Source organism: Solanum stenotomum, chromosome 9, assembly GCF_019186545.1.
Source record: "Solanum stenotomum isolate F172 chromosome 9, ASM1918654v1, whole genome shotgun sequence".
Classification (NCBI taxonomy): Eukaryota; Viridiplantae; Streptophyta; class Magnoliopsida; order Solanales; family Solanaceae; genus Solanum; species Solanum stenotomum.
This window is the reverse complement of record NC_064290.1, coordinates 49,157,328-49,282,212: the sequence shown is the minus strand read 5'-3', so window position 1 is coordinate 49,282,212 and position 124,885 is coordinate 49,157,328. Positions and strand designations below refer to the sequence as shown.

Below are 124,885 nucleotides of genomic sequence, written 5' to 3'. Positions count from 1 at the left end.
AGTAACTTTTAGCAAAATAAGTTATTTAGTTTGAATAAATTTGAATTTTGAATTTTAGTTAGTTTGTTTATGTTGTTGAGATATTTTAGGTTGTTTAAATTTTAAATTATGCAAATTATGTGTTTTATGTTGGCTATTTAAAGCCCCTCAATGTTTAATAAAATTATTGAAAGCTATTGAAAGTCATTTCATTCCATTGAGAGAAATTTTCAACCTTTTTGTGCTGCCCCATTTTTAAAAAACACCAACATTGGTATCAAGAGCTTCATTGATCTTAAGGGATCTGTGAAATCTTCCAAAGAACTACCGTACATTTTTAACTCGTAAGGGCTACCTTTTTAACCCATTAGGGCTACCCATTTTAACCCATCAAGGCTACCTTTTCAACCAGTGCTTTTTTCAACGCACATGCTTTTCTAAATCATTTTTTAACCAAAATAATGGCAAGCAACACTCTCTCTTTGAATACCTCACAAATTTTCACAGACGAAAACTATCAAATTTGGTTTGTGAGAATAAAATAATATTTTGAAACATATGTGATATGTGAGGTTGTGATGGAAGAAAAGCCCTTACAACCTCACTCTGCAAATCATATAGAAGTTCAGATTAAAGCACTTTCAAAAAAACTTATACACAATGCAATGTCGTCGCATGTGTTTTTGAAGAACAAAATCAAAACAAGAAAAAGAAAAAAGAAGAAATTTTGCAAGTTTAAAAACAATGAAAACAATCTAGCATCAACTACCAAAGCAAAAATTGAGGAGGAACATTTTTTTCAATTGCAGTAACTAAAGCAAAGGAGGAGTGTTGAAGTTTACTTTTATTACTGCAGTAACTTTTAGCAAAATAAGTTATTTAGTTTGAATAAATTTGAATTTTGAATTTTAGTTAGTTTGTTTATGTTGTTGAGATATTTTAGGTTGTTAAAATTTTAAATTATGCAAATTATGTGTTTTATGTTGGCTATTTAAACCCCTCAATGCTTAATAAAATTATTGAAAGTCATTTCAATCCATTGAGAGAAATTTTCAACCTTTTTGTGCTGCCCCATTTTTAAAAAACACCAACAAGTTTCTTCCAATTTTATGAAGTCTTCCTCCAAATTTCTCATCACTGGATACCACCACGTTAAAGTCGCATGTTGCTCCCCAAGGGTCTTGGATAATGTTTGCTATAACTCTCAATTCTGCCCATAGGTTATTCCTCAGCTCTGTCCATTTGGCATAGATAACTGAAAGGAAAAAAATTTGGCCAACATTATGAATAACTTTGAGAAAAACATGTTGCTCCCAATCATGAATGACCTCATCATCAATGTCATTCAACCAAAGGATCCAGATTTTGTTAGAACTGTTGTTGTAGGCCTGATGAAAACCAAGCTTTCTTCTAAATTTATCCATTTTATCACAAGCAACCATAGGTTCTTGTAGGCAGAGGAGAGGAAAATGAAACTGTTGCTTAAAGAGGAGTAATCCTTCCAAGGAACCGTTGGATCCTATTCCCCTAATATTCCATGATACGAAGCTAACCATTGGAAACATTAGTTGTAGGGGTTATTTGATTTTCAATATGGTTGTCGAAACTTTGATGGTAATGTTAGAGCATCCTCCCGGATTGGAGGGGTTCCTTGGAGGTAGGTTGTGCTTGGTTGTTGTGTCCAGAGAATCCATAGGGGGTATTCAATCGATGAATATCTCTTCTCATGATCCCTGGTAGCCTCACCGTAGCCTCACCGTCCGATTTAGAGGAGGTGAGATCCTCTTCAAAACATTCCATGAACATATCACAGTCTCCACCTCTAATGGTGAGGGACTTGGTGAAGAAAATTAAAAGTTGATTACTTGATTTTACAAATTTTGTAACAATATCTCTTGATATTATATTTCTTTGACAAAGTGACAATCAATCTCAACGTGCTTAGTCCTCTCATGAAATATTGGATTTGATGCGAGATAAAGGTGCGCTAGATTATCACACACAAGTTACATCCGATCGATTTCTTCAACTTTTAGTTACCTCATCAACTGTTTGATCCAAACTAGCTCATGGGTTGCTACAACCATTGCTCGATATTTTGCTTCTATACTTGATCGAGCAACCACACTCTGTTTCTTACTCTTCCACGACACCAAATTACCTTGCACTAAAACACAATATTCAGATGTAATACATCTATTTGATGGTGATCCTGCCCAATTAACATCTGTATATCCAATGATATGCTTGTAACCTTGATCCTCAAACAGTAGTCCTTTACTTGAAACTGAATTTATGTATCGCAGGATACAAACAACTGCATCCCAATGACTTAATGGGGAAGTCATAAACTGACTTACAACACTTACAGAAAAGAGATGTCAGCTCTAGTCTTATAAACTTTACCCTACAAGGTAGAAAAATCGTTTGTGATAGACCCTCTGCTCAAGTAAATGCCTCAAATCATTGGTAAGGGTATGAACTAGAGTACATTTGGAATGAACAATTACATCATACACAAACAATAATGTTTAGATCTAAACTCTTCAAACTTTTTCCGTTTTACCCTAGGGAAATGTCACCGAGACTACCAAGACTAGAATAGAAAAATAATCTCTAAACTAAGAAAAAATATTAAAATAAAGAAAACAAGATAAGTTCATAGATCTAACTCTTCAATATGTATCTAAATATATCAAATGCAAAAACGAGTGTATTTTCAAAATCCAAAATCAAAAAAGTAAAATCGTACCAAAATTGGCTTTCGAAACGCCCTCGTGCAGTGCATCTGTGTTGATTTTGCTTTTGCTTTCTCGAGCCTTTCTTCTCGATCTTCGCTTTTTCGTTATTCATTGTTATTCTTTTTTACCATATGCTTAAAAGGCTAGAAGGCCAAGTACAGTTTGTCTAGGAATAACTGTTTTCGAGAGGTGAACTTCGAAAATCAGTTTTGGCCTAAAAATTTGGGAAATCAAGTCACTTAGTCGAACTAGAAAACTATAAAGAAAGGGAGGTTAAGGTTACGAAGTAAGGTCAACTGGTTAAGGAAAGCTCGGGTTATGCTAGGCGATTTCATAATCTAGGGTGTTAGCTGCTTGTTATTTAGTTTGGTTTATAAACAAAAAAATGAAATTAAAAATAATTGCTGCTTGTTATTTAGTTCTTTTCGTGTTGAGAATCTTTCTTCACTTAAATTTATCCTTTCATCTAGTGTGAGGAGGAGTTTGTAGTTCCTTATATGTTATTAACTGCTTCAATAACTAATAGGAGATTCTACTCAGTGCCGTATTTGAAAAAAGACAGTGAGTGTCATTTGGATTGTTTTGAAGTATTTTCTTGCTGTCCACAGAGATTCCAGAAATGTGAATATGCAAAAACTAAGTTGTTCAGGACTGAAGGGTGTGGTTGGGGTCTTTTAGCTGATGAGAATATAAAGGTAATTCTGCTGAAGCAACCCCCTATTTAAATTCTTTTTGACCATTAGTTTGTATAGCATAGTTTTGGCATATATAAAAAGAGTTCTCTTTTGTTGATCATCACGTGAAGAAAATATTCCAGAACTGAGCCTATCAAATTCAAGCTTTCTGTGGAATATCTTAGAGGCCTTTGTGCAGTAACTTTATTTATGGTCTTCTTAATTGTTCCTCTCTCTTCACATTAAAGGCTGGACAGTTCATCATTGAATGCTGTGGAGAAGTGATATCATTTGAAGAAGTGAAGAAAAGATCTCAGGCTTATGAATCTCATGGTAAGTTATCAACATCAGAGATGATTGGTGATACATAAACAAATCACTGCTATAATTTCATATGATTTGTGCAGACCTCAAGGACGTGTACGTAATTTCCGTGGATGGTAATGATTTCATTGACTCCGCCCGGAAGGGAAGTTTTGCAAGATTCATAAATCATTCATGGTAAGCGATGGAACTCCGGTTGTCAAATTGATGAAAAGCGAAATACGATACATATCTTGGTCAGGCAGTGACATATTGTTATGGTTAATTGGTGTTTATTGATAGCACTGATACTGTGTCATCCTGAATTTCACAGCAGTCCAAATTGTGAAACAACTAAATGGATAGTGTCGGGGGAAACAAGGGTAGGTATATTTGCGAAGCAAGATATATCTGTTGGAATGGAGCTGACATATGAATATAATTTTGAGTGGTACTACGGGGGTGCAAATGTTCGTTGTTTGTGTGGAGCTGCAAACTGTTCCTTATTTTTGGGTGCCAAGTGTCGACGATTCCGGGTAACTTAAGTTTCTTATGAATTGTTATATCTGGAAAACCCTTCGTAGCATCATATCACATGTTCCTTCTTCCCAAATTTTAGACAACAAACAGAATAATGATTTATGCATATAGATTGAATTTGCTAATCACATGCTACAATCCGCAAGTCACATGTTGTAGTATGGTGTATCCTTGTCAAACTCAGTGTGTTGCATTTGAAGCTGAAAAGGAAAGTCGTTCAGGATAAATCTTATTGCTCCGATAAAATGAAAAAGATAAATGCTTATTGCTTATTATGCTTGCATTTATAGCACAACAATTGATGTCTTCTTCTCTTTTCTCATTTATAACATAGCTGTAGTAGATGTCTTCTTCTCTTTTTTCATTTAAAACATAGTTGATCAATGGCACAATAGATGTAAACTGATTGTCACTGTCTTTCAGGATGAGAGCACTGTGTTATAATCCTGAGACATTGATACACAATCTTAAGAGGTTTTGAATTATGACACTGGACATAGATTTCACAGTTCATTTGGGATTGTCCGAAGAGGAACGATAATCCCAGATAAAGTAAATAGTAGAACTTAGTAATTCAAATGAAATTTATTAGAAAGAGTGTGGTAGATGTGCTCATGTTGGTAAACATAACAAAGAAAGGGGAGGAAAGAGCTACCTGTTGATATATGCTTTGTTCAGTACTCTAAAACATAATAGATGCTTCTAAATTCGATATGAATCTGTCAGTCTCATATGTTATTCTTTTGTTCCATTTTTTATCTTTGCTCAGGAGTACAACCATGTCTGGGAAGATGGGGATGACAGGTAATGCTCAACTTTGAATTTTTGTAGTTTGTACAAATCTTAAGACTCTGGTTCTGTTAACTTGATTTGTTTCAGGAGCTCCGTTACTTCTACATCTTTATTCTCTATGTAAAAGAGAAACATTAGAGTTGAAGCTTGTATCATTTTGGTTTACTGTCGGATGACTTGACCTTTACTTTCTAACTAAATGATATAATTGAGGTAGTTCACTTATTTGTAGCAGTAATAAGAAAAATTTTCAGGTAGTGCTTTATGAGTTTCATCGGAGCAAAATTGTCCATGATATAATTGTTTGAATGCTACAGCTTTTATTCATATCCTTCTAATTCTTGGATATTTATTTCAATTGGGCTTTCTCACTGCAGATATATCGTGGATGATCTTCCAGTTTATGACTCAACAGATGATGAATCTACTCTAGTGATCTCTAGAACTAGTGGAGGAAATGAGCACACAAAGATATTGAATGACGGTGAGGGGTCTACGTTCAAGTTGGAACCAACTAATAGCGCAGCCAAGAAGTCTCAACGCAAACCCAAGCTGAAGGTCAAATATCTCGTTCTTACTTTTATTCCTTGTATTCTCATGTCACGATCCAATTTAGGACCACGACCGGCGCTTAGGAGCTAGTGTTCAAAGCAATGCTTATTGATAGTTAATAGAAAATCGGACAGATTTCCTCCACTTTAGGGCTATCCAAAAATTTCCCCTATCTCAGAATCAACAATAGAACCAATCAATCTCAACCAAACAAGTAATATCTTCATCAGTAGCCATTTGCAACACAATAATACTAAGTCCATCTCCAAATGCGAAAGTGAAGTCCAAGACTAGTCACAAGTCTATAAATGGATATGGAGGGAGTATTACCTTGAGTATTTAGAGTAGTGGTTCAAGTCCAAATATCTGCCAAAGTTTCTGAACAGGTACTTCGAAGTAGTTGAAATTGATCGGTGATTCTTTTCAAATATTTGGTTGATGTGTGTAAGGATAGTAGGTAGTCGTGTGTTATTCTCCCCTTCTCATCTTCTCTTCATTTAGTAGTACTTGCATAGTATCTTATTCTTCATTTTTACTACTACTTGTTACTTCAATTACTTTGTTTATCTTGTTGATTATGTTTCTTTGATCTTAACAGCGATTAAAAACTGCTGACCCGGGTTGGAAATATGGGAAAAGAGCAAGCGAGACCAATAAGGCCGCAGTTGAGTGTAACTTTTGTAAAAAAGTTACTAATGGCGGAATCTTTCGTCACAAACAACACCTTATTGATACTTGCAGGGACGTCTCAAGGTGTGAACAATGCCCGGATGTTGTAAGGGAAGAAATGAAGAAATATGTTGATGTAAAGAAGAAACAAAAACGTCAGGCTTTACTTCAAGCGGATGTGACTAATACTAGTGATGATAAAGATGAAGATATGGAAGAAGGTGAAGCTACTGAATAGTCACTTCCTTCAACAGTCATAGAATGCAACAATTATAGCTAGTTGATGAAGCTGATGAAGATGAGAAATAGATGTTGAACCATTATAAATTTGATTTTGTTTGTCCTATGGTCTGTGGAGGATTTTGTGATAACTACCTTTTAGCTTTTAATGTGAACTTTTGCTTATATTTATTGTCTCCATTTATTTTGCAGATTTTTTGTTGCTTCTGAATTATCAGTAGAGCTAATATACCCTTCACTTGGTGGAATTCTCATTTACACAAATTTATTTCCTTATATTCTCATGTCACGACCCAATTTAGGATCATGACCAGCACTTAGGAGCTAGTGTTCCAAGCAATCTTATTGGTATTTTAGAGAAAAAGAATACTACTCATGACACTAATAAAAATGATTAACGTCGCTACTCTAAGAGTTCTAAATTAAAAGTATGTTAGCAAAGAGCTAAACTTGAGGATGCTCACAGTTCAAATAAAAGATAAAAGAAGCTTTTCGTAGAGTTTTAATCCGAACACAAGATTTGGTGGGAAACAATGAACCAAACACTTGATATAAAATAAACCCTCCATTTAGCATTACTAACCACTGAGTTATTAATTTTTGTATCAAACTATCCCGAAGTTTTTTCTTCACTTATCCGCATAAGTCTTTTTATCTTATTTGAACTGTGAGCATCCTCTGTCTGATTGGCTAGACCTTGTCCAGAGCTTCCTGTACCCAGTCTAGTCCCAATACATTAGCCTCACCAACTTCAAACTGTCTGATGAAAGAATGACATTGCCTATCATACAAGGCTTCATATTGAGCCATCTGAATGCTTGACTGAAAGTCAATAGTCGTAGGAAAATTTTGCTAATGGTACATAAACATCCGAAATCAATAATGCAAACTCTTAACATGTCATCTAATAAGTATGCTCAGATTGTCATCTGTCTCCGGATGAAATATGGAACTAAGATCTACTCATGTATTGAAAAGATTTCCAAAAGCGTACAGTAAACAGTCATCCTCTGTCAGATATGATGGACACTGGAACCTCATGGAGTCGGAAAATTAATTCATGTATAATTTCTGCATATTTTCTCCGTTGTATTCGGTTTTTACCGTTAAAAGTGTACTGGGTATCCGGTTTCTACAAATACCCACATAGAGTCATAACCTCTAAGGGTTCGTGGTAGCCTGGTCATAAAATCTGTAGAAAAGATTTCTCATTTCACCTTTGGAAACTCAAACTGTTATAGCAGTCCTATGGGTTGTTGATAGCTTAAACCTGGTGACAAGCCAAACAACTATAAATGAATTTAGCAACATCTTCTTTCATAGCCAGCAATAAGTCATATCCTTGTCTGTATTCACTAGAACGTCGTTACGGTATTCACATAATTTCCCATCCTTGTATGAGGTGGCCTTGATGTGTTCTACCATTAGAAACTTGGCCTGAACATAAGCCAACAATGTCCTTGAGTTTCTCACACTAAATTTGATACTGATATCCTCAATACACCGAATGGAAAAATTCTACGTAGTCATTGAGTAATTTTATTCATCATTGTAAATTGAAGAATCAAATCTTTCTGCTGGATAACAAATTCAGCCTCTTGTGGTCTGTATAAATCTTGTTGGCTTCATTGTATAAATCTCGTGGGTCTTCGCCATTTTTGAACTGCTACTGTCTTTTAATTATCCACCATAATCCCATCCTTAAATACAACATCCCCCAAAAGTGTCATCAAATCTAGTAAAAAATTTGCACCTGACGAACTTGGCCTAAGGCTACTGTTCTTGCAGTGTTTGAAACACAATTTTGAGGTGATCCTCGTGTTCTTACTGCGTACAAANATCCACCATAATCCCATCCTTAAATACAACATCCCCCAAAAGTGTCATCAAATCTAGTAAAAAATTTGCACCTGACGAACTTGGCCTAAGGCTACTGTTCTTGCAGTGTTTGAAACACAATTTTGAGGTGATCCTCGTGTTCTTACTGCGTACAAAAATATACTTGTATTTACATTGATCCCCTTGTACAAAAAGCAATGGTGATATTCAAAACTGCAACAACTATATATAGGGGTATGAAGTTACTAATCCACACTATGAAAGTGTGGGAGATGGTGATCAAGGTAAAGATGAGGAGGGGTGTGCCTATCTCCGAGAACCAATTTGGATTCAGGTCAGGGCAGTCAACTACAAAAGTCATCCATCTTATAAGGAGATTGTTGGAGCTGTATAGGGATAGGAAGAGGGACCTAAACGTTGTGTTTATTGACCTAGAAAAGGCATGCGATAAAGATCCCAAGGAGGTTCTATGGAGGTGTTTGGAGTCTAGAGGTGTATGTGTGGCTTACATTAGAGTAATTAAGGGCATGCACGATGGAGAAAAGAGACAGGTAAGAACGGTTGGAGGTGACTCAAAACACTTCTCGGTCATGATAGGGTTGCACTAGAGATCAACCCTTAGCCCATTTTTATTTGCCTTAGTGGCGGACGAATTGACGCAACATATTCAAGTGGATGTGTTTGGTGTGTGTTATTCGCAGATGACATAGTATTGATTGAGAGACCCATGGTGGATTTAATGATAGGCAAGAAGTTTGGAGACAGACCCTAGAATCCAAAAGTTTCAGGTTAAGCCAGGGTATAGAGTGGTGGTTAGACCTACACAGTTGTATGGGGTGGAGTGCTTGCTTGTCAAGAACACACACGCTCAGATGGATGTGTAGGCATACTAGGAGTGACAGGATTTGGAACAAATCTATACAAGACAATGTAAGAGTGACCTCCGTGATGGACAAGATGAGGGAAGCAAGGTTGAGATGGTTCGAGCAAAGAGGTGCGGGGAAGCTCCAGGTAAGTAGGTGTGCGAGTTTGGCTATAACAGATATTTAGGAGTGGTATAGGTAGGTCGAAGAATATTTGGGGAAGGTGATTAGATGAGACATGACACATCTTCAACTTGCTGAGGATATGACTCTAGATAAGAAGATTTGGCGGTCGAGAATTACAATATAAAGACTGTAGGTAGCCGTGTGTTGTAGTACTTTTACAAGGAATAAGCAGGAGGTTATCCTCCTCATCTTCTCTTAAAAGTGAATAAAACATTTTTTGTTTTTAACCTTTTGAAAGTGCATTTTTGAATGAAAAAACAAGTCACGATATGTGTAACCTCAGTCCTCGACAGTTCCGTAGCCGTTTTCATGTCTGTTGCTTTTGACTTCAGGTAAGTGTTCTTTCTTTCCTCCTCTTCTTTTCTTCTGCTCTGTTTTGCAGTCTTGTTCTGTTCTGTTTTACTGTACCAACATTGCTGTTTTTTTGCTCTGTTTTGCTGATTATTTTTCTTAACAGTGATTATCTATTGTTACAGTGATTAAAATATAGTGCAGATTATGTTTCTTTGATCTTAACATCATATAAAAATGGCTGACCCCGGTTGGAATTGTCAATTGTTATTGGACAGATTCGAAGAAGAAGACAGGAGAAACATATTTCAGTTTCCTTTAGAAGGTCAATCTATCTTGTTTAGTTCATACATCTGTAAAAGGAAGTTTGAGGCTGATAACTCAACTTTCTCCTTTGCCTTTATGATTTTTCATTACTTAAGAATCCTCACTTGTAATATCATCATAGAGCGTATTATAAACTTTGTGATGATCATAGAATATCTAGTTCTCTCTAGCTCGTATTTTCTTTATGGTTGTTGATTAGTAGAGGTTAGGTACCTCACTAGGATTGGTAAGGACTTAGTCTCCCTTGCTTGTACTTATTCCTATTGAGAATTTTTTAAGATTATTAATAATAAAAAGCGACTAGACCACTATTTAGTGATATAAATTTGCTTTAAAAAAAAACTATGGGAAAAGAACAAGTGAGACCAATAGGAATGCAGTTGAATGTAACTTTTGTAAAAAAGTTACTAATGGCGAAATCTTTCGTCACAAATAACATCTAGTTGGTACTTACAAGGACATCTTAGGGTGTGAAAAATGCCCGGATGGTGTAAGGGAAGAAATGAAAAAATATGTTGATGAAAAAAGGGAGCTAAAACATCGGGCTTTATTTCAACGGAATGTGACTAATATTGATGACTAGTACTATCTTAGTACTATCTCTAATCAGCTAGCAACAGTGTTTGCTGAGTCCTCGTCTTTTCGAGGAAACCCCTGTTTGTTCGTATTGTTTCATCACAAATGCTGAAGGAATTAAAGCTTTTGACTATCAAAAAGTCTCTTCCTAACTTAGGAGTCATTTAGTAAGAAGAACTTAGCCAGTTATCTAGATATAAAATTTAAAACTAAATATATCATGAACTTAGTTGAGGGTATAATTAAAATCAAGATAATTTTTTCATTACCATCATAAAATTATTTTATCTCATATAGAAAGTAAAATAAATAATCATAATTATGATCCGCCCCTGCTTTCCACATTCACTATTTTTAAAAAAAAAATCAAATTAATATTATATTCCATAATCCATCAAAAAAAATATTTGTTCATACTATTTAATTTACAAAAATTAGAGAAATGATTAAAAGTTGATCAAAAAAATTCTTCCTAATCGTTTAGTTAAAAGGATTAACTGATTATTCCAATATAAAATTTACAATTAAATATGTCTTGCATTAAGTAGATGATAACTAAAATTAAGATAAATTTTATATCACAATCATCTTATATATCTCGTATAGAAAGTTATAATTTCAAATTATAATTATGATTTTGAACCTAACAACTTACTAGATCTAGTCTTCCTTTTCCACATTTACGATTTCTTTTTTTTAAAAATAAATTAAAAGTGTAAATATTGACAGGGACATGAAAATTTATAAAGTTTATCTTAAATCTTAATTACCCTTCTTAACTTGGATATTTATTACTCCATCCGTTCCATTTTATGTGAGGTAGTTTGACTCGACACAGAGTTTAAGAAAGAAATGAAGACTTTTAAAATTTGTGGTTCAAAATGAATGATAGAAATTTCTATGGCTGTAAATAATTTCATTAAGGGTAAAATAGACATTTTATAGTTTAATTGTTGCTTAATATAGAAATGTGTCATTTTTTATGTAACTGACCAAAAAGGAAAGTAAGTCACGGGACAGAGAGAGAGTATCATTTATCCTCCCTCAACCAAATTCTTAACTTGCGAGATTATAGTGGTATGTTATTGTTGTTGTATTATAGATAGTACAAATAAGTAAAATTATGATCTAATAGGAGTTAGTGTTCTCATGGTTAGTGCACCATTATTCATCAAACTATTATTTTACATATCATAATTTGTAAAAAAATAATTTCTAGAATGTTTATTCATACGGTTTCATTTACAAATATTAAAGAAACAACTAAAAACTTTTGACAATCAAAATGTTTCTTCCTATCTCTATGAGTCATTTGGTTGGAGGGATTAAGTAAATTATTTCGATATAAAATTTGAAATTAAATACATATTGTATTCAATTGAGAATATAGTTGAAATTAAAATAAAATTTATATTATGATCAAAATATTGTCTATCTCATATAGATGGCAAAAATAATTTCAAATTATAATTTTTATTTTTGAACGAAACAATTTAGTAGATATTAATCTTTCTTTCAACTTTCAGGATTTTTCAAATTAAATTATTACATTATATACTTCGTTGAATATGAGTTAGTGTGCTCTTGACTAGTTCACTATCATCTATTCAATTATTATTACATTTCATATTTTGTCAAAATGTTANTTATTACATTATATACTTCATTGAATATGAGTTAGTGTGCTCTTGACTAGTTCACTATCATCTATTCAATTATTATTACATTTCATATTTTGTCAAAATGTTATATTTAGAATACTTGTTCATAGTTGAAATGCAATTTCTAGATCTCTGTTTACACATTTTCATTTGCAAATATTAAAAGAACTACCAAAAGCCTAGAAACTAATATATCCTACATTATGTTAAGGGTATAGTTAGAGTTGAGAAAAAATTTCATATCATAATTATAATATTAACTATATCATATAAAATGTATAATAAGTAATTATAATTATGATTTTGAGCCAAACAACTTAATATTCCTTTCTACATCTATAACTTTGTTTATCAAATTATTATGTAAAAAAATTAAGAATTTCATAGTGTAAGGAGCAAATTACATATTTCTATCCCTACCTTTTATCAATTTACAAAAATTCCCTAAAATTAGTTTCATTTGGATACATAAGCAGGATACAATACATCTAATACATTAAAAAAATCAGTTACGATTTAAAAGGAAAGGAAATGTAAAATTGAATGTGATTGATTTCCCCAAATCAAGTTAATGTCGATCTCCACCAAATCGTAACAACTTCAAAAAAATCAAATTTTGTTCTCTCAAATCTCTCCTAGATCGTAACAAATTAAAAAAAAGTGAAAAACAGCAACTAATACATGATGAATATCTCTATTTTGTTGAGACGTTCAGGAGTCTGGAAAGCAAGTGAGTTATAAACAATACAAAAGTGATGGAATAGTTGTTGGACAAATAATTTCTTTTGTGAATCTCTCAGTTCATCGAAGATCTTTTTGATTTTGATTCAAAATTGACGAAAATTTTGACATTCAAAATTCTTCTCCCAGTTAATCATTCTTTTCCTGATTCATCGAAGATCCTTTCAATTTTGATTCAAAATTATCAGAAAATTTGAGATTCAAAATACTTCTCCATGTTCATCAAAGATCCTTTCAATTTTGATTCAAAATTATCAAAAACTTTGAGAAGATACATCATAAATATCTTCGTTATTATCCTTATGACTATCATCGTCAATGGTTTGAAGAAGTTCTTGAGCTTCTCTGAGGGCTCTCAGCCTCTCCCTTCGCGTCGTTATCATCGCCTCTATGGCGTTTTCATCCTCCACCGACATTGACTATACATTACTATTTATGTATCATGACCATAAAATTATGCATTATACATTATTATTTATGTTTCTTATTCTAAATGAAAAAATGTTGTAGTTTATAAGAGATATAATATACATGTAATTGTTCTCAATAGCCTTTATTTTGTGATTGCTACATAACACTATGGTTAGTTGATATGTATCTGATACATACAATAAAGTCTAAAATTTGTTGAATTTGATATACATGTGTTAAACAATTGGTGCAACTATGTCTTAAAATGTTACTCGAGGACTGCAGATACATAACAACATCTAATACATAGTCAATTCGACAAATTTATGTATCAGATACAAAAAAAAAATTAATATGATATACACTGATTTAGTTATAAAACAGTGTTGCATATAACAGCATATGATACATAACTATGTTATATACATAACAAAGTTATGTGTCATATACATAATTATGATTATGATACAAACTGGTATTGTTATAAAATATTAGTGTTTATATATCAACAATAATATTTGATAATGTCTACAGATACATACACTACAAGAAAAACACTTATTTAAGACCAACATTTAGGGACGGGCTAATAATCTTCTCTCTAAAAGTATATCGATTGGGACGAGATTATATTTTGGTCCTTATTTGTATAGTCTATTGCAAAGGTATTAAATTTGGTCCCAAAATAATTTATAACTAGTCCCAAATGGTAATTGATGGTCTTTGAGCGGGAGATATTTCCCCCCAAAATAATACTAAAATAATAAAATAAAAATATTATTTTAACAAAATCATAGGCGGCAAAACTTTTACGTTGAAAGTGAAAAATATAAGAAACGCAGCGTTCTGTCTTCTCAAAATTATAGCGCAGCTGGTCGCAAAGGTACCCTAGCTAGTTCTGTCTCCAGTCGAAATTCTCTACCCTAATCTCAACGTTGACACTTTATTTTTGTCGCAGCTCTGCCCTAAAATCAAAGCAAGTACCATCGTTTCTCTATTGAAGGTAAAGTTTCATCGCAGGAGCAAACTTACAGGTTGGTTCTTCTTCCCATTGAGTTGCTTTGTTTTTTCCAGAAGTTTGTTTGATTATGTTTTTTCTTGTTGTATTGAAGTTGCTCTTCTTGTTTTTCGTCTTTTCAATGTTACTGATTTCTTAATCTTGTCTTTTTTTTGTACAATCTGTGAAGACATTAGCAGCAGACTTACAGGTTGGTTCTTCTTCCCATTGAGTTGCTTTGTTTTTACCAGAAGTTTGTTTGATTACGTTTTTTCTTGTTGTATTGAAGTTGCTCTTCTTGTTTTTCGTCCTTTCAATGTTACTGATTTCTTAATCTTGCCTTTTTTATGTACAATCTGTGAAGACATTACTGGGTTGAGATTTCTAATAGATAATCTGATTTTCTGATTTCATAATTTATTAGTTTTATATAATCAGTGTTTCAATGCTTTGCGCGCCAAATAAGGACTTGTTCTGTTATTCCTATTGAAACTTTTACTTACATCTGAAAAGGTTTCGACTAAATTGTTATTCTTGTTTTTTTATGAGGAACAAACGATGGTATAATGTGAAACGAAAGTGACAATATGGATGTTGATAATTCTGATGGAAAGTTAGGTAGAGTGAAAGCTTCGAGAAAGGAAAAAATGCTTGCTTCAAGTAATGACATATAAAATAAAAAAGACTATGGTTATGAGTTACAGATTGTCTTTAACAATTTTGCATAGCTCGAGTACGGATTTCCCTTCCTTGTACTTCTGCGATGGCTCAACAGCTTGTTCATACTTCCAGCCCAATACCTCGTGGCAATACACACATTATATGTCAACAATTTTGCATAGCTCGAGTACAAATTTCCCTTTCTTGTACTTCTGCGATGGCTCAACAACTTGCTCATACTTCCAGCCCAATACCTCGTTGCAATCCACACAGTATATGTCAGCAATTTTGCATAGCTCGAGTACAAATTTCCCTTCCTTGTACTTCTGCGATGGCTCAACAGCTTGTTCATACTTCCAGCCCAATACCTCGTTGCAATCCACATAGTATATGTCAGCAACCGAGCAGTACACTCCTCCTCCAAATGCTTTTCAAGACTATGCATGGTATTGTTCATCTTTGATTCAACCATTTTAGTTATTCACCTGTGTTGCTCCTTGAAAGATACCCTCTGCACTTGTTCCTTCAACTCATCAGCTACCCCTTGCTTTAAATCTCCGAGCAAAGAACTAACCTCCAACGAGTCATTACAGAGCTTCATCTTCTTTACTTCCTCAAATAATTCACTCGTATATGGTTTTCCACTAGTCGTTTGTACAACCAGATTCACATGGAAAAGAAGTTCTCTCTATTGTTCATCAACTTTCTTCGCTGGATCTTAAGTTTTATTGTCGAAAAGCACTTGTCTATACCCACACATCTTAAGAACTTTCTTTAAATCCTCATGGCATGAACAATCTAAGTGATGATTCAGAGAGTCATTATCTTCGAGCTTATCCCCTCTAGTGTATACCACAATTATGTAATCACTAATTTTGGTCCCAAAGAGCTTCTTAAAGTAATGGATAGCAGCCTGTTCTTCTTTTGAAATGCTAGTTCGTACAAACAAAATAAAAAGAACAGTGTGGACACCATCACCGGCCAAATCAATGCATTTACCAATTTCATTTACAACTAATCCAGCTTCAGCATTAAAATCAAATTCAGGGGTATTGATCACATCAAGAATCTGCCCATCTTCTAATCGAGTCCTCTGAATCTCACATGTTCTTGTAACACCACTAGAGCTAGAACTGGAATGCATTTCTACCAAGAATGCTATTGTTTGTGGGACTTTTTACTTCACCTATACACCCAATCATAAGTACTGTCTGAGTTTCATTTTCAATAAACTCTCAATCATCACTGACTGAACTTCCTCCCATCTTATCTTATCAGATTAAATTACCTTAAGCAACAAGTCACCTAGAGAGAATGAGGCTCTTGTTATTCCTATTATTCATGTTAAAATTTATATAAATGTACTGTTTATCTTTAGTTACTATGATTTACTTAGAAAATTAACGTGTTTTGGAGTATGGACATAAAAACGATGTAGTCATATAAATAGTTACATATGCTGCTACTCAAAGGAAAAAGTAATATTGTTTAATTAGAATAATATATCGGTGTATCTTCATTAAGATAAGCGATTTCTAATTTTGTTAGTTTTTTCTTTATGCATTACTTTGAGACTGTGAGTTACTTATTTTGAAATATAAAATGATGCTAGTAATCTTTTATTTTTCATTGTGCCATTTGATTGCATATTTTTTCCAACAGATTGTGTTTCATTCATCTTTGGAACCCAAAAATGTTACAAGTGATTTGAACGAGCAATGTAATAAGTTTCCACATAAGAGAATTGATACTCCATATATCTCATATAATGTTAAGACACGTTACATGCAACATGAAGAATAATATCTATACAAGTAACATATTCCTCCAACAATTTAAAATATTAGTATTGAGGATAAAATTCAGCCTAGCAGGTCTTCTTCTTTGTGTTCTTACCGAGGGTACTTTCCATTTATCTATATTCAAAAGTCCCTTGATTTATTTAGGGAGTATGTTGAAGTTAGTGTATGTATGAACTTGGTTTCAATTATGTTCTAAAGAAGACAACCCACCATCCACTTTGTTAGTTTCATGGTGCATCTGATTGTAACAAGTTTTGTAGATCTTATTATATTTCTTATTCTTTATATTTTAAAAAAAATGTTGTATGTAATTTTCAAGGTTATGGCTCCTAGTAATCAATGGATGCAACTTGTTGACAATCGGCTCGATGAAACCTACTTAGTTGGTGTGCAAAAGTTTTTGGATTATGCTTTTCGAAAAACAGGAGAGGAATATGAAATACGATTCTATCCGAGAGTTATCAGTATTTATCAAATCTGGACTCATGAAATAGTTGAGACACATTTGATAGTGTATGGAATAATTCAGAATTATACTTTTTGGTATCACCATGGTGAACGTTTGGGTGAGCCATTGCCAGAATCTGAACATGAAGATGAAAATGGCGATGCAGTAGAAGAATGTGAGAGTGAGGATGAGGTAGAAGAATTGTTGAGAGATTTATATCCTAATCAAGATGGAGGAACTACAAACACTGATTGTGATGATCTACTTGAGGAGGAACCAAATGTTGAAGCAAAATTTTTTTACAACTTATTAAAGGATTTTGAGCTGCCATTGTACAAAAATTCAAAAGCTTCAAAACTTTCCACTTTGATTAAATTGATTCACATCAAAAATATGGGTCGTTGGAGTAATGCGTCATTTACAATGTTATTGAAATTGTTGAAAGAAGAGTTGTTGAAGACAATTTGTCAAACTCATATTATGAGGCAAAAAAGATAATTCGAGAACTCGGGCTTTCTTATGACAAGATTGATGCTTGTACTAATGATTGCATGTTATACTGGAAGGAGGATAGCCTACTTGATTCTTGCAAAGTTTGTGGGGCGTCCAGATGGAAATTACATACACATAGTGGCGAAACAAGGAATAAAAAAGGTAAAAAGATAGCTTTAAAGAGTTTACGCTATTTTCCTTTAAAGCCTAGACTTCAGAGGTTGTTTATGTCTAAAAAGACATTTACTCTTATGACATGGCATAAGGATAAAAGAGTTGATGATGGGATAATGAGACAGCCAGTTGATTCGATGGCATGGAAGTCATTTGATGAACTTCATCCTTCATTTGCAGCCGAGCCTCGTAATATGAGATTTATAGTCTACTTAAATTTTGTAGAGAGTTTGCACAAACTCATGAGAATGCTCGACACTTGTCTGATGCAGAATGGAACCATCAATTTATTGAATGGTTTAAGGATAGGGTGAGTAATAAATAAATATCAAATTTGATATTTTAATATTTTAGTAGTAATTCTAAAGTATTCGACATAATCTTCATTATAGGTCGCACAATTGCATAAAGGAGATGATAGTCGTATCATGGAAGATCTACTCTCACTTTCATGCGGTCCTACCCAATATTCTACGCGTTCTAATGGTTATATTGTTAATGGATATAGATTTCATGTAGAAGATTATGATAAAAAGTTAAGGACTCAAAATTGTGGTGTTGTTGTAGTGGGTGAGAATGATAAAGATAGTGACAGCCTTGATTACTATGGAGTTTTAACAGATGTGATTGAGTTGCAATTTGTCATGGATAGAAGAGTGATTTTATTTCGATGTAATTGGTTTGATGTGTATGATGAAATAAGAGGAGTTAAAAAAGACGAATATGATTTTGTGAGTGTTAATCCTGGTAGATTTTTGAAAACAAATGAGCCGTTTATTTTAGCGGACCAAGCATCTCAAGTGTTTTATGCTAATGATAACTCCAACAAAGGTTGGCAAGTGGTGAGGAAGACTCAACCTCGTGATTCCTTTGATATTGTGGAACAAATAGATGATGATACTGTAGAGTTAGGAAGTTCTTCACAAAAGAAACGAAAAAGAACTAATGAGGTGAAGTGTGTTTTTATGAATTAATATATTTGTTGTTACATGTTATGGAGGCACGATTTCTTGATTACTACATTGTCACACATTTTTTCTTATTATGTTTTACTTTTGGCTCTTTTTACAGGATCAAGATGAAATCAATGAAGCTTGAAAATGAGGTTGATTCATCTATATTGAAGAGTACTATCAGATATACATTCGTCGCTCCTAGTGCTATTGGAAAAGGATGAGGACGAGGGCATGGTCTTAAATCTTTGGGTGAAAAAGGACATATGACAACTAAGAGGCTGATTTCTGATAAATCTAGTGATCTGGTTGAACATTATATCAAAGAAATTGAAACAAGTAAGATAAATCAATTAGTATAGATAAATCAAATTGAAGGTTTTTGTTTTCAACTTATCTGGTTGTTCTTTGTGTGCCACATTCAAGAACTTAAAGGGATTAGATACAACCGTTATATGAGCTTAAATGCAGATTGTTAAACTGAGATGCTAAAAGAAGCATACTTGTAACGTTTTTCTGCCCCTTGGCGAGTCGACAGTGAAAAGCAAGCACCTCAGTCCTAGAGGAGAGAAACAAAATAATATAAACTCTGTGCCTAGTTAAAGAAAAAAATGAAAAATGAGGGAGTACTTTTATTGTTATCTTAAAATCATTAGAGCTGTATCTATTGTAGTTTTATCATGATTGTCTATTTAAATTCTCTTGCTTGTTAAATTGTGATTCAAATGCATGACAGCAACATCAAGTCTCAGAGATTTATTTTATTACATGGCTAAAACCAACTGCTAATGTATTGATAATATGATTTTTCCAGGTTCTATAGGAAAGGGTCGAGGACAAGGGCTCAAGAACTCTACTGTGTACACTAGTCAAGGAATGGAAACGATGCATAAGAAATCCATAGCTCTCGAGAAAGAGAACATGCAAATTAATACTCTGACTCTTGCATCTACTCATCAAGTTAAGCAATACACTCAAAAAGTTGAAAAAAGTAAGTTTGTTTCAGGTACTTCTGTGTACTAGTGTTGCATCCTGTTCTTAAAAAAAAAATTACTCCAGGTGCTACAGGAAAGAAACTAGAGGAAAGACATGGATCATTGAACTCCTCTTTAGGGGTTTCTGAATATGATGTGGGAGCATTGAACAAGAGTACTCTATATGCTAATCAAAAAATGTAAACTCCTAAAAGAACAAGAATGAATTTTACCACGTCTTCTAGTCAAGAAATGCAAACAATAGATAGATTGGTTCTTCAGAAAGAGGATATGCAAACCAATGGTACATTGCCTCCATCTACTGATCAAGTTATGAAACACTCTCAATTAGCTGAAAAAGGTATGATATTTTGAACTCGTATGCTATTAACTTAAAAAACTGAATTTTATTGCTATAGTATTACCAAATTATGCAATTGTAGGTTCTTCTAATCCTAGAAAGGAAAAAAGAGTACGAGGGAGCAACAAGTGCAAAGAAGTTGCTTCACTTGAAAATGGACAAAAGCTGAAAGTAACCTTTTACAATAATCGAACGGTTGGAACAAATAGAAATCTGTTTTCGAGGCATTTGGGAAAGATTGCTCGTGATCATAATATTTGCCCATTGGGGGTATCATCTTGGAATGATATTAAGCAAGAAAAATTGGATCACATGTGGGCTGCCGTTGAGGTAATAAATGTACATCTTATTCAAATCTTTCATTTATTGAATAGATGATCTTGTATTTCCACAGAACTTGAGACTTACAAAGGACATTAGATTTTATTAAAGAACATTGAATCAAAGAGAACTCTCTGTTATTTAAATAATTCTTCTATTTAAGTCAAGTTCAAAATATGTTATTTTAGCTGAATTCTATGTTGTTTCATGGAACTGCTATCCTTGTTGACCAAATCTGTATCACATGATCCTGCACTATAGATTGTCACATGATAGGTGATGAACCATGAATCATGAAGGAGAAAAGAGGACTGTTTTTTTATTAAAACTTAAATGAAAAGTCTTTTCCCTTCTCTACATAACCCACCAGTTGATCTTCGCTAAAAAGGCGAGGAAAATACTTCGTAACCTTACAGAGTCCACATCCTAATAAACTTAGGATTGTAGAAGAACTATAGCTCACGAGACTTCCCTGTCTGTTTATCTTGTTGACTATAGAAGCTCTGCTTATTGTACTAGAAATAGAGCTTTTTTTCATCTTGTTGTCCTTTCTTGTTAGTTCTCTGTTTGTAATAACTCAATTCATGTTTCGATTATTATAGAATAAATTTGAAAGTGTTGACATGAATGATAATCGTGATCATGTCTTGGGATAGATGAATGAACTATAGAACAAATGGAGAGGATACCTGCATGTTAAATATGTGAAGGATAAGCCAATTCGACAGTCTCTTAAGGATATACCAAAGGGAGTAGACAAAAAAGAATGGGAATGGTTAGTAAAGGAACATTTTGCTTCTGAAAGTTTTCAGGTATGCTTCTGAAAAGAACATGAGATCTTAGATGTTTTAAAAATTTTATTATAATTATTTTTATTAAGCTTATTATTTCACAAATACAGGCAAGAAGCGGCAGAAATGCAACAAACAGAGCTAAGTTGAAGATGCTTCATCATATTGGTAGCAAACCTATTCGAAAGATTATTTATCAACAGGTATTATCATAAAAATATTTTCCTAAATGAAATACTTACAAGGTATATATTATTTGACATGTTTGACTTTGATGTAAAGGGCGGGAAAGATGGCAATCCACCAAATTTGGCGACTATTTTCTTTGAGACTCGTAAGAAAGATAACAAGCTTGTTGAACCTGAAGCAATTGAGAAACATGTACGCTTGGTAAATTGAATATGTTATTTACCTTAAATTGGTATGTGTTATGAAAGAAAATTTTCTTTGATATACTTGTAGGCTCAGATCGAAGAAATGGTTCAAGTTGATCCATCGATACCTAGCATAGAGATCGTTGAGAAATGTTGTGGACCTCAAAATCCTAGCCATGTATTTGGATTTGGAGGTGGAGTAAAGGCGAAAGACTTGAAAGGTGGAACTTCTTCAAAGGCTGAATTATTGTCCGCACTACAATCAACTCAAGAGGATAATAAATACTTGAATGAAGAGAACAAATCCTAGAACAATCGCTTGTCTACCTTAGAAGATGAGATGAAAGAAATAAGGAAAATGCAAGAGTTATTCGCTGCTCAACAATCACATGTTCCACCTGCGACATCGCCCATTTCAACTGATCAATGACCAATATTTTCTGCTGACCAAGTAAGTAAAAATACACTTCTCTGTTGGAGATTGTAGAACTGGATGTAGTGAGATCTCTGTCCTTTTTATGGTTGAAAATTATCTTTCGAATTGTTGTCTGGAGGCCCAGGGGTTGATCAACTACATGTTCACTGTTCAACTCCAAAGCTAACTGTAGATGTTTTTGATTTTTAATCTTAGTAAGTAAGCTAGTAGACTTATTTATATGATTGATCCTCGGCTGCTTGTTTTCGACAAGTTCTTCATTTGGGTAGGTAGTTTCAATTTTTCCTCAAAGATGTTAGAAAAATAGCTATTTTCAGCTTGGTACCACTGTAATTCAGCTGATTATTGTTTCTTTCTGCCTCAGTATGTCCATTAGGTTGCCACTCGTTTTCTGACTCAGGAGTTTGTTGTTTTTCTATTTCCTCTTCCTTGTCGTGGTCATGCTTATTTTGTCTCTATTTCTTTTCTTTTTTTTATTCTAGAGATAGTTGGTTTGAACATGACCTGAGAGGTTAATGAAAACTAAAAAATCTTAACATTGTTGCATTACAGTCTACATCTTCATATTTCCGGGCAAGTTTAGCATATTCCAACAAACTGTAAAAGGTTAATGAATAAGACGATCTATTTTGTAAACAAATTTGAGAACTTGAGGCGTCATTCTGACAGCACACAAACAAAATTTGTATAAGCATTATCCACTCACATGCTCAAGTTCCAAGATAATACTACAATGTTCTTATGAATTAAGGAGAGAATATGGAAGGGACTTGTCAACAGTAAGTAACAAGACATGTATAAGCTTAGAGAATATGTTACAATCAAACATTCTTCCTCCTGATCTTTCCATTGCCATGATTCTTCTTCTTAGCTATTTTAAGCTTCTTTTTCATCTTCTTTCCAAGAGGTTTTAAAGATTTTGTTATTTGATTACTATCAGCCATCTCCACATCCATCTTAGTATCGTCGTACGTAAGAAATAGAGGCAGATGTATCCATGGTTACAGGCTGAAGGGAGACATAACAATAAACTTAAGAGCAGCAAGGTCAACTTCTTGGGCAGCAAATTTACCAGCTTCCTTCTTAAGAACAGTGAGTTGACTTAGGAACAGCAAGATCATGAACTCTGATTTTTCTAGCTCTGGTTGCTCTGTTCAGCTTTCCTCTCAATTATATTGATAGATTTGCTCTTTTTATCCTCCTTTTCAGCCTCATTGATCCCCCAGATATGGTCGAACCTGGCAGGACTCTCACATGAGAAGTAGCATTCACTGATGGAGACCTGTATTGTGGCTCCATAGGGTGGAGCGTGTAGTTAACTCTCTAAGAAATGACTGTTGTAGATTGACGTATAGAATACGTAAGGAGAGAAAAGTGTAGGAGGGAGAATTTTCTAAACCATAACTACTATTAGTAAAAAAACTAATAAAAATTAATCAGTTCATTAGTTTCTATTGTCTACCAAATTCCATTTATTATATTTTTTTTACTTGTAATAGAACACCTTTTCCCAGATATAATTTGATTTGTTGGGGTAAAAACCTTGGAGCTTAAGTACAACCAGCTCAACTGTTTCTAGGAGGGGAAATGAACTTGGAGAGGCAAATCACATCTTTATATGAGATTATTGTTGGACCAAATCTCTTGAGAAGGTTTTAAACATTCACACAAGCAAGCGCGAGAGAAGGAGAGCACAATGGTACTTCTTCCGTTTGCCTTTCTCCACATAGATACCAAACATGATTGACAACAAGATCAGAAACTCATGAAGCAACTAAGGATCATCATCATAAGGTTCATTTAAAGCTGGTGAAGAAGAGAGTTCCAAAATAGAAAATCCATTGGTTTGAAACTCAGCCAACTCAGATAAATCAATTTGTTGTCCACATATGATATTTCCCCTCAAATCCAAATGCTCCAGTTTACCTTTTGCAGCTTTTACAGCAGAGGAAAGGATTGACAAAGATTCTTTGGGCATAAAGTTGTATTTTGTGTTTACTGTTGAAAGATCTAGAGCATGAGTGAAAAGCTTTGACATAAATCTTTCAATTTCAATTCCATTTAGTTGTAGTTCTTGAAAATAGATTTTTGGTCTTGGTTTATGCATCTCAATGTTTTTCTAATTGATTTTTCTTATCTTCTTGCAGCTTTTGTTGATGTTTCTGGACAACACTCCATGGATAGACGATTGAAACTTTCAACTTTTTGCCAAGCTTTTGTTGATGCGCGAGCTCCTTATTAGTTTAGTACGACTTTGTGTTTTGCAAAACTTGAAATTATAGTATAGTTTGGATATTAGCTATCTTTTTTTGTTAAGCAAATATTGAAACTAAAATCATGGGAGTTAGCCAATTTATTGTAATTAATGGTACACTCTTGATCTCTAACTTTTTGTCTCTTCTATATATATTGATATCATCTTTTTGTATTGAAATTTTTAGTAGCAAATAATATTTGTGGATGATATCAATTGCTCTAGGACCATTGGTGGTCAATTAGAGACCAATATTATTGCTCGTCCCTAAAGGTCAATCTAAGACGAAAAATGGTGCTCGTCTCTAATGATTAATTTAGGATTAGAATAACTTGATCGTCACTAAATCTATTTTAGGACCAGGTCACTGAACGTCCCTAAATGTATTCAAGGACTGGGTCATTGATCGTCGCTAAATCTATTCTAGGACCAAGTTGTTACTCGCCTCTAACTTGTTTCTAGGACAAGGTCATTGCTCGTCGCGAAAACCTATTCTAGGACTAGTTCCTGATCGTCCCTAAAGAGGTTTAACGACCTTTTTCTAAGATATCTAAAAAGTATTTGAGACCAGAATTGTGGTCTCTAAAACGACAGAGTCGACCGGATTTCTTTCCCGTCCCAACACCATTTCACGACCGGTTTTTGAAACTCGTCGCTGTTTACCAATAGCGACGGAAGCTACTAGGACGAGTGGCGACCAACTTTCTTAGGTCCCAAATGCGTATTAGGGACCAAATTCGGACTTTTAGAGACGAGATTTCCCTTCCTTGGAGACTGTTTTTGTTGTAGTGATAGCCTTCTAGTTGAATAAGTATGGGTGTATGTATCTGGTAGTAAAAGATAACGAAATTTGTAATAGTTATGTATCAAATACATAATTATGAACATGATATATACTAATTTGTGTTTTAATAAATTAGGATTATGTATCAAACTTAATATTTGAACATGGTACATTGTATATTATGAAATTGTAATGTATCATAAAGTTGAAACGAAGGCATTATACATAAATTTATGAATCAAAGTCAACTACATACATTAGAAATATGAACCTTGGGTAGAAAATGGTATTTATCAACATGTTCTACTTTTCCCTCTTTTTCAACATTATAATGATTCGTCATTGATAATGGATCATGCAACCGTTTGGATCTGTTTCAGCCCAATCATCATCGTAAGAATCATAAATATGATCCATATTAGGTGAGATTAATTGGATAATTTCAATACTAAAATAAGAAGCATCATCTATATGTATCAAGACTTTGAAGATGAAAAACAAAATGATGAACTGTAAGTTTGAGAAGAAGAAAAACTACATATTGAAGAATTTGAAATCGATTGACTAGAGTGTGAAAAAAAATGAAATTCAAAATTGTAATGAAGGAAGTAACTGTTGAGATTGAGGGAGTGAATATATGAAAAGATTGAAGGAGTTGAAAATAGGACGAGAGAAATGACCTTTGTGAGCTGAGAAGCTATGTTTCCGGAAGAGTGGGGTTTTGGAGGAAAAAGAAGGATTTTCGTAATATTTTGAAATGGTAGGGAATAATAAAATATATGGTGAATAATATGTATTATAAGTGAATTATGTATGCAATATATATGTATTATAACTGTTTTAAAATATATTATGCTTGTTTGGTATGAAATTGACACATAGTATTATAAGTGCATTAAAGTCTGTGATAAATGTATTATCAATCATTAAAATATGTATTGTGTGTTTTTTATAAATTGTTCTTTGTAATATGTATTAAAATTGTATTATAAATATATTAAAACTGATCAAGTGAAAAAAAATGATATTGCTAAAAATGATAAATATTTTCGTAACATAATATATTTATGTAAGTTTTCCTAATTAATATTCATTGGAGTACTTGATTAATTACTCTCTCCGTTCACTATTCTATGAAATCTGATTTTGAAAAAGAAATCTCAACAGACAAATTAAAAATAAAAGATGAAGAAAAAATCAAAAATAATCTTGAAAGTTGAAGCTTAATTTTTTCAAATAGCCATCCAAATGCATTTTAATTTTATTAATTACAAAAAAATATATAGGAAAATTGAGGTGGGAAAATTTTAATTTTTAAAATTTTTTGGATCAATTGGTGAAAAAATTTGGTTCCAAAAATAAACTCAAAAATTTAAATAGTCATCCAAATGCATTTTAATTTTTGAAATCTAGCATATTCATTATTTATTGAAAAGTTAACTTATGAAAACATTAAATAAGAGTAGAAGGGTAATATTACTTAATTTCTTAATGCAAGTGCAATCCAAAAAGGTGACATATAAAAAGAAACACATGGAGTATCATTTGTCATAGTTGGGGGTATATTTGTCCTTTCCCCTGTTAAATTATTACATATAGTTTTCATCATTTAATAAAAATATTTCTAATTCTATTTATTTACTTCATTATAGAACAATATTGCCTTATATACTCTGTTAACATTTTTCACTATTTCTTTTCATAAAAATAATATTTTTCATAGGAAATTTGCTACATAAGTTATAAATTATAAAATGAAAATATGATAATTTTAAAGAAGTAAAATTCAAAACTAAAAATTGATGATGTAAGAGTATAATAAATACTTTAGAAGTAGAAAAAAAAAAGGAAGGAATATCTATTATTTAAAAATTGGAGTAATAGTTAACAAAAATAAACAAATAATTAAATATGGAACGTCGTCGTAGAGGTATTCAAAATTTCGTTGTTAAAACTTCAAACAAAACCCATCTTTTGTCTTCTAGCTTAAACCCCTTGAGAAAATCTGTTTTCTTTCTTCACAATAAATACAGATTGTAATAATCTCAGTTTGTTTGTTTGTGTATATATACTAAGACATGAGTGGCGTTTCAGTTTTTTGGAGAAACCTATTTTCTGCAAACGTTGCGTCGAAGCTATACTCAATTTTACATTTTTTTCCTCATTATTTTTGGTGTTTCTATCTCTGCCCAGTTGTGATGTTGGATTAATTGAATGAAGCTGCTTTTGAAATATTTGATTTATGCAAAAAAAATAAAAGGATTTTTATGGGTTTTTTTTCTTTTTTGTTCTTCAAGGGTTGATTCTAGTTTGATCTAAAAAGTTTTGTTGTTCACTGCTTTTGAGAAATTTGATTTATGCAAAAAAAAAAAAGGATTTTTATGGGTTTAGGTTTTTTTTTTGTTTTTTTTCGTTGTTCAAGGGTTAATTTTAGTTTGATCTAAGAAGTTTTGTTGTTCACTGCTTTTGAGAAATTTGATTGATTCAAAAAAAGAAAGGTTTTTTATGGGTTTAGGGTATTTTTTTTTGTTTTTTTTGTTGTTCAAGGGTTAATTCTTGTTTGATCTAAAAAGTTTTGTTGTTCGTGGGTTAATTCTAGACATATACCTAGTTTTAAAGAAATTTTTGATGGTTTACAGGCATTGGTAATTCTGTATATGAAAGATTTTTACCTTTGAATTATTTTGTTTTTTGAAGCACTTTTGTTGGTTCAGATTCTAGGTTGAAGGGAATTCATACTTTTAGTAATTTTTATTAATTCGTCGGTCACATTTTCATTTCTAGAACAGGAAGCACAAAATGGACTATTTTTAGTTGATATATAGGAATGCACACCCATTAATGGCTACTCCTTTTTCTTTTTTGGTTGTCTGTGTAATCTTGTGCTTGGATATGAAACTGATGAAAACCTTGTACTTTGTTGAGTTTTTGGAGTTTCCAGATTCCGCAAGAGGTTGGATAGATGTCGCATCAGGCAAAGACAACAATGTGGTACGCCTAAGTTCATGTTATTTGTTACTATTTCTCAAGCATGTTGTAAAATTTTAAAAATGTGATGTTGCATGGACTTACTCTGTGTTCTTGAGGAACTATTGTATTTCTAAGCTACTTGCTCCAAGCGGCAATAAGATTACGAGGGAAAGAGAGAGATAAAAGAAGATACATTCAAGGAGATCTTAGAAGTAGAAAGAAAGATGCAGTGGTCGTTCATTCTTTACATCATGGGATGCTTGGAAGCACATGAAATATTTAACACAACAGGATGTAAACTTAGAAAGAATGAAGAACAACATGCTTTTTGTTTCCCACTTGTGCACGACTGCACGTTAGAAAATGACTAAAGCTACCTCTAACTTTAACTTCTTGAGAGCAACATATATATTTGCCTGTATCATTCTCATGGAATGAATGCTTTTATTTGATGTTTGTATTACTAGATTAACACTTTGAGGTTGCATATATGGTTTCTTGGAGAAATTAAAACCAAAAGTGGTAGCATACTAGTATTGCTTCCCACCTCTGTGGAAATACAGACAATTGTGGAAGAGAATCGTAACTCTAACATGTGTGTAAGGCGACGTTATCAAAGGCAATTGTGCAAAAAAGCAATGAGGTCTATTGGAGCTTTAAGCTTAAATATATAATACGATTTTAATAAGGAAGCAAAAAAAAAAAATTAAAATCGAAGAATAATAACTATATGTTCAAAGGAATTAATTGTTTTTTTCACATTTAAGTGAATTTTATCATCTAGTGTTGCCTATTAAGGACCACACCCATTTGTAGTAAGGTATACAGCTTAGTGTCTTGATGACTGCATTGATGTACCAACTAAGCAAAATGCGGCGCTCAACCTGTTTTTCGCTCAACTTTAGAGCTTAACCGCACCTTTAATAAGTCTTTGGCAACACAGGTATGTGCATACAATTTGCTTTAGCTAATGCTTAAAGTAATTTTAGTCATTCCCTCTTTAGGGTAAACTTGATGTTTCCAACTCGCGAATTCAAGTGCTTATTTTCATTAACAGAGAATCAAATTGAATTGGAAGTCATAAGTTTTGTTAAGAATCTAAGTAACACGTTTAGTAGTGGTGGCTCTCAAATGTTGAGTAATCTTCTAGATTATGGAAAAACATTTTTACAAATTGTCCATATATACCAAACCATCCATTTTTATATAGAATTCCACTTGGAATATAATATGTTTGATATTTCTTTTATATCATATATGAATTTTAGTAGTCAAGATATGCGTAAGCTAATTGGGTACCATCATTATTAATCTATCAAAAGGAAAAGAAAACATAATATCTAACTTTTGGCGTTTGTTAAGTGTCCTATGGATAAAAGAAATGGACTAGTTTTGGACAATCCTCACCTCATGACGTAGATATTGGGGTAGTGTTATGTTTAGGTTCATTTTGTTACTATGATAGTAGAGTCAGATCCATCCTTATTTTTGGTTTATCTACTAGCTCTCAAATTGTATTGTTTATGTTCAATAATGAGGTATAATTTTCTAGTTTTGGACACCATAAGGGAATAAGTTTTGGAAACCACCAACAAAGTAGAAGGTATGACGTGCGAAGAGGAGAGGAGAAAAAAAGAAAAAGGAAAAGGAAAGAAGGAAAAATGTGGTAAATTTTTCTTTATTTTTTTCTCATGCTCTTTAAAAGAGTGCATCTCATTCTCTATGTCGGGTGGCAATAATACCGCTTCAAAATAGTATAAGGGGTTAATGAGACCCCACTATAGTTAAAAGGTCGTAATGAGCTAAAGCAAACTACTTTTAGGGTAATCTTATGTATATATTGTTGACGTGTCTAAATATCTTATGAAAGAGAACAAATTATATTTACTTACTTATGTTATCAACACGCCTCGTCATGTGCAAGCATGAACCATGCACATGCTTTTTGATAATGGGTTGTAGTGAGGCTTGAGTTCACCCCCTCTATATGCGCTGATACCATGTTGAATTGTGTAACCATCTCATCTAAAAATTTAAGATGTTAGATAAATAACACTTTATTTACTTATTTACGTATAACATATGATGCAAGAGAAAATAATGATAGGGACAAACAATGGTTCTTTTGAATAGAGTATTAAAATAACTAGAATAAGTGAAAAATATGAAGTATCGCGAAAGTTAAATTAAAAAATCATTTTAAATTTGTGATTTAGATGCAAAGATGGTGTTTAAGCTTCTAGTTTGAGTGTAGAGCCTATACTAAATTGGTAGGTTTTTATTTCCTATTTGACAAAGTTTCCTTAACAATGAATATATCGTATTGACAACAACACTTTTATTATTTATTGTGACTGTTTCAACGTTGAGCTCATGCATGATAAGTTACAAGTTTTAGTGGCAATTATTGCCTTGGTGCCTGTACTGAAGTTTTGCCTAAGCGAGACAAAGCATCCAGTTGCACTGCACTTAACCTCAAGGTTTAACGTAACAACTATATTTGTTGTGACCTTGGAGTGGAGTTCCAATATTCTTTAGGCAAGTCAAATTAGGAACCTAATTGAAGAATAATATTTTTTATAACCAACCCAGTGGTTTGGGCTTGGGACTTCCATGTTGGAGGTCTCATGTTCAAAACCCCTTGCCAGCGAAAGCAAGGGGTTTGCCTTCTGGGTCGAGCTAGTTGCACCGGGCTTTCCTAGTGCGGGTTACCTCTCCTAAATGGTTTGCGAGCTATTGCATAGGAGCGGGGTTTTTACCGTATGTGCACCCAAAGGATAGCAGTTGCAGGTTTCCCTTGTCATAAAAAAAAATAAAAAAAATAACCAAGCATGATTAATGACTCCATGCTACTGATCCTCTTTAGGAGAATTGATTTAATCATAATTTGACCAAATTCTACTACGAAAATGATGATTTGGATGTTTGTCTAGCTTCTTAGAACGTTTCTCTCCCATTTTCTTCTTTTTGCCATTCTTGTTAATTTTCTTAGTCATTGTTCCTCAATTGGGTGAACATTGGTTAAGAAAAGGTTTTACACCCCCATCAATTTTTAGACCTGGACCAATGCTTTTGCAATCAGATTTACATCTTAATATGTTTATCTACTTCAGATTAGCAAAGTGATCATTGAATAAATTGGATGTAATTACGTGGTTGTGTTGTTTAAAGAGGAAACAAATTTGTAGCTTTCTCATATGGGATTCAAGATGTTGTTTCCTTGGATGTTCCTCTTACCAGTTCAACAGATAGAAGCTAATTCTAGTAATCTCAAATGATCTTCTCAAGTATGGAGAACTTATCTTGGTAGACCTAGTTATTAGTGGTGATAACTAAATAAAAAAAGAAAAATTGACAATCCTACGAAAAAATGGAATACTATGACCAACACAGTAAACATAAAGCATTTGAATAGTTCATTATATTAAGTTGACAAAAAGATTTTTATAAACTAATTTTTTAATAAGTTTTTAGATTAATAGTTTTAAGTATGAAAAGGTGGAGAGAACTTTTGAAGGTGCAGAGATGATGAATTTATTAAGGTGAGGAGAAGCCTCCTATCCATTATTTTCTCTTGGTGCAACCATGAAGTCTCATGTTGTGTAGAAGATTAGGTGATTTTCTTATAAAACCATATATTTTATAGGGTTTTCCTTTAGGTATACTTCTTGTATTCCAATGCCTTTTGACCCAAACATTAATGAAATTATTTACCTTGTGAAAAGAAAGTGTAAAAATAAAAATTTAGTAAGGCATTACATCACATATGTGATATGAACGTAAGTTAACTTATTAACTTGAATGCTTGGATAGTGAATTTTCCATTCTAGGAAAGCCCTTTTTAGATTGATACAAAATAAAATAGATAAATATTATTAAAGAAAAGAGAGTGCAAGAATCAACATTTATTATTGATGAGTTGCAAGTCTTACTTGGTTCACAAATTATTTTCCTAGTATTTCTTACTTGGTTTTTAGATCCTAGCATTTCTTACTTGGTTCACAAATTATTTTCCTATTTAAGTCTTGCAAGTCTCAGTAACAGTTTCCTTGAGTGAAACTGGAAAAGATTAAAGAGTTTAGATCTAAAGATTATCGTTCCTGTATGATGTATTCTTCATTCCAAATGTGTTAGATCATTTATGTGTCACATGGAGTGATGATGACATGTAACAATGTGGATATGATTTTGTGTGACTCTGTAGACTTCTGAAATCATGAGAAGACAATACCCAAAGAACTGATACAACAATATACCTAGAGAACTAATGATAAAATTAAAAATTCTTTTTTTGATATGACATCAGAACTGGTGGTAAGATTAGTACAATAATTTGATCCTGAGAATGTATCATTGGGTAATGTTGTTGTTGGATCCTGAGAATATCGGTTGATAGCTGTACTAGTATAGAAAGACTAGTAAGTGAAGATATTAGTGTCTTTTGTTGAGTACATATATGAGTTTCATCATTTTTAGTAGACTCTGGTGCTATAAATGGTATCGAATTATTTAAACAAGTGATATTGAGTCAACACATGTCTAGACTAGACTACTTTTATTATTGCCCTTCATAACTAACTAGTTCAAAGCTGTAGTTCCTCAATACCTGATCTTTCTCAATAAAATCTGGCTTGTCCTCTCAACAAACGTGTGCTTATTGAAAAATGTAAATCATTGTTACACTCTTTTGGATTATATTGACTCCTTGCAGCTGGAAAGAGCTATAGTCATACAGGTTCTACTGTTCTAGCACCATCTTAGTGCTGATGTTTTTATTAATAAAATTTACGTATCGAAAAAGTGGGCTTATTTAATATCATTTTGGTTTGGAATGACAATTTTATGGTTTCTGCATTCAATTGTGCCTTTTCTTATCGAGTTACTTCACCTGCCCTTCCATCAAAACATGGATGCACACATCGATGGCATGGTGTATGTAATCATGTATGATATTTGATTGAATATTTGCTAAAATAATATTGTATAGTAATGTTTATGACTATATAATAAATGCAGACTCTTTGCTTATATACGTGGTTATGCATTGCAATATGTGATGTGAGGCTAAAAATACATATTTTTAATCATTATTTCCTCACATTTATTATTTATATTTGTCCTTTTTGAGCATGAATTTTATGGATTGTACTAAATTGTGTATTTTATGTGTAGAATTAAATTGGTGGAAAAATGAAGAAGTTTGGAGCTAAAACGAATTAAAGATGAAAGGTTGAAGAAGGAAATCAAACAGACAGCTTAATGAATTAAATTTATTAAAATAATATATTTATACATATGAGGCCAATGTGAACGAATTGCCAATTCAAATTGAATTTGGCTCGCTGCTGCCACGTGTCTATAGCTAACCGTCCCTCTGCCACCAACAATTTGAAGAAATCCAGCGAGCAATTGGAAACCCAATTTAATTGGGTTTTGTTTTCCTAATTTGTCTTGAACTTAATTATTTTATTTAGGGTTTCTTTGTCTATAAATAGGGCATGAAAAATTATTCTTTAAGAAGCCAAGAACCAAGATACAAGACACAATATAAATTTTCTTCTAGCTTAGGAACTTTGGAAGAGCCGCCGTGGAGGCCGGAGAATTGTGGTTTATTCTTTCTTCTCCTTTATTATTTATTTGTATTCGTGATTAATAAAAGATAGTTTAGCTATTGTTCTTAACTTTTTATGATTAACACAAGCGTATTTATTTTAATAAATTTTGATTGTGTTTTTGAGATAATGAGTAGCTAGCTTTCATAAATAGGGTTGTGGGAACCATGAGCGATTAACAAAGTATGAATAGTAAATAAGCAATTCTTGACTAGTATTTTGCATGCATTGATAATTCTTTCATTTAGAAGTCTTTTTAACGGTGGCCAACGTTAGAACTCGCCTTGTTACTACTTGCCGGACCAAGGAGGTGATTAACAAGAAAAGAATTATCAACATAGATTTAGTGTGATACTATCTAATAGGCTAGTGTCGATTGGTGCGAAGTAATAACTAAGCCAAACATCGATTATGATGTCTAATATGAGGTAAAGGTAAGGGTTAGTAAATTATACACACGTAGCCGGACCAAGGTGCGGGGTGAAATTCTCTAGATGCCGGACCAAGGATTTAGAGATACCTAACTTGTCACTTTGCATGTAATACACTAGAAAAGGATTACTATTATTAGAATTACTGCGTTATGAGCTTATGGGGAACACATTCCTAGTTACTTTTAATAATCTGAATATAAATAAATACTAAGTTCAAAGCTATCTTTTTATTGTTTGTTTATTTTATTTCATATTAAACCCCCCATTGTTATATAACGACTATCGAGTTAAATATTTGCTATTGACAATATTCTTCCATATTCTCTGTGGGATCGACCCCGACTCATAGTTGGGTAAATATATTGCATACGATCGTTTATATTTCTTTTCAAGAAGTATATTTGAACGTTATCAATATGCCATTCTATTAACATTAAGTAATGATGTCTATATAATAATGTTTATGATTGTACAATAAATGCAGACCCTTTGCTTATATACGTGATTTTGCATTACAATATGCCATTCTATTTACATCAAGCAATGATGAATTCTTAACTTTTTTTTTGAAGGTCCAACTGCCCGAAGGAGTAACACCATTTATGCATATTACTCAAAATGAATTTATATGGCGAAAGTGAGTTCAAATCCTTTCTTTGTTTCTTTTAATGATGATTTTCCTGCCAGTTAGTTGCATTCTTTCTTTTGATAATCCTTAAACTTTGAAGTTCATTTTCATACACTTGTTGCTTATACTTCTGAATTATTGTTACGTTGTCTACAATTGTGAGTACCACTTGGATGACATATTGATTATGGTCGAAACAGTTAGTTTGTGTATCTAAGATCTGTATACAATAACTATGCAAAAAAGATTGGGTATTGCATTATGTTAACATTACCATTTTTTTTTTTAAAAAAGAGATTGGTTATTGCCATTGCTTTCACTTTTAAGATAAAGCTTTCAAAAACCACTAATAAAAAAAGAGATTAAACTTCGATAAACATTGTATCTTTTTCCATGTTGTGCCAAGGATGCCATGGGAGTATGAATTCAATGACAAGAAAATGAGGAAACAAGAAATTTGAATTGCGGATTGTGATTATCTAGTCAAGCTTAAAAGGAAGAACTTTTTGTGAGTTGAAACTAATGTTGAATAATGCTTATGTTTCATTTTTTTTCTTTGTTCTATAAGATGAGATACAAAAAATTAGTTTCCTTTTGTGAAAGATAAATAAGTTCTTGTTTCATTCCTTAGAAAGTTTTTGTGTCCTACTTCTTATTATGTAGCTTATAGCATTTTGACTTCCAAACCTAAAGCTTCTAAATGATACATGCCTTGATTAGTTGACTTTGAGTTGGAGTTGAATGGTTTTCAATTATCATTGATCTTGGCTTTAGGTAGTGATTTTTAATTGCAATTTTCTTATGTCTAACAGGCATAAAAAACCGAGAGAAGAGGATATTGCTATATGTGAATGCAAGTATGATGCAAGTGATCCTAATAGTGCATGTGTAGGAAGATGTTTGGATTTATTAACAAACATTGAATGTACACCGGGATACTGTCTGTATGGTGACACTTGCAGAAATAAGGTAAATTAGATAATTCTCTTAATTAGTTGAACGTTACTCTGTTGTTTCTCTTTATTACTATACTTTTACAGTATGGATAGTGCACCAAATTTGTGTTACAATCATGTGTTGAGAAAGAGTGGAAGTAGTGGTATTTTAGAATTTTTATGATAAGCTCAAAAGAGTCCTGCCATGCTATTACCTTTCCTAATTATTATTTTTTCTTAAAAAAATTCCAACTTTGATCATTGATATGGGCAAAAGTACAACTTTGAGTTTGACATCCCAAACTTTGACATGATAAGGAGTAATAACAGTGTAGGACTGTTCTACTAAGTACCACCAGAAAAGGGGGAAGGGGGGGGGGTGTCCAAATTAGCTCAAAAGCTAATTGAGCACATGCATAAAATTTAAGAGGGCTCGTAAATAATATTGGTAGGTTACATTGATTTAGTGCTAAAGGTTGGGAAATCACATCTATCCATATTGGAGAGACCTCTAACTTGCTTAGGAAGGATAAAAAAAGAGTTGAAGAGAACTCCTAAAAATCCATGACTTAAGTTGGCGATTTTTTCAGCAGGTTTATTAGCCTCCCTAAAGCAATGACTAATATGGTAACCATGCTCTTCATTTAATTTACTGGCATTGATCTTCCACGGTGGGTCCCATTCTCTTTTAATACATATAGTTAACAACATGGAGTCTGTTTCAACCCAGACATTAGAGAAGCCTCTATTAGCATACCATTTAAGGCAATAAAGAAGAGCTGCCATTTTTGCAATGTTACTCGTGCTGGGTTCCAATTGATGCAGTAAGCAAACACGAGGTTTCCCAATGAGTTTCTGATCAGACCACCTCCACCACAACGGCCTTGAATGCAACTACCATCACCGTTGAGGTTTACATACATATTAGGAGGTTTTATCCACCTACCTATGGTAGTGGTTCTGTGGTGAATTTCGGCATCCAAAATGTAGTGTATATTTCTCCAAGACTCTACAATGTTAGCTTTGCCAAATTTCTTCTTAGTGCTACGCACAATGGTAAAAAGAATATTAGCTTTAGATTTGTATACAGAAGGCTTAATAGCATCAAATTCCTTAGAGCATCTTTCTCTCTATATCTCCCAACAAATAATTGGCAGGGGGGGGGGGGGAGAGAATGAATAACAAAATTAGCAATGGAGTTCTTTGTAAGAGTATTCTACTAATTGAGGATGCGGATTTTAAGAGTCCTATGGGTGAGTCTCACTCCCAGTGGACCTGCGATCTCACATTACAATTTTCTAGCATTTTACCCTAACAGAATAGGTGATTCACTGTTTTCAAGTTGTTGTTCTCATTAGTTGCAGCATAACAATGACATCCCGGGATAATATTGATGCCCTACTTAGACACTTTCTCATCTGTAGGAAAGCCATATTAAATGTAATGCTATTATTCCAGATCTTATTGGTGGTATTGTTGTGGTTTCTTTTCTTTCTAATAATATCCCAACCAGAGTGGAGAGTGAAGTGGCCAGAATTGGTGTTTTCCCAGATAGCTTTTGTCATTTGTGAGACCGTTGAGAATAATCCCCAAGTTGATGATATTGTTCTTTAGATCATTCGGGAGCTCTACTTGGACAATTACTAATAAGAACAATAATTAGCTTGATAGAGATATGCCCTTCATTGTTGGGGTAGAGCAAGTGCAAGGGTCCTAGAGCTGACCATTTATCAAACCAAAAATCAACATCTCCTCTTCCAACCTTCCAGTAAATATGTTGCTCCACCACTGACTTAACTTCACAGATGACTTTCCAATTTTGAGAGTTGCTAGAGGACCATTGAGTCTTTATAGGGTGTTGATTCTCGAGGTACTTAGCCTTCATGTAATATCCCCAAAGAGAAGAAGAGGTTCTTAGGTTCCACCATAGCTTAGCCTTGAAGTCCATACAAACATCTGAAATTTTCCTAAAATTATCACCACCTTATTCAAAGGGGTAGATCAAATTATCCCACGCAGTTCAGTGATGCTTTCCCCCAGAATCATTTCCACACCAAAAGATTTTTTTCAATGAGCTCAAGGGTACCTTTAGGAGGGTTGGTAGCACTCAGAAGATGAGTAGGGAGAGCTAGAATAATATGTCTTATTAAGGTAGCTCTTCCTCCAAAAGATTGCAATTTGTTGTGCCAACCTCTAATTTTATTAGTAACCTTATTGACAATGTCTGAGTAAGCCAATTTCTTCTTTCTAATGATAAGAGGACACCCAAGTTACTTTATTGGAAATTCTTGATATCTCATGCTAGTGTATCTTTTCAGTCTATTGATGATGATAAGACTAGATTTGGATTTCAGGAAGAAGCTACTCTTGTTCTTGTTGATCTATTGACCTGATATTTGTTCATACCTGTCCACAATGTCAGTGATTAGTTTGATATATCTCTTGCTACCATCACAAAAAATAATAGTGTTATCAGCAGAAGTTAAATGATTAATTTTAGGACTATTATTGCACATATAAAAACTCTTGTAAGCAGTGTGATTATGCAGATTGTTAAGCATTTGAGACAACAATTCAACGCTCAGAATGAAGAGGAAGGGGGAAAGAGGATCTCCTTACCTCAAACCCTTAGAAGAGTCAAAGAAACCATGACAACTTCCATTTACTACTACAGAATACCAGTTGTTGGAGATATAACTATGGATAAGGTAAAACCAATGCTCAGAGAAACCAAGATGCCTAAGAACAAGGCAGAGGTAAGTCTAGGAGACTTTGTCATAAGCATTAGTCATATCTAGTTTCATCACTACATTGCCCCCTCTGTTAGGTTTTCCAATATCACTAATAATTTGTTGGGCAAGAAGAATGTTTCCAGTAATGGCTCTGCCTTTGAGAAAGCTACTTTGATTCCTGCTCCCAAGGTCTAGCTCGAGTGGCAAAAGGTGGAGGATTTATGACTTAGGTCGCAGGTTCAAGCCCCACACCATGCAAAGAGAAGCCCAGTATTTGAGTGGAGAAGGGTAGAGGGGAGTGCCCATTATTCACCGAATTTAATAGACTGTGATTGGTTCAAAGTGTGACGGATCACAGACGAATTTCTCGGTTATCAAAAAAGCTACTTTGATTCCTGGAGATAATTCGAGGAAAGATAGAGGTCAATTTGTTAGTCAATATTTTAGAAATAATTTTACTAAAAATGTTACATAGACTGATAGATCTCAAATCAAAAAATGATTGGGGGTGATCAATCTTAGGAATAAGAATAAGACAAGTATGAGTATACAATTTTTTGGAAGGATATCACCTACGAAAAAAGCAGTCACGGCTTTATGGAGATTTGATGCAATGATGCTCTAAGTATTTTGATAAAAGTACCCACTTAGGCCATCCAGTCTAGGAGCACTATCGAGATCTAGAGAGAATACACAATCCAGAAGTTCTTTGAGTATTGGAAGGGTGCAAAACATGTCATTGTCCTCTTTTGTGATGCACCTATGAAGAATATTAAGGGAGCTATAATCAGGGTTAGTATTGTCATAAGTAAAGAGATTCTTGTAAAATCTGATAGCCCCTTCAGCAATTTTGTCATTTCCTTTTAGGCAGTTGTTGTGTTCATCCATAATTTTCCTAATGTTCGACCTTGTTCTCCTGTCTCTGATGATGTTGAGAAAATACGCTGTGTTGGAATCTCCTTCAAGCCATTTGACCCTAGCTTTTTGTTTGAGAATAGACTCTTGAAGTTCAAGAAATCTAGTGAATTCTGCCTTGAGCCTAGAGAGATCTCTCTTGTTATCTCCGGTGTTTTTGGTTACATTGTTGTCTTCAAGTGCTTGAATTTGGCTTTCAAGTCTCTTAGGTTCTTCGTAGAGGTCCCCAAAAGCTTGTCAAGACCAAGAACTAATAACTTTGTAAGTCTTGTTGATTTTCTGGTGAAGGATATACAGGGGGTTTCTATTGACTTCTTCATTCCAAGAGTTTTGAACTATATCCAAGAAGTCAGAGTGATCCTCCTATATATTCAAGAATTTGAAATATTTGATAGTGGGAGGCGTATCATTATTCATCTTAACAAAAGTAGAGCATGGTCCGAGCACGTTCTGGATAAGTGAGTAAAATTAGTAGCATTATACATATCATACAATAAAGAGTTATAAACAAGTCTATCCAATATTCCCCAAATATTGTTAAGGGGGTCTCTCTGTCGCACCAAGGAAATTTAGAACCTGAGAAACCTGCATCTTGAAGACCACAAGGCATTCAATGAAATCAAGAGTTTCTTCCATTTTATGAAGTCTTCTTCCAAATTTCTCATCACTGGATACCACCACGTTAAAGTCGCCTGTTGCTCCCCAAGTGTCTTGGATAATATTTGCTATAACTCTCAATTCTGCCCATAGGTTTTTCCTCAGCTCTGTGCATTTGGCATAGATAACTGAAAGGAAAAAAATTTGGTCAACATTATGAATAACTTTGAGAAAAACATGTTGCTCCCAACATGATGAAAACCAAGCTTTCTTCTAAATTTATCCATTTTATCACAAGCAACCATAGGTTCTTGTAGGCAGAGGAGAGGACAATGAAATTGTTGTTTAAAGAGGAGTAATATTTCCAAGGAACCGTTGGATCCTATTCCCCTAATATTCCATGATACGAAGCCAACCATTGGAAACATTAGTTGTAGGGGTTATTTGATTTTGAATATTGGTTGTGGCAACTTTGATGGTAATGTTAAAGCATCCTCCCAGATTGGAGGAGGTGAGATCCTCTTCAAAACATTTCATGAACATATCACAGTCTCCACCTCTAATGGTGAGGGACTTGGTGAAGAAATTTAAAAGTAAATTACTCGACTTCACAAATTTTGTAATAATATCTCTTGAGATTATCTTTCTTTGACAAAGTGACAATCAATCTCAACGTGCTTAGTCTTCTCATGAAATATTGGATTTGATGCGAGATGAAGGTGCGTTAGATTATCACACACAAGTTCCATCCGATCGATTTCTTCTACTTTTAGTTCTGTCAACAATTGTTTGATCCAAACTAGCTCACGGGTTGCTACTCGATATTTTGCTTTTGTACTAGATCGAGCAACCACACTTTGTTTCTTACTCTTCCACGACACCAAATTACCTTCCACTAAAACACAATATTCAGATGTAATACGTCTATCTAATGGTGATCCTGCCCAATTAACATCTGTATATCCAATGATATTCTTGTAACCTTGATCCTCAAAGAGCAGTCCTTTACTTGAAACTGACTTTATATATCGCAGAATACAAACAATTGCATCCTAATGACTTATGGGGGAAGTCATAAACTTACTAACAACACTTACGGAAAAGAGATGTCAGCTCTAGTTTTATAAACTTTACCCTACAAGGTAGAAAGATCGTTTCTGATAGAACCTCTGCTCAAGTAATGCCTCAAATCATTGGTAAGGGTATGAACTACAGCACATTTGCAATGAATAATTACATCATACACAAACAATAATGTTTAGATATAAACTCTTCAAACTTTTTCTGTTTTACCCTAGGGAAATGTCACCGAGACTTCCAACTCTTGAATAGAAAAATAATCTCTAAACTAAGAAAAAATGTTAAAATAAAGAAAACAAGATAAGTTCATATATCTAACTCTTCAATATGTATCTAGATATATCAAATGCAAAAACGAGTGTATTTTCAAAATCCAAAATAAAAAAAGTAAAATCGTACCAAAATTGGCTTTCGAAACGCACTCGTGCAGCACATCTGATGTTGATTTTGCTTTTGCTTTCTCGTTCTTCGCTTTTTCGTTATTTATTGTTTTTTTTTTACCGTATGCTTAAAAGGCTAGAAGGCGCAATGGAGTTTTTCTGGGAATAACTTTTTTCGAGAGGTGAACTTCGAAAATCAGTTTTGCCCTAAAAATTTGGGAAATCAAGTCATTTAGTTGAACTAGAAAACTATAAAGAAAGGGAGGCTAATTAAGGTTACGAAGTAAGGTCAGATGGTTAAGGAAAGCTTGGGTTATGCTAAGCGATTTCATAATCTAGGGTGTTAGTTAGGCTAAGCGAGCTTTCCTTAACCAGCTGACCTAACCAGCTAACACCTTAGATTATGAAATCGCTTAGCATAGCGTGAACTTTCCTTAACCAGATGACCTTACTTCATAACCTTAGCCTCCCTTTCTTTATAGTTTTCTATTTCGACTAAGTGACTTGATTTCCAAATTTTTAGGGCAAAACTAATTTTCGAAGTTCACCTCTCGAAAAAAGTTATTCCTAGCCAAACTCCACTGCGCCTTCTAGCCTTTTCAGCATAAGGTAAAAAAGAATAACAATGAATAAAGAAAAATTGAAGATCGAGAAAGCAAAAGCAAAATCAAAAGCAGATGCGCTGTGCGAGGGCATTTCAAAAGCCAATTTTGGTACGATTTTACTTTTTTGATTTTGGATTTTTAAAATACACTCGTTTTTGCATTTGATATATCTAGATACATACTGAAGAGTTAGATCTATGAACTTATATTATTTTCTTTATTTAACATTTTTTCTTAGTTTAAAGATTATTTTTCTATTCTAGTCTAGGAAGTCTCGGTGACATTTCCCTAGGGTAAAATGGAAAAAGTTTGAAGAGTTTAGATCTAAACCTTATTGTTTGTGTATGATGTAATTGTTCATTCCAAATGTGCTCTAGTTCTGTAACAACCCGAACCGTCGGGGTAAGCTGGCGCTTGAGCGGGATAGGCGAGACAGAATGTAAATAACACGAAATCTTATTTTCTCCTTTTTCATAAAACACCTAATTTAGACGTAAACCACCTTAGAAACCCCCAAAAAGCTGCTCTAAGCTTGGGAAGGAAGGAGAAGGAGATTTCTAGCGTAAGGAGAGCTGTGGATTGCGGATTTCAGGTCAAGATCACCCTCACGAAGTTCAAAAATAAGAATTGAAGCCAAAAACTCCGTGCAGCTGCTTGGCGCCCAAGTAGTCTAGGTTTATTAATTGACTAGTTATAAATATGTGCTCACTGCGTAATATAATGTAAATCAATGGTAGGATTTATGTGTAGGCCTTCGTGCACCGAATAAGAGATAATTAAATCCTAGGAAGAAGCCTTAGACGATGAACTAGGGGTAGGTGATGGTTGTGATTTCATGATTGTGTGATATATGTTTGCTCTTGCTTCATTATAATACATGTATGTATGTGAATCTTGCAATTATTGATCACACTAGTAGTAAATGAGATAGGTGAATGATGAACGCCATGAATCATGACTTGATTGTACGATTTTGAGAATATACTTGTGATTGTGATTGTGGCTTGTTGAGTGGATCGGGTGTTGCATTCCGACACACTAACTTGGATCGGTTTCCACGTTTCGGCATAAATATTGGATCGGGTACCACGTTTCGGTATGATAACAGTTTGGGTTTGGGTTCCATGAGAGGCTCAATGACTTGACATAATTGCATATCTATTAATTGTGAAGTTGTACGTTGTTCTTAAGTGATAATTGATGTTGTATTGCTCCTGAAGGGTTAAAAGAAGGTGATGACCTATATCTGTTTATTCTACTATGTTGATTTAATTCGTTATGTATCTCGTTGTTGAACGAGATGGGGAGAGCCAAGGGTTCAAGAGTTGTTAATATTGAGAGAAAGGTGTCCGGGTGTTGCAAGGGATTCGTGGTTTGAGGTTAGGAAGCCTTGATAAGAGGCACCAGGTGGCAAGGATTGGGTAAGATGAAGAGAAGGCAAGGGTATGTTATGTAGGGTTGATGGTTCAAGGAAATGTTGGTAGTTGTAATTGTGAACTCTTCTATGGGTTAGAATGGTTAGGCCATGACTAAGAACCTAGTAAGGTGAGTTGACTGAAACGGAAGTAGTAGTAAGGGTGCTAGTGTAATTCTAAGGTATTCGAGACAGAGTAAAGGTGGAGGAGCGAGTGGTTTTTATTGCATGATCTTGCTAATTGAATTCTTATATTATGTGGTGGGCATTGGGTTGACCGATGATGCCTACCAGTACGTGTGGTTTGTACTGATACTACTCTTGCTATGTCTTTTTGGGCATAGTCTGGATATGTAAGAGCCTTTGATTGATTGTGTTATCCGGTATTTGTGCAAGTGGGAGGTAGTAGGTACCCCATGGAATTAGTCTAGGTGCGCGCAAGGGGCCCAAATGCCACGGTTATAAAAAATAATACTTTTAATGGTTGTATTATAAGTATAATTAGGCATCCTTGTGACTAGGAAATCTTCCTTATTTTGTGTAGACTATACTCCTATAAAGGAGCTCCATCGTATGTTGTAAACCACCAACCAGTGAACATCTAGAGATTTATGTGATATGAGGAAGCCGAGTTCTATAAAAATTGATTCTATGGCCATGCAACAAAGTGTGTCATCGTTGCATATGTGATACCCAGGGAGGTTATGTGCTCTCTATAACTGTAAATGGTGATTCATTTGCTTAATAAATTTGGTTGCGGCTAGAAGGTTTTCCGAGAAGGTGTGATATTTGGGTTTGATTGATATTTTGTGAGAAAATGAAACTATGATCTCTATATTTGTACAGAAGGTTTCCTATTTCATTGGGGTGTGATTAAATGCTACTTCAGAATTAGTGGTTTATCCATCATATATGTGGAGGAACTGGAAATCTCTATTTGATTGAACTCGCTTTGTTCCAAGCAGTTGTCGTATGACATAATTGCTCCTTGTTATTCCTTTATAAATAAAAAAATGAAATTAAAAATAATTGCTGCTTGTTATTTAGTTCTTTTTGTGTTGAGAGTCTTTCTTCACTTAAATTTATCCTTTCATCTAGTGCGAGGAGGAGTTTGTGATTCCTTATATGTGATGATTGCTTCAATAACTAATAGGAGATTCTACTCAGTGCCGTATTAGGAAAAAGATAGTGAGTGTCATTTGGATTGTTTTGAAGTCCAAAAACTAAGTTGTTCAAGACTGAAGGGCGTGGTTGGGGTCTTTTAGCTGATGAGAATATAAAGGTAATTCTGCTGAAGCAACCCCCTATTTAAATTATTTTTGACCATTAGTTTGTATAGCACAGTTTCGGCATATATAAAAAGAGTTTATTTTTTTTCATCATCAAAATTCCAGAACTGAGCCTATCAAATTCGAGCTTTTTGTGGAATATCTTAAAGGCCTTTGTGCAGTATGTAACACCCCGTATCCAAAAATAGAGATTTCAGATTTCTGGTGTTACAGGTGGTACTCACGGACATCATTCACGGTCCGTCCTGCAGGTCCGTGGTTCATGACAGAAAACTTCCCTAGAACTCAGTCAGAAAATTTGGCTAAGTCCCGACTCACGGACAGACCCACGGTCCGTAGGTCAGACCACGGTCCGAGGTCAGTGTCCGTGGATCGAGACTTCCCTTACCCAGCCTCTGACACAAACTACGGTCGACTAGCACGGACCGTCATTTGATCCACAGTCCGTAGGTCTGACCGTAGATGAGGGTCAGCAGCCAGTTAGTTGAAAAATATTGATGGGTCAGCTTCAGATGGTCATAACTCTTAGCACAAAATGAATTATGTGTACTATGACTTATGGTTAGATATATAATTGAATTATCTTTCCAACGCCACCGAGTTTGCTAAATTCTGACCTTCGAGTAAAAAGTTATGCCCGTTTTAGTGAAGCCCTGTCGGGCAGACTCGACCTACGGACCCAATCGACGGACCGTCGATTGATTGACGGACCGTAGGTCCATTCCGTCAGTCACTCCGACAGCAGTTAATTCAGGGGTCTTTTGGTCTTTTCTTATTTCATTTAATCCTTAAGATACGTTGTTTAGACCCTAAATCATGAGGTTTTAATCAGTTTAAGCCTAGAAATATAACTGGAACTTATCCAAGTCAATTCATTAATCAAAATCTTAGAAAATTAGAATCAAGAGAGGAGAAAAAGGTCAAGAACCCTAGTTCAAGAACGCAACAACGTTCCATCAGTTCCAGCCCCGAAATCGAAAGATTTCTACGTGGAATTCGTCACCAGGAATGTGGGATTTCACTAGTGGGTTCCTTTCGCCCATTAGGTCCCTGGAATTCAGTCAGATTCTTAATTCCATAATTATGAACAGACCTAGGGTTTCTAGAATTTGAACAGATCATCATGAATTAATTATTTAAATGTTCCAAATCAGATTATCATGTTACTGCTCAGTTTATTGCATGAATTTCAGAACCCTAGCTATGTATTTCTTTAGTTCTTGAATTACACATGCTATGTCAGATATTTCAATATTTTGTTATACATGCCTCAGTTTATAAATGCATCATTATCAGATTAATTGTTGCATTCTCAGTTTGCATGTTCAGTTCGAGCTATCCAGTAACTTACAGAAATTCAGTCATGATGTATTAATTACTTAATTCATTGGGAGTAGCATAATACCGAGTTGGACTAGGGTTCAGCGTACCCATATAGTCCCAGAACTACAAGCCACGTAGGTGTAAGTCCCCTCTGTGGGCAACATCAGTTTAGTGATTACGCCAGCATGCCTCTATACCTCTGGCAGGATATATTGGGTCCTCTCGATGGGGCGTATACATCGGACTCCATATTTAGCTCATGTGGTTTTATGCCGATTATTAGTAGCTCCCACAGTTCAGTTAGACTCTTTTGCATTGACCATATTTCAGTACAGTCAGTATTCAGTCTCAACATGTTATAAATTTGGTCGTTGCATCAGTTAGCTCAGTATTCAGTATTTCAGTATCTATATCATGTTCAAATAATTGCATTGCTTTATTGCTTTGTTCAGTTATTTGTTATTTCAGCTTTACTCTATCCTGCATGCTCAGTACCTCTCAAGTACTGACGCATACGTGCGCTACATTTTCTCGTGATGTAGGTTCAGGTTCTCAGCATCCAGATCACGCTTAGATAGATTCCCGATCTTCAGTTCAGCAACATCAGTTGTGAGTCCTCATTCTTCGAGGACTAGTGACATGTTTATCCTTACTGCTTTTAGTCTTTAGTTTTAGTTTTGCTAGATCTAGTTGGGGCATGTCCCAAGATTTCTAGTCAGTTTAGAGACTTACTTCAGACATAGTTAGATTCAGCTTTGTATTTTGAGTTTGATATTTCTTTTGTATTAAACTCTAAGATTTGATATATTCAGTTATAGTACATGGGTATTCCCCATCTTTTCGGATTTATTTATGAACTAGCTTCCGCATTAGTTTATTATCTTTAGTATGCTCATGATCATGCCAGCAGGGTTAGCTTGGGATCACTTGTGATCCTAGGTCCCTTGTCCGCGTCTCGGGGGTAGCTCGGGGCGTGACAAACTTGGTATCAGAGCATTTGGTTTAAGTGTCCTAGGTTGTTTGGAAAGCCGCACTAAGTAGAGTCCTTTTCATGGGTGTGAAGTGCACCACATCTAAAGAGAGGGAGGCTACAAAGTGATTTTAGGAAAACTTCACTTTCTTGTTACTCTTATCGTGCATAAGGTATGATCTAATTCCATTCTAACTCGACGTTCTATGTTTCAGTGATCATGCCTCCTCGCAGAGCTTATGTCAGGAATGCAAATGCAGCCCCTCCAGTTTCGGATCAGGAAGTCTCAAATGCTGAATTCAGGAATACCATTTAGATGTTTGCTCAGAGTGTCGCTAACCAGAACAATCAGTGCGTTCAAGATCCTGTGAATGCAAATGGTGGATCAGCAGCAGCAAGGGTCCGTGACTTTGTTAGGATGAATCCTCCAGAGTTCTTGGGATCGCAGACTGGTGAAGATCCCCAGAATTTCTTGGATGAGATCAAGAAGATCTTTGAGGTGATGCAGGTCACTGGGAATGATCGGGTTGAGTTAGCATCTTACCAACTTAAGGATGTAGCTCATATCTGGTATACTCAGTGGAAGGAGAACAGGAGTACAAATGCTCTTATTGCTAGGGAATGTTTCATCGAAACCTTTCTAGACAGGTTTTTCCCCATAGAGTTGAGAGAAGCAAAGGCCCAGGAATTTATGAACTTAAGGCAGGGTAACATGACTGTCCAAGAGTATGGGCTCAAGTTTAACCAACTCTCCAGATATGCTCCTCACATGGTTGCTGATTCCAGGGCTCAGATGAATAAGTTTCTGTATGGAGTGTCAGACTTACTGAAAACAGAGTGCAGGAATGCTATGTTGTTGGGAGACATGAACATCTCTAGGCTCATGACTCATGCTCAGCAAGTTGAGGGTGATAAGCTTAGGGAACATGTTAAGGAGACTAAGAAAGCAAGAACAGGTAACTATGAGTATTCCCAACAGAAATCGGGTGGTGGAAATCGCTCGCATTTTCAGCAGAAGTCTTCGACTCCAGCCCCTTCATCATCTAGTGTTCCATCCCCCAGGTTCCGTAATGATCAGAAAGGTAGGGCGTCAGGCTCTAAGTCTCAAGGTAGTGTTCCAGGCACCAAAACTTACCCAACTTGCCCGAAGTGTAGTAAGAACCATCCGGGTGAGTGCCTTGCAGGTAAGGAAGGATGTTTTGGGTGTGGTCAGTCTGGTCATAGATTGAAGGATTGTCCTTCTACACAGGGTCAATGAGGGAATAATGGTAGAGCTCAGTCTACAACTTCAGCAGCACTAGCAGGTCACCCGACTCAGCAAGGTAACTCTTCTGGTACTGGTGGCGGACAACACCAAAACAGGTTTTATGCTCTTCAGGCTCGTCAAGATCAGGAAGATTCTCCTGATGTAGTCACTGGTACGTTACGAGTCTTTGATCTTGATGTTTATGCATTGTTAGATCCAGGGGCTACTTTGTCTTTTGTAACTCCTTACATAGCAGTCCAATTCAGTGTTAGCCCAGAAACTCTTTCAGAACCCTTCTCAGTCTCTACTCCAGTCAGTGACCCAGTTATAGCAAGACGGGTATACAAAAATTACCCTGTCACAATCTCTCAGAAAGTCATCTCAGCAGATCTTGTAGAGTTAGAAATGGTAGACTTCGATGTCATTCTAGGCATGGATTGGTTACATTCATGTTATGCCTAAGTTGATTGTAGAACTAGGATTGTTCGTTTTTTCAGTTTCCAAATGAACCAATCTTAGAATGGAAGGGTAGTAGCTTAGCGCCTATGGGTCGATTCATTTCTTACCTTAAGGCCAGAAAGATGATCTCTAAGGGTTATCTCTGTCATCTAGTTCGGGTTAAGGATTCTAGTTCTGAATCCCCAACTCTTGAGTCAGTTCCTATAGTCAGTGAGTTTCCAGAAGTGTTTCCAGAAGATCTTCCCGGAGTTTCTCCCGAAAGGGAAATCGACTTTGGAATACATATTCTTCCAGATACCTAGCCTATCTCTATTCCTCCTTATAGAATGGCTCCAGCTGAGCTTAAGGAATTGAAAGAGCAATTGAAAGACCTTCTAGATAAGGGCTTCATCAGATCCAGTATTTCGCTATGGGGTGCACCAGTGTTGTTCGTGAAGGAGAAAGATGGTTCTCTCAGAATGTGTATTGACTATAGGCAGTTGAACAAAGTCACAATCAAGAATAAGTATCTTATCCCCAGGATTGATGACTCGTTTGACCAACTTCAGGGTGCTAGTCATTTCTCAAAGATAGACCTCAGATCAGGTTATCATCAGCTTAGAGTTAGAGATAGTGACATTCTGAAGACAGCCTTCAAAACTCGGTATGGTCATTACGAATTAGTAATTATGTCATTTGGACTAACCAATGCTCCTGCAGCTTTCATGGATTTGATGAACATAGTGTTCAAGCAGTACTTGGACTTGTTCGTTATCGCCTTTATTGATGATATCCTCATTTACTCTAGGAATAAGGAAGAACATGCAAGTCATTTAAGAGTTGTTCGGCAAACTCTCAAAGATCACCAGTTATTTGCAAAATTTAACAAGTGCGAGTTTTGGTTACAATCAATTGCCTTCCTTGGGCATATTGTGTCTAGTGAAGGAATTCGAGTAGATTCGCAGAAGATAGAAGCAGTGAAACAATGGCCCAGACCTACCTCTGCTACAGATATCAAAAGTTTCTTGGGTCTAGCGGGATATTATAGACGATTTGTGGAAGGATTTTCATCCATAGCCTCTCCATTGACTAAGTTAACTCAGAAAAAGGTTAAGTTCCAATGGTCAAATGATTGTGAGAAAAGCTTTGCAGAACTGAAAACTAGGTTGACTACAGCTCGTCTCTTGACTCTACCAGAGGGTTCAGATGGTTATGTGATCTATTGTGATGCATCCAAGGTCGGCCTAGGCTGTGTGTTGATGCAACAAGGTAAGGTTATAACTTATGCTTCCAGACAACTTAAGGTACATGAGAAAAATTATCCAACTCATGACCTCGAGCTTGCAGCAGTGGTGTTTGCACTCAAGATTCGAAGACACTACTTGTATGGTGTTCATGTAGATGTGTTCACAGACCATAAGAGCCTTCAGTATGTATTCACCCAGAAAGAGTTGAATCTTCGCCAGAGAAGGTGGCTGGAGTTCCTCAAAGATTATGATATGAGTGTGCATTACCATCCGGGTAAGGCGAATGTAGTAGCAGATGCTCTTAGCAGGTTATCCATGGGTAGTGTAGCACATGTTGAGGAAGAAAGGAGAGAGTTAGCAAAGGATGTTCACAGACTTGCTCGCCTAGGAGTACATCTTATGAGCATATCTTATGGTGGTGTAACGGTTCAGAATGGGGCAGAATCTTCTTTGGTAGTAGAGGTTAAGGAAATGCAAGATAGTGATCCAATCTTGCTTGAAATTAAGGGTGCATTCCATAATCAGAGAGTGGAGGTTTTCTCCCAAGGGGGAGATGGTGTACTTTGCTATCAAGGTAGATTGTGTGTTCCTGATGTGGGTGAATTGAGATAGAATATTCTCGCAGAAGCCCACAATTCCAGATATTCTATTCATCTAGGCGCCACTAAGATGTACCGTGATCTGCGAGAAGTCTATTGGTGGAATGGTATGAAAAGAGATATAGCAGATTTTGTGGCTAAGTGCCCAAATTGCCAGCAAGTCAAGGTAGAACATCAGAAACCAGGAGGTATGACTGAAGAGATTGACATTCCTACTTGGAAGTGGGAAGTGATCAACATGGACTTCATCACAGGTTTACCTCGTACTCGCAGACACCATGACTCCATTTGGGTGATTGTTGATAGGGTTACTAAGTCTTCTCGCTTTTTGGCGGTCAAGACTACAGATTCGGTGGAGGATTACGCCAAGCTTTACATTAATGAGATTGTGAGGTTGCACGGAGTTCCTTTGTCTATCATCTCAGATAGAGGTCCTTAGTTTACATCTCATTTCTGGAAGTCATTTCAGAAAGGTCTTGGTACTCAGGCTAATCTTAGCACAGCATTTCATCCGCAGACGGATGGTCAGGCAGAGCGTACCATTCAGACCTTAGAGGACATGTTGAGAACTTGTGTGATCGACTTCAAGGGTAGTTGGGATGATCACCTTCCTTTGATTGAGTTCGCTTACAACAATAGTTACCATTCCAGCATTCAAATGGTCCCTTATGAGACATTGTATGGGCGTAGATGTAGATCTCCAATTAGTTGGTTTGAAGTAGGTGAAGCAGCCTTGATAGGACCAGATTAAGTCCTTGATGCCATGGAAAAAGTGCAACTCATTAGAGAGAGACTTAAAACTGCTCAGAGTCGCCAGAAGTCTTATGCAGATGTGAGAAGAAGGGAACTAGAGTTCCAAGTAGATGATTGGGTTTTCCTGGAAGTGTCACCTATGAAAAGGGTGATGAGATTTGGCAAGAAAGGGAAGCTCAGTCCCTGATATGTAGGCCCTTACCGGATTTTGAAAAGGATTGGTAAGTGGCTTATGAGTTAGAGTTGCCAGCAGACTTAGCAGCAGTACATCCAGTCTTTCACATTTCTCTTTTGAAGAAGTGTGTGGGTGATCCAGCATCCATAGTACCATTAGAGAGTGTGGCCATGAAAGATAGCCTTTCATATGAGGATGTACCAGTTGAGATTCTCGATCGTCGGGTTAGAAGGTTGAGGAATAAAGAAGTAGCTTCAGTCAAGGTTTTGTGGAGGAGTCAGTCCGTAGAGGGAGCTACTTGGGAAGCAGAAATAGCCATGAAGTCCAAGTATCCTCACCTATTTCCTTCCGATTCCATTCCAGCTTGAGGTAATAGCTCCTCTTCAGTTTTTCAGTCATTCATTCAAAAATTCAATCTTAGAATCATGTTCCTTCAGTTTGTACTTGCATTTTCAGCGTATTTGCATGTTCTTGGAACTCAGTTCAGTTACAAATTCAGTTCTCAGTGTTTAGTGGTAGGGATTGCAGCCCTCTCCACTATTTCAGCTAGATTATTCTTCATTCGAGGACGAATGGTCCCAAGGGGGAGATAATGTAACACCCCGTATCCAAAAATAGAAATTTCAGATTTCTGGTGTTACAGGTGGCACTCACGGACACCATTCACGGACCATAGATGGACTCATGGTCTGTCCTACAGGTTCGTGGTTCGTGACAGAAAACTTCCCCAGAACTCAGTCAGAAAATTTGGCTAAGTCCCGACTCACAAACAGACTCACGGTCCGTAGATCAGACCACGGTCCGTGGTCTGTGTCTGTGGATCGAAACTTCCCTTACCCAGCCTCTGACACAAACTACGGTCGACCAGCACGGATCGTCATTCGATCCACGGTCCGTAAGTCTGACCGTAGATGAGGGTCAGCAGCTAGTTAGCTGAAAAATATTGATGGGTCAACTTCAGATGGTCATAACTCTTAGCACACAATGAATTATGTATACCATGACTTATGGTTAGATATATATTTTAATTATCTTTCCAACGCCACCGAGTTTGCTAAATTCTGACCTCCGAGTAAAAGGTTATCCCCATTTTAGTGAAGCCTTGTCGGGCAGACTCGACCTACGGACCCAATCGACGGACCGTCGATTGATTGACGGACCGTAGGTCCATTCCGTCAGTCACTCCGACAGCAGTTAATTCAGGGGTCTTTTGGCCTTTTCCTATTTCTTTTAACCCTTAAGATACGTCGTTTAGACCATAAATCATGAGGTTTTAATCAGTTTAAGCCTAGAAACATAACTATAACTTATCCAAGTCAATTCATTAATCAAAATCTTAGAAAATTAGAATCAAGAGAGGAGAAAAAGGTCAAGAACCCTAGTTCAAGAACGCAGCAAGGTTCCATCAGTTCTAGCCCCAAAATCGAAAGATTTCTCCGTGGAATTCGTCACCAGGTATGTGGGTTCCTTTCGCCCATTAGGTCCCTGGAATTCAGTTAGATTCTTGATTCCATAATTATGAACAGACCTAGGGTTTCTAGAATTTGAACAGATCATCATGAATTAATTATTTAAATGTTCCAAATCAGATTATCATGTTATTTCTCAGTTTATCGCATGAATTTCAGAACCCTAGTTATGTATTTCTTTAGTTCTTGAATTACACATGCTATGTCAGATATTTCAGTATTTTGTTATACATGCCTCAGTTTATGAATGCATCATTATCAGATTAATTGTTGCATTCTCAGTTTGCATGTTCAGTTCGAGCTATCCAGTAACTTACAGAAATTCAGTCATAATGTATTAATTACTTAATTCATTGGGAGTAGCATAATACCGAGTTGGACTACGGTTCAGCGTACCCATATAGTCCCAGAACTACGAGCCACGTAAGTGTAAGTCCCCTCTGTGGGCAACATCAGTTTAGTGATCACGCTAGCATGCCTCTATACCTCTGGCAGGATATATTGGGTCCTCTCGATGGGGCGTATACATCGGACTCCATATTTAGCTCATGTGGTTTTATGTCGATTATTAGTAGCTCCCACAGTTAAGTTAGACTCTTTTGCATTGACCATATTTCAGTACAGTCAGTATTCAGTCTCAACATGTTATAAATTTGGTCGTTGCATCAGTTAGCTCAGTATTCAGTATTTCAGTATCTATATCATGTTCCAATGATTGCATTGCTTTATTTCTTTGTTCAGTTATTTGTTATTTCAGCTTTACTCTATCCTGCATGCTCAATACCTCTCAAGTACTGACGAATACGTGCGCTACATCTTCTCGTGATGTAGGCTCAGGTTCTCAGCATCCAGATCACGCTTAGATCGATTCCCGATCTTTAGTTCAGTAACATCAGTTGTGAGTCCTCATTTTTCGAGGACTAGTGACATGTTTATCCTTACTGCTTTTAGTCTTTAGTTTCAGTTTTGTTAGATCTAGTTGGGGCATGTCCCAAGATTTCTAGTCAGTTTAGAGGCTTATTTCAGACATAGTTAGATTCAGCTTTGTATTTTGAGTTTGATAGTTCTTTTGTATTAAACTCTCAGATTTGTTATTTTCAGTTATAGTATATGGGTATTCCCCATCTTTTCAGATTTATTTATGAATTAGCTTCTGTATCAGTTTATTATCTTTGGTATGCTCATGATCATGCCAGCAGGGTTATCTTGGGATCACTTGTGATCCTAGGTCCCGTGTCAGCGTCTCGGGGGTAGCTCGGGGCGTGACACACTAACTGTATTTATGGTCTATTCTTAATTGTTCCTCTCTCTTCACATTGTAGGCTGGACAGTTCATCATTGAATGCTGTGGAGAAGTGATATCATTTGAAGAATTAAAGAAAAGATCTCAAGCTTATGAATCTCATGGTAAGTTATCAACATTAGAGATGGTTGGTAATACATAAACAGCTCACTACTATAATTTCAGATGATTTGTGCAGACCTCAAGGACGTGTACATAATTTCTGTGGATGGTAATGAATTCATTGACTCCACCCGGAAGGGAAGTTTTGCAAGATTCATAAATCATTGATGGTAAGTGCTGGAACTCCGGATGTCAAATAGATGAAAATCGAAATAAGATAATTATCTTGGTCAGGTAGTGACATATTGTTATGGTTAATTGGTGTTTATTGATAGCACTGATACTGTGTCTTCCTGAATTTCACAGCAGTCCAAATTGTGAAACAAGTAAATGGATAGTGTCGGGGGAAACAAGGGTAGGTATATTTGCGAAGCAAGATATATCTGTTGGAATGGAGCTGACATATGAATATAATTTTGAGTGGTACTACGGGGGTGCAAATGTTCATTGTCTGTGTGGAGCTGCAAACTGTTCCTTATTTTTGGTACCAAGTGTCGACGATTCCGGGTAACTTAAGTTTCTTATGAATTGTTATATCTGGAATACCCTTTGTGGCATCATATCACATGTTCCTTCTTCCCAGATTTTAGACAACAAACAGAGTAATGATTTATGCATATAGATTGAATTTGCTAATCACATGCTACAATCCGCAAGTCACATGTTGTAGTATGGTTTATCCTTGTCAAACTCAGTGTGTTGCACTTGAAGCTGAAAAGGAAAGTCGTTCAGGATAAATCTTATTGCTCCGATAAAATGAAAAAGATAAATGCTTATTGCTTATTATGCTTGAATTTATAGCACAACAATTGATGTCTTCTTCTCTTTTTTCATTTATAGCATAGTTGTAGTAGATGTCTTCTTCTATTTTTTTCATTTAAAACATAGCTGATCAATGGGACAATAGATGTAAACTGATTGTCACTGTCTTCCAGGATGAGAGCACTGTGTTCTAATCCTGAGACATTGATACACAATCTTAATGGGTTTTGAATTATGACACTGGACATAGATTTCACAGTTCATTTGAGATTGTCTGAAAAGGAACGATAATCCCAGCTAACGTAAATAGTAGAACTTAGTAATTCAAATGATATAATTGAGGTAGTTCACTTATTTGTAGCAGTAATAAGAAAAACATTCAGGTAGTGCTTTATGAGTTTCATCGGAGCAAAATTGTCCATGATATTATAGTTTGAATGCTACAGCTTTTACTCATATCCTTCTAATTCTTGGATATTTATTTCAATCGGGATTTCTTACTGCAGATATATCGTGGATGATCTTCCAGTTTATGACTCAACAGATGATGAATCTACTCAAGTGATATCTGGAACTAGTGGAGGAAATGAGCACACAAAGATATTGAATGACGGTGAGGGGTCTACGTTCAAGTGGGAACCAACTAATAGTGCAACCAAGAAGTCTCAACGCAAACCCAAGCTGAAGGTCAAATATCTTGTTCTTACTTTTATTCCTTGTATTCTCATGTCACGATCCAATTTAGGACCACGACCGACGCTTAGGAGCTAGTCTTCAAAGCAATGCTTATTGATAATTAATAGAAAATCGGACAGATTTCTTCCACTTTAGGGCTATCCAAAAATTTCCCCTATCTCAGAATCAACAATAGAACCAATCAATATCAACTAAACAAGTAATATCTTCATCAGTAGCCATTCGCAACACAACAATACTAAGTCCATCTCCAAATGCGAAAGTGAAGTCCAAGACTAGTCACAAGTCTATAAATGGATACGAAGGGAGTATTACCTTGAGTATTTAGAGTAGTGGTTCAAGTCCAAATATCTGCCAAAGTTTCTGAACAGGTACTTCGAAGGAGTTGAAATTGATCGGTAATTCTTTGCAAATATTTGGTTGATGTGTGTAAGGATAGTAGGTAGTCGTGTGTTATTCTCCCCTTCTCATCTTCTCTTCATTTAGTAGTACTTGCATAGTATCTTATTCTTCATTTTTACTACTACTTGTTACTTCAATTACTTTGTTTATCTTGTTGATTATGTTTCTTTGATCTTAACAGTGATTAAAAACTGCTTAACCGGGTTGGAAATATCGGAAAAGAGCAAGCGAGACCAATAAGGCCGCAGTTGAGTGTAACTTTTGTAAAAAAGTTACTAATGGCAGAATCTTTCGTCATAAACAACACCTTATTGGTACTTGCAGGGACGTCTCACGGTGTGAACAATGCCTGGATGTTGTAAGGGAAGAAATGAAGAAATATGTTGATGTAAAGAAGGAACAAAAATGTCAGGCTTTACTTCAAGCGGATGTGACTAATACTAGTGATGATAAAGATGAAGATATGGAAGAAGGTGAAGCTACTGAATAATCACTTCCTTCAACAGTCATAGAATGCAACAATTATAGCTAGTTGATGAAGCTGATGAAGATGAGAAATAGATGTTGAACCATTATAAATTTGATTTTGTTTGTCCTATGGTCTGTGGAGGATTTTGTGACAACTACCTTTTAGCTTTTAATGTAAACTTTTGCTTATATTTATTGTCTCCATTTATTTTGCAGATTTTTTATTGCTTCTGAATTATCAGTATAGCTAATATACCCTTCACTTGGTGGAATTCTCATTTACACAAATTTATTTCCTTGTATTCTCATGTTACGACCCAATTTAGGATCATGACCAGCGCTTAGGAGCTAGTGTTCCAAGCAATTCTTATTGGTATTTTAGAGAAAAAGAATACTACTCATGACACTAATAAAAATGATTAACGTCGCTACTCTAAGAGTTCTAAATTAAAAGTATGTCAGCAAAGAGCTAAACTTGAGGATGCTCACAGTTCAAATAAAAGATAAAAGAAGCTTTTCGTAGAGTTTTAATCCAAACACAAGATTTGGTGGGAAACAATGAACCAAACACTTGATATAAAATAAACCCTCCATTTAGCATTATTAACCACTGCGTTATTAATTTTTGTACCAAACTATCCCGAAGTTTTTTATTCACTTATCCGCATAAGTCTTTTTATCTTATTTGAACTGTGAGCATCCTCTGTCTGATTGGCTAGACCTTGTCCAGAGCTTCCTGTACCCAGTCTAGTCCCAATACATTAGCCTCACCAACTTCAAACTGTCTGATGAAAGAATGACATTGCCTATCATACAAGGCTTCATATTGAGCCATCTGAATGCTTGACTGAAAGTCATAGTCGTAGGAAAATTTTGCTAATGGTACATAAACATCTGAAATCAAGAATGCAAACTCTTAACATGTCATCTAATAAGTATGCTCAGATTGTCGTCTGTCTCCGGATGAAATATGGAACTAAGATCTACTCATGTATTGAAAAGATTTCCAAAAGCGTACAGTAAACAGTCATCCTCTGTCAGAAATGATGGATACTAGAACCTCATGGAGTCGGAAAATTTAACTCGTGTATAATTTCTGCATATTTTCTCCATTGTATCCGGTTTTTACCGTTAAAAGTGTACTGGGTATCTGGTTTCTACAAATACCCACACAAAGTCATAATCTCTAAGGGTTCGTGGTAGCCTGGTCATAAAATCTGTAAAAAAGATTTCTCATTTCACCTTTGGAAAGGACAGTAGGTAGCCGTGTGTTGTAGTACTTTTACAAGGAATAAGCAGGGAGTTAGTCTCCTCATCTTCTCTTAAAAGTGAATAAAATACTTTTTGTTTTTAACCTTTTGAAAGTGCATTTTTGAATGAAAAAACAAGTCGCGATATGTGTAACCTCAGTCCTCGACAGTTCAGTAGCGGTTTTCATGTCTGTTGCTTCTTGACTTCAGGTAAGTGTTCTTTCTTTTCTCCTCTTCTTTTCTTCTGCTCTGTCTTGCAGTTTTGTTCTGTTCTGTTTTACTGTACCAACATTGCTATTTTTCTGCTCTGTTTTGCTGATTATTTTTCTTAACAGTGATTATCTATTGTTACAGTGATTAAAATATAGTGCGGATTATGTTTCTTTGATCTTAACAGCAATTAAAAATGGCTGATCCCGGTTGGAATTGTCAATTGTTATTGGACAGATTTGAAGAAGAAGACAGGAGAAACATATTTCAGGTTCCTTTAGAAGGTCAATCTATCCTGTTTAGTTCATACATCTGTAAAAGGAAGTTTGAGGCTGATAACTCAACTTTCTCCTTGGCCTTTATGATTTTTCATTACTTAAGAATCCTCACTTATAATATCATCATAGAGCGTATTATAAACTTTGTGATGATCATAGAATATCTAGTTCTCTCTAGCTCGTATTTTCTTTATGGTTGTTAATTAGTAGAGGTTAGGTACCTCATTAGGATTGGTAAGGACCTAGTCTCCCTTGCTTGTACTTATTCCTATTGAGAATTTCTTAAGGTTATTAATAATAAAAAGCCACTAGACCACTGTTTAGTGATATAAATTTGCTTTAAAAAAAAAACTATGGGAAAAGAACAAGTGAGACCAATAGGAATGCAGTTGAATGTAACTTTTGTAAAAAAGTTACTAATGGCGGAATCTTTCGTCACAAGCAACATCTAGTTGGTACTTACAAGGACGTCTTAGGGTGTGAAAAATGCCCGGATGGTGTAAGGGAAGAAATGAAAAAATATGTTGATGAAAAAAGGGAGCTAAAACATCGGGCTTTATTTCAACGGAATGTGACTAATATTGATGATTAGTACTATCTCTAATCGGCTAGCAACAATGTTTGGTGAGTCCTTGTCTTTTCGAGGAAACCCCTGTTTGTTCGTATTGTTTCATCACAAATGCTGAAGGAATTAAAGCTTTTGACTATCAAAAAGTCTCTTCCTAACTTAGGAGTCGTTTAGTAAGAAGAACTTAGCCAGTTATCTATCTATAAAATTTAAAACTAAATATATCATGAACTTAGTTGACGGTATAATTAAAATCAAGATAAATTTTTGATTACCATCATAAAATTATTTAATCTCATATAGAAAGTAAAATAAGTAATCTTAATTATGATCTGCCCCAGCTTTCCACATTCACTATTTTAAAAAAAAAAATCAAATTAGTATTATTTTCCATAATCCATCAAAAAAAAATGTTTGTTCATACTATTTAATTTACAAAAATTAGAGAAACAATTAAAAGTTGATCAAAAAAATTCTTCCTAATCGTTTAGTTAAAAGGATTAACTGATTATTCCAATATAAAATTTACAATTAAATATGTCTTGCATTAAGTAGATGATATAACTAAAATTAAGATAAATTTTATATCACAATCATCTTATATATCTCATATAGAAAGTTATAATTTCAAATTATAATTATGATTTTGAACCTAACAACTTACTAGATCTAGTCTTCCGTTTCCACATTTACGATTTCTTTTTTTAAAAAATAAATTAAAAGTGTAAATATTGACAGGGACATGAAAATTTATAAAGTTTATCTTAAATCTTAATTACCCTTCTTAACTTGGATATTTGGATATTTATTACTCCCTCCGTTCCATTTTATGTGAGGTAGTTTGACTCGACACAAAGTTTAAGAAAGAAATGAAGACTTTTAAAATTTGTGGTTCAAAATGAATGATATAAATTTTTGTGGTTGTAAATCCTTTCATTAAGGGTAAAATAGACATTTTATAGTTTAATTGTTACTTAATATAGAAATGTGTCAATTTTTTTTGGAACTGACCAAAAAAGAAAGTAAGTCATGGGACAAAGAGAGAGTATCATTTATCCTTCCTCAACCAAATTCTTAACTTGCGAGATTATAGTGGTATGTTATTGTTGTTGTATTATAGATAGTACAAATAAGTAAAATTATGATCTAATAGGAGTTAGTGTTCTCATGGTTAGTGCACCATTATTCATCAAACTATTATTTTACATATCATAATTTGTAAAAAAATAATTTCTAGAATGTTTATTCATGCGGTTTCATTTACAAATATTAAAGACACAACTAAAAACTTTTGACAATCAAAGTGTTTCTTCCTATCTCTATGAGTCATTTGGTTGGAGGGATTAAGTAAATTATTTCGATATAAAATTTGAAATTAAATACATATTGTATTCAATTGAGAATATAGTTGAAATTAAAATAAAATTTATATTACGATCAAAATATTATCTATCTCATATAGATGGCAAAAATAATTTCAAATTATAATTTTTATTTTTGAACGAAACAATTTAGTAGATATTAATCTTTCTTTCAACTTTCAGGATTTTTCAAATTAAATTATTACATTACATATTTCGTTGAATATGAGTTAGTGTGCTCTTGACTAGTTCACTATCATCTATTCAATTATTATTACATTTCATATTTTGTCAAAATGTTATTTTTAGAATACTTGTTCATAGTCGAAATTTAATTTCTAGATCTCTGTTTACACATTTTCATTTGCAAATATTAAAAGAACTACCAAAAACCTAGAAACTAATCCTACATTATGTTAAGGGTATAGTTAGAGTTGAGAAAAAATTTCATATCATAATTATAATATTAACTATATCATATAAAAGGTATAATAAGTAATTATAATTATGATTTTGAGCCAAACAACTTAGTATTCCTTTCTACATCTATAACTTTGTTTATCAAATTATTATGTAAAAAAATTAAGAATTCCATAGTGTAAGAAGCAAATTACATATTTCTATCCCTACCTCTTTCAATTTACAAAAATTCCCTAAAATTAGTTTCATTTGGATACATAAGCTGGATACAATACATCTAATACATTAAAAAAATCAGTTACGATTTAAAAGGAAAGGAAATGTAAAACTGAATGTGATTGATTTCCCCAAATCAAGTTAATGTCGATCTCCACCAAATTGTAACAACTTCAAAAAAATCAAATTTTATTCTCTCAAATCTCTCCCAGATCGTAACAAATTAAAAAAAAGTCAAAAACAACAACTGATACATGATGAATATCTCTATTTTGTTGAGATGTTCAGGAGTCTGGAAATCGAGTGAGTTATAGACAATACAAAAGTGATGGAATAGTTGTTGGACAAATAATTTCTTTTGTGAATCTCTCAGTTCATCGAAGATCTTTTTGATTTTGATTCAAAATTGATGAAAATTTTGACATTCAAAATTCTTCTCCCAGTTAATCATTCTTTCCCTATTCATCGAAGATCCTTTCAATTTTAATTCAAAATTATCAGAAAATTTGAGATTCAAAATACTTCTCCAAGTTCATCAAAGATCCTTTCAATTTTGATTCAAAATTATCAAAAACTTTGGGAAGATACATCATAAATATCTTCGTTATTATCCTTATGACTATCATCATCAAGGGTTTGAAGAAGTTCTTGAGCTTCTCTGAGGGCTCTCAACCTCTCCCTTCGCATTGTTATCATCGCCTCTATGGCGTTTTCATCCTCCACCGACATTGACTATACATTACTATTTATGTATCATGACCATAAAATTATGCATTATACATTATTATTTATGTCTCTTATTCTAATTGAAAAAATGTTGTAGTTTATAAGAGATATAATATACATGTAATTGTTCTCAATAGCATTTATTTTGTGATTGCTACATAACACTATGGTTAGTTGATGTGTATCTGATACATACAATAAAGTCTAAAATTTGTTGAATTTGATATACATGTGTTAAACAATTGGTTCAACTATGTCTTAAAATGTTACTCGAGGACTGCAGATACATAACAACATCTAATACATAGTCAATTCGACAAATTTATGCATCATATACAAAAAAAAAAATTAAATATGATAAACACTGATTTAGTTATAAAACAATGTTACATATAACAACATATGATACATAACGATGTTATATACATCACAAAGTTATGTGTTATATACATAACAAAGTTTTGTGTTATATACATAACAAAGTTATGTGTCATATACATAATTATGATTATGATACAAACTGGTATTGTTATAAAACATTAGTGTTTATATATCAACAATAATATTTGATAATGTCTACAGATACATAGCCTTCTAGTTCAATAAGTATGGGTGTATGTATCTGGTAGTAAAAGATAACGAAATTTGTAATAGTTATGTATCAAATACATAATTATGAACATGATATATACTAATTTGTGTTTCAATAAATTAGAATTATGTATCAAAATTAATATTTGAACATGGTACATTGTACATGATGAAATTGTAATGTATCATAAAGTCGAAACGAAGGCATTATACATAAATTTATGAATCAAAGTCAACTACATACATTAGAAATATAAACCTTGGGTAGAAAATGGTATTTATCAACATGTTCTACTTTTCCCTCTTTTTCAACATTATAATGATTCGTCATTGATAATGGATCATGCAACCGTTTGGATCTGTTTCAGCCCAATCATCATCGTAAGAATCATAAATATGATCCATATTAGGTGAGATTAATTGGATAATTTCAATACTAAAATAAGGAGCATCATCTATATGTATCAAGACTTTGAAGATGAAAAACAAAATGATGAACTGTAAGTTTGTGAAGAAGAAAAACTACATATTGAAGAATTTGAAATCGATTGACTAGAGTGTGAAAAAAATTGAAATTCAAAATTGTAATGAAGAAAGTAACTGTTGAGATTGAGGGAGTGAATATATGAAAAGATTGAAGGAGTTGAAAATAGGAAGTGAGAAATGACCTTTGTGAGCTGAGAAGTCGTGTTTCCGGAAGAGTGGGGTTTTGGAGGAAAAAGAAGGATTTTCGTAATATTTTGAAATGGTAGGGAATAATAAAATATATGGTGAATAATATGTATTATAAGTGAATTATGTATGCAATATATATATGTATTATAATTGTTTTAAAATATATTGTGCTTGTTTGGTATGAAATTGACACATAGTATTATAAGTGCATTAAAGTCTGTGATAAATGTATTATCAATCAATAAAACATGTATTATGTCTGTTTAATAAATTGTTCTTTGTAATATGTATTAAAAGTGTATTATAAATATATTAAAAGTGATCAAGTGAAAAAAAATGATATTGCTATAAATGATAAATATTTTCGTAACATAGTATATTTATGTAAGTTTTCCTAATTAATATTCATTGGAGTACTTGATTAATTACTCTCTCCGTTCACTATTCTATAAAATCTGATTTTGAGAAAGAAATCTCAATAGACAAATTAAAAATAAAAGATGAAGAAAAATTCTAAAATAATCTTGATAATTTTTTCAAATAGCCATCCAAATGCATTTTAATTTTATTAATTGCAAAAAAATATATAGGAAAATTGAGGTGGGAAAATTTTAATTTTTTAAATTTTTTGGATCAATTGGTGAAAAAATTTGGTTCCAAAAATAAACTCAAAAATTTAAATAGTCATCCAAATGCATTTTAATTTTTGAAATATAGCATATTCATTATTTATTGAAAAGTTAACTTATGAAAACATTAAATAAGGGTAGAAGGGTAAAATTACTTAATTTCTTAATGCAAGTGCAATCCAAAAAGGTGACATATAAAAAGAAACACATGGAGTATCATTTGTCATAATTGGGGGTATATTTGTCCTTTCCCCTGTTAAATTAATACATAGTTTTCATCATTTAATAAAAATATTTCTAATTCTATTTATTTATTTCATTATAGAACAATATTGCTATAAAAACCCAGAAAAATTTTCGAACTAAGACTTGAACCATCCTTCGTTGTGAGTAGGATTTTACTGAGGAATTAAAATTTCTTAAGTATTAAGTTCACTAGATATAGCACCTTGAGTTCGAAAAAGAACTAAATTGGAAATAGCAAAATCTGAAATTTTGCAAGTTATGCTTAAGTATGAGTTTTGGGTCGACTTCAAACGATCATAATTCCTAGCTCAGGATGAATTAGCTGTGCTACCAGATACCGTAGCGAAGATCTTTAAATTATATTTCCAACGCCGTGGAGTTTGCTATGTTTCGAGGTCGGATGAGTGAGATATGACCTTTTGAAGATAGGCTGTCCAGTTAAGGAAGGTTAGCCGAAAATAGAGAAGGGTATTTTGGTCTTTTCCTTACCCAATCAGATTTAATTCGATTTTAGTAATATTTTAAGGGTCTAATCCTATTAGGTTCAGTTTTATAATCCTAAAATTAGCCTAGGGTTTTAGTTGAGAGTTCAAGAAGAGAAAAGAAGAGAGAAGAGAAGAAAAGAGTAGGGGATGAAAGCGTTCGTCGAGATTCTTGCATCCTGTTGCGAATTTTCGCCATGGGTTTAATCCCTAAGAGGTATGTAAGCTTCCATAGTGTTGGGTTCTTTCACCCACACGCCAATCATGATTTATTCAGCGTAATTTCGTTCTTGAAATTTAAAGATAAGAGTTCTTGATGAGTTCTTGATAAGTGTTCTTGAAGTTTCATTAAGTTTTGAAGTAAGATTCTGCTTAGGTCAACTTTAAACGACCATATCTCTTAGAATATTAAGAGTTACGTGAGCCATAACCTATCCAATTAAAGGTAATTGAATCGACTTTCCAACCCCACCAGTTTCACATCAATCCAATATCTGAGTAAAAAGTTATGACTATTTTAGTAACCTATACAGTGCTGTTACGAATTAGCCGACGGGAAAATATTAAAAAGAGTCATTTTTGTTTTTTTACCTCCAAGAAACCATAAATGAAATTATTGACTAATAAAAAGTCTCAAAACAATTAGATTTTTATCTTCACTAATGAAAATCATAATTCTTGGCCATAGAGATTTCAAGAAACTAATTCAAAAATCTCAAGAAAGGTTTTCTTGATTGTTTACCTTCAAGCTAGGGTTTCAAGGCTTCTAATCAAGTTCTTCTTCAAGATTCTTCAAGAATCTTGTTCTTCTAGGTATGTAAGGCTATCATAGTGTTGGACTAGTTTGTCCTCACACCCTACATCTACTTTCAGATCAGTAAAAGAGTAATCTAGGAAACTTTTCCTAGATTTGAGTATTCTTGAGATAAGTTAATTTTGAGTTCTTGAATTCACGTTTCTTTTAAAAGTTATATTCCTAATTGTCGAATAGCTATATTGTTATTGAGATCCTTCATATCATGAATCATAACTCTTGAATTCATAATTCAAATTCAAGAGAGAGTTAAGAGTAGAGTTCAAGGAAGCCTTTGAGTTCAATTGTGAATCCTTTGAGATCAACTATCGATTTGAACTAAGTTTTGAGGAAGTAAGTCAGAGAATGAGAAGAGTCACATACATGAGTTTCATAATGTTATGTAGACCTACGAGTCAAGTCGTTCATGCCCATAAATTCCGCATGAACTCCAGAAGTTGAGTATCTTTGAGAGGAGTAGTATCTTCAAGTTCTAAGTCTTGAGTATTGAGTTCCTAATCCCCTTTGAGATTATATTTCTAAGCATGGGACTATTACATGTTACCCATAAAGTCTTTGAGTTGAATTGTTCATGCCCATAATTCCGCATGAATCCTATAAGTCGAGCAGTCTTGAGAAGAGAAGTATCTTTGAGTCTTTGAGTTGAGTCGTTCATGCTTATAATTCCGCACGAACCCTCTGAGTTGAGCATTCTTGAAATTAGTAATATCATTGAAGTTCTTGAGTTCCAAGTATTTGAGTTCTATCTATGGTTATTGAAAACCTTGCATTGAGTAGTTCATGTCCATAATTCGGTATGAACCATATTTTAAGAAGTCTTTTACAAACGTTTTAACTTTGTTTTAAGACTTAAGTTTTGAGTTCAGTAAAGAGTAAAGAGTAAAGTTTGAAGTCTTTTTCTTCAAAAGTATATGGGGACTAAGTATTCCCAAAGAGTTTATAAATGTTTTCACATTTAAATAAGAACGGAAACTGAGATTTCCAAAGGGCCTTCGGGCTAGTTTTCAGAAAAGAGTAATAGCTTTCTAAATGAAGCAAGCAGGGAAACTGAGATTTCCAAGATAGCCTTTGAGCTAAGTTTTTGAGCAATTATCTCAAATCAGCAGAAAGAAGTATGTTTTTAAAACATAAGAGCTAGTATATTTTTGGGAGTAGTATTGAGCACCGATATGGGGGAGAGTTTAGACAACTCACAGCCTCCATAAACCATGTAGCCACCATGGGTAGAAAAGGGTCATACTTTTTAGATGAACCTTTTTCGAAATAGACTAGTGGATCCATTAGGCAGTTCAGGTCCTATACCTTTGGCCGGGTATAGGATGCGCTGGCAGCGTGAGGTAGATCGCTGTATCATCACTATAGCTCTTATGTGATGGTTGTCGGTTAGAGAAACTCCCACAGAAGTTATTGTATTTTTATATACATCAGTTTATTGTATTTTTATATACATTTCAGAGTTATGTTGTATCCTTGCATACACACAGATTTCACAGCATGTTTTTAAACAGTTTGTTTCTTTATATTGCACTTGTTTTAAATTGCTTTATATTGAAATGAGTTCAGTCATATTGAGTTGAGTATTCAAAGTTGAGTATCCAGAGTTGAGTATCCAGAGTCGAATATCATATCTTTGAGTCGAATATCATATCCTTGAGTTGAGTATCTAATCTCTGAGTTGAGTATCTTATCCTTGAGTACTTCTGAGTTGAGTAAGTTTGAGTAGTTTGGAGTATTCCTTGAGTTGAGTAAGATTGAAAACAGGCAAGTATGTTTCCTTTTTATCAAGTTTCAAGCTTATGTTTATGTTTTAGAATTCCCCTTACATGCTCGTACATTCCACGTACTGAGCCATTTGGCCTGCATCTTCTCATGATGCAGACACAGGTATTCAGGATCATCAACATGAGCTTCGTTGATACATCCGAGAGTTCGAGTTAGCTATGGTGAGCCTCCTTGCTTTCGGAGGATTTCATTTACCTTTCAGTTATATCAGTTGTTAGGATGTCGTGGGTCTTGTCCCGACTTCCATCTTTATCAGTCAGAGGCTTCATAGATAGTCAGTATAGTTGAGAAGTCTGTATCATTTATTTTATTAAATGTTTTAAAGACTAAAGTTGCCTTTTTATAGCGAGTTGTATATATTTTATTATACAGAGTTTTCTTTGGACTTAAAGTTTGTATTTATGTTTTATGAACATTTATTTCAGTTTTTAAGCTTTGTATGCTTGAATCAGTTTTTCGCTTGTAGTCAGCCAGGACGAGGGTTCGCTTGGGGACAAGCAATGGTCTTCGAGTGCCGGTCACGTCCAGGGTGTAGGCTCGGGTCGTGACAATTGCCTTATATACTCCGTTAACATTTTTCACTATTTCTTTTCATGAAAATAATATTTTTCATAGGAAATTTGCTACATAAGTTATAAATTATAAAATGAAAATATGATAATTTTAAAGAAGTAAAATACAAAAGCATAAATTGATGATGTAAGAGTAGAATAAATACTTTAGAAAAATCAATTAGAAAAAAAAAGAGGGAATATCTATTATTTAAAAATTGGAGTAATAGTTAACAAAAATAAACAAATAATTAACTATGGAACTTCGTCGTAGAGGTATTCAAAATTTCGTTGTTAAAACTTCAAACAAAACCCATCTTTCGTCTTCTAGCTTAAACCCCTTGAGAAAATCTGTTTTCTTTCTTCACAATAAATACAGATTGTAATAATCTCAGTTTGTTTGTTTGTGTATATATACGAAGACATGAGTGGCGTTTCAGTTTTTTGGAGAAACCTATTTTCAACAAACGTTGCGTCAAAGGTATGCTCAATTTTACATTTTTTTTCCTCATGATTTTTGGTGTTTCTATCTCTGCCCAGTTGTGATGTTGGATTAATTGAATGCAGCTGCTTTTGAAATATTTGATTTATGCAAAAAAAAAGTGATTTTTATGGGTTTAGGGTTTTTTTTTGTTTTTTTTTCGTTGTTCAAGGGTTAATTCTAGTTTGATCTAAGAAGTTTTGTTGTTCACTGCTTTTGAGAAATTTGATTGATGCAAAAAAAGAAAGGTTTTTTTATGGGTTTAGGGTTTTTTTTTTTGTTTTTTTTGTTGTTCAAGGGTTAATTCTAGTTTGATCTAAAAGGTTTTGTTGTTCGCGGGCTAATTCTAGACATATACCTAGTTTTAAAGAAATTTTTTATGGTTTATAGGCATTGGTAATTCTGTATATGAGAAATTTTTACTTTTGAATTATTTTGTATTTTGAAGCACTTTTGTTGGTTCAAATTCTTGGTTGAAGGGAATTCATTCTTTTTGCAATTTTTATTAATTCGTCGGTCACATTTTCACTTCTAGAACAGGAAGCACAAAATGGACTATTTTTAGTTGATATATAGGAATGCACACCCATTAATGGCTACTCTTTTTTTTTTGGTTGTGAGTGTAATCTTGTGCTTGGATATGAAACTGATGAAAACCTTGTACTTTGTTGAGTTTTTGGAGTTTCCAGATTCCACAAGAGGTTGGATAGATGTCGCATTCAGGCAAAGACAACAATATGGTACGCCTAAGTTCATGTTATTTGTTACTATTTCTCAAGCCTGTTGAAAAATTTTAAAAATGTGATGTTGCATGGACTTACTCTGTGTTCTTGAAGAACTATTGTATTTCTAAGCTACTTGCTCCAAGCGGCAATAAGATTACGAGGGAAAGAGAGAGATAAAAGAAGATCCATTCAAGGAGATCTTAGAAGTAGAAAGAAAGATGCAGTGGTCGTACTTTCTTTACATCATGTGATGCTTGGAAGAACATGAAATATTTAACACAAGAGCATGTAAACTTAGAAAGAATGAAGAACGATATGCTTTTTGTTTCCCGCTTGTGCACGTTAGAAAATGACTAAAGCTACCTCTAACTTTAACTTCTTGAGAGCAACATATATATTTGCCTATATCATTCTCATGGAATGAAAGCTTTTATTTGATGTTTGTATTACTAGATTAACACTTTGAGGTTGCATAGATGGTTTCTTGGAGAAATTAAAACCAAAAGTGGTAGCATACTGGTATTGCTTCCCACCTCTGAGGAAATAGAGACAATTGTGGAAGAGAATCGTAACTCTAACATGTGTGTAAGGCGACGTTATCAAAGGCAATTGTGCAAAAAAGTAATGAGGTCTATTGGAGCTTTAAGCTTAAATATATAATACAATTTTAATAAGGAAGCAAAAAAAAAAAAATTAAAATCGAAGAATAATAACTATATATACAAATGAATTAATTGTTTTTTTTCACATTTTTGTGAATTTTATCATCTAGTGTTGCCTATTAAGGACCACACCCATTTGTAGTAAGGTATACAACTTAGTGTCTTGATGACTGCATTGATGTACCAACTAAGCAAAATGCGGCGCTCAACCTGTTTTTCGCTTAACTTTAGAGCTTAACCGCACCTTTAATAAGTATTTGGCAACACAGGTATGTGCATACAATTTGCTTTAGCTAAAGCTTAAAGTAATTTTAGTCATTCGATATTTAGGGTAAACTTGATACTTCCAACTCGAAAATTCAAGTGCATATTTTCATTAACAGAGAATCAAATTGAATTGGAAGTCATAAGTTTTATTAAGAATCTAAGTAACACGTTTAGTAGTGGTGGCTCTCAAATGTTGAGTAATCTTCTAGATTATGGAAAAACATTTTTACAAATTGTCCATATATACCAAACCATCCATTTTTATATAGAATTCCACTTAGAATATAATATGTTTGGTATTTCTTTTATATCATATATGAATTTTAGTAGTCAAGATATGCGTAAGCTAATTGGGTACCATCATTATTAATCTATCAAAAGGAAAAGAAAACATAATATCTAACTTTTGGCGTTTGTTAAGTGTCCAATGGATAAAAGAAATGGACTAGTTTTGGACAATCCTCACCTCATGATGTAGATATTGGGGTTGTGTTATGTTTAGGTTCATTTTGTTACTATGACAGTAGAGTCAGATCCATCCCTATTTTTGGTTTATCTACTAGCTCTCAAATTGTATTGTTTATGTTCAATAATGAGGTATAATTTTCTAGTTTTGGACACCATAAGGGAATAAGTTTTGGAACCACCAACAAAGTAGAAGGTATGACAAGCGAAGAGGAGAGGAGAAAAAAAGAAAAATGAAAAGGAAAGAAGGAAAAATGTGGTAAATTTTTCTTTATTTTTTCTCTCATGCTCTTTAAAAGAGTGCATCTCATTCTCTATGTCGGGTGGCAATAATACCGCTTCAAAATAGTATAGGGGGTTAATGAGACCCCACTATAGTTAAAAGGTCGTAATGAGCAAAAGCAAACTACTTTTAGGGTAATGTTATGTATATATTGTTGACGTGTCTAACTATCTTATGAAAGAGAACAAATTATATTTACTTAATTATGTTTTTAACACGCCTCGTCATGTGCAAGTATGAACCATGCATATGCTTTTTGATAATGGGTTGTAGTGAGGCTTGAGTTCACCGCCTCTATATGCGTTAATACCATGTTGAATTGTGTAACCATCTCATCTAAAAGTTTAAGATGTTAGATAAATAACACTTTATTTAGTTATTTACGTATAACATATGATGCAAGAGAAAATAATGATAGGGACAAACAATGGTTCTTTTGAATAGAGTATTAAAATAACTAGAATAGGTGAAAAATATGAAGTATCGCGAAAGTCAAATAAAAAAATCTTTTTAAATTTGTGATTTAGATGCAAAGATGGAGTTTAAGCTTCTAGTTTGAGTGTAGTGCCTATACTAAATTGGTAGGTTTTTATATCCTATCTCACAAAGTTTCCTTAACAATTAATATATCGTATTGACAACAACAATTTTATTATTTATTGTGACTGTTTCAACGTTGACCTCATGCATGATAAGTTACAAGTTTTAGTGGCAATTATTGCCTTGGTGCCTGTACTGAAGTTTCGCCTAAGCGAGACAAAGCGTCCAGTTGCACTGTACTTAACTTCAAGGTTTAACGTAACAACTATATTTGTTGTGACCTTGGAGTGGAGTTCCAATATTCTTCAGGCAAGTCAAATTAGGAACCTAATTGAAGAATAATATTTTTTATAACCAACCCAGTGGTTTGGGCTTGGGACTTCCATGTTGGAGGTCTCATGTTCAAAACCCCTTGCCAGCAAAAGCAAGGGGTTTGCCTTCTGGGTCTAGCTAGTCGCACCGGGCTTTCCTAGTGCGGGTTACCTCTCCTATGTGGTTTGCGAGCTATTGCATAGGAGCGGGGTTTTTACCCTGTGTGCACCCAAAAGATAGCAGTTGCGGGTTTCCCTTGTCATAAAAAAATAACCAAGCATGATTAATGACTCCATGCTACTGATCCTCTTTAGGAGAATTGATTTAATCATAATTTGACAAATTCAGCTACGAAAATGATGATTTGGATGTTTGTCTAGCTTCTTAGAACGTTTCTCTCCCATTTTCTTCTTTCTGCCATTCTTGTTAATTTTCTTAGTCATTGTTCCTCAATTGGGTGAACATTGGTTAAGTAAAGGTTTTACACCCCCATCAATTTTTAGACCTAGACCAATGCTTTTGCAATCAGATTTACATCTTAATATGTTTATCTACTTCAGATTAGCAAAGTGATCATTGAATAAATTGTTTGTAATTACGGGGTTGTGTTGTTTAAAGAGTAACCAAATTTGTAGCTTTCTCATATTGGATTCAAGATGTTGTTTCCTTGGATGTTCCTGTTACTAGTTCAACAGATAGAAGCTAATTCTAGTAATCTCAAATGATCTTCTCAAGTATGGAGAACTTATCTTTGTAGACCTAGTTATTAGTGGTGATAACTAAATAAAAAGAGAAAAATTGACAATCCTACGAAAAAATGGCATACTATGACCAACACAGTCAAAATAGAGCATTTGAATAGTTCATTATATTAAGTTGACAAAAAGTTTTTTATAAACTAATTTTTTAATAAGTTTTTAGATTAATAGTTTTAAGTACGAAAAGGTGGAGAGAACTTTTGAAGGTGCAAAGATGATGAATTTATTAAGGTGAGGAGAAGCCTCCTATCCATTATTTTCTCTTGGTGCAACCATGAAGTCTCATGTTGTGTGGAAGATTAGGTGATTTTCGTAGAAAACCATATATTTTATAGGGTTTTCCTTTAGGTATACTTCTTGTATTCAAATGCCTTTTGACTCAAATATTAATGAAATTATTTACCTTGTGAAAAGAAATTGTAAAAATAGAAATTTAGTAAGGCATTACATCACATATGAGATATGAACGTAAGTTAACTTATTAACTTGAATGCTTGGATAGAGAATTTTCCATTCTAGGAAAGCCCTTTTTAGATTGATACAAAAGAAAATAGATAAATATTATTAAAGAAAAGAGAGTGCAAGAATCAACATTTATTATTGATGAGTTGCAAGTCTTACTTGGTTCACAAATTATTTTCGTAGCATTTCTTACTTGGTTTTTAGATCCTAGCATTTCTTATTTGGTTCACAAATTATTTTCCTATTTAAGTCTTGCAAGTCTCAGCAACAACAGTTTCCTTGAGTGAAACTGGAAAGGATTGAAGAGTTTAGATCTAAAGCTTATCATTCCTATATGATGTATTCTTCATTCCAAATGTGTTAGATCATATATGTGTCACTTGGAGTGATGATGACATGTAACAATGTGGATATGATTTTGTGTGACTCTGTAGACTTCTGAAATCATGAGAAGACAATACCTAAAGAACTGATACAACAATATACCTAGAGAACTAATGATAAAAAAAAAAATTCTTTTTTTGATATGACATCAGAACTGGTGGTAAGATTAGTAGAATAATTTGATCCTGAGAATGTATCACTGGGTAATGTTGTTGTTGGATCCTGAGAATATCGGTTGATAGTTGTGCTAGTATAAAAAGACTAGTAAGTGAACATATTAGTGTTTTCTGTTGAGTACATATATAAGTTTCATCATTTTTAGTAGACTCTGGTGCTATAAATGGTATAAAATTATTTAAACAAGTGATATTGAGTCAACACATGTCTAGNCTGAGAATATTGGTTGATAGTTGTGCTAGTATAAAAAGACTAGTAAGTGAACATATTAGTGTTTTATGTTGAGTACATATATAAGTTTCATCATTTTTAGTAGACTCTGGTGCTATAAATGGTATAAAATTATTTAAACAAGTGATATTGAGTCAACACATGTCTAGACTAGACTACTTTTATTATTGCCCTTCATAACTAACTAGTTCAAAGCTGTACTTCCTCAATAACTGATCTTTCTCAATAAAATCTGGTTTGTCCTCTCAACAAACATGGGCTTATTGAAAAATGTAAATCATTTCTACACTCTTTTGGATTATATTGACTCCTTGCTGCTGGAAAGAGCTATAGTCATACACGTTCTACTGTTCTAGCACCATCTTAGTGATGATGTTTTTACTAATAAAATTTACGTATCAAAAAAGTGGGCTTATTTAATATCATTCTGGTTTGGAATGACAATTTTATGGTTTCTGCATTCAATTGTGCCTTTTCTTATCGAGTTACTTCACCTGCCCTTCCATCAAAACATGGATGCACACATCGATAGCATGGTGTATGTAATCATGTATGATATTTGATTGAATATTTGCTAAAATAATATTGTATAGTAATGTTTATGACTATAATAAATGCAGACTCTTTGCTTATATACATGATTTTGCATTGCAATATGCCATTCTATTAACATTAAGTAATGATGTCTATATAATAATGTTTATGATTGTATAATAAATGCAGACCCTTTGCTTATATACGTGATTTTGCATTACAATATGCCATTCTATTTACATCAAGTAATGATGAATTCTTAACTTTTTTTTTGAAGGCCCAACTGCCCGAAGGAGTAACACGATTTATGCATATTACTCAAAATGAATTTATATAGCGAAAGTGAGTTCAAATCCTTTCTTTGTTTCTTTTAATGATGATTTTCCAGCCAGTTAATTGCATTCTTTCTTTTGATAATTCTTAAACTTTGAAGTTCATTTTCATACACTTGTTGCTTATACTTCTGAATTAATGTTACATTGTCTGCAATTGTGAGTACCACTTGGATGACATATTGATTATGGTCGAAACAGTTAGTTTGCGTATTTAAGATCTGGATACAATAACTATGCAAAAAAGATTGGTTATTGCATTATGTTAACATTACCATTTTTTTTAAAAAAAGAGATTGGTTATTGCCATTGCTTTCACTTTTAAGATAAAGCTTTCAAAAACCACTAATAAAAAAAGAGATTAAATTTCGATAAACATTGTATCTTTTTCCATGTTGTGCCAAGGATGTCATGGGAGTATGAATTCAATGACAAGAAAATGAGTAAACAAGAAATTTGAATTGCGGATTGTGATTATCTGGTCAAGCTTAAAAGGAAGAACTTTTTGTGAATTGAAACTAATGTTGAATAATGCTATGTTTCATTTTTTTTCTTTGTTCTCTAAGATGAGATACAAAAAATTAGTTTCTTTTTGTGAAAGAGAAATAAGTTCTTGTTTCATTCCTTAGAAAGTTTTTGTGTCCTACTTCTTATTATGTAGTTTATAGCATTTTGACTTCCAAAACTAAAGCTTCTAAATGATGCATACCTTGATTAGTTGACTTTGAGTTGGAGTTGAATGGTTTTCAATTATCATTGATCATGGCTTTAGGTAGTCATTTTTAATTGCAATTTTCTTATGTCTTATAGGCATAAGAAACCGAGAGAAGAGGATATTGCTATATGTGAATGCAAGTATGATGCAAGTGATCCTAATAGTGCATGTGTAGGAAGATGTTTGAATTTATTAACAAACATTGAATGTACACCGGGATACTGTTCGTGTGGTGACACTTGCCGAAATCAGGTAAATTAGATAATTCTCTTAATTAGTTGAATGTTACTCTGTTGTTTATCTTTATTACTGTACTTTTATAGTGGTCTTATCGATTTCTAAATTTACAACAGATTTTATAGATAGTGCACCAAATTTGTGTTACAATCATGTGTTGAGAAACAGTGGAAGTAGTGGTATTTTAGAACTTTTATGATAAGCTCAAAAAAGTCTTGTCGTGCTATTACCTTTCCTAATTTTTATTTTTTTAAAAAAAATTCCAACTTTGATCATTGATATGGGCAAAAGTACAACTTCGAGTTTGACATCCCAAACTTTGACATGATAAGGGGTAATAATAGTGTAGGACTGTTCTACTAAGTGCCACCAAAAAAGGGGGAAGGGGGGGGGGNGGGGGGGGGGGGGGGGGGCTGTCCAAATTAGCTCAAAAGCTAACTAAGCACATGCATACAATTTAGGAGGGCTTGTAAATAATATTGGCAGGTTACATTGATTTAGTGCTAAAGGTTGGGAAATCCCAGCTATCCATATTGGAGTGACCTCTAACTTGCTTAGGAAGGATAAAAAAAGAGTTGAAGAGAACTCCTAAAAAAGCCATAGAATCAAGTTGGCAATTTTTTCAGCAGGTTTATTAGCCTCCCTAAAGCAAGGACTAATATGGTAACCATGCTCTTCAATTAATTTACTAGCATTGATCTTCCACGGTGGGTCCCATTCTCTTTTAATACATCTAGTTAGCAACATGGAGTCTGTTTCAACCCAGACATTAGAGAAGCCTCTATTAGTATACCATTTAAGGCGATAAAGAAGAGCTGCCATTTCTGCGATGTTACTCGTGCTAGGTTCCAATTGATGCAGTAAGCAAACACGAGGTTTTCCAATGAGTTTCTGATCAGACCACCTCCACCACAATGGTCTTGAATGCAACTACCATCACTGTTGAGTTTTACATACATATTAGGAGGTTTTATCCACTTACCTATGGTAGTAGTTCTGTGGTGAATCTCCGCATCCAAAATATAGTGTATGTTTCTCCAAGACTCTACAATGTTAGCTTTGCCAAATTTCTTCTTAGTAATACGCACAATGGTAAAAAGAATATTAGCTTTAGATCTGTATACATAAGGCTTAATAGCATCAAATTCCTTAGAGCATCTTTCTCTCCATATCTCCCAATATTGGGGCGGGGGGGGGGGGGGGGGGNACAAAATTAGCAATGGAGTTCTTTGTAACAGTATTCCACTAATTGAGGATGCGGATTTTAAGAGTCCTATGGGTGAGTCTCACTCCCAGTGGACCTGCGATCTCACACCACACTTTTCTAGCATGTTCACCCTAACAGAATAGGTGATTCACTGTTTCGAAGTTGTTGTTCTCATTAGTTGCAGCACAACAATGACATCCCGTGATAATATTGATGCCCTACTTAGCCACTTTCTCATCAGTAGGAAAGCCATATTAAATGTAATGCTATTATTTCAGATCTTGTTGGTGGAATTGTTGTGGTTTCTTTTCTTTCTAATAATATCCCAACCAGAGTGGAGAGTGAAGTGGCCAGAATTGGTGTTTTCCCAGATAGATTTTGTCATTTGTGAGACCGTTGAGAATAATCCCCAAGTTGATGATATTGTTCTTTAGATCATTCGGGAGGTCTACTTGGACAATTACTAGTAAGAACAATAATTAGCTTGATAGAGATATGCCCTTCATTGTTGGGATAGAGCAAGTGCAAGGGTCCTATAGCTAACCATTTATCAAACCAAAAATCAACATCTCCTCTTCCAACCTTCCAGTAAATATGTTGCTCCACCATTGACTTAACTTCACAGATGACTTTCCAATTTTGAGAGTTGCTAGAGGACCATTGAGTCTTTATAGGGTGTTGATTCTCGAGGTACTTGCCTTCATGTAATATCCCCAAAGAGAAGAAGAGGTTCTTAGGTTCCACCATAGCTTAGCCTTGAAGTCCATACAAACATCTGAAATTTTCCTAAAATTATCACCACCTTATTCAAAGGGGTAGATCAAATTATCCCATGCAATCCAGTGATGCTTTCCCCCAGAATCATTTCCAGACCAAAAGATTTTTTCAATGAGCTCAAGGGTACCTTTAGGAGGGTTGGTAGCACTCAAAAGATGAGTAGCGAGAGCTAGTATAATATGTCTTATTAAGGTAGCTCTTCCTCCAAAAGATTGCAATTTGTTGTGCCAACCTCTAATTTTATTAGTAACCTTATTGACAATGTCTAACTAAGCCAACCAATTTCTTCTTTCCAATGATAAGAGGACACCCAAGTTACTTTATGGGAAATTCTTGATATCTCATGCTAGTGTATCTTTTCATTCTATTGATGATGATAAGACTAGATTTGGATTTCAGGAAGAAGGTACCCTTGTTCTTGTTGATCTGTTGACCTGATATTTGTTCATACCTGTCTACAATGTCAGTGATTAGTTTGATAGATCTCTTGCTACCATCGCAAAAAATAATGGTGTTATCAACAGAAGTTAAATGATTAATTTTAGGACTATTATTGCACATATAAAAACTCTTGTAAGCAGTGTGATTATGCAGATTGTTAAGCATTTGAGACAACAATTCAACGCTCAGAATGAAGAGGAGGGGGGAAAGAGGATCTCCTTACCTCAAACCCTTAGAAGAGTTAAATAAACCATGACGACCTCCATTTACTACTATAGAATACCAGTTGTTGGAGATATAATTATGGATAAGGTAAAACCAATGCTCAGAGAAACCAAGATGCCTAAGAACAAGGCAGAGGTAAGTCTAGGAGACTTTGTCATAAGCATTAGTCATATCTGGTTTCATCACTACATTGCCCCCTCTGTTAGGTTTGCCAACATCACTAATAATTTCTTGGGCAAGAAGAATGTTTCCAGTAATGGCTCTGCCTTTGAGAAAGCTACTTTGATTCCTGCTCCCAAGGCATAGCTCGAATGGCAAAAGGTGGAGGATTTGTGACTTAGGTCGCAGGTTTAAGCCCCACACCATGCAAAGAGAAGCCCAGTATTTGAGTGGAGAAGGGTAGAGGGAAGGGCCCATTATTCACCGAATTTAAAAAACTGTGAGTGGTTCAAAGTGTGACGGGTCAGACGAATTTCTCGGTTATCAAAAAAGCTACTTTGATTCCTAGAGATAATTCGAGGAAGGATAGAGGTCAATATGTTAGTCAATATTTTAGAAATAATTTTACTAAAAACGTTACATAGACTGATAGATCTCAAATCAAAAAAAGATTGGGGGTGATCAATGTTAGGAATGAGATCAAGACAAGTATGAGTATACAATTTTTTGGAAGGATATCACCAGCGAAAAAAGCAGTCACAGCTTTATGGAGCTCTAATGCAATGATGCTCTAAGTATTTTGATAAAAGTACCCACTTAGGCCATCCAGTCTAGGAGCACTATCGAGATCTAGACAGAATACACAATCCTGAAGTTCTTTGAGTGTTGGAAGGGTGCAAAACATGTCATTGTCCTCTTTTGTGATGCACCTATGAAGAATATTAAGCGATCTATAATCAGGGTTAGTATTGTCATAAGTAAAGAGATTCTTGTAAAATCTGATAGCCCCTTCAGCAATTTTGTCATTTCCTTTTAGGCAGTTGTTGAGTTCATCCATAATTTTCCTAATGTTTGACCTTTTTCTCCTGTCTCTGATGATGTTGAGAAAATATGCCGTGTTGGAATCGTCTTCAAGCCATTTGACCCAAGCTTTTTGTTTGAGGATAGACTCTTGAAGTTTGAGAAATCTAGTGAATTCTGCCTTGAGCCTAGAGAGATCTCTCTTGTTATCTCCGGTGTTTTTGGTTACATTGTTGTCTTCAAGAGCTTGAATTTGGCTTTCAAGTCTCCTAGGTTCTTTGTAGAGGTCCCCAAAAGCTTGTCTAGACCAAGAACTCATAGCTTTGTAAGTCTTGTTGATTTTCTGGTGAAGGATATACAGGGGGTTCCTATTGACTTCTTCATTCCAAGAGTTTTGAACTATATCCAATAAGTCAGAGTGATCCTCCTATATATTCAAGAATTTGAAATATTTGATAGTGGGAGGAGTATCATTATTCATCTTAACCAAAAGTAGAGCATGGTCCGAGCACGTTCTGGATAAGTGAGTAAAATTGGTAGCATTATACATATCATACCATAAAGAGTTATAAACAAGTCTATCCAATCTTCCCCAAATATTGTTAGGTGGGTCTCTACTGTCGCACCAAGGAAATTTAGAACCTGAGAAACCTGCATCTTGAAGACCACACTCATTAAGGCATTCAATGAAATCAAGAGTTTCTTCCATTTTATGAAGTCTTCTTCCAAATTTCTCATCACGGATACCACCACGTTAGTCACCTGTTGCTTCCCAAGGGTCTTGGATAATGCTTGCTATAACTCTCAATTCTGCCCATAGGTTTTTCCTCAGCTCTGTGCATTTGGCATTTATAACTGAAAGGAAAAAAATTTGGTCAACATTATGAATAACTTTGAGAAAAACATGTTGCTCCCAATCATGAATGACCTCATCATCAATGTCATTCAACCAAAGGATCCAGATTTTGTTAGAACTGTTGTTGTAGGCCTGATGAAAACCAAGCTTTCTTCTAAATTTATCCATTTTATCACAAGCAACCATAGGTTCTTGTAGGCAGAGGAGAGGGCAATGAAATTGTTGTTTAAACAGGAGTAATATTTCCAAGGAACCGTTGGATCCTATTCCCCTAATATTCCATGATACTAAGCTAACCATTGGAAACATTAGTTGTAGGGGTTATTTGATTTTGAATATTGGTTGTGGTCACTTTGATGGTAAGGTTAGAGCATCCTCTCGGATTGGAGGGGTTCCTTGGAGGTAGGTTGTGCTTGGTTGTTGTGTTTAGAGAATCCATAGGGGGTATTTAATCGACGAATATCTCTTTTCATGATCCCTGGTAGCCTCACCGCCCGATTTAGAGGAGGTGAGATCCTCTTCAAAACATTCCATGAACATATCACAGTCTCCACCTCTAATGGTGACGGACTTGGTGAAGAAATTTAAAAGTAAATTACTCGACTTCACAAATTTTGTAATAATCTCTTGAGATTATCTTTCTTTGACAAAGTGACAATCAATCTCAAAGTGCTTAGTCCTCTCATGAAATATTGGATTTGATGCGAGATGAAGGTGCGTTAGATTATCACACACAAGTTCCATCCGATCGATTTCTTCAACTTTAGGTTCTCTCAGCAATTGTTTGATCCAAACTAGCTCACGGGTTGCTACAACCATTGCTCGATATTTTGCTTCTGTACTAGATCGAGCAACCATACTCTGTTTCTTACTCTTCCACGACACCAAATTACCTTCCACTAAAACACAATATTCAGATTTAATTCGTCTATCTAATGGTGATCCTGTCCAATTAATATATGTATATCCAATGATGTGCTTGTAACCTTGATCCTCAATGAGTAGTCCTTTACTTGAAACTGACTTTATATATCGCAGAATACAAACAACTGCATCCCAATGACTTATGGGGGAAGTCATAAACTTACTAACACTTACGGAAAAGAGATGTCAGCTCTAGTCTTATAAACTTTACCCTACAAGGTAGAAAGATCATTTCCGATTGACCCTCTGCTCAAGTAAATGCCTCAAATCATTGGTAAGGGTATGAACTAGAGCACATTTGGAATGAACAATTACATCATACACAAACAATAATGTTTAGATATAAACTCTTCAAACTTTTTCCGTTTTACCCTAGGGAAATGTCACCGAGACTTCCAAGTCTAGAATAGAAAAATAATCTCCAAACTAAGAAAAAATGTTAAAATAAAGAAAACAAGATAAGTTCATATATCTAACTCTTCAATATGTACCTAGATATATCAAATGCAAAAACGAGTGTATTTTCAAAATCCAAAATCAAAAAAGTTGAAGCTTTATTAGTGATGTAAACATTAGAGTTGTTTATTAGTGATGTAAACATTAGAGTTGAAGCTTGTATTTGTAAAAGAGAAACATTAGAGTCCTATGGGATTTTGTGATAACTACCTTTTAGCTTTTAATGTGAACTTTTGCTTATATTTATTGTCTCCATTTATTTTGCAGATTTTTTGTTGCTTCTAAATTATTAGTAGAGCTAATATACCCTTCACTTGGTGGAATTCTCATTTACACAAATTTATTTCCTTGTATTCTCATGTCAAGACCCAATTTAGGATCATGACCAGCGCTTAGGAGCTAGTGTTCCAAGCAATTCTTATTGGTATTTTAGAGAAAAAGAAAACGACTCATGACACTAATAAAAATGATTAACATCGCTACTCTAAGAGTTCTAAATTAAAAGTATGTTAGCAAAGAGCTAAACGTGAGGATGCTCACAGTTCAAATAAAAGATAAAAGAAGCTTTTTGTAGAGTTTTAATCCGAACACAAGATTTGGTGGGAAACAATGAACCAAACACTTGATATAAAATAAACCCTCCATTTAGCATTACTAACTACTGCGTTATTAATTTTTGTACCAAACTATCCCGAAGTTTTTTCTTCACTTATCCGCATAAGTCTTTTTATCTTATTTGAACTGTGAGCATCCTCTGTCTGATTGGCTAGACCTTGTCCAGAGCTTCCTGTACCCAGTCTAGTCCCAATACATTAGCCTCACTAACTTCAAACTATCTGATGAAAGAATGACATTGCCTATCACACAAGGCTTCATATTGAGCCATCTGAATGCTTGACTGAAAGTCATAGTCGTAGGAAAATTTTGCTAATGGTACATAAACATCCGAAATCAAGAATGCAAACTCTTAACATGCCATCTAATAAGTATGCTCAGATTGTCGTCTGTCTCCGGATGAAATATGGAAATAAGATCTACTCATGTATTGAAAAGATTTCCAAAAGCGTACAGTAAACAGTCATCCTCTGTCAGATATGATGGACACTGGAACCTCATGGAGTCGGAAAATTTAATTCATGTATAATTTCTGCATATTTTCTCCATTGTATCCGGTTTCTACAAATACCCACACGGAGTCATAACCTCTAAGGGTTCGTGGTAGCTTGCTCATAAAATCTGTAGAAAAGATTTCTCATTTTACCTTTGGAAACTCAAACTGTTATATCAATCCTATGGGTTGCTGATAGCTTAAACCCGGTGACAAGCCAAACAACTATAAACGAATTTAGCAACATCTTCCTTCATAGCCAGCAATAAGTCATATCCTTGTCTGTAATCACTAGAACGTCGTTACGGTATTCACACAATTTCCCATCTTTGTATTAGGTGGCGTTGATGTGTTTTACCATTAGAAACTTGGCCTGAACATAAGCCAACAATGTCTTTGAGTTTCTCACATTAAATTTGATACTGATATCCTCAAGTTTATGCATATCTTAGGCCAAAAGTCTCTTTGCAGGAGCTAAATGAGCCAAATAGCCCATGGATTTCCTTAATGCATCTGCCGTATCATTTTCTTTCCTGAATGACACCGAATGGTAAAATTCTACGTAGTCATTGAGTAATTTTATTCATCATTGTAAATTGAAGAATCAAATCTTTCTGCTGGTTAACAAATTCAGCCTCTTGTGGTTTGTATAAATCTTGTTGGTTTCATTGTATAAATCTTGTGGGTCTTCGCCATTTTTGAACTGCTACTGTCTTTTTATTATCCACCGTAATCCCATCCTTAGATACAACATCCCCCAAAAGAGATGTCAGCTCTAGTCTTATAAACTTTACCCTACAAGGTAGAAAGATCGTTTCTGATAGACCCTGTGCTCAAGTAAATGCCTCAAATCATTTGTAAGGGTATGAACTAGAGCACATTTGGAATGAACAATTACATCATACACAGACAATAATGTTTAGATATAAACTCTTCAAACTTTTTCCGTTTTACCCTAGGGAAATGTCACCGAGACTTCCAAGTCTAGAATAGAAAAATAATCTCTAAACTAAGAAAAAATGTTAAAATAAAGAAAACAAGATAAGTTCATATATCTAACTCTTCAATATGTATCTAGATATATCAAATGAAAAAACGGATGTATTTTCAAAATCCAGAATAAAAAAAGTAAAATCGTACCAAAATTGGCTTTCGAAACGCCCTCATGCAGCGCATCTGATGTTGATTTTGCTTTTGCTTTCTCGATCTTCGCTTTTTCGTTATTCATTGTTTTTCTTTTTTACTGTATGCTTAAAAGGCTAGAAGGCGCAGTGGAGTTTGTCTAGGAATATCTTTTTTCGAGAGGTGAACTTCGAAAATCAGTATTGCCCTAAAAATTTGGGAAATCAAGTCACTTAGTCGAACTAGAAAACTATAAAGAAAGGGAGGCTAATTAAGGTTACGAAATAAGGTCATCTGGTTAAGGAAAGCTCGGGTTATGCTAAGCGATTTCATAATCTAGGGTGTTAGTTAGGCTAAGCGAGCTTTCCTTAACCAGCTGACCTAATAAGCCAACACCTTAGATTATGAAATCGCTTAGCTAAGCGAGCTTTCCTTAACCAGCTGACCTAACCAGCTAACACCTTAGATTATGAAATCGCTTAGCATAACATTAACTTTCCTTAACCAGATGACCTTACTTCATAACCTTAGCCTCCCTTTCTTTATAGTTTTCTATTTCGACTAAGTGACTTGATTTCCAAATTTTTAGGGCAAAACTGATTTTCAAAGTTCACCTCTCAAAAAAAGTTATTCCTAGCCAAACTCCACTGCGCCTTCTAGCCTTTTCAGCATCCGGTAAAAAAGAATAACAATGAATAAAGAAAAAGTGAAGATCGAGAAAGCAAAAGCAAAATCAAAAGTAGATGCGCTGTACGAGGGCGTTTCAAAAGCCAATTTTGGTATGATTTTACTTTTTTTATTTTGGATTTTTAAAATACACTCATTTTTGCATTTGATATATCTAGATACATACTGAAGAGTTAGATCTATGAACTTATATTATTTTCTTTATTTAACATTTTTTCTTAGTTTAAAGATTATTTTTCTATTCTAGTCTAGGAAGTATCGGTGACATTTCCCTAGGGTAAAATGGAAAAAGTTTGAAGAGTTTAGATCTAAACCTTATTGTTTGTGTATGATGTAATTGTTCATTCCAAATGTGCTCTAGTTCTGTAACGACCCGAACCATTGTTATTTAGGAAAAGCAAATTTTGAAAAAATACTGGGCCACTGTCCCACCAAAGAGGGCCAGATGCCGCTAGGGTAGTGGCGCCACGGCGGGGTAAGCTCGCGCTTGAGCGGGATAGGCGAGACAAAATGTAAATAACACGAAATTTTATTTTCTCCTTTTTCCTAAAATACCTAATTTAGACGTAAACCACCTTAGAAACCCCCAAAAAGCTACTCTAAGCTTGGGAAGGAAGGAGAAGGAGATTCCTAGCGTAAGGAGAGCGATGGATTGCGGATTTCAAGTCAAGATCACCCTCACGAAGTCCGAAAATAAGAATCGAAGCCAAAAACTCCGCGCAGCTACTTGGCGCCCAGGTAGGCTAGGTTTATTAATTGAGTAGTTATAAATATGTGCTCACTGCGTAATATAATGTAAATCAATGGTAGGATTTATGCATAGGCCTTCGTGCACCAAATAAGAGATAATTAAATCCTAGGAAGAAGCCTTAGACGATGAACTAGGGGTAGGTGATGGTTGTGATTTCATGATTATGTGATATATGTTTGCTCTTGCTTCATTATAATACATGTATATATGTGAATCTTTCAATTATTGATCACACTAGTAGTAAATGAGATAGGTGAATGATGAACGACATGAATCATGACTTGATTGTATGATTTTGAGAATATACTTGTGATTGTGATTGTGGCTTGTTGAGTGGATCGGGTGTTGCGTTACGACACACTAACTTGGATCGGTTGCCACGTTCCGGCATAAACATTGGATCGGGTACCACGTTTCGGTATGCTAACAGTTTGGGTTTGGGTTCCATGAGAGGACCAATGACTTGACATAATTGCATATCTATTAAGTGTGAAGTTGTACGTTGTTCTTAAGTGATAATTGATGTTGGATTGCTCCTGAAGGGTTAAAAGAAGGTGATGACCTATATCTGTTTGTTCTACTATGTTGATTTAATTCGTTATGTATCTCGTTGTTGAACGAGCCGGGGAGAGCCAAGGGTTCAAGAGTTGTTAATATTGAGAGAAAGGTTGTCCGGGTGTTGCAAGGGATTCGTGGTTTGAGGTTAGGAAGCCTTGATAAGAGGCACCAGGTGGCAAGGATTGGGTAAGATGAAGAGAAGGGAAGGGTATGTTGTGTAAGGTTGATGGTTCAAGGAAATGTTGGTAGTTGTAATTGTGAACTCTTCTATGGGTTAGAATGGTTAGGCCATGACTGAGAACCCAGTTAGGTGAGTTGGCTGAAACGGAAGTAGTAGTAAGGGTGTTAATGTAATTCTAAGGTATTCGAGAGAGAGTAAAGGTGGAGGAGCGAGTTGTTTTTATCGCATGATCTTGCTAATTGAATTCTTATATTATGTGGTGGGCATCGGGTTGACCGATGATGCCTACCAGTACGTGTCATTTGTACTGATACTACTCTTGCTATGTCTTTTTGGGCATAGTCTGGATATGTAAGAGCCTTTGATTGACTGTGTTATCCGGTATTTGTGCAAGTGGGAGGTAGTAGGTACCCCGTGGAATTATCTAGGTGCGCGCAAGGTGCCCAAATGCCACGGTTATAAAAAATAATACTTTTAATGGTTGTATTATAAGTATAATTAGGCATCCTTGTGACTAGGAAATCTTCCTTATTTTGTGTAGACTATACTCCTATAAAGGAGCTCCATCGTATGTTGCAAACCACCAACCAGTGAACATCTAGAGATTTATGTGATATGAGGAAGCCAGGCTCTATAAAATTTGATTCTATGGCCATGCAACAAAGTGTGTCATCGTTGCATATGTGATACCCCAGGGAGGTCATGTGTTCTCTATAACTGTAAAATGGTGATTCATTTGCTTAATAAATTTGGTTGCGGCTAGAAGGTTTTCCGAGAAGGTGTGATATTTGGGTTTGATCGATATTTTGTGAGAAAATGCAACTATGATCTCTATATTTGTACAGAAGGTTTCCTATTTCATTGGGATGTGATTAAATGCTGCCTCAGAATTAGTGGTTTATCTATCATATATGCTGAGGAACTGGAAATCTCTGTTTGATTGAACTCGCTTTGTTCCAAGCAGTTGTCGTATGACATAATTGCTCCTAGTTATTCCTTTATAAACAAAAAAATGAAATTAAAAATAATTGCTGCTTGTAATTTAGTTCTTTTTGCGTTGAGAATCTTTCTTCACTTAAATTTATCCTTTCATCTAGTGTGAGGAGGAGTTTGTGGTTCCTTATATGTGATGATTGCTTCAATAACTAATAGGAGATTCTACTCAGTGCCGTATTAGAAAAAAGACAGTGAGTGTCATTTGGATTGTTTTGAAGTATTTTTCTTGCTGTCCACAGAGATTCCAGAAATGTGAATATGCAAAAACTAAGTTGTTCAGGACTGAAGGGCGTGGTTGGGGTCTTTTAGCTGATGAGAATATAAAGGTAATTCTGCTGAAGCAACCCCCTATTTAAATTATTTTTGACCATTAATTTGTATAGCACAGTTTCGGCATATATAAAAAGAGTTTATTTTTTTTCATCATCAAAATTCCAGAACTGAGCCTATCAAATTCGAGCTTTCTGTGGAATATCTTAAAGGCCTTTGTGCAGTAACAGTATTTATGGTCTATTCTTAATTGTTCCTCTCTCTTCACATTATAGGCTGGACAGTTCATCATTGAATGCTGTGGAGAAGTGATATCATTTGAAGAAGTAAAGAAAAGATCTCAGGCGTATGAATCTGATGGTAAGTTATCAACATTAGAGATGGTTGGTAATACATAAACAGATCACTACTATAATTTCATATGATTTGTGCAGACCTCAAGGACGTGTACATAATTTCTGTGGATGGTAATGATTTCATTGACTCCACCCGGAAGGGAAGTTTTGCAAGATTCATAAATCATTCATGGTAAGTGCTGGAACTCCGGTTGTCAAATTGATGAAAATTGAAATAAGATAATCATCTTGGTCAGGTAGTGACATATTGTTATGGTTAATTGGTGTTTATTGATAGCACTGATACTGCGTCTTCCTAAATTTCACAGCAGTCCAAATTGTGAAACAAGTAAATGGATAGTGTCGGGGGAAACAAGGGTAGGTATATTTGCGAAGCAAGATATATCTGTTGGAATGGAGCTGACATACAAATATAATTTTGAGTGGTACTACGGGGGTGCAAATGTTCGTTGTCTGTGTGGAGCTGCAAACTGTTCCTTATTTTTGGGTGCCAAGTGTCGACGATTCCGGGTAACTTACGTTTCTTATGAATTGTTATATCTGGAATACCCTTTGTAGCATCATATCACATGTTCCTTCTTCTCAGATTTTAGACAACAAACAGAGTAATGATTTATGCATACAGATTGAATTTGCTAATCACATGCTACAATCCGCAAGTCACATGTTGTAGTATGGTGTATCCTTGTCAAACTCAGTGTGTTGCATTTGAAGTTGAAAAGGAAAGTCATTCAGGATAAATCTTATTGCTCCGATAAAATGAAAAAGATAAATGCTTATTGCTTATTATGCTTGAATTTATAGCACAACAATTGATGTCTTCTTCTCTTTTTTCATTTATAACATAGTTGTAGTAGATCTCTTCTTCTCTTTTTTCATTTAAAACATAGTTGATCAATGGGGCAATAGATGTAAACTGATTGTCACTGTCTTCCAGGATAAGAGCACTGTGTTCTAATCCTGAGACATTGATACACAATCTTAATGGGTTTTGAATTATGACACTGGACATAGATTTCACAGTTCATTTGAGATTGTCTGAAAATGAACGATAATCCCAGCTAATGTAAATAGTAGAACTTAGTAATTCAAATGAAATTTATTAGAAAGAGTGGTAGATGTGCTCATATTGGTAAACATAACAAAGAAAGGGGAGGAAAGAGCTAACTGTTGATCTATGCTTTCTTCAGTACTCTAAAACATAATAGATGCTTCTAAATTTGATATGAATCTGTCAGTCTCATATGTTATTCTTTTGATCCATTTTTTATCTTTGCTCAGGAGTACAACCATGTCTGGGAAGATGGGGATGACAGGTAATGCTCAACTTTGTTTTTTTGTAGTTTGTACAAATCTTAAGACTCTGGTTCTGTTAACTTGATTTGTTTCACGAGCTCCATTACTTCTACATCTTGATTCTCTATGTAAAAGAGAAATATTAGAGTTGAAGCTTGTATCATTTTGGTTTACTGTTGGATGACTTGACCTTTACTTTCTAACTAAATGATATAATTGAGGTAGTTCACTTATTTGTAGCAGTAATAAGAAAAACTTTCAGGTAGTGCTTTATGAGTTTCATCGGAGCAAAATTGTCCATGATATTATAGTTTGAATGCTACAACTTTTACTCATAACCTTCTAATTCTTTGATATTTATTTCAATCGAGATTTCTTACTGCAGATATATCGTGGATGATCTTCCAGTTTATGACTCAACAGATGATGAATCTACTCTAGTGATCTCTGGAACTAGTGGAGGAAATGAGCACACAAAGATATTGAATGACGGTGAGGGGTCTACGTTCAAGTGGGAACCAACTAATAGCGCAACCAAGAAGTCTCAACTCAAACCCAAGCTGAAGGTCAAATATCTTGTTCTTACTTTTATTCCTTGTATTCTCATGTCTCGATCCGATTTAGGACCACGACCAACGCTTAGGATCTAGTGTTCAAAGCAATGCTTATTGATAATTAATAGAAAATCGGACAGATTTCCTCCACTTTAGGGCTATCCAAAAATTTCCCCTATCTCAGAATCAACAATAGAACCAATCAATATCAACTAAACAAGTAATATTTTCATCAGTAGCCATTCGCAACACAATAATACTAAGTCCATCTCCAAATGCGAAAGTGAAGTCCAAGACTAGTCACAAGTCTATAAATGGATACGGAGGGAGTATTACCTTGAGTATTTTGAGTAGTGGTTCAAGTCCAAATAACTGCCAAAGTTTCTGAACAGGTACTTCGAAGGAGTTGAAATTGATCGGTGATTTTTTGCAAATATTTGGTTGATGTGTGTAAGGATAGTAGGTAGTCGTGTGTTATTCTCCCCTTCTCATCTTCTCTTCATTTAGTAGTACTTGCATAGTATCTTATTCTTCATTTTTACGACTACTTGTTACTTCAATTACTTTGTTTATCTTGTTGATTATGTTTCTTTGATCTTAACAGCGATTAAAAATTGCTGACCCGGGTTGGAAATATGGGAAAAGAGCAAGCGAGACCAATAAGGCTGCAGTTGAGTGTAACTTTTGTAAAAAAGTTACTAATGGCGGAATCTTTCGTCACAAACAACACCTTATTGGTACTTGCAGGGACGTCTCACGGTGTGAACAATGCCCGGATGCTGTAAGGGAAGAAATGAAGAAATATGTTGATGTAAAGAAGGAACAAAAACGTCTGGCTTTACTTCAAGCGGATGTGACTAATACTAGTGATGATAAAGATGAAGATATGGAAGAAGGTGAAGCTACTGAATAGTCACTTCCTTCAACAGTCATAGAATGCAACAATTATAGCTAGTTGATGAAGCTGATGAAGATGAGAAATAGATGTTGAACAATTCTAAATTTGATTTTGTTTGTCCTATGGTCTGTGGAGGATTTTGTGATAACTACCTTTTAGCTTTTAATGTGAACTTTTGCTTATATTTATTGTCTCCATTTATTTTGCAGATTTTTTGTTGCTTCTAAATTATCAGTAGAGCTAATATACCCTTCACTTGGTGGAATTCTCATTTACACAAATTTATTTCCTTGTATTCTCATGTCACGACCCAATTTAGGATCATGACCAGCGCTTAGGAGCCAGTGTTCCAAGCAATTCTTATTGGTATTTTAGAGAAAAAGAATATTACTCATGACACTAATAAAAATGATTAACGTCGCTACTCTAAGAGTTCTAAATTAAAAGTATGTTAGCAAAGAGCTAAACTTGAGGATGCTCACAATTCAAATAAAAGATAAAAGAAGCTTTTCGTAGAGTTTTAATCCGAACACAAGATTTGGTGGGAAACAATGAACCAAACACTTGATATAAAATAAACCCTCCATTTATCATTACTAACCACTGCGTTATTAATTTTTGTACCAAACTATCCCGAAGTTTTTTCTTCTTATCCGCATAAGTCTTTTTATCTTATTTGAACTGTGAGCATCCTTTGTCTGATTGGCTAGATCTTGTCCAGAGCTTCCTGTACTCAGTCTAGTCCCAATACATTAGCCTCACCAACTTCAAACTGTTTGATGAAAGAATGACATTGCCTATCATACAAGGCTTCATATTGAGCCATCTGAATGCTTGACTGAAAGTCATAGTCATAGGAAAATTTTGCTAATGGTACATAAACATCCGAAATCAAGAATGCAAACTCTTAACATGTCATCTAATAAGTATGCTCAGATTGTCGTCTGTCTCCGGATGAAATATGGAACTAAGATCTACTCATGTATTGAAAAGATTTCCAAAAGCGTACAGTAAACAGTTATCCTCTGTCAGATATGATGGACACTGGAACCTCATGGAGTCGGAAAATTTAATTCATGTATAATTTCTGCATATTTTCTCCATTGTATCCGGTTTCTACAAATACCCACACAGAGTCATAACCTCTAAGGGTTCGTGGTAGCCTGGTCATAAAATCTGTAGAAAAGATTTCTCATTTCACCTTTGGAAACTCAAACTGTTATAGCAGTCCTATGGGTTGTTGATAGCTTAAACCTGGTGACAAGCCAAACAACTATAAACAAATTTAGCAACATCTTCCTTCATAGCCAGCAATAAGTCATATCCTTGTCTGTAATCACTAGAACGTCGTTACGGTATTCACACAATTTCCCATCCTTGTATTAGGTGGCCTTGATGTGTTCTACCATTAGAAACTTGGCCTGAACATAAGCCAACAATGTCTTTGAGTTTCTCACACTAAATTTGATACTGATATCCTCAAGTTTATGCATATCTTAGGCCAAACACTACTGTTCTTGCAGTGTTTGAAACACAATTTTGAGGTGATCCTCGTGTTCTTACTGCGTACACAAATATACTTGTATTTACATTGATCCCCTTGTACAAAAAGCCATGGTGATATTCAAAACTGCAATAACTATATATAGGGGTATGAAGTCACTATTCCACACTATGAAAGTGTGGGAGATGGTGGGAGATGGTGGTCGAGGTAAAGATGAGGAGGGGTGTGCCTATCTCCGAGAACCAATTTGGATTCGGGTCAGGGCGATCAACTACAAAAGTCATCCATCTTATAAGGAGATTGTTGGAGCTTTATAGGGATAGGAAGAGGGACCTAATTGTTGTGTTTATTGACCTAGAAAAGGCATGCGATAAAGATCTTAAGGAGGTTCTATGGAGGTGTTTGGAGTCTAGAGGTATATGTTTGGCTTACATTAGAGTAATTAAGGACATGCACGATGGAGAAAAGAGCCAGGTAAGAACGGTTGGAGGTGACTCAAAACACTTCTCAATCATGATAGGGTTGCACTAGAGATCAAACCTTAGCCCATCTTAATTTGCCTTAGTGATGGACGAATTGACGCAACATATTCAAGTGGATGTGTCTGGTGTGTGTTATTGGCAGATGACATAGTATTGATTGAGAGACCCATGGTGGATTTAATGATAGGTTAGAAGTTTGGAGACAGACCCTAGAATCCAGAAGTTTTAGGTCAAGCCAGGCTATAGAGTGGTGGTTAGACCTACATGCGATAGAGTGGTGGTTAGACCAACACAGTTGTATGGGGTGGAGTGCTTGCCTGTCAAGAACGCACACGCTCAGATGGATGTGTAGGCATACTAGGAGTGACAAGATTTGGAACGAAGATATACAAGACAATGTACGAGTGACCTTCGTGATGGACAAGATGAGGGAAGCAAGGTTGAGATGGTTCAAGCATGTGAAGAAGAGGTAAGTAGGTGTGCGAGTTTGGCTATAATAGATTTTTAGGAGTGATATAGGTAGGTCGAAGAATATTTGGGGAAGGCGATTAGATGGGACATGACACATCTTCAACTTACTGAGGACATGACTCTAGATAAGAAGATTTGGCGGTCGAGGATTACAATATAAGGAATGTAGGTAACCGTGTGTTGTAGTACTTTTACAAGGAATAAGCAGGGAGTTATCCTCCTCATCTTCTCTTAAAAGTGAATAAAATACTTTTTGTTTTTGACCTTTTGAAAGTGCATTTTTGAATGAAAAAACAAGTTGCGCATATGTTTAACCTCAGTCCTCGACAATTCAGTCGCGGTTTTCATGTCTGTTGCTTCTTGACTTCAGGTAAGTGTTCTTTCTTTCCTCCTTTTCTTTTCTTCTGCTCTGTTTTGCAGTCTTGTTCTGTTCTGTTTTACTGTACCAACATTTATGTTTTTCTGCTCTGTTTTGCTGATTATTTTTCTTAACAGTGATTGTATATTGTTATAGTGATTAAAATATAGTGTTGATTATGTTTCTTTGATCTTAACAGCAATTAAAAATGGCTGACCCCGGTTGGAATTGTCAATTATTATTGGACAGATTGTTGTTCGTCTTTTATTCCCAAGATACTTAGAACAAAACTTTGAAGAACTTGGTAAGACACAATAAAGTTTAAGAACATTTTCACAACTAGAAAATTTAAACTAGTAGAGAAACTAGAATCAGAAACATATTAGAAAAAATATACGAAATATTTTTTCTTAAAAAAGAATTGTTATCAATCTGTGTTTAGAGAATCTTACTGATTACAACAAACTTTGCAGAAACACGAAGTTACCAAAGTTTGATGAACTAGTGAAGAACAGAAGAACATAAATTAATTCACAAATCTATACTCTGTAACGCATACCAGAATCTGGAAAAACAGAAAGAAGATCAAGCCCACTGAATGCACAGTGTCCCCTTAAGGAAATTATTCCCCTCTAGTATCCGAGATTTGATTTGGAATATGTCCTCCCAGGATAGAATGACCTCAATCACCAGTGTATTGATACCCAAAACGCTGGTGTCAGCGAGCCACTCAACAGCAGTAAAGTACACTTAGAATACTAGATTTAGCACTAGAAGAAGTCCAGAAAATTCTATATTTAAAATCTGAGGAAATTCCTCAATTTATAGAAAACAAAGGGTAGTGTGAAAAGGTTCTTATTGTGCCTTACCGGAAAGGTCACAAACCATTGGAAAAGTCACAATCTTTCGGAAAGGTCACAACCTTTCATAAAAGTCACAACTTTTCATAAAAGTCACAACTTTTTCATAAAAGTCGCAACTTTTCATAAAAGTCACAACTCTTCATAAAAGTCACAACTTTTCATCAAAGTCACAACTCTTCATAAAAGTCGCAACTCTTCATTTTTCATTCACACCTTTTAAAACCCAACAATCCCCCGCATGAATGGGGAATGACTCCAAGACAAAGAAACGGACAAATATGTGTACTTTACAAGCAAGAATTAATTGCATCTGGATAAGTAGGTTTCCCCTTGGACTTTCCGTAGTGAACATATGTCGGATATACTCGGTCAATCGGTAGATGCGATATCTTTGAACCGTCGAGCTTTGGTGTATACCTAGACAACCATATGTCACACAATTAACCCTTTACCATTTATGGTTCTTACGGTTGTGTTCGTTTCAGCCATGAACACCTCCTGGTTTCATGAGTGTATAGAGAGATGGGCTTTTGACAATCATCCTCTTTGAAGCGGCTTACACTTCACACTCACATAGGTGATTTCTAACCGTGTTATCGCGTAGATACACTATTTGGTCAAATCTGCCAAACTTAGCAAATCATTAAAAACATTAAGCTTTATTAACTCTATAACAAGCCTTAATGATGTATCCTTGTTCCTGAGCATTGTCTTCATCATGAGAATGGATTGAGTTAGTTGACAATGCCGAACCGTCAGTCACAACTTTGTTTTTCTCCTTGAATCTAGCTCTTGGGATCTCCAGTCTGCTAGATAGAGTTACCGCCATGATGACTTGTCCTAAGCCGTAAATCCATTCCCTTAGATGATCTTTCAACTTTCTCTCTAGTTAGGCCTTTTTATAAGTGGATCCGACACATTATCCTTTGACTTTACATAGTCAATTGTGATAATTCCACTAGAGAGTAGTTTTCTAACGATATCATGTTTATGTCTTATATGACGAGACATTCCGTTATACATCATGCTCCATGCCCTACCTATTGGATCTTGACTATCAAACTGTACGCATACTGATGCCAAAGGTTTGGGCCAAAAAGAATATCTATCAAGAAATTCCGGAGTCTTTCAACTTGTTTACCGACCTTATCTAGAGTACCTAGCTCAGATATCATTGTAGAGCTAGCAATACATGTCTTTTTTGGAAAATTTCCAAGAGACTGCTCCTCCACCAAGAGTAAATACATATCCACTCGTGGATTTTACTTTATTTGATCCTGGTGATCCAATTTGCATCACTATATCCTTTCAATACTGTAGGATATTTGTATGATGCAAGACATAGTTTGAGTATGTTTTAAATACCCCAAAACTCTTTTCATTGTCATCCAATGAGTTTAATTGGGATTATTTGTGAACCGACTCATTTTATTAATAGCACATGCTACATCTGATCGCGTACACTTTTTGATATACATCATACTTCCCAATACTCTAGTAAATTCAATTTTGAGTCACTTTCACCTTCATTCTTTTGAAGTGCAAAGCTCATATTATTGGAGTCTTGACAATAGTAAAATCCAAATATTTGAACTAGTAAAGTACCTTTTCAATGTAATGAGACTGTGACAATGCTAAACATCTTGGAGTTCTAAGGATTCTTATACCTAAGATCACATCAACAACTCCACGATCTTTCATATCAAAGTTGCTTTCTAGCATATGTTTAGTAGCATTTATATCATTAGTGTCTCTACTGATGATCAACATATCACCAATACACAAACAAACAATGACCTTGTGATTTTAATGTAAACACATTTATCACTTCCATCATTCTTACGTCCATTTACCAACATAGTTTGGTCAAATTTCTTATGTCATTATTTGGGTGCTTGTTTTAGTCCATAAAGTGACTTAACAAGTTCACAAACTTTCTTTTCTTTATTAGGAACCACAAAACCCTCAGGTTGTTCCATGTAAATTTCTTCCTCCAATTCTCCATTTAAGAAAGTTATTTTCACATTCAACGGAATGTGACTAATATTGATGATTAGTACTATCTCTAATCAGCTAGCAACAATGTTTGGTGAGTCCTCGTCTTTTCGAGGAAACCCCTGTTTGTTCGTATTGTTTCATCACAAATGAAGGAATTAAAGCTTTTGACTATCAAAAAGTCTCTTCCTAACTTAGGAGTCGTTCAGTAAGAAGAACTTAGTCAGTTATCTACATATAAAATTTAAAACTAAATATATCATGAACTTAGTTGACGGTATAATTAAACTCAAGAGAAATTTTTTATTACCATCATAAAATTATTTAATCTCATAGAAAGTAAAATAAATAATCATAATTATGATCCGCCCCTGCTTTCCACATTCACTATTTAAAAAAAAATCAAATTACTATTATATTCCATATCCATCAAAAAAAAATGTTTGTTCATACTATTTAATTTACAAAAATTAGAGAAACGATTAAAAGTTGATCAAAAAAATTCTTCCTAATCGTTTAGTTAAAAGGATTAACTGATATTCCAATATGTATATGATACATACAAAAAGTCTAAAATTTGTTGAATTTGATATACATGTGTTAAACAATTGGTGCAACTATGTCTTAAAATGTTACTCGAGGACTGCAGATACATAACAACATCTAATACATAGTCAATTCGACAAATTTATGTATCATATACAAAAAAAAATTATAAATATGATATACACTGATTTAGTTATAAAATAGTGTTGCATATAACGACATATGATACATAACGATGTTATATACATAACAAAGTTTTGTGTCATATACATAATTATGATTATGATACAAACTGGTATTGTTATAAAATATTAGTGTTTATATATCAACAATAATATTTTATAATGTCTACAGATACATAGTCTTCTAGTTGAACAAGTATGTGTGTATGTATCTGGTAGTAAAAGATAACGAAATTTGTAATAGTTATGTATCAAATACATAATTATGAACATGATATATACTAATTTGTGTTTTAATAAATTAGGATTATATATCAAAACTAATATTTGAACACGGTACATTGTACATGATGAAATTGTAATGTATCATAAAGTTGAAACGAAGGCATTAGGCATAAATTTATGAATCAAAGTCAACTACATATATTAGAAATATGAACCTTGGGTAGAAAATGGTATTTATCAACATGTTCTACTTTCCCCTCTTTTTCAACATTATAATGATTCGTCATTGACAATGGATCATGCAACTGTTTGGATCTGTTTCAGCCCAATCATCATCGTAAGAATCATAAATATGATCCATATTAGTTGAGATTAATTGGATAATTTTAATACTAAAATAAGGAGCATCATCTATATTTATCAAGACTTTGAAGATGAAAAACAAAATGATGAACTGTAAGTTTGAGAAGAAGAAAAACTACATATTAGAGAATTTGAAATCGATTGACTGGAGTGTGAAAATAAATGAAATTTAAAATTGTAATGAAGGAAGTAACTGTTGAGATTGAGGGAGTGAATATATGAAAAGATTGAAGGACTTGAAAATAGGAAGAGAGAAATGACCTTTGTGAATTAAGAAGCTGTGTTTCCGGAAGAGTGGGGTTTTGGAGGAAAAAGAAGGATTTTCGTAATATTTTGAAATGGTAGGGAATAATAAAATATATGGTGAATAATATGTATTATAAGTGAATTATGTATGCAATATATATGTATTATAACTGTTTTAAAATATATTATGCTTGTTTGGTATGAAATTGACACATAATATTATAAGTGCATTAAAATCTGTGATAAATGTATTATCAATCAATAAAATATGTATTATATTTGTTTTATAAATTGTTCTTGTAATATGTATTAAAATTGTATTATAAATATATTAAAAGTGATCAAGTGAAAAAAAATGATATTGCTATAAATGATAAATATTTTTGTAACATAGTATATTTATGTAAGTTTTCCTAATTAATATTCATTGGAGTACTTGATTAATTACTCTCTCCATTCACTATTCTCTAAAATCTGATTTTGAAAAAGAAATCTCAACAGACAAATTAAAAATAAAAGATGAAGAAAAATTCTAAAATAATCTTGAAATTTGAAGCTTAATTTTTTCAAATAGCCATCCAAATGCATTTTAATTTTATTAATTACAAAAAAATATATAGGAAAATTGAGGTGGGAAAATTTTAAATTTTTAAAATTTTTGGATCAATTGGTGAAAAAATTTGGCTCCAAAAATAAACTCAAAAATTTAAATAGTCATCCAAATGCATTTTAATTTTTGAAATCTAGCATATTCATTATTTATTGAAAAGTTAACTTATGAAAACATTAAATAAGGGTAGAAGGGTAATATTACTTAATTTCTTAATGCAAGTGCAATCCAAAAAGGTGACATATAAAAAGAAACACATGGAGTATCATTTGTCATAGTTGGGGGTATATTTGTCCTTTCCCTTGTTAAATTATTACATATAGTTTTCATCAGTTAATAAAAATATTTCTAATTCTATTTATTTATTTCATTATAGAACAATATTGCCTGATATACTCCGTTAACATTTTTCACTATTTCTTTTCATGAAAATAATATTTTTCATAGGAAATTTGCTACATAAGTTATAAATTATAAAATGAAAATATGATAATTTTAAGAAGTAAAATACAAAGGCAAAAATTGATGATGTAAGAGTAGAATAAATACTTTAGAAAAATCAATTAGAAAAAAAAAAGAGAGAATATCTATTATTTAAAAATTGGAGTACTAGTTAACAAAAATAAACAAATAAATAAATATGGAATGTCGTCGTAGAGGTATTCAAACTTTCGTTGTTAAAACTTCAAACAAAACCCATCTTTTGTCCTCTAGCTTAAACCCCTTGAGAAAATATGTTTTCTTTCTTCACAATAAATACATATTGTGATAATCTCAGTTTGTTTGTTTGTGTATATATACGAATACATGAGTGGCGTTTCAGTTTTTTGGAGAAACCTATTTTCTGTAAACGTTGCGTCAAAGGTATGCTCAATTTTACATTTTTTTTCCTCATGATTTTTGGTGTTTCTATCTCTGCCCAGTTGTGATGTTGGATTAATTGAATGAAGCTGCTTTTGAAATATTTGATTTATGCGAAAAAAAAAAAAGGATTTTTATGAATTTAGTTTTTTTTTCTTTCTGTTCTTCAAGGGTTAATTCTAGTTTGATCTAAAAAGTTTTGTTGTTCACTGCTTTTGAGAAATTTGATTTATGCCCAAAAAAAAAGGATTTTTATGGATTTAGGGTTTTTTTTTGTTTTTTTACGTTGTTCAAGGGTTAATTCTAGTTTGATCTAAGAAGTTTTGTTGTTCACTGCTTTTGAGAAATTTGATTGATGCAAAAAAAGAAAGGTTTTTTATGGGTTTAGGGTTTTTTTTTTTGTTTTTTATTGTTGTTCAAGGGTTAATTCTAGTTTGATCTAAATAGTTTTGTTGTTCGCTGGTTAATTCTAGACATATACCTAGTTTTAAAGAAATTTTTTATGGTTTACAGGCATTGGTAATTCTGTATATGAGAGATTTTTACTTTTGAATTATTTTGTATTTTGAAGCACTTTTGTTGGTTTAGATTCTTGGTTGAAGGGAATTCATACTTTTTGTAATTTTTATTAATTCGTCGGTCACATTTTCATTTCTAGAACAGGAAGCACAAAATGGACTATTTTTAGTTGATATATAGGAATGCACACCCATTAATGGCTACTTTTTTTTTTTGGTTGTGTGTGTAATCTTGTGCTTGGATATGAAACTGATGAAAACCTTGTACTTTGTTGAGTTTTTGGAGTTTCCAGATTCCACAAGAGGTTGGATAGATGTCGCATTCAGGCAAAGACAACAATGTGGTACGCCTAAGTTAATGTTATTTGTTACTATTTTTCAAGCCTGTTGTAAAATTTTAAAAATGTGATGTTGCATGGACTTACTGTGTGTTCTTGAGGAACTATTGTATTTCTAAGCTACTTGCTCCAAGCGGCAATAAGATTACGAGGTAAAGAGAGAGATAAAAGGATATCCATTCAAGGAGATCTTAGAAGTAGAAAGAAAGATGCAATGGTCGTACTTTCTTTACATCATGTGATGCTTGGAAGCACATGAAATATTTAACACAAGAGGATGTAAACTTAGAAAGAATGAAGAATGACATGCTTTTTGTTTCCCGCTTGTGCACGTTAGAAAATGACTAAAGCTACCTCTAACTTTAACTTCTTGAGAGAAACATATATATTTGCCTGTATTATTCTCATGGAATGAAAGCTTTTATTTGCTGTTTGTATTACTTGATTAACACTTTGAGGTTGCATATATGGTTTCTTGGAGAAATTAAAACCAAAAGTGGTAGCATACTGGTATTGCTTCCCACCTCTGTGGAAATAGAGACAATTGTGGAAGAGAATCGTAACTCTAACATGTGTGTAAGGCGACGTTATCAAAGGCAATTGTGCAAAAAAGTAATGAGGTCTATTGGAGGTTTAAGCTTAAATATATAATACGATTTTAATAAGGAAGCAAACAAAAATAATTAAAATCGAAGAATAATAACTATAAGTACAAAGGAATTAATTGTTTTTTTTCACATTTAAGTGAATTTTATCATCTAGTGTTGCCTATTAAGGACCACACCCATTTGTAGTAAGGTATACACCTTAGTGTCTTGATGACCGCATTGATGTACCAACTAAGCAAAATGCGGCGCTCAGCCTGTTTTTCGCTCAACTTTAGAGCTTAACTGCACCTTTAATAAATCTTTGGCAACACAGGTATGTGCATACAATTTGCTTTAGCTAATGCTTAAAGTAATTTTAGTCATTTGCTCTTTAGGGTAAACTTGATGTTTCCAACCCGAGAATTCAAGTGCTTATTTTCATTAACAGAGAATCAAATTGAATTGGAAGTCATAAGTTTTGTTAAGAATTTAAGTAACATGTTTAGTAGTGGTGGCTCTCAAATATTGAGTAATCTTCTAGATGATGGAAAAACATTTTTACAAATTGTCCATATATACCAACCATCCATTTTTATATAGAATTCCACTTGGAATATAATATGTTTGATATTTCTTTTATATCATATATGAATTTTAGTAGTCAAGATATGCGTAAGCTAATTGGGTACCATCATTATTAATCTATCAAAAGGAAAAGAAAACATAATATCTAACTTTTGGCATTTGTTAAGTGTCCTATGGGTAAAAGAAATGGACTAGTTTTGGAGAATCCTCACCTCATGATGTAGTTATTGGGGTTGTGTTATGTGTAGGTTCATTTTGTTATTATGATAGTAGAGTCGGATCCATCCCTATTTTTGGTTTATCTACTAGCTCTCAAATTGTATTGTTTATGTTCAATAATGAGGTATAATTTTCTAGTTTTGGACACCATATGTGAATAAATTTTGAGAACCACCAGCAAAGTAGAAGGTATGACAAGCGAAGAGGAGAGGAGAAAAAAAGAAAAAGGAAAAGGAAAGAAGGAAAAATGTGGTAAGTTTTTCTTTATTTTTTCTCTCATGCTCTTTAAAAGAGTGCATCTCATTCTCTATGTCGGGTGGCAATAATACCGCTTCAAAATAGTATAGGGGGTTAACGAGACCCCACTATAGTTAAAAGGTCATAATGAGCAAAAGCAAACTACTTTTACGGTAATCTTATGTATATATTGTTGACGTGTCTAACTATCTTATGAAAGAGAACAAATTATATTTACTTAATTATGTTTTCAACACGCCTCGTCATGTGCAAGCATGAACCATGCACATGCTTTTTCATAATGGGTTGTAGTGAGGCTTGAGTTCACTGCCTCTATATGCGCTAATACCATGTTGAATTGTGTAACCATCTCATCTAAAAGTTTAAGATGTTAGATAAATAACACTTTATTTACTTATTTACGTATAACATAAGATGCAAGAAAAAATAATGATAGGGACAAACAACGGTTCTTTTGAATAGAGTATTAAAATAACTAGAATAAGTGAAAAATATGAAGTATCGCGAAAGTCAAATTAAAAAATCATTTTAAATTTGTGATTCAGATGCAAAGATGGAGTTTAAGCTTCTAGTTCGAGTGTAGTGTCTATGCTAAATTGGTAGGTTTTTATTTCCTATTAGACAAAGTTTCCTTAACAATTAATATTTCGTATTGACAACAACAATTTTCTTATTTATTGTGACTGTTTCAACGTTGAGCTCATGCATGATAAGTTACAAGCTTTAGTGGCAATTATTGCGTTGGTGCCTGTACTGAAGTTTCGCCTAAGCGAGACAAAGCGTCCAGTTGCATGCACTGCACTTAACTTCAAGGTTTAACGTAACAACTATATTTGTTGTGACCTTGGAGTGGAGTTCCAATATACTTCAGGCAAGTCAAATTAGGAACCTAATTGAAGAATAATATTTTTTATAACCAACCCAGTGGTTTGGGCTTGGGACTTCCATGTTGGAGGTCTCAAGTTCAAAACCCCTTGCCAGCGAAAGCAAGGGGTTTGCCTTCTGGTTCGAGCTCGTCGCACCGGGCTTTCCTAGTGCGTGTTACCTCTCCTATGTGGTTTGCGAGCTATTGCATAGGAGCGGGGTTTTTTCCCTGTGCGCACCCAAAGGGTAGCAGCTGCGGGTTTTCCTTGTCATAAAAAAAACAAAAAAAAAAACCAAGCATGATTAATGACTCCATGCTACTGATCCTTTTTAGGAGAATTGATTTAATCATAATTTGACCAAATTCTACTACGAAAATGATGATTTGGATATTTGTCTAGCTTCTTAGAATGTTTCTCTCCCATTTTCTTCTTTCTGCCATTCTTGTTAATTTTCTTAGTCATTGTTCCTCAATTAGGTGAACATTGGTTAAGAAAAGGTTTTACACCCCCATCAATTTTTAGACCTGGACCAATGCTTTTGCAATCAGATTTACATCTTAACATGTTTATCTACTTCAAATTAGCAAAGTGATCATTGAATAAATTGGATGTAATTATGTAGTTGTGTTGTTTAACGAGTAAACAAATTTGTAGCTTTCTCATATGGGATTCAAGATGTTGTTTCCTTGGATGTTTCTCTTACTAGTTCAACAGATAGAAGCTAATTCTAGTAATCTCAAATGATCTTCTCATGTATGGAGAACTTTTCTTGGTAGACCTAGTTATTAGTGGTGATAACTAAATAAAAAGAGAAAAATAGACAATCCTACGAAAAAATGGCATACTATGACCAACATAGTCAAAATAAAGCATTTGAATAGTTCATTATATTAAGTTGACAAAAAGTTTTTTATAAAATAATTTTTGAATAAGTTTTTAGATTAATAGTTTTAAGTACGAAAAGGTGGAGAGAACTTTTGAAGGTGCAGAGATGATGAATTTTATTAAGGTGAGGAGAAGCCTCCTATCAATTAATATCTCTTGGTGCAACCATGAAGTCTCATGTTGTGTAGAAGATTAGGTGATTTTCATAGAAAACCATATATTTTATAGGGTTTTCCTTTAGGTATACTTCTTGTATTCAAATGCCTTTTGACCCAAACATTAATGAAATTATTTACTTTGTGAAAAGAAAGTGTAAAAATAGAAAATTTAGTAAGGCATTACATCACATATGAGATATGAACGTAAGTTAACTTATTTACTTGAATGCTTGGATAGAGAATTTTCCATTCTAGGAAAGCCCTTTTTAGATTGATAGAAAAGAAAATAGATAAATATTATTAAAGAAAAGAGAGTGCAAGAATCAACATTTATAATTGATGAGTTGCAAGTCTTACTTGGTTCACAAATTATTTTCCTATCATTTCTTACTTGGTTTTTAGATCCTAGCATTTCTTACTTGGTTCACAAATTATTTTCCTATCATTTCTTACTTGGTTTTTAGATCCTAGTATTTCTTACTTGGTTCACAAATTATTTTCCTATTTAAGTCTTGCAAGTCTCAGGAACAGTTTCCTTGAGTGAAACTGGAAAAGATTGAAGAGTTTAGATCTAAAGCTTATCGTTCCTGTATGATGTATTCTTCATTCCAAATGTGTTAGATCATTTATGTGTCACTTGGAGTGATGATGACAAGTAACAATGTGGATATGATTTTGTGTGACACTGTAGACTTCTGAAATCATGAGAAGACAATACCCAAAGAACAGATACAACAATATACCTAGAGAACTAATGATAAAAAAAAATAAATCTTTTTTTGACATGACATCAGAACTGGTGGCAAGATTAGTACAATAATTTGATCCTGTGAATGTATCACTGGGTAATGTTGTTGTTGGATCCTCAGAATATCGGTTGATAGTTGTACTAGTATAAAAAGACTAGTAAGTGAAGATATTAGTGTCTTCTGTTGAGTACATATATGAGTTTCATCATTTTTAGTAGACTCTGGTGCTATCAATGGTATAGAATTATTTAAACAAGTGATATTGAGTCAACACATGTCTAGACTAGACTACTTTTATTATTGCCCTTCATAACTAACTAGTTCAAAGCTGTAGGTCCTCAATAACTGATCTTTCTCAATAAAATCTGGTTTGTCCTCTCAACAAACGTGGGCTTATTGAAAAATGTAAATCATTTCTACACTCTTTTGGATTATATTGACTCCTTGCAGCTGGAAAGAGCTATAGTCATACACATTCTACTGTTCTAGCACCATCTTTTTGTTGATGTTTTTATTAATAAAATTTACGTATCGAAAAAGTGGGCTTATTTAATATCATTCTGGTTTGGAATGACAATTTTATGGTTTCTGCATTCAATTGTGCCTTTTCTTATCGAGTTACTTCACCTGCCCTTCCATCAAAACATGGATGCACACATCGATGGCATGGTGTGTGTAATCATGTATGATATTTGATTGAATATTGCTAAAATAATATTGTATAGTAATGTTTATGGCTATATAATAAATGCAGACTCTTTGCTTATATACTTGATTTTGCATTGCAATATGCCATTCTATTAACATTAAGTAATGATGTCTATATAATAATGTTTATGATTATATAATAAATGCAGACCCTTTGCTTATATACGTGATTTTGTATTACAATATGCCATTCTATTTACATCAAGTAATGATGAATTCTTAACTTTTTTTTTAAGGTCCAACTGCCCGAAGGAGTAACACCATTTATGCATATTACTCAAAATGAATTTATATGGCGAAAGTGAGTTCAAATCCTTTCTTTGTTTCTTTTAATGATGATTTTCCTGCCAGTTAATTGCATTCTTTCTTTTGATAATCCTTAAACTTTGAAGTTCATTTTCATACACTTGTTGCTTATACTTCTCAATTATTGTTACGTCGTCTACAATTGTGAGTACCACTTGGATGACATATTGATTATGGTCGAAACAGTTAGTTTGCATATCTAAGATCTGGATACGATAACTATGCAAAAAAGATTGGTTATTGCATTATGTTAACATTACCATTTACAGTGGTCTTATCGATTTCTAAATTTACAACATATTTTATGGATAGTGCACCAAATTTGTGTTACAATCATGTGTTGAGAAAGAGTGGAAGTAGTGGTATTTTAGAACTTTTATGATAAGCTCAAAAAAGTCCTGTCATGCAATTACCTTTCCTAATTATTATTTTTTTTAAAAAAAAATCCAACTTTGATCATTGATATGGGCAAAAGTACAACTTTGAGTTTGACATCCCAAACTTTGACATGATAAGGGGTAATAACAGTGTAGGACTGTTCTACTAAGTACCAGAAAAGGGGGAGGGGGGGTGTCCAAATTAGCTCAAAAGCTAACTGAGCACATGCATACAATTTAGGAGGGCTCGTAAATAATATTGGCAGGTTACATTGATTTAGTGCTAAAGGTTGGGAAATCTCATCTATCCATACTGGAGAGACCTCTAACTTGCTTAGGAAGGATAAAAAAAGAGTTGAAGAGAACTCCTAAAAAAGCCATGACTCAAGTTGGTGATTTTTTTAGCAGGTTTATTAGCCTCCCTAAAGCAATGACTAATATGGTAACCATGCTCTTCAATTAATTTCCTGGCATTGATCTTCCACGGTGGGTCCCATTCTCTTTTAATACATCTAGTTAACAACATGGAGTCTGTTTCAACCCAGACATAAGAGAAGCCTCTATTAGCATACCATTTAAGGCCATAAAGAAGAGCTGCCATTTCTGCGATGTTACACGTGCCAGGATCCAATTGATGCACTAAGCAAACACGAGGTTTCCCAATGAGTTTCTGATCAGACCACCTCCACTACAACGGCCTTGAATGCAGCTACCATCACTGTTGAGTTTTACATACATATTAGGAGGTTTTATCCACTTACCTATGGTAGTGGTTTTGTGGTGAATTTCGGCATCCAAAATATAGTGTATATTTCTCCAAAACTCTACAATGTTAGCTTTGTCAAATTTCTTCTTAGAAATATGCACAATGGTAAAAAGAATATTAGCTTTAGATCTGTATACAGAAGGCTTAATAGCATCAAATTCCTTAGAGCATCTTTCTCTCCATATCTCCCAACAAATTATTGGGGGAGGGGTGGGGGGGGGGGGAGAGCATGAATAACAAAATTAGCAATGGAGTTCTTTGTAACAGTATTCCACTAATTGAGGATGCGGATTTGAAGATTCCTATGGGTGAGTCTCACTCCCGGTGGACCTGCGATCTCACACCACACTTTTCTAGCATGTTCACCCTAACAGAATAGGTGATTCACTGTTTCCAAGTTGTTCTCATTAGTTGCAGCACAACAATGACATCCCGGGATAATATTGATGCCCTACTTAGTAACTTTCTCATCAGTAGGAAAGCCATATTAAATGTGATGTTATTATTCCAGATCTTGTTGGTGGTATTGTTGTGGTTTCTTTTCTTTCTAATAATATCCCAACCAGAGTGGAGAGTGAAGTGGCCAGAATTGGTGTTTTCCCAGATAGCTTTTGTCATTTGTGAGATCGTTGAGAATAATCCCCAAGTTGATGATATTGTTCTTTAGATCATTCGGGAGCTCTACTTGGACAATTACTAGTAAGAACAATATTTAGCTTGATAGAGATATGCCCTTCATTGTTGGGGTAGAGCAAGTGCAAGGGTCCTAGATCTGACCATTTATCAAACCAAAAATCAACATCTCCTCTTCCAACCTTCCAGTAAATATGTTGCTCCACCACTGACTTAACTTCACAGATGACTTTCCAATTTTGAGAGTTGCTAGAGGACCATTGAGTCTTTATAGGGTGTTGATTCTCGAGGTACTTAGCCTTCATGTAATCTCCCCAAAGAGAAGAAGAGGTTCTTAGGTTCCACTATAGCTTTGCCTTGAAGTGCATAAAAACATCTGAAATTTTCCTAAAATTATCACCACCTTATTCAAAGGGGTAAATCAAATTATCCCATGCAATCCAGTGATGCTTTCCCCCAGAATCATTTCCAGACCAAAAGATTTTTTTCAATGAGCTCAAGGGTACCTTTAGGAGGGTTGGTAGCACTCAGAAGATGAGTAGGGAGAGCTAGTATAATATGTCTTATTAAGGTAGCTCTTCCTCCAAAAGATTGCAATTTGTTGTGCCAACCTCTAATTTTATTAGTAACCTTATTGACAATGTCTGAGTAAGCCAATTTCTTCTTTCCAATGATAAGAGGACACCCAAGTTACTTTATGGGAAATTCTTGATATCTCATGCTAGTGTATCTTTTCAGTCTATTGATGATGATAAGACTAGATTTGGATTTCAGGAAGAAGCTACTCTTGTTCATGTTGATCTGTTGACCTGATATTTGTTCATACCTGTGCACAATGTCAGTGATTAGTTTGATAGATCTCTTCTACCATCGCAAAAAATAATGGTGTTATCAGCAAAAGTTAAATGATTAATTTTAGGACTATTATTGGACATATAAAAACTCTTGTAAGCAGTGTGATTATGCAGATTGTTAAGCATTTGAGACAACAATTCAACGCTCAGAATGAAGAGGAAGGGGGAAAGAGGATCTCCTTACCTCAAACCCTTAGAAGATTTAAAGAAACCATGACGACCTCCATTTGCTACTATAGAATACCAGTTGTTGGAGATATAATTATGGATAAGGTAAAACCGATGCCCAGAGAAACCAAGATGCCTAAGAACAAGGAAGAGGTAAGTCTAGTAGACTTTGTCATAAGCATTAGTCATATCTAGTTTCATCACTACATTGCCCCCTCTGTTAGGTTTGCCAATATCACTAATAATTTCTTGGGCAAGAAGAATGTTTCTAGTAATGGCTCTGCCTTTGAGAAAGCTACTTTGATTCCTACTCCCAAGGCCTAGGTCGAGTGGCGAAAGGTGGAGGATTTGTGATTTAGGTCGCAGGTTCAAGCCCCACAACATGCAAAGAGAAGCCGGTATTTGAGTGGAGAAGGATAGAGGGGAGGGCCCATTATTCACTGAATTTAAAAGAGTGTGATTGGTTCAAAGTGTGAATGGTCACAGACGAATTTCTCGATTATCAAAAAAGCTACTTTGATTCCTAGAGATAATTCGAGGAAGGATAGAGGTCAATTTGTTAGTCAATATTTTAGAAATAATTTTACTAAAAACGTTACATAGACTGATAGATCTCAGATCAAAAAAAGATTGGGGGTGATCAATCTTAGGAATAAGAACAAGACAAGTATGAGTATACAATTTTTTGGAAGGATATCACCTGCGAAAAAAGCAGTCACAGCTTTATGGAGATCTGAGACAATGATGCTCTAAGTATTTTGATAAAAGTACCCACTTAGGCCATTCAGTCTAGGAGCACTATCGAGATCTAGAGAGAATACACATTCCTGAAGTTCATTGGTGTTGGAAGGGTGCAAAACATGTCATTGTCCTCTTTTGTGATGCACCTATGAAGAATATTAAGGGAGCTATAATCAGGGTTAGTATTGTCATAAGTAAAGAGATTCTTGTAAAATCTGATAGCCCCTTCAGCAGTTTTGTCATTTCCTTTTAGGCAGTTGTTGTGTTCATCCATAATTTTCCTAATGTTCGACCTTTTTGTCCTGTCTTTGATGATGTTGAGAAAATATGCCGTGTTGGAATCTCCTTCAAGCCATTTGACCCTAGCTTTTTGTTTGAGGATAGACTCTTGAAGTTTGATAAATCTAGTGAATTCGGACTTGAGCCTAGAGAGATCTCTCTTGTTATCTCTGGTGTTTTTGGTTACATTGTTGTCTTCAAGAGCTTGAATTTGGCTTTCAAGTCTCTTAGGTTCTTCGTAGAGGTCCCCAAAAGCCTGTCTAGACCAAGAACTCATAGCTTTGTAAGTCTTGTTGATTTTCTGGTGAAGGATATACAGGGGGTTCCTATTGACTTCTTCATTCCAAGAGTTTTGAACTATATCCAAGAAATCAGAGTGATCCTCCTATATATTCAAGAATTTGAAATATTTGATAGTGGGAGGAGTATCATTATTCATCTTAACCAAAAGTAGAGCATGGTCCGAGCACGTTCTGGATAAGTGAGTAAAATTAGTAGCATTATACATATCATACCATAAAGAGTTATAAACAAGTCTATCCAATCTTCCCCAAATAGTGTTAGGGGGTCTCTACTGTCACACCAAGGAAATTTAGAACCTGAGAAACCTGCATCTTGAAGACCACACTCATTAAGGCATTAAATGAAATCAAGAGTTTCTTCCATTTCATGAAGTCTTCTTCCAAATTTCTCATCACTGGATACCACCACGTTAAAGTCGCCTGTTGCTCCCCAAGGGTCTTGGATAATGTTTGCTATAACTCTCAATTCTGCCCATAGGTTTTTCCTCAGCTCTGTGCATTTGGCATAGATAACTGAAAGGAAAAAAAATTTGTCAACATTATGAATAACTTTGAGAAAAACATGTTGCTCCCAATCATGAATGAACTCATCATCAATGTCATTCAACCAAAGGATCCAGATTTTGTTAGAACTGTTGTTGTAGGCCTGATGAAAACCAAGCTTTCTTCTAAATTTATCCATTTTATCACAAGCAACCATAGGTTCTTGTAGGCAGAGGAGAGGACAATGAAATTGTTGTTTAAAGAGGAGTAATATTTCCAAGGAACCGTTGGATCCTATTCCCCTAATATTCCAAGATACGAAGCTAACCATTGGAAACATTAGTTGTAGGGGTTATTTGATTTTGAATATTGGTTGTGGCAACTTTGATGGTAATGTTAGAGCATCCTCCCGGATTGGAGGGGTTCCTTGGAGGTAGGTTGTGCTTGGTTGTTGTGTCTAGAGAATCCATAGGGGGTATTTAATCGATGAATATCTCTTTTCATGATCCCTGGTAGCCTCACCGTCCGATTTAGAGGAGGTGAGATCCTCTTCAAAACATTCCATGAACATATCACAGTCTCCACCTCTAATGGTGAGGGACTTGGTGAAGAAATTTAAAAGTAAATTACTCGACTTCACAAATTTTGTAATAATATCTCTTGAGATTATCTTTCTTTGACAAAGTGACAATCAATCTCAATGTGCTTAGTCCTCTCATGAAATATTGGATTTGATGCGAGATGAAGGTGCATTAGATTATCACACACAAGTTCCATCCGATCGATTTCTTCAACTTTTAGTTCTCTCAGCAATTGTTTGATCCAAACTAGCTCACGGGTTGCTACAGCTATTGCTCGATATTCTGCTTCTGTACTAGATCCAACAACCACACTCTTCCACGACACCAAATTACCTTCCACTAAAACACAATATTCAGATGTAATACGTCTATTTAATGGTGATCTTGCCCAATTAACATATGTATATCCAATGATATGTATGTAACCTTGATCCTCAAAGAGTAGTCCTTTCTTTGAAACTGACTTTATATATCACAGAATACAAACAACTGCATCCCAATGACTTATGGGGGAAGTCATAAACTTACAAACAACACTTACGGAAATGAGATGTCAGCTCTAGTCTTATAAACTTTACCCTACAAGGTAGAAAGATCGTTTCTGATAGACCCTCTGCTCAAGTAAATGCCTCAAATCATTGGTAAGGGTATGAACTAGAGCACATTTGGAATGAACAATTACATCATACACAAACAATAATGTTTAGATATAAACTCTTCAAACTTTTTCCGTTTTACCCTAGGGAAATGTCACCGAGACTTCCAAGTCTAGAATAGAAAAATAATCTCTAAACTAAGAAAAAATGTTAAAATAAAGAAAACAAGATAAGTTCATATATCTAACTCTTCAATATGTATCTAGATATATCTAATGCAAAAGCGAGTGTATTTTCAAAATCCAAAATAAAAAAAGTAAAATCGTACCAAAATTGGCTTTCGAAAAGCCCCAGTACAGCGCATCTGATGTTGATTTTGCTTTTGCTTTCTCGATCTTCGCTTTTTCGTTATCCATTGTTTTCCTTTTTTACCCTATGTTTAAAAGGCTAGAAGGCGCAGTGGAGTTTGTCTAGGAATAACTTTTTTCGAGAGGTGAACTTCGAAAATCAGTTTTGCCGTAAAAATTGGGGAAATCAAGTCACTTAGTCGAACTAGAAAACTATAAAGAAAGGGAGGCTAATTAAGGTTACGATTTAAGGTCAGCTGGTTAAGGAAAGCTCGGGCTACGCTAAGCGATTTCATAATCTAGGGTGTTAGTTAGTTAGGCTAAGCGAGCTTTCCTTAACCAGCTGACCTAACCAGCCAACACCTTAGATTATGAAATTGCTTAGCTAAGCGAGCTTTCCTTAACCAGCTGACCTAACTAGCTAACACCTTAGATTATGAAATCGCTTAGCATAACTTGAACTTTCCTTCACCAGAAGACCTTACTTCATAACCTTAGCCTCCCTTTCTTTATAGTTTTCTATTTCAACTAAGTAACTTGATTTCCAAATTTTTAGGGCAAAAGTGATTTTCGAAGTTCACCTCTCGAAAAAAGTTATTCCTAGCCAAACTCCACTGCGCCTTCTAGCCTTTTCAGCATACGGTAAAAAAGAATAACAATGAATAAAGAAAAAGTGAAGATCGAGAAAGCAAAAGCAAAATCAAAAGCAGATGCGCTGTACTAGGGCGTTTCAAAAGCCAATTTTGGTACGATTTTACTTTTTTGACTTTGGATTTTTAAAATACACTCATTTTTGCATTTGATATATCTAGATACATACTGAAGAGTTAGATCTATGAACTTATATTTTTTTCTTTATTTAACATTTTTTCGTAGTTTAAAGATTATTTTTCTATTCCAGTCTAGGAAGTCTCGGTGACATTTCCCTAGGGTAAAATGGAAAAAGTTTGAAGAGTTTAGATATAAACCTTATTGTTTGTGTATGATGTAATTGTTCATTCCAAATGTGCTCTAGTTCTGTAACGACCCAAACCGTCGTTATTTAGGAAAAGCAAATTTTGGAAAAATACTAGGCCACTGTCCCACCAAAGAGGGCCGGATGCCGCTAGGATAGTGGCGCCACGGCGGGGTAAGCTGGCCCTTGAGCGGGATAGGTGAGACAGAATGTAAATAACACGAAATCTTATTTTCTCCTTTTTCCTAAAATACCTAATTTAGACGTAAACCACCTTAGAAACCCCCAAAAAGCTGCTCTAAGCTTGGGAAGGAAGGAGAAGGAGATTCCTAGCGTAAGGAGAGCGGTGGATTGCGGATTTCAGGTCAAGATCACCCTCACAAAGTCCGAAAATAAGAATCAAAGCCAAAAACTCCGTGCAGCTGCTTGGCGCCTAGGTAGGCTAGGTTTATTAATTGAGTAGTTATAAATTTGTGCTCACTGCGTAACTTGGATCGGGTGTTGCATTTCGACACATTAACTTGGATCAGTTGCCACGTTCCGGCATAAACATTGGATCGGGTACCACATTTCGGTATGCTAACAGTTTGGGTTTGGGTTTGGGTTCCATGAGAGGACCAATGACTTGACATAATTGCATATCTATTAGTTGTGAAGTTGTACGTTGTTCTTAAGTGATAATTGATGTTGTATTGCTCCTGAAGGGTTAAAAGAAGGTGATGACCTATATCTGTTTGTTCTACTATGTTGATTTAATTCATTATGTATCTCATTGTTGAACGAGCCGGGGAGAGCCAAGGGTTCAAGAGTTGTTAATATTGAGAGAAAGGTTGTCCGGGTGTTGCAAGGGATTCGTGGTTTGAGGTTAGGAAGCCTTGATAAGAGGCACCAGGTGGCAAGGATTAGGTAAGATGAAGAGAAGGCAAGGGTATGTTGTGTAGGGTTGATAGTTCAAGGAAATGTTGGTACTTGTAATTGTGAACTCTTCTATGGGTTAGAATGGTTAGGCCATGACTAAGAACCTAGTAAGGTAAGTTGACTGAAACAGAAGTAGTAGTAAGGGTGCTAGTGTAATTCTGAGGTATTCGAGAGAGAGTAAGGGTGGAGGAGCAAGTGGTTTTTATTGCATGATCTTGCTAATTGAATTCTTGTATTATGTGGTGGGCATCGGGTTGACCGATGATGCCTACCAGTACGTGTGGTTTGTACTGATACTACTCTTGCTATCTCTTTTTGGGCATAGTCTGGATATGTAAGAGCCTTTGATTGACTGTGTTGTCCGGTATTTGTGCAAGTGGGAGGTAGTAGGTACCCCATGGAATTAGTCTAGGTGCGTGCAAGGGGCCCAAATACCACGGTTATAAAAAAATAATACTTTTAATGGTTGTATTATAAGTATAATTAGGCATCCTTGTGACTAGGAAATCTTCCTTATTTTGTGTAGACTATACTCCTATAAAGGAGCTCCATCGTATCACTACAAGAAACAACTTTATTTAAGACCAATATTTATGGACGAGTTAATAATCCCGTCTCTGAAAGTACATGTATTGGGACGATGTTTTATTTCGGTCTTTAATTTCATATGTTATTGTGAAGGTTCTAAATCTGGTCTCTAGAAAAAGTAGTAACTCATCCCAAATTAAAACTTGGGTCTTGAGAAATATATTGGAAGGCGGGAACATATTTTCACCAAAAAATTAGCCGCCTAAAAATTCATCAATTCACTAAAATTTTTAAAGGAAAAGAAAACAAAGAAAAGACGCTTCAGTTTGTTTCTCAATGAAATAAAAAAGAACCCTAGCAGCGATCTTCCCTAGCTAACAATCAGCTTCCCTTACAGCGATCTTAGTGTACGTAGCTCTCAACTAAAAATCTGTGTTTTCTCAAAACAGAGAAAGCACGGTCTACCTAGCAGCAAACGCAATACAGGTCTCATTGATTAGTGTATCATCTCTGTTTTCTCAAAACAGAGAAAGCAGAGGTCTGCCTAGCAGTGATCTCCACTCAATATATATTTTCTATTCACTCGGCTCTCAGGTATGCCTCCACTTCGACGAGTTGATTTGATTTTTTTCTGTACAGTTGATTTGTTGTTTGTTTTGTGCGAGTTGTAACTCATCGTCTTGTTTGAGTTCTTGTTCTCTAAGACTAGATGCTGATCGTTTTCTTAAAAAAGATTCAGTTTCGTAGTGTGATATGATTCCAAAAGTGAAGGGGATCGATCAGTCCTTAAAGAAGTATGTGTTCCTAAAGATAAATAATAATGAACTTGAAAAGAGGCACTAACAACTCAATTAGCTAAAACAATATTAAGAGATAATATAGAGAGTGTTTTGTTTAAGTTGAGAAATCTGTTATGAATTACAAGTGAACTACTAACAGGGCAAGTGAGACAAGTAATTGCACAATGTTACAACTGAATAAGTTAAAAAAAAGATAGTTTCGTTTGGGTTTGAAACTGATGAAATATGTAAAACACAATAGAACTGATGCAACTAACCTCCTGTGGTGCTGCACATAGAAGATTGAATGAGTGATAGTTTCGTTTGGGTCTGAAAATTGGAAAACTTGATAACTTTCAAGATGATGCATTCTAAAAGTTGTTTAAAACATTCTTTCAATTTTTTCTAATTGGTTCTCTTATTTCTGTCTACTTGTATATCAGCTGTGCATCCTCTTCTGTGAGTTTTTTTCCTTCTCTAAATTCAATTTGTTGATTGTTTTCTTCTTATAGCATAGTGTATAGTGTGTTCCTAAAGAATCGATCATATTTTGACGATTAAATTAACACGAGCTGATGAACGATGAAGAAAGCAATAGAAAACTGATGCAAATTACCTCTTGTATATGATGTACATATTAGGTAGAAACAACGATAGTTTCATTTAGGTTTCAAAACTTGGAAAACTCAAGATTTTTCAATAGTTGCGCCATATATATTTTTTCTGTAAAACAGAATCACTGGCTATTTTCTGTCTGTTCAACTTTCTGGTAAGCTTCCTCTTTTGGGAGCTGATTTTTTCTTCTTCTCTATATTTGATTTGTTCGAGTTACACTATACTTGTTTGAATTACTCTTCATCTTTGAGATTAGCTGGTCAATTCTTTTGAAGTATATCATAGTGTTTTGTGTGTGTCTAAGGAATCGATCATATTCTTTTACAATCAAATTAACTCGAGCTCACAAAAGATGTAAGAACAAACAAAATGGATACAAATTACTTCATGTGGTGTTGTACATAGAAGGTAGAAATAGTTATAGTTCCATTTGCGTTACAAACTTACCAAACTCGAGATCTTTCAAGAGATACGTTCTTATAGTTGCACCATATATTCGTCCATTCCTATCAAACTCACAATCACCACAAATGTATTAAAAAAACTGTAAATAACATATTGTAATTAACTTTTAGAAGGTTAAAGATGCAACTGAGTTCTTACCATTATACTTCCTGTGATTCTATATATAAAAGGTAGAAACAATGATAGTTCTCTTTGGGTGTAGAAACAATGATAGTTCTCTTTGGGTGTAGAAACTTGGCAAACTCGAGATATTTCAAGAAGAAACATTCTTATAGTTGCACCACATATTCTTCCATTCTTGTAAAAGTCAAGCTCGACAAATTTACCCAAATGACTGTAAATAACAGATTGTAAGTTGTGCACATCTTATAATTTATCAAAACGTCTATAAATAACATATTGTAAGTTGTAAATAATATATTGAATTTAATTTTGATAACAGAGTGAACTAGGTACAAAATCACAAGTTGTGTGCATTTAAAGTTTTTCCTTATCGTTTATATTTTCTTATTCTATTTTTATGTATTCTCCAAGGTTATGGCACCTAGTAAGCAATGGATGAAACTTTCTCTTGATAAACAGGTTGACCAAGCCTATTTAGACGGGGTGCAAAAGTTTTTGGATTATGCTTTTCGGGGATTAGGAGAAGAAGATGAAATATGATGTCCATGTTACAAATGTTGTAATACAACATTAGGAACTCGTGAGATGATTGATACACATTTGAAAGTATATGGAATAATTCAAAATTATACTTTTTGGTATCACCACGGAGAACATTTAGGTGAGCCAGTGTCAAACTCTGAAGATGAAAATGATGATGAAGTAGAAGATTATGAGAGTGAAGATGAAGTACAAGAGTTGTTGAAGGATTTATATCCTAATGTTGATGGAGGAGCTACCCACACTGGTTATGATGATGTAGTTGAGGAGGAACCAAATGTTGAAGCTAAAAGATTTTACATCCTATTGAAGGATTTGGAGCAGCCACTATACCAAAACTTAAAGGCTTCAAAGCTTTCATCTTTGATTAAATTGCTTCACATCAAAAGTATGGGTTGTTGGAGTAATGTGTCATTTAGCATGCTATTAAAAATGTTAAAAGATGAGTTATTGCCTAATGGGGCCGATTTGCCAAATTCATATTATGAGGCAAAGAAGATTATTCGAGATCTTGGGCTTTCTTACAATAAGATTGATGCTTGTAGTAATGATTGTATGTTATATTGGAAGGAGGATAGCTTACTCGATTCTTGCAAAATTAATGGTGCGTCCAGATGGAAAATAAATACACATACTGGGGAAACAAAGAATAAAAAGGGTAAAAAGATAGCCTCAAAGACTTTACGTTATTTTCCCTTAAAGTCTAGGCTTCAAAGGTTGTTTATGTCTACAAAGACATCTTCTCTAATGACATGACATAAGGATGAAAGAACTAATGATGGAATAATGAGGCACCCAGTTGATTCAATGGCATGGAAGTCATTCGATGACCTTCATCCTTCATTTGCAATCGAGACTCACAATGTTCGACTTGGATTGGCTAGTGATGGATTTCAGCCATTTCGCAATTCAAAAATCTCACATAGCATTTGGCCTGTGGTTCTTATTCCTTATAATTTACCACCTTGGTTGTGTATGAAACAAGAAAATTTTATATTGTCAATGCTTATTCCTGGTCCAAATGGTCCTAGATATGCAATCGATACATATCTTCTGCCTCTAATTGAGGAATTGAAGGAGTTGTGGGAAGTTGGTATTGAGACCTTTGATGCATCAACTAAACAAAATTTTAAGTTGCATGCTTCTTTGTTATGGACTATCAATGACTTTCTAGCTTATGGAAATTTATCTGGATGGAGTACAAAAGGAAAATTGGCATGTCGATCTTGTAATAAAGACACCTCCTCAATTCGATTGGCTAATTGTAGGAAACAATGCTTTATGGGTCATCGACGTTACCTTCCCAAGGATCACAGATGGAGGAATGACAAGAAGTCATTTGATAATACAATAGAGAAGAGGCGCCCACCAAAAACATGTTCTGGAATTGAGCTACTTAATCAAGTGCAAGATCTTGAAGGACAACCATTAAAAAAGGATCCCAAGAAAAAGAGGAAGATATCACATGAAAAAAGAAATGATAATTGGAACAAGAAAAGTATCTTTTTTGAACTTCCATATTGGAAATCTCTCTTGTTGCGACATAATTTGGATGTCATGCATATTGAGAAAAATATATGTGATAATATCATGGGGATAATCATGAATGTCAAAGGAAAGACAAAAGACACAATTAACACTCGGTTAGACTTGAAGGAAATGAACATTCTGCCAGAATTGCACCCTATCCAAAGAGGGGAGAAAGTTGAAGTTCCAACTGCATGCTACACATTGTCGCCTGAAGATAAGCACAAGTTATGTCTTTTCTTGAAGAATTTAAAGCTCCCTGATGGATTTTCATCTAATATTTCTCAATGTGTAAACTTGAAAGATCACAAGATATCTAGATTAAAAAGTCATGATTGTCATGTTCTTTTGCAACATATTCTCCCTCTTGCTCTTCGTGGTATGTTGTCCAAAGAAGTGTGTGAACCTCTTATAGAGTTATCAATTTTTTTTGTGTACTTGGATCAAAGGAGTTGATGATTGATGACTTGACATATATTGAAGCACAAATTCCCATAATACTTTGCAAGTTAGAAAAGGTCTTCCCTCCTTTTTTTGATGTCATGGTGCACTTGCCTGTTCATTTAGCTGGTGAAGCGCAGATTGGTGGACCTATTCATTATCGGTGGATGTATCCTATTGAGTGATGGTTATATTTTTTGAAATCTCTCATTGGTAATAGGACATGTCCAGAAGGTTGTATTGCAGAGGGCTACATTGCAAATGAATGTATGACCTTATGTTCAAGGTATCTGCATAGAATTGACACAAAATTCAATAGGCCAGAAAGAAATGATGATGAGGGTTTAAAAAAAGTAAATGGGGGTTTATCCATATTTTGTCAATCTGGAAAAATTTTGGGAGCTAAAAATCCTTTTGAGCTTGAAGCTAAAGAATTGGAACAAGCACATATATACATTCTGAAGAATTGTGATGAAATCATACCATATCTTGAGTATGGAGAGTTCTTTTATATAGTATTTTTTTTCTTATTTCCTTTAAGGTGATATAGTTTCTATATGAAATTTATGGTTAACCTCAATTTTGTAGAGAGTTTGCACAAAATCATATAGATACTGCTCAACACTTGTCAGATGCAGAATGGGATCGAGAATTTATTGAATGGTTTAAAGATAGGGTGAGAAATACATAAATAATAGATTCAACATTTTGACTTTTTACTAATCATTCTAAATTACTAAATGTTATCTTACTTTTAGGTTGCACAATTGCATAAAGCAGATAATAGTCAGTTCATGGAAGATCTTCTCTCACTTTCACGTGGTCCTACCAAATATTCAACACATTCTAATGGCTACATTGTTAATGGATATAGATTTCATGTAGAAGATCATGATCAAATGTTAAGGACTCAAAATTGTGGTGTTGTTGTAGTTGGCGAGAGTGATAAAGATAGTGAGAATGTTGATTACTATGGAATTTTAACAGATGTGATTGAATTGAAATTTATCTCGGATAAAAGAGTGATTTTGTTTGGTGTAACTGGTTTGATGTGTATGACAAAGTAAAAGGAGTTAAAAGAGATGAGTATGACTTCGTGAGTGTGAATCCGAGTAGATTTTTGAAAACAAATGAGCCTTTTTGTTTTAGCTAACCAAGCATCTCAAGTGTTTTATGCTAATGATAATTCCAACAAAGGTTGACATGTAGTAAGGAAGACTCAACCTCGTGATTCCTATGAGATGGGGAAACAAATGGATGATGATGATGTTGTAGTTGACTTAGAAAGTCCTTCACAAAAGAAACAAAAAAGAACTGATGAGGTAATGTATCTTTTGTGAACTGATAGACACGATTTCTTTTATATTACATTATATTGTCGCACATGATTCTTATTTGGCAGTGGGGATCGCGAGATTGATTTATCTTTTTGATTATTGATAATTCATACTGTTTAAAACTCCTATTCTTGATTACTTTGATTCTATTCCTTTAGTTCACTAGTAACTATTGAAAGACTACTTTTCTTTTGTTCTTCAGTTCACTGATAGAAAGTTTCCTTATTATTTTTCTACCTTTGACTTTTTTACAGGTTCAATATGAAAACTGAAAATGTGGACGGATCAATTATGAAGAGTACTATCAGATACTCTTTTGTTGCTCCTGGGGCAATTGGAAAAGGACGAGGTCGAGGGCTTAAATCTTTGACATCAAAAGGAAAAGATCCAACTAAGAGTTTATTTTTTCAATCTAGTGATCTAGTTAAGCAATACATCCAAGAAGTTGAAACAAGTAAGCTTTTTAATATATGTTGAGTTTTTAATTGCATAAATATACTTATCCTACTCACTTATCTCACTTTGTATATATACTTATCCTCTCATCAATGTATTATCATCTATCTATTTATGGATGACTTTTGCTTTTCTACAGGTGCTATTGGGAAGGGGCGACAACAAGAACTTACCAACGTCACCATGTCTTCTAGTCATGATAAGAGAGTGATACACAAGAAGTCCATGGCTCTTGAGAAAGGGTACTTGCAAGTTAATGCTTCATCTCATCCATCTATCAAGCAAGTTAAGCAAAACATCCAAGAAGTTGAAACAAGTATGTTTTTTCATGACTGTTCATATATTAATTACATAATAACTTAAATTGAATGTCAAAGCTTCTTCGCCTATAACTTAGTTATGCTGGTCTGTCTTGCTAATTTTATCCATATAGTCAACTCCTACAAGTTGAGGCCTTATTTTTTGTCAAATAGTCACAGGGAAATCGTATTCAAACAGTAGCGGTTTGTTTTGTCCAGGTTCTATTGGTAAGGAACGAGGAACTGGACATAAAAACTCCACCATGCCTTCTAGTGAAGTTCATACTCCCTTTCATTCATTTACTAATCAAGTAAAGCAATGTACCAAATAAGTTGAAACAAGTATGTTTCTTTTTTAAAATCTGTTATATTTTTAATTCCATTTAAAGCAAAAAGTAAATGTCAAAGTTTTTATAATATTACTTCTTGATTCTAGGTGCTATAGAAAAGGGACGTGAGCAAATGCCTAGATCTTTCTGTTCATCTTTAGGGGTTTCTACAAAGAATTTGGAATCTAGTCGAGGACTGCCATCAATGGATAAGAATCCCCTTGTTCTTGAGAAAGAGAACACGGAAATCAAATCCCCTGGTTCTACTAATCAAGTAAGGCAACCCTCTCAAACAACTGAAACAGGTATGAAATTTACAAATCTGTGCATTATCAATCTGTACAACTAAATTTTACTACTATAGTTCTTTCTAAATTAATTATACAACTACAGGATCATCTAATCCTAAAAATGTAAGAAGGGTTCGAGGGACCAACAAGTTTAAAGAAGTGGCATCACTTGAAGCCGGAAAGAAGCTGAAAGTAACATTTTACAATAATCGAACAGTTGGAACAAATAGCAATCTGTTTTCGAGGCACCTAGGAAAAATAATTCGTGATTGTAACATGTGTCCTTTGGGAGTATCATCGTGGAGTGATATCAAGCAACAAAAGTTGGATCACATGTGGGCTGCTATTGCGGTAACAATTATGAATTACATCGTTTAACTTGTTGAATCACAACTTACTTTTCCTATTCAAACAGTAACCACTGCTGCACATCTTTTTCATGCTAAAATTTTTACACACTTTTTGTATAGTTGACGCACAATGTTCACTTTCCTTTTTCATTTAAGCTCATATTTTAATTATTGTAGGATAAATTTGAGAGTGTTGACTTGAATGATCATCGTGAACATATATTTGGATGGATGAATGAGTTATGGAACAAATGGAGAGGATACTTGCATGCTACTTATGTGAAGAATAAGCCAATCGTTCAAGCTCTTAAAAATATTCCAAAGGGAGTAGAAAAGAAGGAATGAGAGTGGTTAGTTAAGGAACACTTTTGTTCTGAAAGTTTTCAGGTACACCTAGTGATCTAATAGTCTACATTATGAAAGCAATCATTTCACAGCTTATCGTGATATTTAGATGTGAAACTTTTTTTGAAGTTAATAAGTTTTCTTAGATATGAAAGTTTTACCTAACAATATAAGCGAGGAGCAATAGAAATGTAGAAAATCGAGCTAAGTTAAAGATGTTTCATCATATTGGTAGCAAGCCTATTAGAGAGATTATTTATCAGCAGGTATTATAAAAAAAAATTGTTTTCGAAGAAAATATTTAAGAAGTGTTATTTGACATGTTTTTTATTTGATGTAAAGGGCGGAAAAGATGGTAATCCACCAAATTTGGCAACTATTTTCTTTGAGACTTGTAAGAAAGATAACATGCTTGTTGAACCAGAAGCAATTGAAAAACATGTGCGTTTGGTAAATTCAATAAGTAAATTACTTCAAATTATTATGAAATCTGTTAAAATATACTTTTTTTATATTTTGTAGGTTCAAATCGAAGAAATACTAAAAGCTGAGCCATCTCTGCCTAGCATAGAGATTGTAGAAAAATGTTGTGGACCTCAAAATCGTTGCCATGTATTTGGCTTTGGGGGTGGAGTAAAGGCAAAGGACATGAGAGATGGCACTTCTTCAAAGGCTGAATTACTGTCTGAGCTACGTTCAACTCAAGAGAAAAATAAATCTTTGAATGAGGAAAATAAATCCTTGCGTGATCGCTTGTCTACATTAGAAGATGTGATGGAAGAAATAAGAAATATGAAAGAATTCATTGCTGCTCAACAATCACATAACCTACATATGACATCACCCGTATCAACTGAATGACCACTGACATTTTTTGCTGACCAAGTAAGTAACAATATATCAAACTCTATTTGTGTATAGTCGTTTAAGTAGTTAGTGTAAGGCTGAACTCTTAGGAAACTAATAATGGTTCTCGATGTCCTAGATGTAATGGTGTCTCTACTTCCTGTTTTGATGCAATCTGTGCAAGTTATTTGAGTGCTTATGAGTTCTCATCTGTTCTTAATTGTGATTTGCTGAGCCTTGCAAATTATCATGGTTGTGTTCAGGTCGACTATCCTCCTTCCTATTCAATTCATTTTGAGATTTAGAATAGCCATCTGCTTGCTTGCTGAGTATCTCGGAGTTGTTGTTGAATTTTCTTATTAGTTCGATTTAATCCTTCCCCTCCACTAGGGACCCCACCTGAGTTTGAATCTTGCTAAATATCCTCCGTTGTTGGTCTAATATCAACATATTTCTACTTGAATTAATCCACCTAAGGTTCATCGAGATAATTTTCCTTGCCCATTCTAACTCTCCTTCTTAAATATTTATCACCATCGCTTCAGTTTTTGAATTTTCGAAGAGTTGGGTGATGAATTCATGGATGAAGAGCCGGTGGTTGTTCAATCACCTTTATAGAGCCGCTAATTGAAATTGATCTCTGTAGTTTCTTTATGTTTCCCACATTATTGAGAGAAAATTTAAAGATCATTGCACATATAGTTTTCCTCTGTTTTTTATTGATCTCTGTTTAAAATATAACTGTTCTCTGTTTTTTTAATTTTCTGCACGTAAAGTGACACATCTTTTTCCACTGTTTTTTGTACACCTGTGCGTTTTGCATCTTTTTTCTGCACAAATATACATACTGATTCACCTTAACAAAATTGTTTTGTGATAGAAAAATAACTCATTAGATTACAGCTTATGTTTTTCACCATGTCTAGCAACTATGCAATCCTCTAAGGAAGACTGATCTTGTAGCTCTTGTTCTTCACGTTGAGCAGTAATCATATGTTCTTTCAACTGATCAATCAGTTGCCCTCTTTCTTGGTTTCTATCTTCAGCACAAACACTTTTTGAGACACTAAAATTAGTGTTGATGTTATCCTCTCTTTTTCCATGTTGTTCCTCATCATGAATATTAGTTCTTTGGTCTGTATATATAGACAGGGGCTGTTGTTACTGTGACTTTGTCCAGTGGTTTCCTCGTCAGATTGTATGTTTTTCTTATCTTCATATGTAATAGGTAAAACTTCATTCAGCTCAACATATAACTGGATACCTTTTTGGTTTGTGATTATAGTGGGCAAGCTTTCTGAAACTTCCTGGTCAGATAGAACGTTCTCCTTTACATCACCATAATGTTTTTGATCTGCATTTATCTTGGTGGCTTGTTGATCAACATCCTTAGAGTTGGCGTCATTCGGGCTGTTATTGTCTTGTTGTGCATAGTCTACTGTGTCAGCCTTCAATATATGACTTTTTTAGATTTGATGCAATCATTATAATGCAATTTGTAGACGTTTTAGACTTGTGACACAATCACAAGGATCAGTTTGAGATTGTTTGGCTCCTACAAGGATTAAGAATTGGAAGAAAACAATAATAACTTGTTTGTTTCCCCTGCCACACAGATAACTTGGTTGTTTCTCATGAAACCTTTATATCTTGCGTGTCCAGTTCCTCCGCAACAACTTGTGTCCCCTGAAACATAATATAAATCTTCTTGATGGAAATTTTTCTTTTTGTACTGAGTTTTTGTTATTGAATTTATGTTTTAGATATATAGATTTTGATTTGGTTAATGAATCTTAAAGGTTTCTTAATCATTTTTTCTTATTTTCATGCAGATTATTGATATACCTGGATAACCCTTGGTGAATTTTGGATTTCTTTTGTGACAATTGAAGCTACAAGTGAAGATGAAAGTTTAGAGGAACCATAAGACCATTAATATTTTGCTAGTAAAGTTATGCAAAACTTGAAAATGTTGCTAAGTTTTTTTTTGTTAAGAAAATGTTTAAACTAACAACATGGGATGTTAACTTATATTTGTATTATGTCAGCCTTTTGTATGAAGATTTACAGTAGCAATCTTATATTTATTGACTTTAAAGCTTATAATTTTTTTGTGATATAAAGATCTACAAACATTGGTTGTAACACCCCGTATCCGAAACCGACCAAAAATGCAGATTTTGAGAAGTTGCAGGTGCAACTTACGGTCATCATCCACGGACCGTAGGTCAGACCACGGCCCGTGCTGGTGGTCCGTGGTTCACCACTGCAACCCTTCCCCAAACCAGCTCAGAAATTTGGCTAAGTGTTGACCCACGGCCGGACTTACGGTCCGTAGGTCAGGTCACGGACCGTAGTTCGTGTCCGTGGATCGATGCCCCAAAAGCCCAGCTTCAGTCCCGAACTACGGTTGACCAACACGGACCGTCATTCGATCCACGGTCCGTAGGTCTGACCGTAGATCGAAGGTTAGCAGCCAGTTAGCTGAAAATTCTGATGGGTCAACTTCATATGCTCATAACTCTTAGCACAAAATGAATTATGTGTGCCATGACCTATGGTTATATAGATAATTGAATTATCTTTCCAACGCCACCAAGTTTGCTAAATTCCGACCTCCGACTAAAAAGTTATGCCCGTTTTAGTGAAGCCTATCGAACAGGCTTGACTTACGGACGCAATATACGGACCGTAGATTGACCTACGGCCCGTAGGTCCATTCCGTAGATCACTCCAACAGCAGTTAATTCAGGGGTCCTTTGGTCTTTTCCTATTTCGTTTAACCCCTAAGATACGTCGTTTAAACCCTAAATCATGAGGTTTTAATTAGTTTAAGCCTAGAAACATAACTAGAACTTACCAAAGTCAATTCATTAATCAAAACTTAGAAAATTAGAAGCAAGAAGGGAGAAAAAGGTCAAGAACCCTAGTTCAAGAACGCAGCGAGGTTTCTTCAGTTCCAGCCCCGAAATCGAAAGATTTCTCCGTGGAATTC

At 34.5% G+C, this 124,885-nt stretch overlaps 1 protein-coding gene and 5 pseudogenes across 1 annotated transcript; 5 read left to right on the top strand and 1 right to left on the bottom strand.

Moving 5' to 3' along the window:
* LOC125877622 (histone-lysine N-methyltransferase ASHH1-like) overlaps window positions 1-5,801 on the top strand; it is a 29,141-nt pseudogene extending 23,340 nt beyond the window's left edge.
* A 9,272-nt stretch (window positions 5,802-15,073) lies between these two features.
* LOC125877621 (immune-associated nucleotide-binding protein 9-like) lies at window positions 15,074-16,307 on the bottom strand (annotated as a pseudogene).
* Window positions 16,308-19,177: 2,870 nt separating this feature from the next.
* LOC125877620 (uncharacterized) lies at window positions 19,178-22,162 on the top strand (annotated as a pseudogene).
* A 5,885-nt stretch (window positions 22,163-28,047) lies between these two features.
* On the top strand, window positions 28,048-56,772 carry LOC125877619 (histone-lysine N-methyltransferase ASHH1-like; annotated as a pseudogene).
* A 1,634-nt stretch (window positions 56,773-58,406) lies between these two features.
* Window positions 58,407-89,752, top strand: LOC125877618 (histone-lysine N-methyltransferase ASHH1-like; annotated as a pseudogene).
* A 26,704-nt stretch (window positions 89,753-116,456) lies between these two features.
* LOC125877616 (uncharacterized) lies at window positions 116,457-118,705 on the top strand. Its single transcript, XM_049558858.1, has 5 exons — window positions 116,457-117,488; window positions 117,647-117,807; window positions 117,859-117,924; window positions 118,227-118,314; window positions 118,397-118,705. The coding sequence occupies exons 1-5, from the start codon at window positions 116,457-116,459 to the stop codon at window positions 118,703-118,705; spliced, it is 1,656 nt and encodes a 551-aa protein (XP_049414815.1).
* Window positions 118,706-124,885: the final 6,180 nt, after the last annotated feature.

What these genes read in the sequence shown, in the direction of transcription:
- LOC125877616 (XM_049558858.1), top strand. Translation starts at nt 116,457, where the DNA reads ATGAGGCACCCAGTTGATTCAATGGCATGGAAGTCATTCGATGACCTT. An exon ending in CCTATTCATTATCGGTGGAT is followed by an intron (nt 117,808 to 117,858) that starts GTATCCTATTGA and finishes CATTGGTAATAG; the next exon opens with GACATGTCCAGAAGGTTGTA. An exon ending in TGTATGACCTTATGTTCAAG is followed by an intron (nt 117,925 to 118,226) that starts GTATCTGCATAG and finishes TCAATTTTGTAG; the next exon opens with AGAGTTTGCACAAAATCATA.